This window comes from Pomacea canaliculata, linkage group LG2, assembly GCF_003073045.1.
Source record: "Pomacea canaliculata isolate SZHN2017 linkage group LG2, ASM307304v1, whole genome shotgun sequence".
NCBI lineage: Eukaryota > Metazoa > Mollusca > Gastropoda > Architaenioglossa > Ampullariidae > Pomacea > Pomacea canaliculata.
Window position 1 is genome coordinate 1,248,104 of NC_037591.1, and position 141,885 is coordinate 1,389,988.

Sequence of the window (141,885 nt, forward strand, 5' to 3'; positions counted from 1 at the left end):
ACGTGTGAGAGAAAGCACAGACACATCAAAACCCGAGATCCCCAGTATATATATATATGTTTACTTGTTGATTATAAGCCCTAACAATACGGGGGATGGGGGGTGAGTGGCCGTTGCTGTCGGGTGTCTGTCAGTTTAACTCGGATGCCCTATTCCTTGTCCGAATGATGCTGTCCTGCCATGGGACCTTCATACCTTGCAGATGCTGCTCATCCAACCGGAAACACCTGTGCACAAGCCCGCACCTGTTCACTTCACCACACTCACACATGGAAGGAAGGAGCGAGAGAATTTGGCCTCCCACAACTGAGTGATTGTACGAAAAACAAAGATACAGTTTACATCGATACCTTTCCGTTGTACGTTTGTTCTTGGTGGGAAGTCAGAAGTCAAATAAATGCGAGCAAAAGCGGGGTAGAGAGGTATAAAAAAAAAACATCCAGATAAGTATAAAGCTGCCTGACACAACACGTCTTATGTTGACAAATGCACCTTTATTTGATGTCCAACCTGACGATACAGAACAGAGCATATTTTCAGTACACAAAGACCTTCAGTCATCGCCATCTGCTACAAGTTTCTAGGAAGGGCGACAGCTGACCACAACTCACTACTTTGTGATAATGAGTCTGAGTTCTCAAAATGTCTGTCTGCTGTGAAGCTTCTACTTCACACTTGCTGACTTCTCCTTCGGCCAAAAGTTGAATGTGTTTATAAATGTGAAGATACTTTGTAGAGTCTGCTATGAAGTCACCTGCACGTGTCGTTGGACCCTGACGAACTAGCAGGTGCCGCAGGTGGCAGAGTCAGGTAGCTGATGGTCGAGGGCCAACTGCATGAGAGCTGAAAGGAGGAAATAATGCACGTGAGAACAAGGTAAACTGCGCGTGAAAACGAGGTAAACTGCGCGTGAGAACAAGGTAAACTGCGCGTGAGAACGAGGTAAACTGCGCGTGAGAACGAGGTAAACTGCGCGTGAGAACAACCATCGAGTCAACAACCAAAGTATTTGTCACCGGTGACGCGTGATGAACGCACGTGCTGGCTGACAAATGTTTCCTCCCCAACTGCAGGAAGGAAGCTGCCCTCATCATCAGCACCAAGAGTGCAACAGGGTTCACACAGATGAGAAATCAAAGCTTCTTGGCTGAGCACTCACGGGTGTGGCAGTGTTGTGACAATATTGTAGCCACACTTTATAACACGTGTAATTATTTATGAGGCCGCCATCAAGAGTCTTGTAACTGCCCAAGTATTGTGGTGGTGGGGAGGGGAGCAGGCCGGGGGGTGGGAGAGACTGACCTGCGGCAGCAAACTGCAGGCCGGCGTTGTAGTCGCAGGCCACCTCGTTGTGTGTGTAGTCCATCCTTTCATCTTCATAGTCATCGTTGGCGCCAGGTCCTCCCACCATCGCGCCGTACAGCACGTGCGGGTTGGGGCCGTTGAACCGCTGGGCCTCCCAGCTACATGGCGCCGGCAACAGCGGACAGGACCTGCACGCGCACACACACAAACACATAAACACACACACACACATGTTATACGCTACGTGACATACATAATTACATGCACGCACACATACGGACGAAGGCTGTCTCTCACGCGCGCACACACACACGCAAACAAATCCGTGTTGTTTCGGGATTGTGAGCTGACATACTATATGCAGGAAGAAAATTCTAACCGACATTCTGGTGTTTGTGGACATGTTAAAAAAAACAGAAATGAAACCTGACCAAGCGTTCGAAATTAAAACCATGTTGAGATGGAATCAGTGCGGTGACAGAATGCGAGGCGCTTGAGAAAGTCACGGCAGTTGTTTGCCAGGAGTGAACGTCCAGGGTCACGTGACTGTTGTCATGACTGCACAGTCAAAATGTTTGTATAGACAAGCAGGTGGCTCTGAGGTGCCTCCACGTAGGTAAGACTCTGGGAGGAAAGTAGGAGGTCAAGGACATACCCTCCTCGGTGGTGGGGGCGAGAAGGGGGGTTGACCCCGAAGCCCACCACGTAGCTGCGGCCCGTGTCCCCCAGGATGTAGTGGATCTGACACATGGCCCAGTGGCGGTACTGGTCAGCGTTCAGCCCCTTCTTGGCGGCCACCAGCGCCATGGCAGCATGGTTTGCTGGGAAACAAAACACACATTGCATCATGGGAACGCACCCTGGGTCTGAAGGTAGGAAAACAAACACACATTGCATCATGGGAACGTATCCTGGGTCTGAAGGTAGGAAAACAAACACACATTGCATCATGGGAACGTACCCTGGGTCTGAGGGTACACATCTGATAATGGAAATAGCTGTTTGTGAGAAACTGGAAGAACTGAAGAGATTCTGGAAGATTAGGGGAGACTGTGAGAGGCCGTCAACCTGTTAAAATGCACTGACACGTGGTTACACCAATGCTTGATAATTCATCATACTGGGCTGTTACAATGTTACACTGTTACATGAACATGCAGCACAGATGTTGGTGTTACATAAGAGCTCAGTAAATGTTACACTGATACAACATTTGGACTGGTGGATATAAGAACTTGGTTTCTTCGGCAAAATGTTTCACCTAGAGGTGATTTCGCAATATGAGGGGAGAGGCAAGGGGAGGAAACTGGAGTACCCGGAGAAAACCCAAACAGCCAGCCCCACCAACAGGTGTCAGAAAGTGTCCCTAGACAAGATCTGAACCCAGGGCCTGTCACTGCAGTGGTGACAAACAAGTGTTTCAATCACTATGCTACAGGATGAGAACACAGGAAGTATTACACTGATACAACACTTGTACACTTTATACACTTGTACAACCTCTACAACATCTAGTAGAGCCTTCCACCATCACAAACTCCTTCCATCGCACAAGGAGGTACTCGATTTTAAGTTTACTGATGTAAAAATAATTGCTTAGAATGTATTTCATGTTTCTTTCACACGAAAGGGACGTAATGTGATTTATGATGAACTGTTCGCTAAGGTTATCTCCCTTGAGAGAGACTTGACTGCACTGGAGGGTCTGACAACTCCACTGAGATCATTTATCATCCCCTCTTCACTTCCATTGTGTTTGGTCTGAAGCACAGACGATAGACAGGGAGACGTGGCGAGCAGTGAACACGCACGTGCCTGAGGTCGTCACACGAGCATTTCACTCCAGAGGAAGTGACGTCACTGTATACAGACCTGCGTATCTGAGGGACCCCCACTCCAGCCGCCATGCCAGGCACTTGGGTGTGTAGGTCATCCCCCCTGCCTTGGTCCAGCTCGTCATGGTCGAGATGATTTCCTGCTTGTACACGTCTTTGCTCGTCAACTCGTACAGCAGAATCTGCGACACAGGACCTTAGACACGTCACCATGGCAACCATGTTCACTGGAGCGAGTCTTCACTTGTTAACTCGTGCACCATAGCCAGCACACGAACATACAGTAATTCATAATGCATAGCATTGTAATTCTTATAGAGCTATACTTACTCGCACGATTAAGTTCACTCGTTTGCACACTGAAAATCATCACTGATGCCACTACGATCACAGACGACGACGACGATGAGGACGATGATGATGACTTACCTGGTTCCCAAACTGTTTCTCATCCCAGGAGAATCCCCACGCAGGCCAAGATTGGTACCTGGCCTCGGCGTCCCGCAGGTAGCTGACGTCACCTGTGGCCTTGTACATCCAGGCCGCGCCCCACACCAGTTCGTCGGTGTAGTTGTAGGACCTGAGGTCAAGACCACGTGGTCAGTGCGCCCTACTCACCCTCCACTCCCCATTTCTTCCCCCAGCACTTGTAAAGGTCATTACACTGGCATCCCCACCTTCTGATGAAAAGGGCTCTCCATCTTACATCCTTCCTTTAGTTCTCATAAAAGTCTTACATAAGTCTATATAAGTCATGTAACACCCTGACATTTAACATTTAAATAAGTCATGTAACACATTGACCTGTAACATTTAAATAAGTCATGTAACACCATGACATTTAACTTGTAAATAAGTCATGTAACACATTGACCTGTAACATTTAAATAAGTCATGTAACACCCTGACATTTAACTTATAAATAAGTCATCTCTCACCCTGTCAGAGGTTTCTTCTCCAGCCGCTGTAGACATAAGTTATTTTCGTTATACATTGTAATAGTCAGGGTCTGTTGTCTAAACCATTCGTCGTCCTGCCTGCTTATTCCAAGAATTGTTTCTGTTCGCGATTTCAATATTTTGAAGGTAGTAAAAGAGGGGTCAACAACTATTGTCAGCGGCTTGTAAGTCCACTATGGACGGTCGCAAGTACGACTGACAAAGACCCCAGGCAGGACGACCATCAGAACACGAAGCCCTCGGAACATGGTGTGGCAACGACAACACTGAAAGACAGATGATGATGATGAGGAGGACGACAACGAGAAGGGATTAGGGACCTGCTCAAGGAAGTTGTCCTTACTTGTAGAAGTTGGCGGCGTCAGCAACGCTGTCGGAGTAGAAGCCGTGGTGTGTCTTGGCGAAGGTGTACAGCTGCTTGGAGTGGGTCAGCAGACTGGTGGCAAAGGCGGGGTCTGAACACACAGCAGACATGGCAGGTGCAAATGTCTTCACCTTAGCTTCCGGCAAAAATACTTTAAAAATCTCTGAAAACAGTACGATCCACGGCAACAACAACAGCAAACAAACAAACAAAGATGTGACCTCAGATGTTGAGGGTTAATCATGTGGATGCGAGAAAACCTTTGCAAATAATGTAGTCTATTTTCAGGTAGCAACTTGAACAATCGATCCCCTACCCACCTTTATCCTTGAAGGCCAGGTATCCACAGGCCATGGCTGCTGCCGTTTCATCTGCTACGTCACTTCCGGGATGCAAAGCATCGATTTTATAAGCCGGTCTCTTGGGGTTCATACGTTCTGGACTGGTCCACACAGCGTGGTCCAGTTCTCCACTTCCCACCTGCCATCAAAATAGGAAAGTATGGCACTTCCACCCCAGACTTTAGCTGTCACAGGAGATGAAGAAGACACTTTACTCCCGAGATCACCTACTGTAGGTCAGTACGAGGTCACGTGAAATATTCCATCACAAGAGCATCAGGCGCAGACAGAGAGAGAAATAGAATAAGAAACTGTCAGAAGAAGTGAGGGTTTCAGAGGGAAAGACTGTGTCTTGTAGTGATGGCAATGCGGCGAAGGTAGAAATACCTGTGATGGAAGTACTCAGAGAGCTGTTGAAAACACAGCTTTCACCTCACCTGTACATACAGTTCGTTAGGGCCGGTGTGACACTTGATGAAGTACTCGAGGGGCCAGCGGATGGAGTCATACATGTAGTCCAGTTGTCCCGCCTTCTCATAAGCATCTTTAAACTCCAGCAGACTCCAGCACAACATCGTGGTACTGAAGGCCATGGGGAAGTTGAACTTGACGTTGTCACCAGCTGGAAAAAAGCAAATCCGCTATCATCATCGTCGTCGTCTCGCTCATCCTCACGCTCTTCACCAATACAGCCTTCAGTAATATGCCAGCCACTCACCATTAGCCCAGACCATTCACCACCGCACCAGTCATTCACCATCACACAATTTATTCAGTCACACCACCTACTCACAGTCACACCCCCACTCACTCACACACCACCTACTCACAGTCACACCACCCGCTCACTCACACACCACCTACTCACCATCATACCAGCCGCCTGTCAGGTCCTCGCCCTTGTCCCCCCGGTCCTGTAGAGCCGAGTCCCCCCGCCAGGGGATGCGGTTGCTGGCAGGTAGTTTACCTGAGCGCTGCGCCTCGTAGAAGAGGATGGACTTCTGCAGCACCTCGGCGTAGTTGTACTTCGTCTGCTGGGCGCCTGCAGGTAAACATTCACAAGGTTTCAACAACTTGTTGTCCGTATGTTGTACACAGACTACTTCGCTCATCTGCCCTATGGACAGGTCTCCCAGCGATTTAAAAATAAAATTGCATCTATCCTCTAAGAAAAAATTTTTTAAAGTTTTGAAATTTTTATATTTTATCAAGGGAAAAAATAACGACAGTTTGATTTGAAAATGTCACAAAAAATTCCTCCTCGTCTGCTTCATTGTCATGTCTTGCACACCAGCCTGGAAATGGTCTGCAGGCAGCACGGGTACCGGGTGCACCCTGACTCACCAGCAACAGTCGGAGGGACAGGGGGCACCTGCGAGTCGCCGGTGAGGTCGACAAGGGTGCCGGTGCCAGAGGGGTCCGCGGTGTCGCACATGGTGCCGGCGACTCGCACACAGAACTGACCCACTGAGTGAAGGCCGTGGATGTCAGAGTTGACCAGCCTCCACTCCTGGGAGCAGGGCTCGTTCTCCAGCCAGGTACCCAGCCAGTTCTGGGGACAGTGAAGGGGAGACTAGTGTAACAGTCGGCTGACTGTCCAAGCGAGATCACTCTATTAGTCTGCAGTAAAGGTAACATCGACGATGACTATACGTCTGCGCATAACAGTGAAACGAGAAGGCAGAGGCTTCTAGAAATAATTAGTCCTCATCACTAAAGTATCATATGGATATTACTTCCTCTATTTCTCCTCACATTCTCTCTTCTTTCGCTTTCTTGCTGTCTTCTAAAACTAAAATCCGTTGCTGGGCAGTGAGCTCAAGCTGCTGTTCACACGTGTTCATATCTCAGTAAGTTTCACCTTCACATTCTTGATGCCCACGTTGAACTTGATGACGACCTCGAAGGCCAGAATGGGTTGTGCCAGCTGGAAGCAGAACTGTCCCTCCCAGTCTGCGCCTGCATTCTCTGACAGTTGCAGGGGTACCGTCTGCGTTTGGTTGACAGCAGCCTCCGACCCGACGATGGCCAGCAACACCACCAGTGTCGCCGACAACAGCATCTTCTAGGCTGAGATCATAGAGTGATGGTCAGATGTGTGTTAACGAGTATCCTCATCACTACATCCAACAAGTCTACCATAACACCATCATAATATAACAATAACACCATAACACCAACAAGGGGCTGGGCACTAAGAACAGGGAGGAGGTAAGACCGGACTTCAGGAGGCTCATCTTACCAATATTCTGTGCACAGATGAGGGTCAAAGCTGCAGGTTCAACTGACAGTTACCTGTAGACTGTGTCTCTTTTATCGGCACAGATTACATGAAACCAAACTCTACCTGCCACGACATGGGGGCTAAAAATAGCCTGGTCCTACATTTTGTCCCGAGATACAGATCGCAACAATAACGACTTATCGAGGGCGTGTCCACTGACCTACCAGTCCACACAGTTCACCTGCACCAGTCACACTCTTTGTTTTCTTTTTTGTGTTTAGGAAAGTTTTATTGGTACTTTGTTTTTTGGTCGAGACGTACAAGAAGAACAATGGCGAGTTCTAGACAATGATCCTCTATTACACTGTGATCACACATTATTCCAACTTTCCCCTGATGTACTTTGTATTCAGTGTATCCATGGGGCGCCATATTGTATCCTTGTACCATCTACATCACATAAAGTCACCGGAAGCTGCTTGCATTCTTCTAAAGATTCACTGACCACGCCTCTGCTTCAGTAATCTCTGTTATCTCTTCCCAAGGCCTTTACTGACACCAACATATATAAATTGTCTGATAAGACAACTTCAGTGTCAGAGAAGGAATCGGCAGACACCAACAGGTGGTTCATACTCCCTGACATACTGTCAAAATCTCCAAGTAAGTAACCATGTCACATCTGACTTGTTTAAACGTCTGTGCCTACCTGTACCCGGATCTCCACTCTTCCATTCACAGAACCAGACGTGTTGTCTAGTCGCTATATCTAGCCAGGATGTGCGATGGATCACCAAAAAGATTTTATGCATAACTTATAAAGTCTTCTTTCTTGAAGCGAAATTTCTGCTTTCAATCAACAAAAATATAAAAATTCTGGATGTTAAGCCTGAGACATCTTAAAGAAGTCTTGCAGTCGCACTTTTCTCGACCTTTAGCCTTGTGATGTTTTGTACAAAACGATGTCTACATGTGACAAAAGTTCCATCCATAAAAAAATGGGTAGGTGTCGTACAATTAATTTTAATATTCTTGGGGGCTTTGTGAAATATTTGTTTGAAGTACGTGGCATGCAAAGTCCAACGTTGGACCAAGAAAACTAACGATGTATTGTAAACAATACATTGTAAAAATTGTATTGTCCGACTGTGTGCCAGAGGCCAGCTTAGTCACGTGATCACATCTCAGCCGCGCAGCTTCACCGTGTTTAAAGTATTTAGGTGCATGATCATTCTTGTTGAATATTTTATATTCACAATTAATACTGTCATCATTATCTGAATTACAGTACTAAATATTCTGTAAATTAGACAGCGAATTTATAATTTTAGCGCCACATCCTGGTCCTGCATACTGACTCCTGGCGCTTTACAAACAAATAATGAAAATACAAGATAGACACAAATACAAAATATTGTATGAATAAATACAATAAGTATAAAATATATTTTAAATTATAGCAACAATATATAAATATAATTTATCGAAAAAAGTCAGAAATGTTTATAATTTTGATTTTAGCACAGGGTTAATTAATAACCTTCCTTTATATATATCCTAACTTATTCTTTATTTTTTAGAGCTACTAGTCATTATTTGCAGATATTTACTGTTGTCACAGGAACAAACAATTCAGCCCTGCTGTGTGAATTTATGTCAGTTAACCGTAGTACTCTGTACAAAATATGACAAACCCCACACCCGCCCACCCGGCAAGTGTCTAATGTGGTGTCTTGCTGCTGTTGCTGCTGCTGTTAGCATGGCGACACTGGTCGGTGCTGTCGTGGCGCTGTTGCTGATGGTGGTGGTGTGGGCGGCTGAGCAGACGGCCAATCTCCAGCTGTCCCAGAGCGGCGGCAGCAGGTGGGAAGGCAAAGCCTGCTTTCACCTGGAATCGGCCATCGGTGGCTGGGAGGTGGTCTTCGAGTTTGCAGGACAAGGGGTTCGCGGCATCGAGGTAAAACTTGTAAAGCAGCCCTCACTCTCGCTTTTTTTTCTTTCATATCCTAATTACATTGGTTCTTGCTGACTGTTCTACCTGACTGCCTCTGGTAGTCATAACCTGGGTCACATCATATCGTCAGACCACGAACTTGTATTACTGGACTGCTGGCAGACGATTTTTTTCCCAGTTAACTACTAAAACGAGGCAGTTGTGCATACAGCTTCCGGTTTATTCCCATTTCAGATTAACTACTAAAACGAGCCATGCTACTACAAAGCTTCCGGTTTAGTCCCATTGTTTAGGCTCGCCGAGACTAACAGCGGATTACTTCGCAAGAGGCTAAGCGTTGGTCTCGGCAGACAGACAGCAGTCCACCTATCGACATCCGTAGTCGGAGCTGTCAGTTGCGCTAGGTCACGGGATCATAGGTCACACGAACACGCTTCGGAATGTTCGGGTATCCCACAATCCAACTGTCATGGCTTCCGGATGTAAAAAAAAAAAAAATTTGACAGCCACTCAAAGCTAGTTCTGGAATTCTTTCTGAGACATTAACGCTACATATTAAATATATGCTCGTTGTGCCTGTCAGACGCTCATTTCTTCTGAAAACACCACGTGGAAAAGAATAACAACCACGACGACATTAATTCTAAGACCGTTGTAGCAGCTAAAAATTCAGCTGTGGAAATCACCATCAGTCATGTGGTATGCGTCTCGGGGGAAAAAGCGAAGTTTTAATTTCTGCTGTAAATATGGTAATAATCACGACTAGATGTGAAAGTTGACAAATTTGAGTGAACTTGAAATGCTTGTTATTCATGTTCTTTGTAATAATAGCACATCTCATACACACGTCTGGCACAGTCCTAGACACAAGCTCTCTAAGGAACAAAGGTTGGGTGACGGGTTGTCTTGCTCAAACCCAGTGTAACAATTAAAGAGAATGTGTGCAGACTGGCAATTATGTATAATATTCCTAACAAATAAAGAATGCTATCTAGTCAAGTTTGTAGCCATACAGTATCTAGAGAGCACATCATTGTCAGCCCCCTAAAAGGCCAGACAGCTGGTGCTTTTCACAGAAATCTTTAACAAAAAATAATGAACCACCTAGCCACAAAAATCATGCATCTGTAATCAGTGTGACTACAGAGGTAATCCATAAAATAATCCTAGCATACAGAGGAACAGAACATGAGCAGCTGCTTAAATTCTGGTGCACCAGTGATGTATATCTAGATTTCATGAATAGTTTATACTCCACAAAAACTTCCTTCCTGAGAGTTCAGTTCCATGTGCAGTTTGTGTTTTTAATGAAGAAGCTTTTGAACAAATTTCCTTAATCAAAGAATTATGTGTTGATGTTCATCCCATCACCAGCAACTGCTGGCTAAAAAAAGATGAGCACAAAGTACACCCTACTAATGCTGCTACTTCAGTAGATGCTCACTAAAATTGGAAGCAAGTGGTTCAAGTGGAGGAAGGGGTCAGCACCCTCACAGAAAGCTGGCCCTGAAAATAATGATGGGTCTAACACCTCACTTCTTTCCCAACGACCTACCAAAAAAATAAAAGCAAATAGGAGACGGCCTTGACTTTTGTTATTGTATCTTTGTTTAGCTTGAGATTGTTTTGACTAGTGTGGTTGTGAAGCTGCTGATCCCGGTTCTTTATTGAATACCTCGTGTTTATCATACAGTAAACAAAACAAACCAGGCATCAGTCATGTGACCTGGCTTTGTTTTGTGGGGCAGCATGAGCTAGAACTCACATGGTTCTCTGCTGTAGCTGTAGCTCTGTTCTGCTGGCAGCAATGGGATGGTGTAGTGGCGGAGCAGCCGGCCTCTGGTCAGTGCGGGACTCGGGTGGTGCTGGTCAACAAGCCATACCAGGGTATGCACAACGCCGGTGACCAGCTGTGTGTCCCCATTGCAGGTGCACCCTGCGGGTCCGAGACACCTTCCGCCACCGCCAGACTTGTGGACCCGTGCACCGACGTCAACAAGGCCCCACCTGCCCCACAGGTCACAGGTCAGCCGCTTTCATCTTCGTCTACATGTCTTGAGATATTTTATTCCATGTCATTACAGGCTAGCACAATCACTACACGCCATTACCTCCCTGTCATTTTCTCGGCAGTGCTAGAGGGAAAGTGCAGATTTCTCTGTCTTCACAAACAGGAGCACAAGAAATGAAGTACAACTACGCCGAGGTGCTGCAGAAGTCCATCCTCTTCTACGAGGCGCAGCGCTCAGGTAAACTACCTGCCAGCAACCGCATCCCCTGGCGGGGGGACTCGGCTCTACAGGACCGGGGGGACAAGGGCGAGGACCTGACAGGCGGCTGGTATGATGGTGAGTAGGTGGTGTGTGTGTGAGTGGGTGGTGTGGGGATGACTGGCTTATGTGATGGCGAGAGGCTGATACGGTAAGCGAAGCACTTGACTTTAAAAAAAAAAAAACCCGCCCAAGAATGTATCCGGAAGAATAATAATAAAGGTCGGAGGGAGATAAAGATTAATCTAAAAAGCAGTAAGAAACAAAAAAGTACAGAGAAGTGAGCTTCAGGGTGCGGCATAAAAAAAATCTTCCTTACGAACATTGAGGGCAGGGATCGGGGAGGGGAGACAACCGCCAAGCACAGCCAGCAGCGCCGTACGTTGACACGTCAAGCCACTCGAGTCAACGATCTGCGCACCTACAGCATGACCAAACAGAGCAAGCTTATTTTCAAGTAGATAATTTTTATGTGGCCCGTGAATGATGCAGTAAATATCATAATGACCTTTAGAGGAAGATAGTTCTCTATCCCTGCTTTATGTGTTCTTTCAGCATTTTTCGCTGATCGCTCATGTTAACCACGTTCCCCGCTTTGTTTTCTGGCCGTCCAGGAGGATAAAAGAGAAATTTAAATGATGGTGTTTCGCTGTCGGCTTTTCTCCAGCTGGTGACAACGTCAAGTTCAACTTCCCCATGGCCTTCAGTACCACGGTGTTGTGCTGGAGTCTGCTGGAGTTTAAAGATGCTTATGAGAAGGCGGGACAACTGGACTACATGTATGACTCCATCCGCTGGCCCCTCGAGTACTTCATCAAGTGTCACACCGGCCCTAACGAACTGTATGTACAGGTGAGGTGTTAAATATGTCACACCGGTCCTAACGAACTGTATGTACAGGTGAGGTGTTTACGTGTAACAACGGCCTCAACAAAGACTTTATACATGTGTGTTCAAAGAATGTCAAGGGTCGCAATGATTATGGAGACTTTTGATCATCTCAAAGTGTAACAGTGCAGGTCTGATCTTCGTAAACAAGTATCCAACCTATAATAGGTAAGAATGTCAGAGTCTCGTATTCACAGGCTGATGTCCGCAAGCTTGTTCCCGTTCTGTGACAGGTGGGTGACGGTGGGACTGACCACGGTACCTGGACAAGCCCGGAGCTGATGGACCAAAACAGACCAGCCTTCAAGATCACAGCCTCTAGCCCCGGAAGTGACGTGGCCGACGAAACTGCAGCAGCTCTGACGTGTGGCTACCTGGCCTTTAAGACGAAAGGTAATAACTGCCTTTTTGTGAATACTGAATGATATCCTGATCGTCCGTCCGAGCTTTTAAGTAAGACCAAATTCTTGGTAATGGCAGTTTCCGTGCTCATGCGGGATTCACGCATGACCATTGATAAAAATAACATGAATGTCACCGTCAACTTTACTAAATATTATTTTCAGGTATTCTCTAAAAAAAGAATGTATTCTACTGGTGGAGATGTCGGATGAAACACTTTTTCTCAATCAACACGCAGTTAACTTCATTGTAGTTCGTAGCGGATACAATGTTCTGCCACCTTACTTTTAGTGAATATTAACAAAGTTAGAGCTCTAGCGAATTTTATAAAACTTTGAACTATGGACTTTTTGGACTACATTTCCTCAGACGCAACTTTTGCAAACGAAATGTTGACCCACGCCAAGCAGATTTACCAGTTCGCCAAACAACATCCGGGCTTCTACTCCACCAGCGTCAACGCCGCCGCTGCTTACTACAAGTTCTGTATTGTTTTATCTGGTACTACTGCTGTTATTAGACTACTAAATGACTACATTGCTGTTTTACTATACAGCTCCATTACTACCTGACTACATTGCTATGTTACTGTATTACTATTGTACTCTGTTACTCTCTGACTACATGACTATAGTACTACTACTCCAGTCATAAACGTGTAGTAGTACTTGCTTCTTGTTTTGATGTGGTGATTGACAATGTTGGTACGATGGTTGTGGTAGTGGTAGTGACGGCTTACTGGTGGCTAGTAGTGATGTCGATGGCTGTATCATTACTTGTAACTGCTCCATGGTCGTCAGGTCCGGCAACTACACGGACGAGATGACGTGGGCTGCTGCCTGGCTGTACAAGGCCACCAATGACCAGCAGTACCTCACTGATGCCGAGCAGACCTACATCCCCGGCGCTGCCTGGGGCTTTTCTTGGGACGAGAAGCTGGCCGGCAACATGGTCTGGCCCCTTTCTAATCATTACTCATCATTACCATGATATGTAGGCATGTCAGTTATCATACTCCACTGATAAAATCAAGGTTGAGCGCTCAGGGTAGACCAACTGTCTCTGTGCTCAGTGCACTACACTCATGTCTGGTGAGACCAACTGTCTCTGTGTTCAGTACACTACACTCATGTCTGTTCAGTACTCTACACTCATATCTGGTGAGACCAAGTGTCTCTGTGTTCAGTACTACACTCATGTCTGTGCTCAGCATGCGGCTTTGTGATGTTGTGCTAGGTCCTGCTGTATGATGCTACACACAAGGATCTGTACAAGAATGACATCGTTGCAACGATGACAGACTGGATGCCAGGAGGCAGCATCCCCTACTCACCCAAGTGTCTGGCATTTCGTCTTCAGTGGGGCTCTCTGCGCTATGCCTGTGAGTGAGGCGGGTATACGGAATGCTCGTCTGGCTTCCTGGATAATTGCAGTACAGTTGTTTTGCAGAAGAATTAAGACAGTAATGTCTGTGTAGTGTGAAGACTTTTTGCGGGATGAAGCACCAAGTTTCATTACAATTTTTCCAGGGTTTAAAGACAATATTTTACTTTTGCTAGATATCGAGTTAAAATACTTTGTGAGTATAAGCACTACACAAGCCTATGGTGTATCTACACCTCATGGAGTGCTTAAAGTTTGGTAGAATGTCATAACATTAGATATTAGACAATTTTATTCATTCACGCCTTGGAGAATGGAGAAATTGATATCATACGCAAACTGCAGTCCACCCATAAAATGTCCTCATATAAAGCTTGAATAAATGTACATAGAGCTTGAATAACAGTGAATATGACAGTGTTATATAAAAAAACGTAATAATGGTACTAAAGATGCCTAAGATGTTAGTAATCTTTGTACTGCCTTAACTAGAGTTAAACCAGCGATATTGCTGAGCAAAGCTATCACATTTTTTATAAATTGTTTGTTGTGACATGTTATTGGCACCTTATAAGCACATCATGGCTTATAGCTGGCAAAAGCATAACACATTGCGATAAACTAGACTAAACTTAACATATTGATTACAATTAAATAGACAACGCGTTGATGACGATGAATTAGACTTCGATACTTCCTTCTCCTCCTCCCTGTGCCCCTCAGCCAACACAGCCTTCATCGCTCTTCTGGCTGCCCGGCGAGGAATTAATGCAGACAAGTACAACCAGTGGGGCATGTGTCAGATCCACTACGCACTCGGGGATACAGGCCGCAGCTTCGTCGTCGGATTTGGCGTCAACCCTCCCACCAAACCCCACCACAGGGCGAGGTACGTCAACCCTCCCACCAAACCCCACCACAGGGCGAGGTACTTAAATACTTTAACTCACCACTGAGAGAGGTACTTAAGTACCTCTCCGTAGTAAATACCTCTGGACACATGAAGCTTTCCCCGGAGAGAAGCAGGTTGAGTTGCTAGCACAGAGATTCAAGTAGGGTTAATTAAAATTTACACCAAATCTTACTACAGGCGACCTCTAGCTTATCACCTGCACCAACCGCTCAGCTCGGGGTGAATAACTCTTCTCCTCTCCCTCCTCCCTCCCATTTTAAACGCTTTAAATTGTTCTCCAGAATTCTTTTCAAAGCTTCTTGTCTCGTGTCGATAAAAACGCTGTAAGTCCTTACTTGACAGTGGTGGTGTACTTCTCTCCCTGTGTCCAAAGCTCCTGCCCCTGTAAGCCAGAACCATGCACGTGGGACGCGCAGCGGTTCCCGGGGCCCAACCCCAAGACGTTGTACGGGGCGCTAGTGGGCGGCCCAGGCAGCGACGACAGCTACACCGACGACCGCGGCAACTACATCAACAACGAGGTCGCATGCGACTATAACGCGGGCTTCCAAGGCTCCGTCGCTGGTGACTGTTTTGGTTATCTCTTGGGTTTGGGGCCTTTGTCTAGGTGTGCGTGTATGCGTGAGTGCGTGTGTGTGTGTTTTCCGCTTTGTTTAGTGCCAGCGGTCGTGTTAATACGTATTTTGTAACAGAAGATGCCATCGTGTCAGTACTATTTTAAGGTACTCAGATAAATCTTGTTCTAGTACTTCAAGCTGATTATTCAATCACTAATAAGGAAGAAGTATCTACACAAGTATCGTTGTTATCCTGCTTTCAGTGATACTAAGCTCTTTCTGTGGCTCAAATAGGTTCCAAGTCATAAATGTTTTATTATTTTAATTTTCGGATAATTTTATGCTCGAAGCTAAAACTAAATAAAATGCTTATTTTAAAGGTCAGTACACTAACAGTAAGTATTCATCTTAGAAATCATCGTCTGGCAGCCTAACACAATAAATTCCTGTGATTGGATTTTTTTTTTCATTACTCAAATACCCAGGTACTTCCTAATATCACTTCTAAAATTAGGATTTTCAAGCAAACGTCATTGCTCTGAAGCGTTACACTTATCTACCCCAACATCTAAAAGCGAAAAGGCTTTTAAAAATGGTGTAAATCAATTGTAATTAAGCAAAGCTATCATAGCTTACACATTCTGTCAAGAGGTTAACAGTGGCTGTACTGTATGATTCCTGCCATATTCAGCCCTCGTTAGTAACTTAGCAGAATGCGAAAGTCGTGCAGGAACATGAAACATGACCTACAACCTTTTCATGATCCCCTGGAAAAAAACTTTCTCCCTGATGTCTTCTCTAGAAACTGGACATCTGCACAATTAGCTCAAAACCTCTCCAGTGTAGTAACGGTTTGTCGGAGCAGACGGCCATCTGCTGACTTCTCATACTATGGAAGGCATCACTACCTGACCTTTACCTTGCTGTATTCGTGATCTCTAATTGTTTATCACTCTTACCACTGTGAAGACACAACACAGCCGCAACAGTCAGTTTTTCAGCCCGACTCTACAGTTTATACGAGTGAAGTCTCAACAAAGAAAAAGGACAGTCGTGAGACGTTTTCACTCGCGCGCTCTCTCACAAATCACTCGCCATCCCTCCATCTTTTCTGTTTGATTTTATAAAAATTACTTTTTAAAAAGCAGATTTTTTGACAAATACCAATATTTATCCAGTTTGCATTTAACAAATCGCTAACCAAACCTTTTATATTTTATTTTGACTTCAGCCATGACCGACATCTGATGCCGTGGGCCGAAAGGCGCTCGTTGTTATTTTGTTTTGCATCTTATAATAAACAGCAGGAACGTTTAAAAAGTAATAGAAAAAAATGTATAGTGTGTTGGAAAGTATGGCAATTTACAAAACATCGTCACGATCACCGCACCTCAGTCAGTTTCGAGTACCTGTATAGTTATAGTAGCTTGGCACAGGCTCCTCATTGAGATAGCGAGTTCCAGATCATTCTATTTTGGACAAGAAACCTGACACGTCCAGACACAAACAACTTTCTTTTATAACCAAACAAATTGCTGCCTACTTGGGGTAAACTCTGTCTACATTCTACCATTTGTGTGATGATCTATTTCTTTAGCTCAACAGAAGAAAGGTGGAAGAGACGATAATCATGACTGTCACGATGATACTTTCCCTAATTAGTGTTGTTTTCTTCATCTCGCAGCTCTTCTACAGCTGGCTATCGACAGTAAACTTCCGGCTGCCTCTTCTTGTGGAAAGTGCTGAATCACGAATCTGTAATTTTGTCTCGACATAAAACATAAACTAATAAACTGTGTTTATCGGCTTTTGTATATGTCAGCACGTTCTTGTGAATTTCGTATCATTAAAATAATTGTTTAAATCACAAAAATAACATATTGGCTGTGCATGCATGTGTGTGAGAGTGAATGAGAGAGTGGGTGTGTCTGGGGTAGAGGGTGCTGGGCCGAGAACTGGCGCAATATTTGAATTATTACTAGTATTAACTGACGTTGACAATATATGACTTATCACTGGTATTAATTAACTTTCGACAGACTTTTCCATCACAAAAATTGAACTTCTGCTTTGTAGAAATGACAAGACCTAAAACCCTGTTTTTGCGGCTGCTTACAGTAGGAACACCTCAGGAGAAATGACAGTTGTTGTCTGTTAGGATCTGAGACTGCGGTGACAGTTAAGGCTGTCATTCTGTGAGGAGGGGATAACATCTCTGACCGAGGTGCAGTGCGGTGCGCAGTTCCTTCACCTTGGTCTTTGTACTATTTATTTTCTGTGTGTACGTCGCCCTTTTGGAAGTATGGATGAAAAGGGACGAACACGAAAATGTTTGGTTTGTCTTGGCACAATGAACTTTTACGGCATTGTGAGCCCGGATGCCCAGACAAAAGTTCCAGCAGCTGACATACGACTGATGGATGCGACCAACAAATTTAAGGAGGCTTACATCCGGGAATTTTCGTGTGCTGCGTCATGCCTTGTCAGACTTGGCAGTGGCGGGATTGTCGCTGTCGTTGTGGATAGCAGTCTGCTTGCAGAGACACAGCACAGACTACCGTAATGGCCAGACGGGCCCTCCTCATTGATGCTAATGGCGCGATCCGGTTGCCGTCATGCACTCGGCGCTCCCGCAGACGACGTGACCAGGATGTAGGGGACAGAACTCGAGACCTGACCATGGCGCTGGCACCCGGCGTTCAGTTCCAGCCGCTGCCTGGCACGCTATACATGGCATACTTCAGGAAGTGGTGTCAGTAGCCTTCGTCAACACCCTGGCTGGACAATTACTCAGACGTACTTTCGTGTATGTGTATGTGTGTGTGTGTGCCCGCGCGCGCGCATGCAAAGTTGTAAGAAACTGGGTTCATGAGCAAGTGAGTGTGTGTGTGTGGACGTGTCCTGTTCGTCTGCTCTCGCACATGCGTGCCTGTGCTTATGAATATATGCAGAGCACCAATATGTGTGCGTGCGCGTGTGGAGACCAGAAAAGATTGTAGGGGGTCCGGTGAATTACTGCGTTCTATTTTCAACTGCCCATAATAGGAGTCAGTCTTAGGTTCCGTCACATCCCTGGCCACTGACGCTCCATCCACCACCTGCCAGCCAGACGCACAGTGCAGCAAGACCGATCAACATGCATCACAAGACCCACGGGACGTCTCCATGACAGGCTCACCTGTTATTGTCAATGATTACCTTAAACACATGTTTACTCGCACACATTTTGTCTTTTTACATTTATGTGTGTGTGTCTGCGCGTGTGATGTTGCCTGTACTATAAAATCTTAAAGTCACACAATCATATAGTCATGGACTGCTTCATGCATGTTCAAACCGTAGTTCAACAATGTTAACATTTTTCAAGATGCGAAGATGATGACAGTGTCGACAATAGGGTCGCTTTGTTGCTTCGAGAGGAACTGACAGCAACAGCAAGCAAACTATTTCGTGATGAAAGGGCTAATAACAACAGCAAGCAAACTGTTTCGTGATGAAAGGGCTAACAACAACAGCAAGCAAACTGTTTCGTGGTGAGGTTGAAAACAACAGCAAGCACCTTCCCCGGTCTGTCGCCTCAATGTTTTGGTCACAAAGTAATGGGGGCCTTGGCTATCGTTTCCCTTTGTTCTGTTAGGCGGTTCAAAGTTTCAAATGGCAGCACAATACCTACTAGAAGTATTTTCAGTCAAAGCGAAACAAATGGTTGGCATTATAAATGACTTAGACACCCAAGATTCAATACCCCTGTACATTCTTCATACTAGCTTAGCTAAATCTATGCATCGAATGATTAAACTCATCAGAAAATATAACACCTGTGTGTGTGTGTCCGCGCGCGTGCATGCATCTACGAACCCAAGGGGACGCACACAAAAGTACCTTTACACTCCCACACCCAATGAAATAATCATCGTGTGTTTAAGAAAACAATTCAAGATTCCAGGCATCGAAACTAAAGTCAGAGTTAATATTGTGTGAGATCGATAACAAGTAACACTTCAGCCGATCTGAGACTAGCAGACTTGGTTTAGCTCCTTAATCTACCCATCTAATCATACCGTGGCATAAGAGGCTTGGTCGCGTTGGGCGGTGGTTTGGATAACAGGAGGTAACTCTAGTCCCCAGCAATCATACAGTGGGGAAACATTAACTCTGTCGGTGTAAGCTCCTTCCCCCGCCCACAATCCTCCCACAAGCTATATAACGGGCAAGAGAAAAAAGGCTGTAGAGATTGCCAGCAAGTGGACAGCAAATCGCACAAGGAGTTGACTCCTGTCCCCCGCCACTGAGCGCCACTCATCAGCGACTGCCCGTGCAGACCTTGTGTTCAAGACCTCAAGTCTTGCGTGCTGCTGGACGACCTTCATCTCAGCGCTCTCCGTCCGCGGTGTCTGGTAAGGATGAGTCTTGTCACATTCCACGTGGCCAGTCATTTCTCAGGCTGATGCTGCAGATAGTCAGCGTCTTCCCTCCTGATGTGGGAGGTGATCCACACGCGACGCTGAGGCAGCCACGCACGCAGAATCAGTTTTCTACTGGGGTAGCCACTGGGCTAGATGTCTAGACTCCATTCTCCGATGCATAATTCGTGTAGTCTCCAACTGTTCTCAAAATCACTGCCGTTTTTTCCCTAGCGTATAGCAGAGCCACAAGTGGTAGGGAAGGACAGACAAAAACAGGGAGAATAGTGTTTTGCTGCAGCTTTACTAACAGTGGGAATTAACTTTAATATAAGCGAAAATAGCGGAGAATGACCTCTTCTAGCAAGCGCAAATACTGCAAAATGGCATTCAAAAACAGCTGAAAACACAAAGAATAATACCTCTCTCATTAAGGGTGATTGCAGGAATAGCCCCTCAAGCTCATCAACACCAAGTCTTTGCTCAGACAGAAGTGAGAGACAAAGTACAGACAAACAAACAGGCAAAGAATATGCAGACAGGCAAGAAGGCGAAGAGCTGACTGACGACTGTGCCCTTCAACAGGTGAATAAGTGAAGACAATGAAACAAAGGAGACAAACACTGCACTTTCCTTCTCCTTATTGCCATTCCGCATGAAGGTAAAGCCTCCTGTCCCATTATCTCATTGACAGGTAACAAGCACCAGGAGTGCATAATTTATCGTGCCACGTCAGCCCTGCACCTGCCATGAGGCTTTCTGAAGGGTGCCTGCTCGCCACCAGCCTTCTTCTCACGTTCGCCCACGATGCTGACGGCGCCCCTCCTCAGGTGAGAAAATCGTCCTTCCTCGATATCCTACATGATGATAGTTACACTCCGGCTCTGTAATGTCTGTCATGTCTTCTCCCAAGCTTCAATCCCAGACACAAGTAATTTCCATGGAAATTATAAGAGCAGAGTCAACAATCACTAGCATATAAAAAGTAATGAAATGAGTAGCCTAGAACGTTGGCTGAATGATATATATATATCGAGAGAAGAGCAAAAGAAAGTTATACAGTTTGAAATTAGTCTTGGTACCATTACACGAGCGCATGAAACACATGTTTATGAACATATGCGCGCGTGCACACACACACACACTAAATATAAGCGAAATCTAAAATGAGAGAGACAAATTCAAGCCCAGCAAGTGACAACACCAAGCTTCATTCTAGAAAGTCACAGATAACTACCATCCTTTCACAAACAGTATTTGTACACACGAGTACACTCCTCTACCTGTCCAAACAGGTTCATCTGCCGCACAACGTTATGGAGGATGCGGAGACTAGTCAAGCCATGACGACTGGCAACCGTCTGCTCCTGTGCGCGGATCGCCGTGCAGACTGCCTCGTGCTGGCGCACGTGCTGCGTGACCCGCTGGTGCAAGAGATGGTGCTGGAGGATCTGGCCACAATTCGCAGCAGGATCGAGAAGTATTTAGAGCAGAAAGCCCACTTGCAGAAAAGGACTTTCGATTCTATTTCCAGGAACACCGGCTTTGGAAGCACTAACCGTAATTCCTGGGCATCCTCTGGCAATGATCACCTGGCTTTCACCTTCGAGTCGTTGTTCCCAGCTATCGCGCGAGGACTGAGGAGCACAAACTGAACAGCACCCGTTATCTACTCGGGTGGACTTTTCTTGAAGCCTGGGTTGATTCGCCTGATGACGCAAAGAATGAAAAAGAAGCAAAATAACATTTCAGTTAAATTCTGGTAGCCTGCAATGTCCTCGTAGTAAGGACCATGGACACGTCACCGTCAACATCCTCGCTACATCATCGACGACGTCTTCTTCCGACGCTCCTTTACTATGTGTCCTCATAGCTACTGCTTCTCTCTCTCTCTCCTGCTCGTAAAAACCCAAATAAAAAATAAATATCAATCACAAGTTGCAGTCTTTGTTGTGCTTTTTTTTTTTTTTTGGATTAAGGTTTGATAAAGACAAGCATGCGCTGTATGCATGACTCCGCGAGAACGTTCATGCGTGCAAACCCATTTTAAAGCTGCTATGCCTTCTTTTTCCATATATCTGTTCAACACAATAGTGCAAGTACACTGCATCACACACTTTTCTGGAAAATCTTGTAAAACTATGGACGTGTATTTGTTCGTGATAAAACTATCACATTCCTGTGACATGACCATAATGTATCATGTCCTTGATGTCTCGTAGAGAATGGGATAAGGAATGAATGAAGTACCTGTCTCAAAAAAAACAAACAAAAAAAAACAAAAAACAAAAACAAAAAAAAAACCGGTGAGAAAAGAAAGAGAGACACTCACTTTATCGACAGTTTGGATGAGGAAGAGCTTCAAACAATTCCGTTTTCTGAAAGAAAAGGACGAACTGAAGATGGCAACCACCAAGACTGTAAGAGGACGACACGTACATTTGTCACGCGAAATGCCGGAGCATGAGATTTCATTCCTCTTTTCCAAGATGATAATATTTCTTTGCACAATACTTGACTTGAATTTTGCAGTAACTGACTGACAGTCCACTGTTGACGTCTGCTCTTTACTCCAAACTTCTCCCCACAAGCAGACGATCTCTGATTACTCCCCTTGACGCAGTTGCAGACGACCGTGTCGCCAGGTCGAGGGATCCTGACTTTCAGCGAAAGCTCAGCTGTCTCCAAGGTGTCAACAAATTAAGTATGTTTTACGCATCAAAATGGGGAAATTGTATGGTTGTCCGTTTGTCTTTTGCGCTGTATCTATCAAAGTAAATATATTTTCAGTGACGAAAACCGCTATCAGCTGGTGAAGGCCTAGATCTGCGGTAGACGCGTAGATCCAATGGCTTCCCACGCTACACGCCTACACGCCTAACTTTAATACTTTGTACACTGTCGGAGTAGAATTGTTTTTACTACATGAATCAATGTTACAATTCTTTGTCATACACACACTATCGAAGGGGTTGCTATTTTATTCGTTCAAATTTCTTGAAGAATAAAACTGAAGTTATATCCCACAGCGGTTTCATGCTGTGGAATCTGGAAATTTTTCATTTGTCTTTTTCAGTCAACCAAAATTATTAAACATAATAATGACTTCATCAGAGAAGACGGCTTTGCACTTAGGATCAGATCTGGATGGCCTAATACATTCCCTGGGTAAGTGTTTTTAACCTATACGCCATCTTACTTGAGAATAGGTTTTAATTTAAGATCAAATGTTTGGACATTTTTACTATTTACAGGGTGTAAAACAATTCTAGCATGAGATATTTGCATAAATAAATAATGTAGTTTTAGTTGAAACATTAGTTAAAACTCAAATTTATTTATTAATTTATTTTTTTTAATTCATCTTAATTTCAGAATTTGAAAATCACCAGTACGTGAAAAGAATAGAGAAAGAAAACCAGAAAATACTTTGTAAGTATGAATTTGAGATAAAATAGTTGTTTTAATTAAATTAATTGTTAATTGCATTTAACTAGAGAAAAAAATTGGGATAGTTTGAAAATATATATGGAAAAGTTTCTTTTTAAACTATCACAAAAATGTTAACCTATATTTGCAGGTTTGTATGTCATAATATGCTTCTTCTTTCATATTTGTGATTCAGTACTTGAAGAACAGGAGAAAGAGAAGAACAACGAGATTGCTCGCTTGCTCTCTCTGATCGCAGAGCTGGATGAAGACACCAAAAGAAACCACAAACAGTTGGTACACAACAAGAACACACTAGAGAGGTAGAATTTCTTCACTGTGTTAAAGATTTATGCATGGAGATTTTTATTATAATAAATTCACCTTATACAGTTATATTAGCTTTAATCTTTGCTCTTCACAGTGCTCCATAGTCATACATCTCAATCAAGAACATAGAAATAGTTCTTATTGTTTGCTTTTACTAAGAAAATTTGTAAACACAAAATAAAGGTACAAGGTCGGTTACAATATCCTAGTAGCCATAAGGCTTGTGAACTTTCACAATGTCCAGAGCATATTATCTCATATTATCTTGAAAGTTACTCAAATTTATTATCTATCTGGTTCACGGGGCCCTATCATAGCTGGGTGGGCAGGGAGAACTTTCCCATCCAGTCAGAAAGAGCCTGGAACTGGGAACCAACTGCCTCTGAATAAAGTATCCATAAGGTTATGAATTCTCTGTAAAACAAAATGAAAAAAAAACAGAAAATTAAATTATAAATCATTTCCAAAAATTGTGTTTCAGTCTGAAGAAGAGTAAACAGCTTTTAGTAGCTCATGAGGATGCTCTCTTGCAACAGCTTCAGAGTCTGCAGTTGGAGAACAAAGAGCAGCAGTAAGTGATTTTTGCATACATTTTTTTTAAATGCAGAATATGGCATCATCAACAGATGGTTCTTCCTTGAGGATATCAAAATATAAAGAAATTCCAACTGCTTTAAGATGGCTGTTGACTCTCGAAAGTATAAGGATACATTTGATGGACTGTACATAAGCTGTTGGTGATCAAGCCTATCTGATGGTTGTAAAGGGACTTTTTTTTTTTTACAAACTTCAGGACTTAGAAGTGAACTATCTTAGGATAGTCCAGGCCATGCCAATATGACAGTGGTAAAAAGCGGTAACTTCAAGGGTGACAAAAGCAACTACTCATGTTGCAGCTGATGACACCTATAAGAAACAACTGTGACCAGTATCTGGTATCACTGTTCTACAAGAAGATGTTCTCATCCATTTTTTATGGTCCATATAGAGAGTTCATGCAGGCTTGTGTTCATTTGTAGTGCATGCGTTGTATGTGTGTAGTGTATATGTGTAGTCAGTATGTGTGTGTGATGTGTTTGTAATGCATGTATGTATGCAACATGCATATGGACACTTCTTTGTGAGCATTTATACCATTGAAAGGAACAGGCGATCAGAAATGTTTTGGCTAAGAGCATGTTTTAATTTGACGGGATAGGAAAAGACTTGATGAGACACTGCAGATGTACAAAAGTATCTGGGCAGATTATGATGCCAAGTACAAGTCACAGCCACTGGTACAGCAGCTGAAGGAGGAGGAGACTCGCCTCAATGAGTCTGAGGCTCTTTGTTCCCAGTCCCTGCGGCATAAACAGCTTCTGCAGAAGCAGATCCAAACAGCTCAAAGTATGTGTTAAGCACGTTATATGCTGTTTATGCATACAGACTCAAAGATTTGTACACATTTGTTTATTTTAACTTCTTTAAAGCTAGTTTTCATTTGTAATATGGAATCTTAACACATCTAAATTATATATATATCTTTTGGAACCTCTACAACTGTGGATTAGATGCATGTTTAGACCTTTTACAGAATCTCTCTATTTTGAATAAATTATAAACACTGAAAGTTCATAGGTTTTAAGAAGGATGCATTTATTGAACTGATTTGTACATCTTTCCAGATGAGCTGGATTTCAAAGACTGGAAGAGATTTTGTGTGAAGATGTATCCTTAATTAAAAGGAAAACCTACAAAACCTGAATGTTTTACTGAATTTCTAATTCTTACTTTATATTGAATACACTTGCACCTCATTGTCAATTGTTTTATTAGTTGCTGGAGATTGTAAATTTAACAGTTTTGATTATCTCATTTGGATTTGGTTACAGAAGAACAATAAATTATTTTAAGAAACCTGTTTTTCCTGAACATGGCAAGAGCAGGGAGATGGTTAAACACCAGGAAAATGGCAGAAAACATTGCTGAGGTTCTACAGGAAAACAAAACTCTGAGAGACAAACTGAAGGAGACTTCTAACAAGGTGTCTGAAGCTGACGAGGTGTGTATTTTGTGAGCAGTGCTGGAGGTACTTTGTGTCCTGTCAGTAATGGCCATACTGTTGGCTACTGATTGACTAGCTGATCAGACATTGCCTTGTGTTTTGTGTCAGTAGCCAGCCCAAAGCCTGAATAAAAAGCCACATTTTTAATGTCAGAATGGTGACTAGGAAAAGACATAGCTGACAAATCTAAAGTGTGCTTATGCTAGGTCCTCTTCTTCCTCCTATTTTTGTCTACAGGCTATGGACATGGACCTGACCAAGCATGATGAAAAGGCTGAGGACACAAGGGACGTGATCCTGAAACCTGGATCCAAGTATACTCTCTACCTTTTGTGCTGTCTCATGTTTGTCTTAGCCCTCTTGGTGTTGTATGGAGAAGTTTGTGAGAGCCATCAGGCTAATATATTGTTTTTCTCATTTTATGTATACTTGTAACAAATATGTATGCAAAATGCTGTTTTTCTCCAATGAAACAGTAGGGATTATTTCTCAGAAAATTTTATACAGAACAATCATGAAAATAATCTCTGTAATAAATACAGAACAACCATAATCTCAATAACCTCAGTAATAAATGCAGTGAATTTTTTTCTGTGTGCATTATCTGTTTCATCACATGCTTGTGTTGTGTGACTGGTGATAGTGTTCAAGGAAAGGGGATTTTATAACTTGTGGTCTTAGTCCTTTTCACTGGTTTGATGCTTAAGTCTGGTTGAGTAAACTGAACGCTCAATCATTCCCAGATATAATTTGTCATCCTAACGATTGCTAAGAATAGACTTACAAGAACATGTATCCTTTTAAAAAGCCATCTGTCCATTAAGGTGAATGTTGCATGGACTTTTATAGCTATCTTCAAAGGATAAATAGTAAAGTGTAGGAAAGACAAAGTCCTCTTCTTTGCCTTCCTACACTAGATATAAAACAAAGTATTTCTCTGATTCATCACATTTACAGACTAACTTCAGCATTGGAGTTTTATTTTTGTAAACTTTAGGTTCACTGTGCAGTTCATTTCATTTTGAGAGGTGCAGACTGGTCAGACAATGGTGGTTCAGACAATAGAGATATAAAACCACAGGGAAACGAGAAAATTTACTTTTCTTTCAAATCAACTGCTTTTATGAAGACTATATAGTATGTAAGAAAATATTGACTACTCCCATCTCTTGCACAAGACTTTTTCCTTTCACTAACTGGTCTTGTAAGCCATTTCTGTTATGTTTAGTATGTTTAGTGCTTCCTATTTGATTTGCCGCTCAGCCAAATGCTATTTCCCAACACTATAGTCCGTTAAAATTTCTGATATTTGACAAAGACAGTCTTTATCCAGAGTTTCTTATAGTTCTGGAAATACTTTATTAGAGCTATACGAACAAAACCACAATCTTACCACTTCCTACTCCGCTATTATAGTCACACTGACAGGTTCTGATAAATTCAGCTAGGCATTGAATAAATGTCAGTTTTATTATCTGTAACCCTATCTCAGCTATGTCAACTGATTTAGAATCAGAAGCAGCGTGATAATATTAAACAGCCCAAAGAGTACTTGCATTTTGTGCATAGACAGATCAATTCACTAACAATGATGATGATGGCAGTTAATAATAGTTTATGAATAAGTAGAATTTTTGTCTTAGTTCACAATTGTATTTAACATTTATTAGAAAGTTTACTTTAAAATTGTCTACATTTCAACCCTTATTGTATATCATTAATTAATATGATGACTTCTACAAATTATCCTAATAATAATACTCCTAATCAGATTTAATAAATTTAAAACAGGTTATATCCATTTTTATGATTGTCACTGGTAGGGAGTTTAATGCAAATGTATGGAGGAAAAGTGAAGATGATGTATATACTGCAGGACAAGTCTTGAGGAGTGTGAAGGCTGTGAGCAGGAGCAAGAAAGCTGTGAACAGTGGTCACTGAACAAAACATTCACCAAGGACAGATCTGCTACAGTCCTATCATCTGCCCCTCACACAGTATCTGTTACCTTCTGCAAGACTGTCTTAACTATTTTTTGTTGATGTACTTTGGTAACAAGAATGTCTTGATTATTATTTGTTGACTTTGGTGATAAGGAGAATCCATATATTAAGAGCTTCGCTATTGCTTCTTTGAAATGCTTGATGGTCACAAAATTATCCAAAAGCATAACATACGCAGAAATTGCATGGCGTACTGCATGTACCACCTAGGAGGAACCCACTGGTAACATTATTCAATTCTGTCCTTTTCCTCAATTTTATTTGTAGATTACAGAGCATGCAAGTGACTTTGCCTCAAAGCATTACACCCAGCGCTTGCTCCCTCCACTAATACAGATAACTTCAGCCAGTCAGACACGTCAGCAGGCTTCTGTGCCACAGATCAAATTACCTGTCTCAAGAGCGGCATCAGCAATTTCCAAGATCCCTACTGTTCGCTCTGCAGTGTCTGCAATCTTATCAGGTCCTAAACCTGCCTGTGATACGAGGGACCAAAAACCAGCACCACAAGTTTCATCGAAGGAGGTGCCCGGTGTTTCACGAATACCATTTCTCCATTCACCCCAACCTCAAGCCCAGAAGAATGGAAGCAGTGAGAAGTTTTGTGCATCATCACTGAAGGTACCACTAGTCTCTGCACCACTGATGTTCTCACCACAAGTAAGAATGGTCGCTGTTGGGAGGGGCAGAGGCACCACATTCAGTAATGTTTGCCTGCCTGCAGCTTCAGCAGCCTCTACTCCAGCCACCATCCTGCCAGCTGCGAACACTAATACTTCTGGCTCAGGTAAAACTTCTGCAATGCTTGTGAAAGATATGTTATGGATGAAGATATTTTTGGCATGGGTAAGAACTTCTGGAATGCTTGTGAAAGATCGCAGAAGGGATAAAGATACATGGAAACTGAGAAAACAATGTTGAAAATGATTTGCAAGGCCTTAGTATTTCTTGTGACCCCATTTTTACATAGCTTAGTCGGGTATAGAAGAAAACAAAACTTTTTGATGTCAGACATGACACATTGACTGGTAACCTGTCAATCTTTACCTTTTTGCAGAGAAGAGCTGCTGTGATATTGTCAGTGTCCTATCTGTCATGTGCTAAAACAAAATCTTATTACCGTCTTACAGCGAGAATCAATAATATTTTGACAGCAACCCAGGTTCCAAGCCTGGTGCAGTCTTCAGGTTCTGTGCAGAATTGCTTGGCGCCTGTCAGCAGTGGCTATGACTCTGCACAAAAGCCAATGGCAACCATGGGATATTCTTGCACGGCTTTGAGAACAACTTCAGATGCTGGCGATGCTCCTGTACTGGGCAACAATGGTACTGTTACTATTGGTTTTGTTTGTGCTGCAATTTGCAAACACTGCCACAGCTGAAAAACAGTTAGTTCTACTCAAAAATGGCATACAAGTTAGGAAAATTAGTTGGGTAGTGTGTTAGACAGATGGTGTGCTAAACAAACTGATATTGGGTGGTGTGTTGGACAGCATTTGTTGATGTGCTCTACAAACAGACATTTGGTGTTGTACTGGACAGACAGCAGCTGTAATAAGTAGCTACCTGTCTTTGTTTCTGAGATGCTGAATGGAGATAATGTAAAATGTGCTGCAATGAAAAACAGAATGTCTGAAAATATTCTAAGATAGGACTGTGATAAACTTCAGGAAACTCAGAAATCCGAGGCCATGGGGAGATGTTGCCTGAAGAATACATGGATAGCGATGGAAAAGGTTTGTTTACATCAATATTGTTTGATTGATTATAACTAGAAGAAGGTTTTGGTATTCCTTTTTGTTTCAACTCACTGTACAAGGTGAAAAAATTTAAATTTGAAAATCCCTTTCACCCTTACTGAAAAGTTTGCTTTAACTTAAAAGTGTTGAAGTACCTTTTAAGTAACCTGCCATGTACAGTTGTTTTTAAACAATGGAAAATGATGTAGCTGCTGCTGAAGATAAAATGCATGTTGCTTGCTTCTCTGTAACAAAGTAATTACACTGGGTATTATAACTAACAGTTGTAACCCCTCACCTCCTTAACCCTTTGAGGACCGTAAGGATTGGACGCATGTTACTTATTCTGACATATTTTGGGGTAAAATGACCTGTAGATTCCAAAAATGTTTATTTGAAACTTATATTTCCCATAGTTTTCGAGATACAGCATGAGGCAAACATGTCCCTATGGTCGGCAAGGGAAAAGTGTCTTAAATAATGCGGGGTATGAGTTCTATCAATTTTTTTTATCCGAATAGTCATCAAACGTACTTTTGTTATGGAGCATATGATATGACATGCCTATACAGGATGTCACACATATTGTCAGTCCTGCTTTCAATTTTGTCTTTTGCACATCGACCTCAGGTCTTGGGGTCGGCATGATCTTATGTTGCTTCAAACAGGTCCTGATGGAATACTTCATTTTCTGTTTGTGTAAATTTCAATGAGCACTCTTGGTATCATTTGTCTATACTCAAACTGTGACATCCTCTTTTACTCAGGATCGAATTCCTGATTCATCTACATCTAAATACAGTGAGCATTGTTCACCGCCATGTCCAACAAATCGAAAAATTTTCAAAAGTAGTTCACCTTTGACCTTTGGTCAACTTCATATGTAATCTTTTTCTGATCCACAAAATCTCTGCCTCCCATAAATTTGTTGTAGGCAACGACAGTTTAAGGACAAGGGACAACAGATTTGTTGTCCATTCACTTGACACAGGTAACATTATCATATGGTGACAACATGAAGCGTTCTCCATGTTTCATATCATTGTCTTTCTTGAGATTTTTTCGGCATGTTTTCCTATCAACACACATAGTTTTGCACAGGCTTATTTTCTTTTCTTGTGACTTTTTTTCTGAAGCAATGGTGAATTGAAGAAGTTATAAATGTAAAACCTCACAACACCAATGCTCAAGTGGTTTAGTCTGCATAACAGCCACTCCCTTTCCTAGTCTATATTCAGTTTGTTTTCTTCCCTGTGCACAAGTAGAATTGTGCAGGTAACTGGTCTTCGAGCCATCTTTGTGCCACATCTTGAATTCCTATTTGATTGGGGTTTTTCATTTATTGCTTCATTGTGTTGTAACCCTTCAATTTTATCAAGTGTTCATCAACTGATTGATGTTTGCTTGGGTTTCGTACATTTTGAAAGCATCGACTGAGGATCTGTTCTTCAAAGCATCTCTCAATTGTTTGCAATTTGTAAAGCATTTCTTAAAACTTCGAAGCAATTCTGAGGCATCACATTAGCAACATATGACATCTGGAGATCAGGTTCAGTGGACTAGTAGTCCCTAAAGGATGGAGCTACACAATACCCCATTACAAAATTCCTTCCCAAGAACGCATAGATTTCTTGCTCATCAGTTTGGAAAGGAAGTCTCTTCTGCTATATGTACTTTGCTCATCAACAAGAGCTATCAAGCCAGAAAAATAACAGGAGTTTTGAAATATCTCAAAGGCATTGGAGTCTTCATTTCAGTCATTGTTGCATCTATTTCTGAAACAAGTGATAAAGGCCCAACATAAAAGTTGATTCTCTTACGGCCCATAGGGACATACTATATGTCCTACAGCAAAAAACGAAATAATTTTTTTAAACCAGCACGTTCACCAATCCTGAAACAAAAATATTAATGCATTACATAAGTGACATCCCCAAGGAAAACCAGTGGCAGTTTGTCCACTTGGCACATATAGTTTGTTTTGTAAAAAAAAAAAATCACTTTTTGCAAGTGGTCTTCAAATTGAAAATTAGTCTCAATCTGACAATGAAACTACTGCATACATATCGAAGTCAGCCTTATGTATATAAAGTCAGTGACATACTAAATGGTTTCATACAAATTTGACTGCTCTAAGTTGTTTCAATTGCATTTGGAGTTCATTTAAAAGTGTGGGACAGATATGTCCCTCTAATTGGTCCTTAAAGGGTTACATGAGTCTGGCTTTATACAACACAAGACAATGATTGTGTGCTGCAAGCAAAGGGTGGGGGGAAATCAGAAATTGCTGATTGTTTTGTATATTTTCTAATAATATATGTTGCGATTGAAACATTTACATCAATACTTTTATCATTCTTTTTATCAGAGGACTAACAATTAATATCTTTTAAGCAAATTCTTATGGTAAATAGTATATACTGACCATGAATGTTGATTGTAGTATTTTACTACAAAAGTTGACATTACCATGTGCCACCAGCTTCAGTTTAAAATCTTCTGGAGTTTACAAACAAAATTGAAAAGTCATATTTGTATAATTTCTGTGTGATGATAGGGTCTCAGCTGTCATCAGCCTCAGACTCAACTGACAATCTCAATCTGGATGAGCCATTTAGTCCTTTTGACATTGAAAAGCATCGAAAGATTTTGATGGAGTTAAAGACTTCCCCTTCACAATTACTGCCCTTTATGCAGCATTCAGTGAGCAACAGTGGACAAGTTCATGATGTCAGTTTTGTCTTTACTTATTATAAAATTTCTGTTGGCTTTTCTCCCAGTTATTCCTAATTATTCTAAATGAAAATGAGAAGGCTTTCATATCTACAGGTGTGAACCCACACTAAATATAGAATATGAATTGTGGGGAAACAAAGAAACTGCATGTGTGTGCACAAATATTTCATGAGTTTCTATTGCCTCAAAACAGTTGGAATCACCTATTTTTTAATTGGTGAAATAATATGACCCCAGTTTATTGTGTTCTGTGGTTACAAACTAATTATAGATAGAGTGTAATATTTTCTCAAGTCTTAGGAAGAATTAACTGCAAAGTTTAAAGGAATATGATGGTGTTTTTTGAGCTCATGTCAATAGTCTGCAAAATCTGAGTAACTTTGCAGTGAAAGATCTTATAAAAAGCATTGATAAAATCAACTGCAAGCTTACAGAGGATATAATGATATATTAATAGTCTGCATAGTTTTCCTTGTTTTGCTGTGAAAAATCTTGTCAGAAAGAGTTGCAAGATAGCCTAGAACATAAACATTGTGCATTCTGTGTATTAGCTAAAAGTTAGAAGTTACATTCTGTTTATTTGTGTGTTGCTGTCCATCCTTTGTTTCAGAATGTACCACTGGCCCATGAGAACTCTACCAACAAGATGTTGCACTTAGATGCTCCTGTCTTTATGTTTGGCTTTGGAAACCAAGGTCAGGGTTTATCAGGTCACAACAGAACATTTTTATAGCTTCACAGTTTTTAGAGTGTTGTTACTGAGTTACAGATGTGTTACATTCCCTGTTTATATGCAATATTGTATGTGACAAAATTTGGCATCAGGGGGATATGAATAATGCTGTAACTTCTACTAGCAATAAATTTGTGAACAAAATATGAAGGAGTTACAAGCCTGGCAACTCCATCTTGGAATCTAGTGTCCTGCTGCAAGGATGGGTAAGGAAGCAAGTCCAGACAGCTGGCTAAGGTCATTTCATAGAAGCTCGATCACATTGTAGGCATTCCACCCACTTTGTCTTTTGTTTGACAGAAACAGCCTCGCAGCGCAAGTCACCACCACTTAGCAGCTTAAAGCCAGCAGGTGTCAGGCCAGATACATGTACTCAAGGCGTCTCCTTGCCTAGCTCCCAGGAGCAGCCTAGTGGATCCTTCTTCAACTTCCAGTCCATGGACTGCAGTGATGGTGAAAACCAAGGTCTGAGCATTCTCTCCATATTTGGTGTGTCTGGCACTCAGCCTTCACAGGACACAGTCTTTTCTTTCAACTTTAGAGAACCTGAATCTGGGCATACTCAAGACAGCACACCCTTCTCCCTCTTTCAGAATAGTAATAGAGAAGGGGAGAAAACAGACAAAGATTCTAACTCTATGTTTAGTCTCTTCTGATTCCACTTTTCTGTTGTATAAAGAGAGGCTTCAGTAAAATAACGCAGAGTCTTCAATTTTTCATTGTGTTCTTCGTTTTTCTTTTGAGCTTTAATTTGCTTTTCTTTCCTTTCCTTGATGAAAAATAGGAAACGTAACATTTCAGATTTTTGCATGTTTGCATTACTGTGGTTACATTAAAAGTGTGTAAATAAAAATGCAAAACATTTTTAATGCTGTTATGCATGATGTGGGCTGGCATAGCGTGTTTTACAGTTTTACACCTATGACACTTTAATGATGAGAGTGTCCGCCAGCAGTTAATAGCAGAAAGTATCAATGCCTATCACCTTTCCCTTGCTGCTTTCTCTTCTGGACATCTCTACGAGGTCAGCATTGTATTTATGGTTCATGGTTATTAAAAATCGACATAAATTTTTACAGTCTTAAAAAATTGTATTTCCTTGGCTAAGTAATTATAACTTTCGTTGCTAACGCAGGTATTTAAAAATGGTATTTTTGTAACACGAAAGACATGATCTTCAAAAGGTGTGAGGAGAGAGTTTCAGATCAAGTGGAAAGATGAGCAGAAATCTGCATGAACCTAGCTTCAATCTAAGATGGCAAAATTTTGTGGCTTCCTAAATTTAGGTATTGTTTATATCTTGGCATGAGCAGACCTGATACTCGTTCTGAGAACTCCAGTATTCAGAGATAACTTTATGCCAACAGGGAAGAAGCCACTTTACATGTTGGTGCACGCATTTTCTGTGTCTATACTTTTTATTGTGTTAATAAAAGTATAAAACATCCTCACTGGCTACAGCAATTTATGCTGCACATATACAAGCATTTGTGTACATATGTGCACATGCACAGACAGAACAAATAAAGGTAATGACATGGCGATGATAAGAGAAAACAGATAACAAGAGAAAGACAAGATTTGAAAAAGGTTTTGAATGAAGCAAGAGTAGGTTTCTGGCAAACATGGAAAGCAGCTTGTTGCAGCTAAGTGGACCACAGACAGAAAAAGAATGTGGAACAAATGTTGCCAGGCAAAGTTTTCTGAGATGCAAAAAAGACCACTTCATAAAGCCTTGTTGTGTATTTTACACCACCTTACATTTCTTCTACATTGGTCAAGAAGACAGTTTTATATTATGACAGTCATTATCACCATTCCCTTGACAATGGCCAGGTCCACAGCAAGTCAGCCCACCCATGGGGCCAACTCGCAGGATCCTGTCATCAGGGGAACTTGACAAGACGCATCGTGACCAGTCTTGTGCACCTTTTAAAATGTCCATCATTGGGCGGCCTGTTAGTCCATCATATTCGACAACCAGTTGTTCCTCTGCCTGTGCTAACATCCTCCTCCTCCTTCCATGTACCACTGGAAGACTGCCTTTGGTAAGGTGTCATGTCTAGCAACACAGCTGAACTAGAGATATTATTACCCAGCTATAATGATCTGGATGGCCTTAAAGTGTCCTCTATAGATAAAGACCTTCACCACCCCCAGGTACACTGAAGGCAAACTTCCGTAACCTTTCCAGTGCTATGAGGGCTTCCGACACTGCCGGTGGTGGACCTGTTGTTTAGAATATTCATCATTGTCACTTCCAGCATTGCCACTGACTCCATCTCCACTGTGCCACATCTGCAGCTTCCTTGCATATTTCGCCGGCCTGATGACAACACGTTCACTGTAACTGGAGTGGTGGTACATGTACAGTCCACTGTCATAAAATGCAGCCGTGAATGGTGTTGGGATATTTTCTCAGTGAAAACATTCTAGCGGAGTCAGACTACATGTGATATGCATTGGAGGGACCAGGAAAAATGAACGTTTTAATGAGGAAAACATTAATTCAAGTAATATATAATCAAGGGATGAAAAGCGGTATATGGGGCTTTAGCTGAGACCTTTGAAAACGAACATTATACTGAGAAAATCGTTACATCCAGGATTGCAAAACAGGTATTACTGTACATAAATACATAACATAAAAATGATACACAAGTGTGCACATGTGCATGTAAGATGAAAAGTATTGAAAAATAAGATTAAATTCTTGCAATAACAACAACAAAAAACAAGCACCATGAAAAAATCACGTGAAACTTTTCAAGAATTAAATAAAAATCAAGAAAAAATACAGATATCAACACATCTATGGTAGTATTTTGTCAGAAATAGTTTATTGTACCAAAAGTCTAATCATAAAGACAATAATGTGCAGAAAGTATTCTGTGATGAGTCAAGTGTTAACTATATCAAGCAAGTTTCCAGACCAGTATTATATATACCTTTCTCTCCAACAACTAACTGCAATGCTGAAATCCACTTTCAGGTAAAAACCTTGACTAGATAAAGCCTGGATTTTTGTTCAGCATTGATCACATGCCAGATCGCTGTCTGTGCAACAGATAAAGCCTAGAGAACAGGATGCAGGCAGAGGTTGGTGGGCGGCAGTTAAGAAAGGCACACTGTACAAATGACTCACAGAGTCACATCATTAGCAGAGCTCAGCTGACAGGGGACATACATCAAAACAACTGTTCAGCAACAGAATAGCTTTAGACACAACGCTCGTTGGGATGCCCACTGGAATGAATAATAACTTGTCACAAATTAAACTAAATCTATGAAATACCCCTGGAGTAAATATAACCTGAAACATGTTACAGGTAATTTATGTTACTATAATATTTACAGATAAATATTTCACAGACTTATACTTCATGCTGACACAAGTCAGAATGCTAGACGATGGTATGGTTTGTCAATTCTAAATTGCATGGTAAATATCAAAATTATTACACCTCATTGACAAGCTAATTTTTTTCTTGTTTACTTAGCGATGCTATGAGACTCTTAAATAGCCAATACTTGACAAGAGAATAGATCACATACATTATCCTTACAAAAAAGCATGGCTAATTAGAAAAACATTTAATGAAAAACTCTTACTTTTTCAGGTAAAGTAATGAAGTCTAGAGACTGTAGGGACAGGTAAATGTAAGGCAAACCTCATGTCTAGAGTGCATGCAATAGAAAGAGGAGCCTTTCCTGTTCTCTTTACTTTCCAGAATAAACCAGTTTCCCACCCTTGCAGTGCAACTGTGAGATAAGCAAACACTCTTCCAGTCTAAATATTATAAAGCTGATGCTGGCTTTCACAAAAGGTTTGATAAAGAATACAGTATGAAGCGTTAAGTCCCCACCAGATTCTGTATATTGTCTAGTGGTTGTAAGCACGGTGGAGCTAGAACACAGTATGACCTCGGGCAAGGCTGCAACAGGAACCAATGGTGCAGTCCATGTACCAACGTCAAGGGAAGCACCCTCTGTTGTTCACAACCACCTTTAGCTGTGGCATATTCCAACTCTTATTGACATAATTTGTCCATGTGCTCAAAGAGTATATTTGCAAACTAAGTCTTGAAGTAACCAGTCTTGACCTCAAGAAGTGCTCTACTTTTTCAAAGATGTAAAAATGATACAACTTTTCATATCTGACTTTCCTTAAAATGAATTGTATTTTTTGGTGAGAAAATATATGAAGCAGATGTACATACTAATGTAGAAAGAAATGATGGACAGAAAATCCACTTGCATGGTAATGTACATAAAATTGTTGAAAAAGTTACAAGCATAATATGATGATTATACAATTTCTCTTAAGACAGAGGTCAAACACCTCTCAGTCTCTTCACAAAACTTTTAAGAAAGTTCACCAGACATCAATAATCAAGACAAGATTATTGCTACAGCTCCTGAGTATTTTGTCAAGATAACCATAAAAGAACACAAGTTAAGTTTTGTGCACAAGAATTTGCTGGCTAGCCTGGCATATAGTTACTTGAAATTTTGGCTAAGAACACTTTGACAGCAATAAAAGTTTTAGTGCATGAAGTGAACTGGAACTTACCCAGCCCCTTTAGTTACCTTGCTGACAATGCTATCATCCTTTTGGGTTTTCCACCAGAAATTACTATGGTCATCTTTTGTCTACCTTCAGAAATCTAGATGAAAATTACTATTCCCACATATGTTATTCTTTCCTAGCTATTTCAATTAAGATGCTTTAGCTGAAATCATCATAAGGGTTTCTGGCTGACCTTAGGTAAACAACATGAAAACAGTGAATTCCAGCAACTGGAAACTAAATAAGCTACACTGAATTGTTCATTTATGGCATGCTAAGTTTTTCTTAATACAATAACTTGTTTAAAGTAGCAGCAGTTACGCCTTTTATTCACCGTGTGCTGTCCACAGCAAAAACAAAAATAAGAGTGCAGAACTGTGGAGGAGGGAGCATAGAGTATCAGGCAGAACTGAAGTGAATATTTATTCAGGAAAACAAGGATGTATGTCAACACGGTCTGAGAGATGATCTGCTGACCCTTGCTACTGACCCCCCATCACCAATAAAGTTACTAGACAAAGCTAAACACGCGACCAACTCAGTAATGTTGTAACTGAACATTTTCAATATTGTGTGCATATGGGTGGGCAAGGAATCAAGGCTTCATAAATCACATAAATGCAACCAAGATGTTGCAACCTGAACTATTCATTACCATACAATGATTTTGTAACCTAGCAACTTACATAATTTCACAGATTTTCCCACTGTGCTAACCGGCATTGATCAGGACTGTTGAAGACTGTATATATATATGAAAGATTCCAGCAGTCATACAACCATATTTATCAATATTGGTTGGCAACAAACCTGCCATAAACACAATTTCTCATCAGCTGTTACAACTATTCTGCAATCAAAAACGTTTGACAGTCAAGCTTGTACACTCTTTTCACAAGTACACTTAATGACTTTCTTCCAAGAATCAAATTCTTTTGCAAGATCTTCAAAACAAAAAATCATTGCTAAAAAATTTGTAAGGGAACTAAAAAAAAAAAATTGGTCTTTAACTCGTAGCTTTTTAAAATTGTGGTACATATATTTGTTCATTACTTTGTGTTGTTTATTAGCATCAATGCCCAAACTTATTTTTAATGCCTCTGTGTCCACAGATCATACTTCTGACAGCTCTGCCAAGAAGGAATTCAGAGAAAACAAGACAATAACCATAGATTAATCTTTGTAAAAAGCCAATACTTATGACACAAAAAGTAACTTTTGGTCTATAAAAACAATCTTCACACACTTTTAACTTTTTTTAAGTACTCTTCCTCTCTTACTTGGAAAAGAACAATAGAGTGAGACAAAGGAAGTTGAAACCACATGGGCCTAACTGAATGGGGCTGCCCAAAACCGGGTCCGATGACGAGGTGTTGCAGCTCTGTACTCCTAGAGGAGTAACAAGGACTAAACTTCCTCTCTCGCTAATCTTTTTATCCTGCATGTTTTGTATTCATGAACTGCTTCAGATTTTTATTTATTCTTTTGTTATTTACATACCTTATTTTGGGAGTGAGAAAGAGGCGAAGTTCAACAACTTACTATTATTGTGGAAATACACTTCATAAGATCTTTTTTTGTTTTTCATTTTAAGCTGAAAAAAACTTAGGTCTTGAACACTATCATAATTTCACAAGCAATATTATGCACAGTGTTTGCAATTTTACTCTCTCTGGTGAAATAAAGACCTTTCCATTAATGTAAATAATTACAAATTTATTACTAATGAATTTCAAAAAAAAAAAAAAAAAAAATAGGCATCTGAAGTAGCTATAGAACAATGTAACGTACTTGCTACAATTTTGCAAGGGTGAAAGTTCTCAATGTCTACCTCTGTGCCACAACTACTGGCACAGCTTTAAACCAAAAACTCTGACCAATTTATTTTTTCAAAGGATTTAAAGTAAACAAAATTTTGATGTAATTTATGTGATTGGAACAGTCAACCAAGTCATTGATCACAAACTATTTTTAGATGAAAGGGATGCTTTGGTTTTTCTTTCATCTTACAGACAACATCTAGAACATGAAAAACATCACTTCTCACCAAGAAAATATACACAAGTGGTTAGAATTTACACAAATGGAAGATCAAGAGGCACAGTAATAAAGTAATAACAAAGGAAAATAAAAATAGCATTACTACAGCTACAGCTTGACCCAGTGAACTGGCGGCAGACATTGTAAAGCAGACATCAGGGCTTGCAGATCAAAGATACAAGGCACAAACAAGCAGATCTCGAGACCACAACAAGCAAGAGACATACAGCAAAGTTCAAAGAGGAAAAAGTCATCAACACTCCACTTCAATAAAAACAGTGGCATAACTCAAATAAAAGTAAGAAATCTCTAGCATTTACACACTGAGTATTTTATAATTTAAAATAATCTCATTTATAATTACTGTTATGTAATATTCAACATCCGCAGGGGAAATATTTTGTGCAATCATAACACAGCAAAAAATCTTTATCTGGTCCAAAATAATGTTTGTGATAATCCTGAAAATAGTATTACCAGTAATAGTAACATGAAGAAACTGCATGGCCCTTCAAAGGCCTTTCTGTGGGATTTATAGCAGGAAGAAGAAAGATCAACAGAAACACAGAAAGACAACAGCCAAAAATTGACATATCTCACATCCAGTGTTCCCCAAAATACAGATCATTTGGAAAGTTCTAGAAAAATGAAAGTCACCAATGGTGCATGTGTTGGGATCTTCTTGCATATCAGCATGAATTTCTGGCTTTAATTTCAAGCATCATTAACTTTTGATAGCTTTTTGTGTTGTCTGCCACAGAATCTAAACCTAAGAGAGCAGCATAATAATCTAGACTGGGGATTTCATGTTGAACTTACAAACCACCCACAGGCTTATCAAACTGTTCACCTTTGTACTGTGTTACATGTACCCATCATGTATGTGATAGAATTTATAGGTTCCAGTTCTTCTGTGCCCATGGTGGGCACATGTATTGCAGAAAACATAATTACCTGTTAGTGGGTTACAGAAATGACATGAAATCCAGCACAGGACAGGAGTTAAAAGACAGACAAAGGTACCTGTTAGCAGAACCCCAAAATGTCAATATGTACATCTATAAGATCTAGAAGCTATCAAAAAAAGCCAACAAAGTCCTCTTTATTTTCTGTGATCTTAAATGGCAGCATAATGTTGCTTTTTCATGAAAATAGTGATATAGTGGGATATTTCATCTCCAGCTCAAGCACACTTCTTATATACTGCCAGCCTCAGACAGCCAGCAAAGATTTAGGTCTGACTGTTGGGATTAACAGGTACAGCAAACAACAACCACCTACATGAAAACATGACAAATAGCACCTCTCACCTGGTGTAGTGAGACATACCAACTGGGGAAAAAATCTTTGTGCTAAAGGTGAAAAAGATGTTGCTTCAGGATGGAAAATGTTTCAACAGTTTGGACATAACAATGAGCAACAGGAAACAAAAAATACATCAAAATAAAATCTGTAACAGAAGGGTTTGCCAAATGCATTGGCCTTTACCAGAAATGCACAATGGAATGAGTACAGTGGCAGGGTTTATGTCAATTAATGAACACTAACATCACCAGCGATGTGATCTTCACAAAATAGAATGAATCTTTATAAAATAAATGACTTCATGACGCAGATTTACAACAAGAGGTGAACAATATATGCTGGAAATCTAAAATGTGCATAAGGAACACATTGTGGATGTGTGGATGGGAGCATGGGATGGGAGCCGCAGAATGATGAGGGTTACAGTCACATCACGAACCTGTAGTTACCCGACTGTTTGCAGAAAAATGCTTCTTGTTCTCATGGCATTCCTTAAACCTGTAGGTACCTGACAGTTTGCAGCAAAATAATTCTCGTTCTCAAGACACTCCTTACACTGGTTTCACCTGATGTGACTCTAAATTCAATGGACAAAGGCATGATTATCACATGTTGGTAGGTAAAAATAAATAACTTTGATCTGAATTTGTAGAAATGTTTCCTGGACAAGCATCATGAAAGGCATCACAGAGAAAGCAAAACTGAAGTCTGATTCCCACAACTTGAGCAGTGAAGGCAGAGTACAAGTGTTTGGCACATGGCAATAGGAGGTGGACTCAACAACTTGACTACCCTCTTCATTTCCTTTTCAACTTTTCTGGGAAATTAGAGGCCATGTTGGAAAAATCTTTAAAAACATCAGTAAATGTGTCATCGCCTGTAAAGACAAAAACGATAAATGCATTCAGTAAAATCACCAAAGATTTCAAGCAAATCACTGTACACAATGCTGATTAAACAGTAAACTCCAAAAGACTCATTCAACAGCATTTCCACTCTTACCTGCTCAATTCCTCCCCCTCCCTCCAACCAAAATCAAAGACCCACATTCACATAGGCAGAAAAGTGAGTAAATTTTGTACATGGTTACACAGGTCAATAAAGCATACCTGTTGGGCAGAAGCCATCAGATTCTTTCATCTCATCATTCAGCTTGGCCAGTCGTAGCCTACACAAAAGAACATGCTTGATATTCCAACAAAATGCAGCATCGTTCTATTCGGCTCCCAAATGGAAAACTCATAGCAAAATAATGCAGTGTAGTGCTGAGCAGCAAAGTTGCAAGCGCAAAAAAGCTGTGTCAAGAAGAATTAAGGTCTTACATTTTTTAGTAAGCAGTCTCATAATTTTTCTGAGAGGAAACACGAAAGTTATCAAATTTACACAGAAGCTTTCACCAACTAAGCTAATTAAAGAATCTGTGGAAACTTGGGAGAAATGAGATCTTCTGACAGATGATACTCCAGAGAACAGTTGGTTGGAAAAAAAGACCCATTCTTTCTCTGACATAGCAGTAGTTTGATGATGCAGGTACAAACAGAGCAATGGTCAATATAAGTATATGCATAAGTAATCCTGACCTACTTCATTATATTTGTACAGATTATCAGACTTTTGAAGGAAGAAATGAAAGCTGTAGCATACTATACTTACAATGTCACTATGTCTGCATTTGCTGTATCCACAGCAATCATCAATGGATCCTGTGAAACAACATACACAATGAAATGATCTCTCATTAAGGGTATTGCACTTAACTACTTGCATGTAATACATTTTTTGTAAAGCTCAGGTCATGGTGTTATACTTTAGGAGCCATCTGCCCTCAAAAAGAAATGCATTTTATGGCTTAAAAAAAAGCTATAATGGAGTAGCCCAGCAATGATTTATATTGGGGCACTCAATGCAGGAACACCATGAAAAAGTTTAAGAAAATGTAGTCGGCAATGATTGGTTTGGGGTCTTGATTTCTTTAATACATTTAACTTAAAATATTTAAGTGTAAAGGGCACTCGTGGAAATGTTTTATAACATAGTAATGTTTTATTTCAATGTTTCTAAGAGTACCCCTCACAGTTTTATATTTTAAATTATATGCATTAAAGAAAATCCCAAGATCGAAGAAAGCAAATTATTTGTACCCTATTTTAGTACATTTGAAATAAATATTTTATTTTAAACTTTCAGTCCTTTTGAATTTTGTTATCAACTTTTGTTTTACATTGTGTATTCCCCTCTTTAATTCAATATAAACTATATATAAATTATAAATATTAAATCTAAAGAGTAACTGGAAGAAAACACATTGTTCTTATTGGGGTTTTTTTTTTTTTTGTTATTTTTCCTCTTCTTTCATTTGATTCTTTGTCGTGTCAGCTTAGGTCAGTGCTGCTCTAAAACTCGTAAACTATAGTTATCTCCCCTACTTTGGTCTAGAAGTTCTCACACAAAATTTTAAAAATTAAAAAAATATATATATATATTTTACTAATTTGTAGAATCCTGAAAAGGATTTAGTGATAATTTAATGATTATAGCATGGGAAGTGGGTGAAAAATTGATTAAACATTTCCAACTGGACATCTTCTTTCCTATACGCCCCCAGTGGAGCACAGGGCCACAACCACACGCCGCCATCGGACCCGGTCCTGGGCGTCCCTTTTCAGTTGGGACCATGTCATGCCAGCTGTCTCTGCCTCTCTGTGGACTGATCTCCTCCACGTCTGTCTGGGTCTCCCAACCTTGCGCCTCCCCTGTGGGTTCCAGCCCAGAGCTTGTCGCGTTATATTGTCGGCTGGCTTTCGTAGAGTGTGGCCAATCCAGCCCCACTTCCGCTTCTTGATGTCTTGGCTGGCAGGCTTTTGGTTGGCTCTCTCCCACAGGTCTGCATTGGAGATCTTCTCAGGCCATCAGATGTTAAGGATGCGGCGCAGACATTTGTTGATGAATGTCTGTATCTTGTTGGTGATGGCATTTGTCACCCGCCATGTCTCAGATCCATACAGGAGGACGGACTTTACATTGGTATTATAGATGCGGATCTTGGTTGGTAGAGACAAAGCCTTGGAGTTCCAGATAGGTCTGAGGGTGTGGAATGCAACCAGACATAGTGAGTTAAATATAAGTGAGTAAAAAACCCACCTTGAAAGGATATTCTCAAAACAACTATAATTCTCACCTGCCCTTTGATGTCTTTCAATGTATGGTCTGCCCCTCGTTTTAAGAACTGGCAGACCTGGCTGTACAAAAATAAGTTCCTTTTTTTAATATTAAAAAAAAAACTGTATTAAGACATAAGTTTGTATTAATAATTTATGGAAAACAGTTTGCCCAGATAATTCCTATACAGAGATTTCTTATTATGAAATATGGATAAATCACACCAGCTGATGCTGCATTTGGCAATGAACAAAGCTCACCCTGTGTTCCCAAGTATAGCTGCATGGTGCAATGGTGTGTGTCCCTGTCTGTCTTTGCGATCCAGCTTTGCTCCATTCAGTAAAAGAAACTCACAAGCCGACAGAGATCCCTGCACAACAGACATGTCTTGTTTAATGCCTTGTCTGATTTCTGTCATCACACAACATGTCATGTTTGACAATGACAATGACCAACTTATTAACCCCAGTGGGCAATTATACTTGAGATTTGTGCTCAGATACAAGAATAAACAATCAACAAGACAAGAAAAAGATAAGGTTGCGCATCGTGGAAAACTTTTAAAAAACATTCAATTTCACATGTAGACCATTCTTAAAACTTATCTACATCATCACACACACAACTGAATTCATCTCTGGCTGAGCAGCTGGATTGCTGAGGGAACAAGTGATTTCAAGTGCCTGTTATATCTGCATACAGGTTTCGTGCACCATTTACCTGAGCGCAATAAAATAAATTCTCCTCTTGGTACATGTTCTGCTATGACAATTTGCTGATCACAAAGGGAAGCCAAATCTCTCTGCCTGACACTAGTTACCTTAGAGCATATACTGACAGTGCTGTTCAGGTATACAACAGGGGTGACAGGCAACAGCCAGGTGGAGATCCAGTGTTTGCAGTAATAATATTAGAATAATTCCTATTTGCAGTGGGTCTAATTTACTTTCTGTTGATTTCATTACAAGATTTTTGACATTTTTCTCTAGTCTTCAAGTGCTACTGGCCAAAAATCATTCAGTTGATTAGGATTAGCATTTTTGGGAAGTAGAACAATATATGAAAGTTTCCAGAGGGCTGCAATATGGCCAGAGTCAAGAAGAGCTGAAAGAGATGTTGAAACACTCCCCCAAACTGCTCATCTGGTCCCTGTGAGTTATTAAATTTAACCCATTTCAACAATTCCTAGACCTTCTTAACAAAACAAGAAGTGGAATTAACCTCTACAACAGTGGTTCTCAAAGTTTTTCGGACCGCGGACCACTTTACTTAAGTAAAAGCTCTGGCGGACCAGCAAGTCCTTAGTAAAAAATATGGCGGACCACCAAGGCCTAAAAATCAGTCTGTACTATGAATTCCAAATTAAATTGCCGCATTTGTTTCATTTTAATTCAAAACTAAATGTCCTTTTGTAAAAGTAGTATATTAATAAGATGACATAAAACTACCTACCTCGTTATTTGTAATTAAAATGTTGATTCGAGGAATGCATCACTTTAAACATCACTTTGCTGACATATGACGACTGTCAGCCGCGGACCACCTGACTTATGCCCGCGGACCACTAGTGGTCCACGGACCACACTTTGAGAACCACTGCTCTACAACACCAAAGAAGTGGCATTAACCTACACCACACACATAGTGACATTAACCTATACAACACACAAGAAAGCATATCTTGGTTTTGTATGCATTTATCAACAGAAGTCAGAGGTCTGGACTAACAAACTTACCGTCTCCACAGCCTTCATGATAGGTGTTTTGTCATTGTCATCAGGGTTGACCCAGTTGGGGTCTGCCCCGTTGGACAAAGCCTCTAACATGACAGGCAGGTTACGGGCCTCTGCTGCTTTGTACAGGAGGAGATTTGGATCCAGCTTGCTCATATCCTCCCATGAAGTGACTGCCATTTCCTCCACATCATCTTCGCCTGTTGAGTCGTCAGAACTCTCTAAGTCCAGATCTGTTTTAAAAGAGAATTGATCAGCACAATGGTGTAAAAAGAAGTTTAGGCATGGCATAAATCCTTCAGTTGAATCGTAATATAAACCATTTCTGCTAACATTTTTGTACTTAAGCCAGAAGGAGACAGACAGACAGACAGAGACTGCTTAAGGCAACTGCTGAGTTTATCTTCTGTGCATAATCTACATGAAGCATTTGTTTACAACAAATCTTATCATAAGGTCTTTTAATTAAGTCTGTTTACTTTTTCATGAAGTTTCAAAAAATAATTCAGATAACTTATTACAAATGTCACTTGTTCAAACACCTGAAAGTCGGTCATCGAAACAAAGCAACAGAATCATTCAATGGTATGCAAAAAGCTACTATGTGCAAATCACAAAGGGACATAACAAACAGAGGAAGTCATGCAACGTTGATGTTGCCAAAACAAAAGGGGTCAGTTAAAGATGCTACAGCAAAAGATTTGCAACAAAGTGTGCAGGCCTCAAACAAAAGAATTACAATGGCAGGAAGAAGTCAAATCATTGTCATATGCTCCAAGATTGGACACTGATGTTGCCATAGACAGTAGCCAAGCACAGGCAGCATCAAACAGGTCACATTGTTGGAAAATTAGGTCCTTAGAAACAGTTTCACTGCAAAAGCTGTGAGAGAGTTTTACACTAAACACCGTACAATCACCAGCTTACAACAGAGATACATGGCTCTCTCAGAATCTTTTGATCAAATGTTCATTTTCAGCAATTTAAAATGAGGACACTTTACACAATACCAAAAGTTTGCCCACTTTATCTCACTGACAAAGGCTTAAAGAACGAGATAAGTGCAGATAATGTGAGATACACAATCAACAATCCTTTACCTGGAGCTTTCAGTTCAGTTTCTACAAGACCTGTTGCCAATGCTGATCAACCAGGTAGCAGCAAAGAAGAAAAAACAGAAATTGTACTCACAATACTATACTGAGCACACTCACGATATCATAGCGAGTAGATGCATGATACTATAGGGTGAGAACACTCACAATACTATGGTGAGCACAATCATTATATGCTACTAACTTGGGAGGAGTTAATTCCCCACCAACTTGGCAATGATTGGTTTACTGACCTGCCAATTACCAACTGACGAATTCTGTGTAAATTCAGTAAAGGTTAACTTTGTTCTACATATGCAGTGACTATGCAGAAGATATTCTGTGCTAGTATGGCAGTAGCTGATTCTGATCTGACACTGCTAATTGTCCATTACCAATTCTGTCTTCATGTGACATTCACTAGTTACATACAGGTGCTTCAGTAACTAATTCTGTCCTCATGTGACATTCACTAGTTACATACAGGTGCTTCAGTAACTAATTCTGTCCTCATGTGACATTCACTAGTTACGTACAGGTGCTTCAGTAACTAATTCTGTCCTCATGTGACATTCACTAGTTACATACAGGTGCTTCAGTAACTAATTCTGTCCTCATGTGACATTCACTAGTTACGTACAGGTGCTTCAGTAACTAATTCTGTCCTCATGTGACATTCACAAGTTACATACAAGTGCTACAATAACTAATTCTGTCCTCATGTGACATTCACTAGTTACATACAAGTGCTTCAGTAACTAATTCTGTCCTCATGTGACATTCACTAGTTACATACAAGTGCTTCAGTAACTAATTCTGTCCTCATGTGACATTCACTAGTTACATACAAGTGCTTCAGTAACTAATTCTGTCCTCATGTGACATTCACAAGTTACATACAAGTGCTACAATAACTAATTCTGTCCTCATGTGACATTCACTAGTTACATACAAGTGCTTCAGTAACTAATTCTGTCCTCATGTGACATTCACTAGTTACATACAAGTGCTTCAGTAACTAATTCTGTCCTCATGTGACATTCACAAGTTACATACAAGTGCTTCAGTAACTAATTCTGCACTAGATCTCCAGACATCTCCCTATTAACATCATCACTCTAAGCTGATTTGAAAACCACCATTCAATCTGAATGTCTTTAATTGAAAGACATGTATCAGTGCTGGTTCCCCTGTGGTCTATCAATTATTGTTATGTCAGTTCTACTGTGATATTTTTACCTTTCAAGTTTCAATAATGATAAAACAGCTGTTTCAACAAACAAATTATAGCCACATTTCTGATATATGTAGCTTACAGTTTTCTAGACCATTTAGCTAGCTGTTGATAACTAAGTGCTCTGCTGATATTAATCCTTACAGTAGATTAGACCATATTACTATGTGATCAGTTGATACTGATCATTACAGTAGAATTATTTGGCCAAAGAACTAAATGATCTGCAGGTACTGATGATCATTTCAATCCTGTCACAGCTGATCTGGTCTCCTTACGTTTGCTGAGAGAAGTGACGTTAGATGCCTCAGCTCCAAACACGAGGACATCAGAAGAGCTTCCTCCCAGACCGCTGTCACTGTCACGGGCGGTTGTGTTAGAGACTGACAAAACTGCTGCAAAGGGAGCAAACCACCACAGGCAATGAGCTCAAGGTGCAAGGGGAGACAAGCAGCAAGGTGAACTAATGCAATAACTGGAGCTACAAGGGGAAACAAACCAACACAATTTAAGCGAAGGGAGGGAGGAGAGGAGCAAAATGGAATGTCTGGCAAACAACTTTTCTGTCAACAGATGGTGGTTAGCTTGTTAAAATCTTTTTAAAATTGAAGAATTTAAAGGTCAAATTTATTTCCCTGTTAATCATGTAATGTAAATAGTAATACATAATGTATTTGTGCAGAGTGCCTCAGTATGTTGATCAGGCTGCTGGCTGAAGAAAGTAAAATGTTTGCCCTGACCAATTCCCACGCTTACAACTGCTCTACAGGCTGTGAGAAAAGGTTTCGTTGCAGATAAGTTGTAGACCTAGTTTAACTCCTAGCAAGCCACACTGGAGTGCAAGGAATGGTCTAGCCTCTTCACACACAAAAATTCAACTATAAGTAAACAGCTGCCTGCAGCGTCAGCATCAGAGGACTCTAGAAAAAACAGTGCCCTACAAGATTTCAATGCACCAGCTACAGTTGTGTCATTTGTGAAGTGTAGCAGTTTCAGAAATAATCTTAAGATGGAGAGATTATCTGGGATCAAGAATGTTTAAGAGAAAATGTTATAAACTGGCAGAAAAGTACTGTTTGGGATGAGCTGGGATGAAATCAGCAGCATGCCCCAGTCTGGGTAGCTTAGGATTACAAGCTACTGGCACCACTACTGGATCATGCTTAGCTTTGTACGAGGCAGCAAAGAGGTAATTCTAACAGATTTATAACAGAGGGAAGTCCAACAGATTCATAACAGAACTTGTCTACAGCAGAATAATGCATCCACAACATAGTCTTCATCAGTATTGTCAACATAATCATTGCAACAGTATTGCATTAAAGAAAGAAGAAAAGCTATTAAAAAAGAAAAGCTATTGAGGATATCACAAAGTTATGCAAAAATGGCAATTGACACTATTAATATAAATATTAATGCTTTCATGATTAGTTAAAAACGCACAAGACTGTGAACTTCCTAGATGTTAATACCGAGTGTTACACAGATTTAGACTTTTATGTAAAGATGGTTAAACTCATTTAGGGTGACATGATTTGACCCCAGATGCAACATTAAGCTTGAGTACCACTTAGGATAAGTCATTTTTACATAAAATTCCAGGTCTGAGTAAACACCAACAGGGTTAAAATTACAACCAACCATCAAAACTTCTTGCCAACATGATTATCTTGAGTGATAATGCAAGCAGTTAACACACTTGCCTGAAGTGCATAAGATGTATCATTCATGGCCTAAAGTGGAAATGATGCATCACAGGGACACCCAACCTATGGCCCGCTCATTTTAACCAGACACAACATAATTTCATTTTTAACGTCATGATTCTGGCAAAACCACCGTGTTCTGGCCTGGAAGATTTTATATCATGTCCAGTGTGGCCCTTGAGAGAGAAAAAGTTGGGCACCACTGATGTATCATGTATAAATGTGTGACCCACCACCATGAAATGAGTTGCACACAGCTGTTTCGTAGTAGAGGCCCAGAAAGGTAGGTAAACTTTGTACCATCAGATTTGAACACTTCAAACCTCTATAACTCAATTTTAGGAGAACAACTTTAGTATCTAAAGAATGGGCAAAACTTGTACATTTTAAAAACATACAATTTTCAAAATCTCAGATTTCCTACTAAAGACTCATTTTGTGGTAGCAGGTCACATGTTCATGTCCTACAGTGGATATGATGTACCTCATATATACGTTTGTGGCCTAAAGTAAATATGAGGGATCTCATATGTGTTTCTCCATAGTGGATTCCTATGTATTATGTATGTTCATGGCCTAATGTGTGCTAAATGGTAATCAAAGATCTGCTGCAAAAGTCCTCCTTGATGCTCTTCATGGCCAGTGAAATGTTTTCCTCCACTCAGTTTCATCTCCCATTCTTTACCTTGATCATTTGAGATGAACTCAATCCTCCCATAAATATATTAACTGAATCCTCCCAAAAGAAATATATTTCAATTTATTCCACCTAAATGCAGCACTTTCTTCCCTAGAATGGACAACTGTTTTGTGGGAAAGGTTTTCAAAGTAACTTTGTGTCCAGCTGCTATGCAGCGGCTGATTCTTGGGGGCTACTGGCATTACCGTTCTCCAGGACTGAATTAACTGCCATGAAGAGGTGTCTATCTTGCCCTTGTAATTGAATGTTTGGAACACAATCTTCAGTAAAAGTGTTGAAACAAAGAAACAGCATCCTGAAAGGATGAGGTCCAGACATGACTTCATAACCAATACAACTGAAGCTCCATATAAATTTTACACAAAAGCCTTGAAACAAAGCAGAAACATGACCATAATGAAAGATGCAAACCAAATAGGTAGCTCTAGGTAGCATTTCATTTTTGTAAAAGACAGCAAACAAATGCCCAAGCAACACATTCTATCAACAAATTAAAATTTCAAACTTTTAACACAAAAAAAAAAAATCTCCATAACAAGGCAATCAAAAGAAAATGCTCCAGCAATTACATTGTTTTATAATTCTTGTAACATTTAAACAAAGACACAACAAGAAGCAAATAAAGCCCCAAATCCCCAAAACCAAAGAAAAGAAGCAAAGCGGAGGATAGTACCGGCACCTTCCAGAAGCCCACTGGCCAGGTCCTCTGGCTCAGACTGTGACCACTCTTCCCTGGAGTTCTCCTTGGTCATTAAGCGTCCAGGAGAACGACGGATTTTCTTGCGGACACTCCAGCCACGTATCTTGTTTCCAGAGGGCATTGTTACCTGATCTAGCTTGCTAACAAATGCTCGTTTAACATACTTTGCTGTGATCCAAGCCTCCCTCTGTGCCCTGCAAACCCGATCAGATATAGGATGGTACAGACAATCTTCAACTTTTTAAACTTCTTTACTCAGGTCAGTGTAGACTGCATGCCAGTCTGAGGCCGGTCAGTTTGACCATTTGCAAATTGCAATGGCACAAGCTGATTCAACCATGACTCAGAGTCGATTTGACCATGACCAAAGCCAACAGTTGATTCAATCACATCATCTACACAATAATAGGGCCACAAAATAAGCTGTATTCTCTTTCATTGTCCTCAGCTGACCTGTATGTGACGCACTGTAGAAATAATGTTTTTGGTAAAACAATAAATTTAAGTTAGCATCCATTAGTATGTAGCACAATATGTCTAGGAATGTTTTTTTTAAAAGGCTTACGCCACACATTCGGTCTAAAGTAGCCATATCTTTACACATCACAGTAAAACAACTTCTAATCCCTCTAAGCAAGTCTCCACAAACTCCATACTGACTACTCTGACTAACAGATACACTGCGTAGATCTACAAATCATTCAAAGCATATAGACAGGTATGCTTTGAGCCATACAGCTGTGCCATGCCAATTGCTCTGCCACTTGCTTAAGATTAACTTAGCAAGAGATGTATTTATTGTTCTTGCTCATAGATATCCATGCACCATATTACTTCAAACAGCATCCACTTTTCATTTTGTAACAATGGATCTTAGTGACTAATTTGTGTCGAAAGAAAATGTAGTTTCATTATGTTTACATATAATGAGCAGTAAATGTGTACATAAAGTGTGTCTGTAGTTTACTTTGTGTGTGAGTGAATGTTGTAGAAAGTGATCATGTCTGTTACACGCCAATAAGGTGCATGGTTGTTGATGATTTAGTCTGTGTATGATTTATGTAAAGCTCTCTGAGCAAATCTTTGGAAAGGCACTATATAAATCATTATTATTATAGTAACTTCTGTACACCGTTGAACTGACTGAATGTGGTCGAATTGAGTCAGGCCTGTGGTTGAATTGACTGAGACCACTTACTAAATTGACTCTGGGCTGTGGACAAATTAACTAAGGGTCATGGTTGAATCGAATCATGCAAGATCAAACTGGTAAATGGTCAAACTGACTAGTGACCTGCCAGACTAGGGAGACTATACATGGCACGAAGAACACAAAAATGTTTAGTAGATAAGCTTACCATCCTCTTGTAGTACTTACTTCTCATCTACTAACTGTTCATTACAAATGGAGAAAACGTTAAATGATCCCACACACACACACACAAATAGCATTGAACATGTCCTTACATCACATGATGACAAACATAAATGTACCTGCTGCATGAAGGAGTTGCACGTGGGGCAATGCTCTCATCCACGTTGGCCTCGTAGCAGCGATTAACAACTTCATTGCCTAGTTCTAGCATGACTTTGACAAGTTCTGGGTCCCAGGTATCAAGAGTAATGGAGCGAACCTACGACATAATAAGCATCTCCCTGCTACAGTTTGCCACGTTTCATTTTCTCATTTGCAAACTACTTCCTTTTTTGTTAGTTGGTGTACCAACAGTGTTTTTGTTCCTCTTGCATTCTACAATTTCCCCCCCCCCCTCACAAGTGACTTCTTATGTATCTTTCACCCTTTCAGAAAAAGAAATAAAACTTTTAATTAAATTTCCTTGACTTGATATTTGTCAGATGAGTAGACCACAGGAGTTTACTGCTACCAAAAATTTGCCAGCTACATTCTTTGTTTAGCAGTTACAAGTAGTTTGTTGCTAACAACGGTTGATCATTTTGAGAGTAATAAACTCTTACAATTATGTCATCTAGTGAAGTGTGGAAGAAAGGTAGAAATCCCCATCAAAGAAACACTAACTACCGACATCCTTCACAGCCTGACCTTTGACTTATGCACACCAAAGCTTCTGTGTGTTCCTGAGCACTCTATACACAGTGTGATGCCCAGGTTGATGCTTGCCCACCGTGGGTCAGCAGCTCCACAATCGCAGCAGATGTTGTTGCCGGGGACAGACAGTAACTGCTCCATGCGTCTGCAATATGGTCAGGCTGCAGTCTTTTCAACAGGAAGCAATTTTCAGCATCAGCAACAGAATAACTTGAATGCTAATTTCAATATTGCTTTTGGTACATACTCATGTTGACAACAAAATGGCATCATGGTTTTGTTCTGAAAATGTACTTTAAATCTTGTGACTTTATGATTATTGAAGAAGAGAGACAAAATCTTAAGTCAAGCTTTTCTTAGACTGCCATTTAAAAAAAAAATTATTCCTACTGAGAGGTTCACCACAAAGAAGAGATTTTACTGTCTTCATGCCATGACTTAGATCACTCTGGTAAACTGAGGTCAGAAACAAGGAGAAAGTCTGACTACTTCTTGCATGATTTCTCACCTCTCATCAATATAGTTGAGATTTTAAGATAAGCTCTACTGTACTTTGGATTTGCTTTTATTAGTTGTTATTTCTAGTACATAAAAAAATGTTTAGTTTATTTTTGCTGTATTTCAATGTCCTAGATAGTCCTTGAAAAAAGTGTCAGATAGCACTGCTCCCTTACAGTCGAGCTTTGTTCTTGGCTTCTGATTTTGGAGTGACAGCAGATGCCTCAGAAGATATTGAGGAATCTGGTGAGCTTGCATCTTGAGTTTTAACTTCCTCCTGTAGAGCACAGCGAGATAAATTAGCTAAATCCCCATGAGATAAATTAGCTAAATCCCCATGAGATAAATTAGCTAAATCCCCATGAGATAAATTAGCTAAATCCCCATTATTCACAACACTACAACATTTAATTTTTGCTTGGCAATTCAATGTTCCATCACCAGGGAGTATGGCCTCATTTGAAATGTAATTCTGCATTTCTATGCAAGCTCATAGCAGCAGATCAACTAACAGAATCTAAAAAAAAAAACAAAACTGAAATCTCTACCCCTAGAAGCCACACAGCCTCAAAAAAATTCCAATATTTTCCGGAACAAAATGATCTTTCCAAAGTCAACACAAACAAATAAAATAAAGATCAGTTTTGTAGAACAAGACATCTTGTGACAGAAAGCAGAAGATGGCTAACCAAGGGTTCGTGGTCGTGCATTGTATCTCGGTATGCCTTGCTGATGCAGTCTGTGAGGGCAGTGATCCATGCTTGACATTCTTGTTCAGAATCGGCCTGCAGCATGTGACTCCTAATCACAGCACAGGTGTGACAGGTAAGACATTCAAACCAGCGGCCTCCTCACATGCTCACTTCACCCTCTCCACTCCTCTCTCTCATGCCCTCCATCTTCATGCATCCAAACGCAATGGATTTTGAACATGGCCCTAAGCATTTACTGCTAATGTGCAACAAAAATGTGCATTAATATTATTGTGGTTTTAAAGTCCTAACATCATAATACAGTCAACATATTTTAGGCTAAATTCTGTGAACGCATTTGTGGAAACATGGATCTTTATGTCACAATAACTACATACTACGAGAAACGCATCTTTACCTGGCAGGAGAGAGCACCTCAAAGCAAAAACGACGATCAGCTTCTGCCCCAGGCCTGATGGTGCACAGACGCAAGTCCTCTTCCATGACTGTCAAACAATCTTTGGAACGCTTCCGGTATACCAGCTGACTATTTTGAATAATGAACCACCGCCTGTAACAACAATTTTATTACAATGCACCATCTGATTCTTCCAGCACTTGAACTTTAATCCTTATTATGGTAACCCCCACACTTAAAGCACAAATATTTCTTTATTACAGTAAACCAGCTGATTGTTTTGAATAACTAAATGTCTAAATTTGCAAGATCATCACAATAACTGCAGCAGAAATGACAAGCTGTATAAAGTGTTACCAGTGGCAAGCGTAAACAAAGTCAAGGCTGCAAATGCTCTGATTCAAAGTAGCTTTTTGTAAGATTGCATTCATTAGAATTTCATTTCTCTGACTTCGGTACACCTGGGTTCGTGCTAATCTAGTGTTGTGCAAACTTAGATGCCATTTGTCATGCTACTTTCAGCTTTTTCTTTGGTACGTGTTAATCAGCTGACCAGGTCAACATCTGTTTTGGTTTGTGCTCTGAGTTTACCTGCACTTGCTGGAAAATTCTCAGCTACACTGCCAAGATCAGTTATTTGTTTTTGTGGGGTTTCTTATACCAATTGTAAATAACTTAAAAAATAAAAACAAACTAGTTCCCTGGTCAAAGGAAATATGATGAAAACTTCATTAGCTGGATCAAATGGCACAGCATGCTGGGAATTGCTGCTAATAATGTTAGGAGCAGAAAATAAAACATTGCTGGCAAGAGAGTAGGTCAAGAACATAAAAAATACAACCTGGTGTATTTTTAAACTATAGTTCTTGCAAAATGATTGGATGCATGCATCTGCCAAAAAAAAAGAGTGACTACACATCTGTGAATTGAGAGGGTGCAGACATATGCACATGTGTGTTTGTTTGTGCATGTTTGTGTGTGTGTGTGTGCATGTGCACACTAATATACATGTGGTTATCAGCATCTGAACACTTCCATGCACACTCAAATGAGGCCTCAGCAGCACAGACCTGACCCACTGGCGGAAAGCATTGCTGGTGCGCTTGAAGAGGTAGCCCTCCATGGCGAGTGGAGCGTCGGCATCTCCTGGAGAGACTGCAGCTGGCCCACAAAGAACATCGGTCTGTGTACACAATGTGAGAGGAGTAGAGTTACTCTTATCACACACAGAATGACAGAAAGTTTTCTCTAACAGGGAATAAATGTAGTCTTGTCAATCACTAAATGACAGCAGTCTAGCCACGCAAAGAATGACAGAAACTGCAAGTCCCATTGCACACAGCATGACAGAACATCTTGTCCCATCACAGACAGCATGTGTCTACATGTCTGTTACCTCATTAGTTGTCATGTCTGTGTTATACTCTCTTACAAATTACTACTTACATTTTATTTTAATCTAAACAGTCTAAAAGCTATCCAAAGCTACAATGCTTCCCCTAGTATGGTCCAAAACTCCACACTTTTGTTTTACTAACATCATGGACTCACGATCTCTGGTTAATTTATTTTACACTATGATTTGTGGCTGAGGAAGCTGTTCTGGATTGGGTATAGAGAACATAAAAGAAATGACTTTGTACAAAATACACCTGCCACTCTTTAGGACACCAGGAACCTCTACAAGAGACGTCAGCTGATTTAGTTTGGCTGCGTGATCTAGCTCAATACTTTGTCGAAGACTCTCCTTTAAGGTACTTTGGAGGGCAGTCAACACGGTGGTGGTCAGAGGAAGAACTGACAGAAAAACATCAAAGACTGGACTGGTTGTCCTGTCATCTGCAGGACCTGCTCACTAACCATTAAAAAAAGGCGCGAACGGCGGGCCTTGTCACTGCTGCATCTATCCATGTGCTCTCCTAAACCACAGATGGCAGTCAAGGAACGACTGACTCACTGGCATTATACAGATTTTTATTTCTACTTTGATAAAGTTATTTACCCTGTTTTTTGCAGATCAACTGCTGCAAAGACATAATCCACCAAACACAAGCTTTCAAATACTAACATTTTCATTCTTCCATGGATGGAGGAAGAATCTGTCAAGTCACATGATGATGTACACATTTCTAATTAATATATCACGAACAGATGAGAGTCTTTGTTTAGACTTTGGGAATTTAGTGACTTTCAAATGAACTAAATCCAGTTGCTTAAAAACATTTTTTTACTCAATGGCTTCTTTAAAATAGGAGCTTACATAATTGTGAAAATGAATCATTTTGGCCTTGTTTTCAAGTATGAGGTTGCCTCAGTTGCAACAAACAGAATGCCAGTGAAAAGGTTAAAACATTTTACCTAATCATAAGATAAACTAGTGCTTTATAGAAAACAACAGTATATCTAAAAAGGCAGCACCAGTTTTGCAAGCCAAAAACTATACAGCTTTCTAGATTCTTGGTATTTTTCAGAGATTTATTTTCAGACAAGTGGATGGTGGCTTCAGCATGTCCACGCCTACTTTTTTCCTGATTTGGCCAAGCCTATCTTCACCTCAACCATGGGCTGCACTCTTGCTGTACCTTTTTGTTTATCCATCCCACCCGCCCTTCCCCGTTATACCGCCACACATTCCCGCCCACATGCTCAAAGCACGTGAAGCCTGCACCAGATGTAGCATTCTCTTCTCAGTCACACACCCACAGACACATACACAGAGGCACGCGCGCCTGTCGTTAAAATCCGACTCTTATAAACTTCAGTCAAGTGCAGTCAAGAAAATGGAAGAGGACCAACGCTTTGCAGCCTGGGCCTGACACCCCAATACTCTGTCTAAAGTCTGTGCGTCACAGTGAACCCTGCCTCCCATCACCCAACAATGATTACAAAGAATCGTTTACTTCCTTGAACTCTGCAGGCCAACCTCCGTGTTGAGAATGGAACGCTTGAATATACTGGGAGTCTACAGTCTGTCTGACTGAGGTCGTCAACAACCCGAGTTTTCACATGTTTATGAAGAAGGGGAGGTGGGGAACTACGAGGACACGCCTACAAGCATCAGCTCGTGACAACGGCCGACGCCATCCATGATACCAGCCCAATATCTTGCGTATGTACTGTGTCAGCAGTACCCGAGGTGCAGTCGGCAAGTGAGCGGTGCCATAGACAGGATGCTGTCGTACATGACAAGTACCCGGGTGAACTGGACACGTGGCGGCCCAGTGACTGCAGCAGAGGAGCAAGAGTCAGGTGCACAGTGCCACCCGGTCCTTGCTACACCGCTTGTAGTCGCCAGACAGCTTCGTCCTCTACAACAGACGTCATCCAACCCGCCGTACATCGAATGTCAGCACTGCCATCATCATGGCCATCATCCCACTGAACAGCGGATGTCACTAAGGTCAAACGTGGCTGACCTCGTAAACAGTGCAGTTACCCCGAGGTAACCTGTCGAACGCTGCGTTAAGGGTCTTGTAATGGGATTATTTGAGGGCAGATGACTTACTTTAACAGGAGTGCAGGGTGTTGTCTGGATTAATGGCTCCATCACTTTATATGAGGCTTCTATTTACAGTAATAGGTCGGCATGGCGTCAGTATAGCGAAATAGTGAAGCGTTTGTTCTTTTCGTATTTACTGTACTCTTGGTGTCCCTCTCGTACGTAGTTGAGGTTGGCTGAGATGTAATCCATCTCTCATCGACTGAGACATCCTCAATGTTTAGTGTGTGACTGCCGGCATGTGACTCCAAAGTTGTGTGAATAGAAATGTTTGAGACTGCTAGGCTGTGCTTGCCTATTATGACCGTGTGTGTGTTTGTCAGCCTGTGTGTGTGTGTGGGTCGGCCTGTGTGTGTGTGTCAGTCTGTGTGTGTCAGCCTGTCAGACTTACTGTGAGAGCGGGTGGTGGCCAAGGCACGCTTTTAAAGTCCGGGGTGGCAGGGGAGTGGGGGTGCAGGGGAGGCAAGCACTCTTAGCGCCACGTGTTGTCGTGGGAACAACGTTTATAGCTGCACAGCCTTCTTGAATTTTCTCGCATGCCTGCCATGTTTTGTCGGGGCCTGGTTAACAACCTGGTGTATCTGCTAAAACGTTCCCAGCCTGCCGGCTATTGTTGTTGTCAACAACATACTCTCACGGCCACGATGGCGCCCTTTATAATCATCCACGTGCCATGCACCGTCACTCCTTATACTCTGGTATCTTCGTACTCGATACACCGTCACTCCTCGTACCCTGGTGTCTGACGTACTCGATACACCGTCACTCCTCGTACCCTGGTGTCTGACGTACTCGTTACACCATCACGCCTCGTACCCTGGTGTCTGACGTACTCGTTACACCATCACTCCTCGTACCCGGGTACCTAACTACTCGTTACACCGTCACTCCTAGTACCCACGAAGAGGTGTCGCGCGGGGCAAACGCGAGGTCTGCGGGCCGACAACTGGAATGTCCACGTGCTCCCAGCATGATAATCGTGTTCTGCGTGACGCCACCACAGCGTCATCTTTAGATACGTCAGCGTGACATGTGTGACGTCATCACGCTATCAGAAGACACGTTGATGGGATTTTCAACATTACGATGACGCCATTCTGAGACGACACTATGACATGACGCCATTTTGAGACGTCACGGCGCGTGTATCTGCAAGCACGTGCACGCTATGTGTTCCCACACCTGTCTGCTATGGGGGTCACGTGTTATCAGCATTCCTATCAGCTGTGAAGTCTGTGTCCTGTTTTACACAACATTCTCACAGCCCATGGACACATGAACATGTGTGGTTCACCGTGTCTAAGACGGTATATGGAAGGTGACGTCCAGCTCCCCCCCCCCCCTTCTCTCTCTTCCGCCGATTTTGGGGCGGTCCGGTGGCGCAACGGTTAGCGCTAGTTGCCAACACAGTGAAGGTTGGCTGTACTGGGTTCTGATCTCGTCTCGGACACGCTGTTCTTTTCTTTACGTGTGGCATCTGTTTACAGGGCTGACTGCTGACACCGACTTTACCTCCACGATAAATCAGACCCCTACTTACCCCGTGGGTAACGCGGTAGGAGTTTTCCTGCCACAAGTGGGGCCAGACTATCACCAGTGATACTACTCCACAGTCGGGCATTCTCGTCAACAGGCCAACAGACGTTACATCACAGACTAGAAATACTACACACACTGTATGCCCTGCACAATAGTTACCACCTGTAGACTAAGGCACCAGATCCTGTTCTCAAGAAATACAGTAAATGTGCAGCGAAAGCACAGTAATTATTTCTCAAGGGCTAACAAAAGCAGGTGGCAGCAAGGCGCAGACAAAGACTTGCCCCCAGGGGACGGGATGGCTAAGCATTTGTGTATCTTTCTCTACCATGAAGTGGGCATTAACAACGCAGAGTAAACAGGGTAAACAGCCTGCAAGCTCAACAGCCCACCCCTGCACCCACACGACATGCAGTGAAAAGGACTTGGCCTCCTTGCGACATTTACAGAAGTAGAGATAGATATCAGGGTTAAATACAGTGAGAGAAAGAAAAAGCACCAAAAGCTGTACAATCGGCGCCACGAGTAGCTCTTAAAATGTCGGTACAAGATCACGACATCTTCAAACAGCTTCTGGCTTTAAGGGAGCGAGAATTAATGTGCCGGCGGACATAAGACGTTTAAGAGGTTCTCTGCGATTGGAGCAGACTCCTGTGAGGATTGTAAACAGTGGCGGCACTCAGGCAGCAGCACGGGACATCACACACCACACGCCGCCAACCCAGCTCTCGTAAACACCACCACGGTCCCACCCCGCCCACACCCGGCCCCCATCCCACCCACACCCCGCCCACACCCGGCCCCCGGGGGGTAGCCAATACCATACACCCCTTCAAAGGACAGAGAGAAATACACGGTGTATAGCTCAGCACTTGATGGGGGGAGCTGGTGCGCCGCCCGCCTTGAACTTGGCCTCAGTTCTGCTGAATGTGCCTTCCTGCAAGGTCAGCACTCTAACTTGCACACACACACACACACGCTCTCTCCAGAACAACAACAGTAACAACAAAAACATACATACCAAAGTAAAACAAAAGTCTATAAGACTCGAACCTACAACGTTCGCAATATAAACTAATTGCTATAGCAACTTCAACCAAAGCAGTCAACAATCTACTTGAAATGACGTGCTGCTTCTTGACTGCCAACCAAAACAACAAATAAAAACGGTCTGTGCATGAATGGCAGACGTGAATGGAAAAACACTGTGGCGGTCCGCTGTCATCTCCCCCATGAGGTACGAGGCAGACCTTGGCGAGCATCTGACAATCAAGTGCGATAACGGGCTCTGTGTCCGCAGTCTCAACACCATCTCCAACTCGCAAGACCTCAAGTGCGTGGCAGTGAGGAGGTGAGCACGAAGACACCAGACCGGTGACCAGCGAGTAGGACACTGTCATCAATATTTGTGGCATAGCCTGACAACCACGATGAACATGCTCTGATGTGGAGTGATGACCAACACGTCACCTCAGGGTTGTCCTAGAGATTAGCGATGCCACCTGGCCACTCCATGGTCAGAAATGTGTCCACCTGTTCAGTAAGCCTAGGCTTGGGACACACTATGTACTACATGTATCAAGACTTGTGGCGTACTCAACGATGAGACATATCATCCAAATGAGATGAGACTAAAAACCCATTTCATCCGCTACCTACACGGTCGTTGAAGACAGCGGAAACGTGTAGCAAATCCAATGAAGAGCACGTGGAATACTTCTACATATTGGAGCCAATTAAAATATCTACACAGTCAACCCCGTCAACACATCCAGACAGATGAGAGCAACATGAAGGAAATGAGGAACATCTCTAGACAGTAGAAACACATAAAAAAATGTCACCCCTAACCTTTTCAGGTCGTTGGGGTGGTGGAAGGTGAGGTGTCAGAGACTCACTTTTCTCAGGACCAGCTTTACATGAGGCCGGTGCCCATCTCCTCTCCCTCGCTGTCTTACCTCCCCCAACCCTCTAAGGAGTCAGGTACCCGTTCCCGCCAGCTGGGTCTATGGGGGGAAGCTTGCTGCGCTCATCAGGCATTGAACCAGCGGCTCTCAGTTCAGACGCCAGCACTCTAACCCCTGGGCTGTCCCAGTCCCCTAGAAACAACAGAACACACTAGACACTACAGCCACTTACACGTCTACACAACAGAACCAACGTCAACCTATCGAGACAATGTTGGGTGTGTGTGACTGGTTTCTCTGCACAATGCGGCTGATCACAGGACGGTGCAAGTACCGAGCAAAACTAGTCACTTGGTGCTTCAACAGCATCGTGCCAACCTCGCTCCCCTCCAAACACCGCCCGCTCCTCCATCCCCTCTCATACACACACAAATAACCAAGCCTCCATTACAACCTTCTATACACACTCCAAACCTCTACTTTAGCTACTACCATCTACGAATACCACTCCAGACCCCTCCCCACGCCCTCCAACTGTCTACATCTACATCAGTCACGTGCCTCGTCTCGAGCAGCTACTGTCTACATCTACATCAGTCACGTGCCTCGTCTCAAGCTGCTACGGTCTACATCTACATCAGTCACGTGCCTTGTCTCAAGCAGCTACTGTCTACATCTACATCAGTCACGTGCCTTGTCTCAAGCAGCTACTGTCTACATCTACATCAGTCACGTGCCTCGCCTGAAGCAGCTACTGTCTACATCTACATCAGTCACGTGTCTCGTCTCAAGCTGCTACTGTCTACATCTACATCAGTCACGTGCCTTGTCTCAAGCAGTGTCCTGCGGTCGTGACGAGTGCTCAGCAAGAGAGCTCGGGGAAAGATGAGGGAAGGAGGCGGGGGAGCTGTGACATGCCACGTACACTTGAGGAGAGGCAAAAGGCAAACTCCGCCAGCTGCCGAGCCTAACAGTTGATAAGGCTAACTTTAATTCATCCGGTTCAAGTGAAAGTAAAGGGCATATGTAGAGAAGAGGATGGGCTAGTTGTAGTATCAAGATCTTATTGACTGTGACAGGGCGGATGAAGACAATTTGGTGTTTAAAAACAACCTCTACTCTCTCATCACCCCTATGAAATAAACACATGATTTGTTTAAATAAAGAGTAACGTCCTCGTATCCTTGTCATCCTACAAAGTGAACGGTAAGTGGTCCACGTGTCTAGATCACATCATGTCTCAAGAGAAGGCACAGCACCTCCTTACGTCTTCTACTGATGAATGATACATCAGATCAGGGGCGGGCAACTTCTCCGGCCGGCGGGCCGGATATGGGGAAATAAAGTCCTTGGCGGGCCAGATTGCTGGATCAATACCTTAATCGCGTATTTATCTACATATGCAAGGAATAAATCGTGTTTAATGTAAACTTGTAAACTTTAAATTTAAAGCATAGAGACCGAAAACAGTATTCAATGATGTTAACGTAGTGTACTTCAATAGCTGCTGAAGTCAATGAGACAGCTGTGGTCGATCAAAATTGTCAACAATTTTTAGTTGCTTGAACTCTGGCTTCATGTCGGATGTAGACATCCTCAGTGACAACATTCTAAATCTAATTTTAATTGAAAACAAAGAATCAAAAAACAAAGAAAACAAAGAATAACTAACAGTCACTATTATTCGACGCAGTAAGCAAGTAAATAGTAGTGGGAGATTGCGCAGAATGTGGCCGCGGGCCACATTATCATGTACGACCAGAAACAGTCTGCGGGCCAGACAAAATCCCGTCGCGGGCCGGATCCGGCCCGCGGGCCGTATGTTGCCCACCCCTGCATCAGATGTAGGCCATCAGATCATGTGGTCCTCCAAATCCACCTGTAATGTTGTTGATGGTGGTGGGGTATATTAATGTTGCAGAGGTGGCACTATCTGACATGTCAGTCATCTCGTGTTGCCAGAGAGAAACCTGCGTGCGACGCAAATGATGAAGCACGTCTCTCCCAGCCACACAGGCCATCCTCTCAGCGCTTCTCAGCCGCCTCGTGGAAGAAGCCTGTCAGACGGGGGCCACGAGGACTCCTAAACCTAGTCGACAGATGTCCCCAGGAACGTCACATATAGACCCCAACCTTTTTCCACACGAATGCATGGTGTGCGGCTGGACAGACGAGAGGTGGTGTCCCCACCAGACCTGTTTCGCCGGTCCACTACAGCCAGTACATACTTTGTGGCCTGCAGTCTTTACTTTGCCACTCACTTTAACTGCTGCCTTGCTCCGCTTCAGAGGGCGAGCGGCGGGGTGACTGGGTCCTCGCCTGTATGTGAAGGGATTGCAGAGATCAGGGCACCAGCCCTCCAGGTGTTGCTGACAGCAGGGACGACAACGCCAGCCACCAGTCGGTCGACTGAGACAGCAACTGTGCAGCCTCGCACAACACAGGCCGAGACAGCAGGGTGGCGTCACACAAAGTACTGCAGAGATGGTGACGCTACACGAAACACTACAGAGGGGAGAGACGTCACGCAAAACACACTAGCGAGGGGGCACGTCTCACAAAACACCACAGGTGACGTCATACATACAAACACAGGACCGAGGCGGGCAATGATCAAGGCCATTACAGAAGTGGGGCGACGTCACACAAACAAGACCGATACCCATAAGTCAAAACACGAGGTGACGTCGCGCGCACACACACGCTGAACGACGCACACGAGTGACGTCACACTAATACAATACCGGGACAAAGTGGCATCACTACACCGCACAAAACAAGTCTAAGACATCTGAGTGGTGGTGGATTGCACGAGCGACTTGTGTGAGCTGCGTCTGACTGTAATGGTGGTTGGGGATCAAGATGACGCCGACCAGGACTGCAAGAGCGTCACCTGCACCAGCAGCAAGGTTGTCTCCCTGCCGCCCACCTGACACGCCGACAGCTTTTTATGAGAAGGGGCGCCGTCTAGATGAGGGGGGAGGTTGCGAAGGCCTCCTTTTTATGAGCCTCCCCCTACCAGACCCGTCCCACTACGTGAAGGCATGGAGGCTGGCAGAGCGTGGGCGCTGCTGATGCACCCTTACCCCACCCTCACGACACTGGGAGGGGGGCAGGCGGCTCACCGCAGGCTGTGGTCCACTTGCTGTGCAGCGCGCTGTGCAGTGATGCTCAGGACCAGGGCTGTGCAGCACGTGCAACACGTTTCCTTGTCGCTGGGACAACTCACATTGCCGTGCAGCGCTGGGTACGACAGAATATGACTTCACACGACTAGCCGGCACCCCGTGAGTACCTCGCTGTCTTCCTTATGCGCCACGACTGATTTCCTTTTTTAGTTTTCTTAACAGCCATCCTCTGCTGCCACCCACAACTTCTTAGGTTTCAAGTAAATCACAAATCCACAGCGTTATCAGCCACTACTTTGGTCAAAAATAAATGCTTCTGAATCCAACTAAGCTACCACTGCTACGTCATATCTTTAACAAGGTAAGGGTTAATGTGAAGAGCCAGACCCTGAATGATTCACAATAAACAACGGCGCTATAAAGGCAGACCTCTCTTGGCCTAGCACTTTCGTCAAAATACAGAAAATTTGTTTCAGCCAATATTCAATGTTTTTATGGTCTGTAAATAAAAACTACCGCAAGGTTTGCCACACACTTGTATATGAAGACATTAATGATGCTTGGCACAGAAATTTGTTGTTCACATTCTTTCTAGTTACAGATGAAACAAGCATCGCAAAGATAAGTTTAAAAAAAAAATAATGACAATGCTTAGTTGTTACAAGTTTCACTTTTTTCCTGCATACCACCAGAACAGGTATGAATGTGTGTGCTCAATGACTTACCACAAAATATCAGCAAAAACTTTTAAGTTTAACCCTACTTCAAGCGAAAGAACCATGAATGGAAAAAAACTGGCAAACTACACATGGCCTAGAATCCTGACGTGTGTTGTATATAAGTCTCACCACCTGTTCTTTCATTGCTGTGATGTGAGCTGACAGCGTACCACCTCATTTCAAACTTCACTTGCAGGGGATTATTTTATTGTTGTGATTTCAGCTGACTTTACATGGTGGCCATGTAAGCAATAATACTAAAAATGTTCTCTCTCATCTCAGCAATAGATATATCTGAAGTCAGAATAACAAACCTCTCAACAGAACATGACTAGCAAAGCAAGAATGAATTTCCTGTGACACACTGTTTCCAGCCTTAGCTGACTCAAATGTCTCTCATGCTGTTAAAGGATACCTTCTTATTTGCTAATCATGCTGTTTAAATGCAAGTTGTTTATTTAAAAAAAAAAAACTTAAAAAAATTAGGAAAACAGATGCAGAAAAAAATCAATTTAATCTGGGACAAAATCTCTGTTTATCTGCCAAGCATGTAAAATGCACAAACACAAAGAGATAAGATGTGGTGCTACTTCCAGCCCAGACAAATTGCACATACTTTAAACACAATTTTTATTATCTTACTTCTTAAGATCCTGATATTTGCACCAGATGGAGAGAAAGAATAAGAAAGAAAAAAATCTTTATTAAGAAAAAAAACCTCCTTGAGTCAAAGTCCAAAACAGAGTGGCATATCAAGCCTGTAAGCTTCATGTTCATCCGTGCAGCACTCTCTTGATCTTATCATCACACTCCTTATCCCAAGCATCTAGTGCAGCAGCCAAATGATGCTTACAGCCCATAGCATCCACTAGCAAAAATAACAGGTGCACAACAAACCATACAGACTAATCAAAGGGTTGCACTGTTAGAGATTATGGGCTCCATTGTCTACTGACATGCCTTGCTGATCTGTCTGGTATTTCCTGTAGACAAAGTGACTCACGGCGATAAGGGAGTGGCAGTACTGGTCCCAGAGAAAAGGGGAGAGAATTAGAAAACTGTAAATACTGGAAGCACAATCAGACACTGGTGTTCAATGCCTGAACAATTCAATGCTTGTGAATGCAAATGCCTATTCCTAGGATTTCAGTTTTCTCAATGCAATATGACAACCAAGAATTTTTCTATTTTTCTTTATTAATGCACTTATTTCTAAAGGTGTCAACTGTTATCAGATCATCAGGCTTACTGTTTGTGGGAAAGAAAACCACTTTAGTGCTGAGAGAATAGATTGCCATACATTTTTAAATGTAGAAAAATGTGTTGTTCACAATAACAGTTCATGTTTGGGAAAGGTGGTTTCACCCAGTAATAAGCCTCCTTCTGAGCAGAATAACATTGCCCAGACTAGAAACTTTCTTTTTTTAAACACTTTACTGTCAGCTGAAAACAAGGTTAAACTTAATTTCCCCATTTCTCTTCATCCATCCATCTTCTGCACAATGTAGGTTTTCTAGCATCTCCCCATTAAGAACCCATCCATATAGCAATATTCTCCTCACTGCTTTTTGACGTCGATGATGGCAGCTGGATTTCCAAATCCTTTTAGTTAATTAACAAAATAGAGCCAGGTGAGGATGGAGGCAAACATTAGCACATGAAAAATGATAGCTGATGAAAAAAAAACCTAAGTTGTTTTATCTAAGCAATCATTTTTTATAGCACAAGACTATAAATATTCAAGCTTTCTGCATAATTGCAAAACAATATCCAAAGTAAACACTTTTAGTCTCCTGCAGTGCCTATAAGATCTGTACTTATTCAACCCAGCTTTCAAGCAGATGTTGGCAGTATTTTTGCCAACACATTGAAATGCCAGTCTTGTACATAAACGCATGCACACTGGTGCAGACATATACATGCTGGTAAATGCACACTCACGCTCGCAGTCCAGGCTGGTTCTTCAATATATTTCTGATCTCAAGGTTAAAACAAATAATGAGTAATGGTTATTTATCAGTATTATGTTTCTGATTCACCTGTCTTTTGCAAAGTTAAATAAGTAAGTTTGTAAAGATTTGCTTTTAGTAAAGTTAGTACAATTTTCCTGCTCCTGTATTGTTTATCAGTTACAATCACTGTGTTACTTTCATAGATGTATGCCATTACTGACCACTACGGTGAGCTACAAAACGTTTGATAAATAAAGAGATCTGCCACCCAGAGCAAAATGGCAACCTGTTACTGGGTCCTGTTGGCCATATGGTCATGTCTAGCCAACCTAAGGTCAGGTGAGGCATGTCCAACCCGCTGCATCTCCTGCAGTCAGGGGGTGGCAGAGTGTTCACAGCGCAGCCTAGTGGCACCCCCAAGAGATTTTCCCGAAGATGTGCGAACCATCAACCTAGATGGGAACCATTTGAGAGTCCTTGGCCGACGCAGCTTTCAGAGCCTAACTCAGCTGGAAGTACTGCGCATGAAGGGGAACAAGCTCCGTGCAATCAAGAGGTCATCCTTCAAAGACTTCCCAAACCTCATGACTCTGGACCTCAGCAATAACCACTTGGTCGTCATCGAGTTGAGGGGTCTGGAGGGAATAGAGAAGTTGCGCACACTGTCCCTGCAGCACAACAAGTTGCGCAGCATGGCACAGCTGCTTGACACCACTCCAAACTTATACCAGTTGAACGTGGGCTTCAACAGCATCAATGCTATTGGTAAGAACGATCTAAAGACTCCCACACGACTTCACTATCTGGACCTTCGGCACAACCTAATCACAAACATACACCCCCAGGCTTTTGCTCATCTCAAGCAACTTCGTTACCTCTTCCTTAACAACAATCCCCTGGTATCACCTCCACCCATGACCTTTGGCAGCAACGTGCTCCAGCTCATTGACTTGTCCAACTGCAAGCTGATGCACGTTCCTCACACCATGCCGGCCTCCATCACAGAATTCAGGCTTAGCGATAACAACATCATGCAAATCAATGATAAGGACTTCACGGTGAGACTCCTGACTTCTTACATGTTTATTATATAGCCCTATTTATTTATATGTATATGTAAATGATGTCATCTACATAAAAAAAATAAATCAATGTATTCCATCTATACCATACTACAATAAGATTTTCTATTTTCTGATCTAGAAAACCCTTTAAATTATCATTAATGATATGTTTTATGAAACATTTTCCAATAAATAAATATTTACATACACACATCCACATAACACGGCACACATAAATATCCATACCTATAAACTTACAAAGCACACATCTATTCAAACCAATACTTTTCAATGTCTTTATCTTTGAGTTTCTTTGTTTCAGAACATCACTCACCTTCGACTGTTGGCCCTCAACGACAATGAGCTTCACTTTGTTGCCAACAATGCCTTCACCAATTTACCTCACCTGGCAGAGATATGGCTGCGCAACAACAAGTTGGTCTATATCCCTCGTGGGCTTCCAGACAACCTGCATAAACTGTACATGGACTCCAACCGAATCCAGGAAATTGAGGATGCTCTGTTCAGCAACAAATCTCAGTTGAACTACCTGACCGTGGAAAACAACAAGATCCGCCGCATCAGCAACAAGACCTTCTCTGGGCTTAGTCTCCTGAAATCCATCAACCTGCGAGGAAATCTGATTCAAACCATTGAGACAGGCACATTTAACAATCTTGACAATCTGACCACACTGTCACTGTCTGACAACCCTTTGCAGAAAGTGCAGAAAGGAGCCTTTCAAGCACTACCCAATTTGACCCATCTGCATTTGTCCATGTGTGGAGAAAGAACATCTCTGGAGCAGAACTTCCTGCCAGAGATGCCCAAGCTGCAACTTCTCAGCTTGATGAACAGCCCAGGACTGGCCAAGGCCTTTGTTCAACAGCTGGCAGACCTGCCACAGAAACCACTGCCACACCTAAAAGAACTTGATCTGACCTACAGTGACCTGACCACGTTGACGGCCAACATACGTGAAGTGTTCCCTCAGCTGCAGACACTTGCCCTGGATGGAAATTCTTGGTCATGTGACCAACGCTTAGCATGGCTGCAGGAGTGGATGACCACAAGTGACATCCACTTCTGGAAGTATGAGGAAGTAATGTGTGAGCGTCCAGACACTCTCAAGGGTCGCCTTGTCAAGAACTTGCATCACAATGAATTTAGTGAACTTACTACAGCTCAAGAACCTCCTCCAGCCAACCCACATCTCCAGAATTCTCCCTCTGCCTCTTCTAAACTTGATTCTGAAGAAGTAGCTGCTGCCTCAGGCCAGAAGTTTTTTGGTGGTAATGAAACTCCTAAACAACCTGAAGTAGTCAATGGCACTGTATCACTGTCTCAGCCACCCACTACTGCTTCAGTGCCAACAACTGGCCTTGGAAGTCTACGGAAAAAACGCAAGTACCGTCAAAATGAAGGCACACGAAGAAAACAGAGAGGCAAGAAGGACAAAGAAGTAACTGACATCACTTCATCCACCACATCTGTAACAACCACTGAAAGAAACCAGGACACAAGCACCTACTTGGACAAAGAGCCCAGCCAAAAGAATCCCAGAGGAACTGGAAATAAACCTGACAGGAAGGGTCGCAAGATCAGTGGAATGATGCAACCATCTGGGAAATCAAAAAAGAAAGGAAAAACTGGCAAAGGGAAACAACCTCAACAAGAAGAAGCCACTTAAGTAATGTGCAGTCTACTCAACTATTAATATCTACTACTGTAGCCAACTAGTTCAGTATTCGCCAGATCAGTGTTTACAAGCAGCCAGCTACATGAGGACACAATGGTGACTTATTTACACACTATGCAGGAATTAATCTGAACAGATGAAAGTGACATTTTTTACATGTATGGCACTGGTTTACTTTATACATACAGAAAGACACCTGATAAACGAAATGGCAGTGTTGGAATCTCCCACTTGCACAGATCTGTTGGAGAGGATAAAGCTGCATGTATTAACTGTGAAAAGTTGAAGCCTGGCCTTACATAGACTTACAGGCTTGTTAGACATTGACGACAGAACTGACCACCTGACTTCTAGACAATGCTCTGGATATATCCCAAAGATGATTGCTAAATGAGTGATCAATCAATATGCAACACTTTACAGCACATTTCTCACTACAAACCCAATTGTACTGACAAAAAGTTAATGTGAAAGATTTGATTTCTATCTTCTATCTGAATGTGTGGTAGATATCCACAAACAGCATGAAGGTGACTACATCACCTACAAGCAGCATACAATCTTTGAAGATCATACGCTCTGTTGAAAGTGCCTAATTCTTCAAAGTCACTTGTTCTTGGAGAAGCTTCAATCCTTTAAAGTCACTAGTTCTATGAGTCTGTAGTCCTTCATCATTATTTGGCACTACATCCTCTTTTGTGTACTGACTGCTGACTATTTGCATGTCAGGTAAACAACCAATAAGCCTATGCTTCACTAGGCAGCTAGGAAAATACTAAATTTCCAAAAGTGACTTCCCCTGCTGTAATACATGTGACATGCCAGTTTGTCATTTCTTCACATAATGATTTTTGACTCTAGCAAAATCACAATCGAGGTAAACCATAAAAATTGACTTATATTTGATTTGTCACTCTTCCACAACAGTCTCTCAATCACATTCACACAATCACCACTGTCGCTGAGCAAGTTTAACACATTATCAGGTAAATTTCAGGAATCAAAGATCTTCACTTGTCACCCTAGGGAATAAAGGTCATACCAGGAAATGGTGCAAAACAACTGACTTGCAGGCAATAAACATGTCCGTTGCTTTTAATCTCTCAAGGAGTTTGTGTATTTTTAAGAATGAGTGTGTATTTATGAGATGTTACGATAACATACAGGTGGAACAAATTTCTTTCTGCAAAAAACGGACACAAACTGGAAATATTGGAAATATTTGGTTTTGAGAATGACCTAAACAGTCATGACTGATATCATGAATGACTGCATGAACATCTGCAGGCAATACCAAACAAAGTTAAGCCCTCACACCAACCTTTTCCATGGTCTCTGTATGAAACTGGTTTTTTTTTCTCTAATTCTGTTTTCTTACAGAGCAAACTTTCCTTCTAACACGTTACCTTTAGTGAGACTGTTAACTTATCAACTATTTCATTATGTAAAAGAATTCTTTTTCCCAAAACAAATCATATATACAGTAAAATATCCAACAATTTTGTTATATCAACATTAAACTTTACACCAATATAAACATTGTTTCATACAGAAATAAGCATAGTTTTTATACAATACGCTGTTGTACCAGTCAATAATAGCGTTACCAAGAAAGTTCTATGTGCAACAGTCATATGTGTGCTTTTAGTGGCACCTATTGGCAGATTTTATTAGGAGACAGCAAAATGGCCATACCTTTTGCTGCACCAGGCTATGGCAGTCCTCCATCTCCTTGCGCTCTATACGGGCTTTCTCACTTAGATCCTTCACCTGTCAAAAGAACTTTCCCACTTAATAATAATCTGACCTCTCACTTTTTTTACACACCCATTTCATTAAACGCAACTCTAGTAATAGATCCTCACATCCTTTCTGTTTTAGCATTACTAAATTAGCTAAAACTACATCTAGCTCTACAGTGCTCACTCAAAAGGAACCCAAACTATATCCTGCTCTAAGGTACCCCACAAAAGAAAAACCCAAACAATATCTGCCTCTAAAGTACTTGCACTAGAGCAAGAAGAATTATATCTAACACTAAAGAACTCAAATTAAAGGATGCAGCACTGAACACACATTACATCTACTGTAATGAGTTGTGGTAGGTCTTGTTTCGTGTACGAATGGTGTCTTGTGTCTCACATCTTGTGTGCCTCATATTGTTCCACTAACTTGGAGCAGGGAAAATGACGTCATATATAAGAGAAAGCAGTTGTTCTAAAAATGGCCGAGTGAGCGAGAAAACACAGCAGTCTTCTCCGCCATCTTCTTTATGACTCTCTCAGTGACATTCCTCTGAACTTGTGCCTCTTCAATTCGATTCACCTACAAATCTCTTCATCCTCATCGTCATCTGAAGGGACGCTCGTCAAGAGTTTTGTGTGTGTAATACATCATGTGTGTGCAAGGTAAGTGTACATTCGTCTTACTACATCTAGCAAACTAAAAACATCTGCCACTTAAGTATTCGCATTAAAGGAACCAAAACTATATCTAGCACCGAAGTGCTCACACAAGAGGAATAACAATTATATTCAGTACGAAACACCTGCGTCTTACCTGCGAAGCAATGTCCTTCATGTGGGTCTCAAGGTCAGTAAAAAGGTCATGACCTTGGTGGAAGTATGTACTTTGGGCATGCATGAATGACAGCATCTGCAACAAGAAAATAAATCAATGAGTTTGCAATCACTGATATGCAAACAAAAGCTTCCATACTGTTAGGAATGGGGGTTGTTGCCCTTGTCTCTTGGGATGCACAGATTGTCACCCTTAACTGTGCGCTAGTTGGAATGCACGGGAATTAGTGTGCTTTAAGAAAGCATGCATGAGTGAGCGAAAGGTTCACTGAACTCCTGCACTTGTGGAAAACTTAATTTTTCCGATTCCCCAGTCTCTTTCACACAGAAATTTGCTACAGTGTCTCTCTTCCTCAATGACTGCCATGGGAATGTTCAAACTCATTTAAGTACACAAAATATATGCTACTGTTTGGTTGAAATGAGTGATGACACTCCACCCTCTCTGTCTAGTGCTCCTCACTCGGGAAGAAAGGTGTTGACAGTAGCAGCCGACAAATGTTCTCTCTGCCAGCACACAGAAGAGTCAGACAAAGGCAGACCATGTAGGACTCTTTCACTCATTAAGTCACACTTCGCTTTCATCAGTTTGCTGTTTTCTCTACTCAATACCTAAAATTACTACTTTGGCAAGAGAAGGAAACAGTGAAAGTGGCTAAGATCTTCTCTTTGATGTAAATCACTCTTTCTACAAGTTAATGAAGCTGAAATCTTGAAGCCTGTAGAAGACGCCCAGAGTGAAAAAATGCCACAAAGCAAGCCAGGAACATAAGCTCTTCCCCCTTCCCCCCCTAATTTCTGACTAGCATCTGCAGTAAGAAAGCTGCTAAATGCTAACTGGATGTTGCCATAGGTCCCCGACCTTGACGAAATACCCTCAATGACTTGCTAGAAGCAATGCAAATGGCCCAGAGTACTTGGGATGATGTTCCGGAGGAAACAAGAATTGCTTCAAAAAAGCAGATTTTGGACATCAAACCATTGATGATTCAGAGAAGCACTTGAAGGAAATGCCAAACAAATGACACACTTTCAAGTCCTGAAGAATTGTACACAGTTCTGACAGCTACTGTCACCAATAAGGAAGTGTCTTTTCAAGACTTGTTCAAAGTTGACAGTGCAGTGAATGTGGAGAACTAATGGACACCGACATTATTGCTGCGGTGGCAAATGAGGAACAAAAGGAAAATGAGAGTAGATTTTTTGGATCAACACCAGATCTCAAGGAAAATGTGCTTCAGTCCATCAATGAGATTGTCAAGTGAGATGCATAGGCGCATCAATGCCAAGCGAAGTCAACAGACTTTATTCACTAAAGGTAAGACATTTCATTGCACTGTTCAATAGCACATACTGTAGATACAAGAACTGGTGTGTAGCCTACATCTAACATGACAATATAATAAATGGTTATTATATCTAAGCCGGAAAAACACTGTCCTTGATTAACCCACACCTATTACACCGTTTACCCTAACATGAAAACTCCATAAGTCAATTTTCGTTGAGGGGTCCCACTGAGTTCAATTTAGCGAGGTGCGACTGCACATGCACCCAACCAGCCACTCAAACCCTAACATTCCTGCTTCAGCAAAACAGCAACAATGTAGACCAGCAAAACTAACCTCTGGTTCATAAAAAAAGTTGATTCAGAACAGCAGCAGTGTAAACACAACAGCACAGTGCTTCCTGTATCACAACACTGAACAGCTAATAATAAATCTTTCCTATTCTGCAACAACAGCAGTACAGACACAACTGCACACTCAGTACTTCACAATCTTAGAGAATCGTGAAACAATTTCAAGAAATTTTTCTTTGGATTGAAAATCAGAAAGAAAACAAGGTGAATGAGTTCATCAAATCCTAACAAAGAATATTAAATTAGCACCATGTTTATAAATAGCTACAATAGAAAAAGTGCACAAAATCTAGGGAAATGGACAGCAAAGTAGTTACACCACCAGTGTTTGAGTCAAGATGTGCACATGCTAGCCGCTTCAATATCAGTGTGGTTAGCAGACTTCCTCCAGTTAACCCAGCACTTTGATTTCTAAAAATTAATGATACACAGAGTTTTTTATATATATATACATGAACAGACAGCCATTAAGTTCAATTATGTCTAAAAATTGAATGTTAAAACAAAAGCTATCACATATTGCTGAGATACTTATAGCTTCATACATGAACAGCAAATAAAGTCCAGTCATACTTACAGTGTCCAAAACTTCAAACCTTTTCTTAGACTGCAAGACATTCACCTGTAAGACCAGGGGGATAGCTTACAAACATATGCTCTGCATACGAAAATGGACTGATTCCCCTTATAAACAATATCTAGGACTTGCTAATGATAATTACTTTTACAGCAATTAGACTACATATGTTAAAACATACAAAGAACATGTATTCAAGAAGAAGCAGAATTAACTTTTGTAGCATCTAGGATACTCATGCACAACCCTGACCTCTAGCTGCTAACAACTGCATATTAATAACAATTATTGGCTGGAGAGAAGTGCACTAAGCCCAGGGACCACTATTCTCATTATATTCAAGGTAGTAAAAGAAGGATGTCTTAATGCTGCTTCTGTATAAAATTATAAAATTCACTGCAGTTTTATGTGGAAACTGATGGTGTTTATAATTTGATTCATCCCTACAAGAGGCAAAAATGGGTTTTGTTATCAGTCACCTGCATTTTACCTCCCTGTGATCATCTTTCCATCTAGAATTTCCATACCATGTGTTTGGTGTGTGTTTTAAACACAATTGGGACTTAATTACTGTGAGAAGGGTAGGTTTCACATCATCCTGTCCAAAGTCCTTATTCTAGGAAACTGTTATCCATCACAGTCTCAACAACCAAAAGGCAATTATTTTATAGTTGTTAAAAGTATGTGCATATGTTCCTAGTGAAAGTAATTTAGTGACTCTCATCTGTGACAGTGAATTCCATAAAATGCACTCATTTGTTAACATACCTGAAAGACATAGTCCAGAGCTGTGTGAGCAAAGCAGGATTTCATGGCTGTCAGAACATTAAAAGCTTCCTCACATTCCTGCGCTTTGCTGCGTGGGGCTTGCGAGTTGCGAACCAGTGCATTGTCAAGATCGTCACTGATCTTTTCAAAGTGCTTCTTTGTTTCCTTCATTTTTCTGATGTCACTGCAAAACCAAAATGGACATAGTGTGTTCCAAACAATGCCCTGGAAAGCAGACCATCCTCGACACACACACACCCTGTGGTATATTATTTGGGACAATACACATTTTTGTAGACATGACACAAGAGAATATCAGGAGACAAAATTATTTTTACTTCTATACCACTGTGGCATAAAGTACATTTTAATGTATTTCCTCAATCCTAACATCAGCAAGTGCTGCTGGTGGGACCATTTCAAATGTAAAATGTAGCTATGCAATTATGCTTGTATCCAAAACCACTGAGGCAAAAAAAGATGTATGAGATCATGTACACCAAGATAGCATGTGAGTATATAACTATGTTTGAAAACATGTGAGTATACAATTATGTATGCAAACAAAGTCTTAGTGCAGAATCAGAATGTCTCACACATTAATGAGGTATCTGAAAACATGGCAATCAACACTGAATTATGAACAACCGATTCAGCCAGTTAGCGATTATGTAAGCAAAACCTCCATTAGAAAATAAAATGTATCCTTTCACACCCTCAGAACAGCACTTTACAATACAGGTGGCAAGAGACAGTACAGAGTTGTGTCACCATCCACACATACTGTGACACTGTTCTGCTACTGGAGAAAGTCACTGCTCACGTGACTAGTGTGCCAGTTCTTGAATCTTAATTATATTTTTTAGTCATAGGCTTCTTCAGCCAAGAGTAAAAGAGTCTTGCATATTACCAAAGGGACACAATCAACATCTAACATCAAGATTGTGATTACCACCACCACCAGAAGCACCACTAGCACTCCATGCCTGACACAGAAACTCACACTCTGATGAAGTGATTTAAGTTCTTGCACACTGATCTATGGGCTTGGTCCATCAGTATCTGAAAACAATGTTGCCATGTCAGTTATTGCAATATATTCTTTCTCTCAGACACACACAAACATATGCAATCACAGACAGAAAAATAATATAAAAAGATCCCTACACATAAAGACAGTGACCCACAAAAACGTCTTTGCATCTAAACCACTGCTTTAAAACACACATGAACATCAGTGTAACGCCACTGAGTGACTAGTACAGAAACAACTACAATAATGCTATGTGAAAACACCACAGGCACTGTATCAGTGGTTGCCACAACTTTTCTCTAACATAAAGGACAGCAGGTAGCCAGAGATTGGGAACCAAACCAGTCTCCTTTCTAGACTGAGAAAGCTTAAATGGGGCTAAAATGACAAAATTAAATTGCAAAAATAACTGTCCAAAAATGAGTAATGACAAAGACATGTTTACATGAACACACACACAAAGATTTTTATACTCACACCAAAGTACTTAATCATTTCACTCATTGCATGGGCAAACCGATTGAGACTTGTCTGAAAGAAAAAGAAGACTATTTCTTACTTTGATATGCATATGTTGCTCATATCTGCATATGGAATATTGATGTCAGTGTGAAAGAAAGATTTATATTTGACAATAAACAGTCACAGTTATACACATATTATACATATTTTGCCCACACTGACAACCACAAACAGTTGTAATGCATCCCTATTTTTCCCAAGACTGAGAGCTACAACCAGTTATTATATATCCATAGGTCACAGATTCTCAAAAACAAAATTCTGTCTTCTTTAATCCATGTCTATCTAAAGTATGGTAATGAATCACTTAAAGAGGTGTGGACACTCTTACTGTCATAGACGTATTAAGGAAAGCAAAGTGGCAACAATTTTATGTTGGTGGTAACTGACAGAATAAATAAAGCACACTCCATATTACAGGCCTTATTTAGTCCAAGGATTGTTTAATATTTGTTATGTCTTAAGTTGGATTAATAAGCTCTACAAATCCAATCTTCCAAATAGAATAAAATATTGCAGCTAAACACACAATGAGGTCCTCATCCCATGATTTATATTTATGATCCACAGTCCAAAAGAACATGAACAATATTGTCAAAATTTGGGGGGATTTAGCCAGCACAGGTAAAAAGCACTCTAAGCCCATTCAAACTAGTCTAGTCAGCATCTGCCTTGATTCACTTTTATAAGCAACAGCAAAAAAACAGGCCTTCCACTGTTTATCATTGGCTGAAAAATATAAGAAGTTACCAAGCAGCACAGACACATTGCTGTGCATGAATATTCCAAGAAAGCACCATAGATATAAGCATTCACTGACTTTCAGCTTTTGGAACAGCAAGAAATCTGAAAACATGTCTGCTTTTAGCTAATATCTAATGGCTTCTGCCTTGGGCTCTCCGGTCATACTTTCTGCAGCATCTGAACCCACAGTTTGGAATTCCCGGCCAGCCTACTTATAGCTTAAACAAACACATGGAACTTTAAAAAAATACCTTAAACCACATCTGTCCAAAAATACTTAACTAATTTATTCCCTTCTATGTGCCTTTGTGTGCCTGTGTGTGTGTGTGAGCACATGCATACAAACCAGGTGCAACATAAAAATTATTATTACTAGTGAGTCACTGCATTAAAAAATAAGGGGTAACTATGGAAACTATGCATGGAAAGTTTTTTTCTAGCCAGATGTATGTACATGCACAGATGTGTGCACATGCACATTTTTGTGTCAGTTCATCCGACAGGCTACATGCGCATGAGAGGATCTGAGAGCTTCTGTATATACAAAGTGGGCCACAGTATATGTTGATAACAATATGACTACATAACTACAACTTATGCATGCATGACTGATCGTGCAAACATAGAGTAGCTAACGTGCATATCAAATTTAAACTAAGTTTATTGATGTTGTTATAATTAAAATAGGAGTTTTATGTGACATCTACACAACTGCCTTAACCTGGGAAAATCCATAATGAAGTAAAGGAATGTCATGAAACATGCAACAATACTGACATTTTTGTCAACTCACAAAGAGCTAAAAAGAAGCAAGAGTTAAGGGTCAACTACTGTTAAATACTCTTATCTTTGTAGCCTGATTGAGATACACAAACAGGAAACACTTTGCTTTAGTATTTTAATCAGCAGATCATAAGCCATAGTGTTAACACCAAAGACATTTTGGGTCAACAAAATCACAGAGCCTTCAATTCTACCCAGAAATCATGAAAAATGCACTAACCCTAATCCCTTCATGAACAGTTTGACCCATACATAATCTTTTCCAACAAAAAGCATTGAAGCAGAAGACAAATGTCAAAACTTATTGATAAACTGCAGTTGTCAGAATTTGGAAAAAGGGGAGGGAGAGTGTTCGAAATGAGTCCTCTGCATCGGATTGAGTCTAATGTTTGTTCACAGCAGGGAACCACCTGGCTGACACACAGATTCTATACTTTCAACCCTTTTAGAATAATTCTCAGAAACCCATTGACAAAGAAAACTTATGCTGTGACACATGTAGTGTACATTACTGGAATTCTTAGCGGTGAAATCTTGGCGGTCTTGTGATGTCTAACAGTTTGGTTTTGGGGTTTGTTTTTTACAGACAATCCCAGATAACCGAAGGCACGGATAATCAAGATTCCACTGTAGTTGATAGTGAGAGAAATAAAATCTGGATAAACTACAGCTTAATGCTTTGTATTGGTTTTATTTAGGTATCAGAACTTTAAGTTATTTTCATTTTAAGCACAACAATGAAAGCCGTAAAGAAACAGAACCATGCAAAACACAATCTCGAAACTTAGAGGCAAATGACACCTGAAAGTAACCGCATTCTCTTTCAATATCTTTCAAAGAGAGATGAGATATTTTCATTCGGAAAAATAACATGAGCACAACTTGTCTAAGATTATATTTTGAATATTGCTATTTTTCGAAGTCCAAAGTTCAGAAATACCCATTGCAACACAATACTTAAGTCCTCAACTGAACATGGAAACATACTGTGTCATTTTAATCTGTAAATATTTATTCACGAGTTTGCATCCCAACTACAAATCACTGACCTCCATGCATGAGTCATTAAGTCAGTCTTATGCAAAATGCTTCATCAGTGCATGAGAGGGTTGCAGGGTTGAGAGAAGGGAGACAGACATGATATTAAAATGTCAGTCAGGTCTGACAGCTACCAGGACAGAGCAAGTGATGAGAAAGGTTTAGTCAAATGTATCAGTCCCAGACACAGATATGGTACAGGCAAGTTCTGGGAATGAAGTACTCACTGCCACTTTGCTATCATCCTGTCACAGTTTAACATGAAACATGTGTCATATATGACAATATATGCTGTAACTCGATGTCATATTGTATTTAACATATAATTTGATCCATATCATATGGTTACTTTATTTTAAATTCTTTTTCAAAAAATAATATGAAAGAAACATATATAACAGCAATGAAATCTGACAGTAAGATGCATGCATATGAAACAAAAACTGAACATGTAGTAAAACATCAACCTGTAGTTTAAGATAATCATTAGAACTCTAGTTCACTCCTGACTGTCCAGCAAAAATAAAATAGACATGAAATTTCAAGTCAATTATATAATGTAAATGTTAAAATAGTTAAAAACATACTTCAAAATACTCACCGACACCAAGGAATCATCTTTGAAAAATCCTGCGAGATCCCGGACTCCATTTACAAATCCACTACACATGCACAATGAAAGAATAAAACTCTAGTTACTTTGTGCTTTAGATGTGCTACAGGTAATTGTATACAATTTTATTTAAGGTAATATTCATGCATGTACAGTATAGTGATCATTCAATGTTTATACAAGTAGTTTGTAACCCTGCTTCATTGTTTATACAAGTAGTTTGTAACCTGCTTCAATGCTTGTTAAGTTAGTTTGCAACGCTGCATTAGCCAGCATTGTAATCCTGATATAAAGTGGTCAGAACAGATGTTATCACAGAAGCAGCTTAAGTTAGACATTATCCTATTAAGGCTACTGCCTAGAGCTTAAGTCAGATATATTCATATTAAAGTTATTGCCTAGAGTTAAAAAAATGGCCATAGGGTAAACAGCTATGTTTTTTAATTACTTTCTATACTATATGATCTTTCTTATATAGATGATTTTAAAATTCCTGTCTCTGTTGTCCTAAATTCCATGGTGATACTTGCTTCTGTGCATTTACTATTAACTAAATAAAGTTACCACTGTGCTTTCTATGCTGTACAGACATATGAGATGAACAAAATACATGTCTTTTTCATTAAACAAATGTTCAAAGCCTTTATACTCCACCTGCTTGTTGCACTAAAAACTTTTCCTGCTTCTATCATTGCTGTGCACAGTTTTACCATCTGAAAAATATGTCAACATTAAGTTAATTATATATGTTTATGCAAAAATTCATAGTGGTACCTCCTAATGGTTTAGTGTTTAGATTTTTCTTAGCTGATCAATAATTCAGTTGACAAACTGCAGTGTGGTATAATATAGAAATAAAAGTTCAGAAAAATATGTAGATATTGCATTTACAGTAGCAGAATGGCTCAAGAATGGCAAAATTGAAATTTATAAAAACATAAAACTGAAAGTCTGAAGCAGCTAAACTTTACATGAACAAGAAGTTATAAAAGAAAACAATTAAACCTTCTCAAGACGAACTTCTAGCATTTCAATATCAGTTTCTGCCTCTTCAAGAGATGACCTGATCAACAAATAAAGAAATCTGTGTATTACTAGATAATATATTTCAAATCTGATAAAAATAAAAGTTGTGCAAAACATCTGCCACACAAGGAAAACCTGATCATGCAATTTAACAACAGATAAAGCGTTTTTTATTGTTCAAAGTAACTGCTTTTCATATAATGTAGAACTAAATGTGCTTAGTCTCTAACATCGATTTTCACAGCTTGCAAAACTGCCAAGAATCATTACTGATGTACATTAGCTGCTGCTAACGATTTACTTATTTTTGTATACAACGCGCATGCTATTTTCTACAGTGAGCAGAAATGATGCTCTTACACTACTATTTATCTAAAATTCCCGTGTTTAATCTAATAATAGTCTTTACCATTAACGTGAAAACACTGTTATTTAAGACTGGAGTTAAACATGAAAATAACACGGCTGTTAAAAACTGGTGATGAATGTGTGCATTGATAGCGCTCATTTCTATCCGACAGTTTTGGTTTGTAGAGTCATTCTGGAATAGAGACTCTGAGAGTTGACTAAGGAAGCCAGCGAACAGTTTTCCAATGAAATTATGGTGAAATACTTTCTGCTGTAACTGATAATTTAATCAATCATCCTCGTCTCATCTGCAATTGGTACAGTTCAGTCCTTGGTATGTGATCTGAGAAGTACGCAAATTACCGATTATAAGATAATGCTTCTGAGGCAGGGTAGGGTAAATGCGACTACGCACCAAGACAAAGGGCATTATTCTACTTCTGTATAATTCAAATGCAACTGTCATGCCGATTTCGTGATACATGATTTAAGGTGGGAGGAACCTAATCATCGAACGACACATTCCAAAATAATTCTTACCGAAACTTCGGAGAATCTTTAAGACACTCCTTAAAATCGACTGCCTGCCTCATGTTGAAATATTCTTCTTTTTACCCTTCTGAATAAAATATCACAATCATGTACAAATAGGTAAGCTTATGACTGATGGCATCCTACTAACAAAATTTTCCTCCCTTGACTTCCATGTTTTTATCAACACTTCCGGATATTCATCATAAACATTTACTAACAATAATAAAATTTACGACATAACATGACAAAATATAGAAGATTTTGTTGTAAAGAATGAATCCAACGAGTATATTGTAACTATAACAAATAGAAATCTCGTCCTGACGACAATGACCTCAGACGAAAGCGTAAGGTCAAGGTAGTTGAGACGGTCACGGCCGTATATATATAGGGTCGTGGATACAGCGGCAGTAAGTGCTTTCGACGCTTCAGTTCACAAGGTAATTTTATTCTGTTGGGCTTTTTCTTGACTTAGAGTGACATAATGTTTTGTTCGTTTCTTTTTATTTGATGTCACAAACGTGAAATAACTAAATCTGAAGTAAAAAAATTAGTAAATTCTGCTAAAATGCTCGCTCGTTCTTCAGTTACCGGTGTCTTGCATCGACCTTGGTCGGAGATGGAAAAGGTTAAGGTTCTGTCCGCTCACTAGGCCATCGTGTTTACCATTTCGTGTTTGTTTTTGTGATCCGAGTGTTTTAAAGATAAAGTTACAGACTGCAGGAACTGTAAAATACTTTTAAGTTTTCCAACAATAACGTGTTTCAGACACATTTTCCGTGTGTTTTCCGATAATGGAGAGGTCGGTGATGACCATCACATCCACACATACGATACATTTTTCTTTTCTTTGCTTTTTTCGGTAGCGGCAAATCTAGAGATAACTGGTTAGGCCAAAAAAAAAAGATAAAGGACACATATGGGAAGCTGTGCTGGTAGAGATGGGCACGCAGACCTTGCGCGCTTCTTGTTTTCTCTCTACTAGAGAGAAGGCGCCTGTTTGGCGTACTTAATGCGCAGGGATGGTCAAGGACAAGAACCTCCCAATTTTGCACTGTCAGTGCCAAGGTCTTTAAGGGTAGCCTTGAGACTGTCCTTTTATCCTCCCCCTCCCAACCGCACACTTGCCCCTTCGAACTAGCTTTGGCTTTCAGCTGTCAGACAGATGACATGCCCCGCCCATCTTTGGACATTCAACTGGAGGGTGTAGATGAGAGGAACGCCAGTGCATCTTAGAAATTCCATGCCGGGGATTTTATCTAGCCACTAGATATGGAGCAAGTGGTAGAGGAAGCTCTTATAGGAGTGGTTGAGCTGCTATGCATGTCTGGCATAGATCTTGGCCCATGTCTCACTGGCATATAAATGTGAATACCATTGCCATGTAGACCTTTAGTTTGGTGGTATTTCTGAGACTGCACTGCTTTTTCTGGAGTCTGCCAAAGGCAGCACTGGCTTTGACAACACTGTCTCTGTTTGCTGTGTTTGATTAGAGCTTAAATGCTGAAATGTCTTGAGATTATATTCATCATAGTGTAAGGCATGGTATGGCTTGTCAGAGGAGAGCTGAAGGTTGTGATGCTGGTGGTCAGACTGAAGTTGTCGCACAGTGATGAGAGGCAGTCAACCAGATGTATCTTATTGTTTGTGCTAGTATTCATGGTGCAGTCATTATTAAACAAGAGATCTCAAATGATAGTGACCTTCACCTTGGTCACTGATTTCAGCCTCCTAAGGTTGAATAGCCTGCTGTTCATGTGTCTGAGCTCCAGTCTATCATGAAAGGCATCAGTCAGCATGGTGGAGAAATCCATGCTAAAGAGCACAGAGACCAACAAAAAGTAGAGGTCACAGTACTCCTTCTGGGGCCAAAGTTTCATCATGCCACAAGGGCACTCAGGGGTCAAACAGAATATTTGGCAATCGAACTAATTCCATTGATTCATGGGATGATTTAGCCCTCTATCGATGATTAAGATTTTGACGTAATGACATCCTGGAGATTGTCGATGACATACAAGCGGACTTAGTAATTACAAATCAGGGGCGCAGTGTCACACTTACATTACAAGTGTGTCTTGCCGTTCGTTTTTATACAACGGGTGCCTTTCAGAGTGTGGGTGTATGTGTGTTGTGTGTTTGCCAATCTATCATGCGTCTCCCAAAGAACGGCTGACTAGATTATTAACCAAGTCACGAGAAACTGAAAAATTTAAACCCTCCAGTCACAGTTGCTCATTTTTGACACAAGTTACGCTGTCACTAGTGACAGTCTTTGAAGGCATATGTGCACAAATAATAAAAAGTAGAAAGTGCCTTTACACAAATGTTTTATTTAAGAAGGAGCAGTATACACTGATGCTACTTCTAATACATGTTGTACAATGCATTAGTTGAGTCAACATTTATCAGACTAGTATATTTGTCCAGTTTGCCTTTCTCGACTTTTAGATGGTGGTATATTATCTTTGTCTTTCTTCCCTTCTATTGCTGAGAATGACATAAAAATAGAAATGTGTGGCCTATTTCAGCTGAATTCTAATGGTACAAAGAAATAAAGGTATGCAGTACCGATGTCATTTTATCTACAGACTAGCGTACAGACTATGCTATACTCACGAGCATTTATCACAAACATTTGATTCTTTTCAGTTAGTTAAAGATGCTTGCTAGTCACTCTCATCAACACTGATCTTGCTGCCTTCTCAAAAACTGAAAATCACGTAAATATATCAAATGGATTTTAATAGAACAGAATACTTTATATACCATACACATATATATATCTGCAATGGTAGCATTGTTCTGCTGCTGGAGAGTCCTGTCTTTATTCCACATGTGTTGGAAGAGTTGGGTCAGTAACTATTATGACCAAACCTTCTGTCAGCTAGTCACAAAGGAGAGCATCTCATCCTGTGGCTATGCCACTAAACACTAAACTTAATGGCCTTCCTGACTTCTGTGGGTTGATGATTGAGCATCAAGGTCATAGTTGGTCTTCATTTGTCAAAAGTGGGCAATGGATAATTCAGATTATAAAGAAAACTGAGCCATAGGCAGACTTGAGAGCTTAAAATGATTTGAAAGCTGTGCTTGTCTGCATAGTCCTGAGTTTCCTCAGTTTTGCATCTTATTGCCTGCTTCCAGATCATTCTTCATTGGGTACATTGCTTGAGGGAGGGAGGCAGATAGCCTATAGTTTAGAGCAGTGGTCCTCAAAGTATTTCAGACAGCGGACCACTTAAGTAAAAAATATGGCGGATCACCAAGGCCTAAAAATCACTCTGTACTATGAATTTCAATTTTAAATTGCCGCATTTGTTTCATTACAATTCAAAACTAAATGTCCTTCTGTGACAGTAGTATAGTACATGTGATAAGTTGACATAAAACTGCGTACCTCGTTCTTTGTAATTAAAATGTTAATGCGAGGAATGCATCACTTTAAACATCACTTTGCTGACATCTGATGACTGTCAGCCGCAGATCACCTGACTTATGCCCCACAATTTGAGAACCACTGGATTAGAGCATCCGCATTGGAACTTGGAGGCATGCCACTTTGGTATCAGTTGGTTCACCATATACCAAGCCCCCTTTCTGCTGATGAAGTAGTGAAATGTGGGTATTTAGAGAAAGTGTACATCAATGACATCTTGTTAAGAATTGCTAAACAGAACGAGGTGTTGGTCATGACCAGGTCATAGACTTTATATATTTTTTAAAGAGTGGCAATACATTGTTACATTTGTTGATAATGTGCTTTCAAATAACTTCATCCTAAATCTTGTGAGGAGTCCTTACTTTGATGCTGGTCCCCAACTGTAATAAAAAAAACTGTTCTAGTAAATCTATTAAGTTGTAGCTCATAGTTTGAAGAGAATAACAATTCTATGGTAGTGAATAATAATTCTGTACCCAGGGATCAAATGTGGGCTGATAAGGTATAAAATGCTACGTTTCAAGCAAGAAATCTTGATAAGAAGCACATTGCTGGCAACAAATTGGCCATGCAAGTTGTTCTTGAAACACCAGTTTCAGCAATGCTACCTTGAGGCAATCATGCACATTGTATATGGTGGAGCACTGGAACAAAGTTAAATTTTAGCAGAGAAATGGGAATAAAACCTGGCCATATCTTTGCAATGATCTATGAGTGACTTGATCATGATGTGTACTGACTTTTTAAAAATAAGACTTGCAAAATGCAGAACAAGCAATACAGCATTTTTGCTGACCTATAGTTGGGCAATACTGTTGACTATATTCTTCTTCTTCTTGATCCTATTCGCCCCCAGTGGAGCATAGGACCGCAAAATTTGTGGTTTCTTTAGTGTTTTGTCTTTTTACAGGGTGGGGTTGCTAACCCCATTCCCAACCATCCTCCTTCTTCTGGGCTTGGGACTGGCAGGTTACACGGGTGGTTTCCAGATGGAGCTTTTGACTATATTAGTTTGTCTTTAAACTCTTCAGCGCAGTCAAGGAATTTCATTCAGTAATGGTTTATCATCTTGAGTGTGGACCAGGAATTTCATTTAGTGCTGCCTTATGTTGGGGTTTTTTTGGGGGGAGGGAGGGGTGGTTGGGTAGTAACATGGACAAGAAAGGGAGGAAGGTAGGGAAAGAATGCTGTGATGTACTGTGTGGTGTACTCGTGTACTATGATTAATGTGTGATGTACTTGTGTACTGTGTGATGTATTATAAATGCTTGCTGTTCTAGTCCACAGAAAACATCAACAGATCCAAAAATGTCGATCACCAAAATCAAGGCACGCCAGATCTTTGACAGCCGAGGCAATCCCACAGTGGAGGTGGACTTATTCACACCCCTAGGTAGTTTTAATTAACAGTAGCCAAAGTCAGTCATTAAATTTGACAAGAATCAGAATGTTTTAGAAAAAAAGAATTTACAATTATGCTGTACAAAGTGAAAATGATAACATGGTTTTTTAATCTTGTATTTTCCACATACAAAATATTTTAACAATTTCAATTTTTGTTTTTTGGGGGGTTTTGTTTGTTTTGTAGAAGCAGTCTTCAAACTTTAAGATTTGTCTTAGCATAGATACTACAAGATTTGTTTTAGATTTTTCTGTTTACTGGGATGATATACTGCTAGGTATGTTCCGAGCTGCTGTGCCTAGTGGAGCATCAACTGGTATCCATGAAGCTGTTGAGCTGAGGGATGAAGGCAAGGATTACATGGGCAAAGGTAGGCAGGTTATTTGTGATATTTGATTCTTCTTTATGTATTGGAAATAGCTCCAAGGGCAGAGGTGACTACTTTATTTTGCTGTGTGATACAGGCAGTCCTTGACTTACAACGTTCCGTTCCTACGTTGCGTTGTAAACCGAATTTCGCTGTAAGTCGGAACATACGTACATACTATATGTAAATAACATACTGTAAGCACTTATCCTATCATAACACCTTCCTTACACAGTAGTTATCAAAATTCACATAAAAAATATGTTTAATCATGAAATGAAACATGAAGTTGGCGTTACGACGTTTACTACTCAAAACCACTTAAGTTGAAACAAGGCTTTATACAGTAAATGGGAGATGTGTCGTAACCACGAAACATCGTAACTCGGGGCTATATTAACCCGAGGACCGCCTGTATTTCAGAATTGGAGCCTTAATTCATCATTTTCATCCTTTTGAAATCAAAAGTTGAAATAGCAAATCTAGTGACATTGCAATGACTAGTTTATGATTGAAAATGACACATTGCCTTGTAAAGATGTAAGCTTGTTTTGTTTAAAACAAATTTTTGATTTCTTAATGGTACACTTGTAAACCCTCTGAAAGCTGCAACGCACAGCACTTTTACTCTTGATCGATGTCTGCTGTAGCAGCCTGTCATTCTTGGATTAATTGCTATCAGCTCTACAGTCATTTCTCTTACTGATTTGAATCTTGACCAGCTGCGTCAAAGAGAAGCCTGTAGCTATTATTGAATACATTCCCAAAAGGAAAAAAAGTGGGAAGCAAATCATTTTCTCTTAAAGTAGTAATAATATTTTTATGTATACTTCAGGTGTTCAAAAGGCTGTTTCTAATGTTAATGATGTGCTGGGACCATCTCTGATTAAAAAGGTAAGCTATTATGTTCTTGTCTTTATGCTACTCAAGAGTGGTTTTGCTGCTGTTCAGTCTTGGTTTTCAGCTGATGGGCAAAAAATAACAAGTCCTTCATAGTTTGAAGGAGCAAAACTCATCAACAACAATGTCAAGAAGACATTTTTTTACCTGGCTTGCTATGCTGTGTGGGTACTTCCATGTGGCAGGTTCATACAGGTTACAAGCGATCAACATCATAACAGACCCTTCTCACCCACTACATCGACATTTTCAAATGCTACCCTCCGGCCATAGATGGAAGCAAGTGGTCGCCAAGAAGAGTGCCTTTGCCAAGTCATTTTTACCGACCGCAATAGCACTCTTAAACAGGTCTCCCAAATGTACCTAGTCTCAATGTGTGTGTGTGTAAGAGAGTAAGAGGAAGTGTATCTAACAATTGTGTCATATGAGGGGGTTAAGCATGAGTATAACTGCATGAGTAATCTCTTCAGTTTATTATGTATATTTTTCTCAGTTGACTGTGGGAGCTCCCAGCAACGAAGGAAAATTTCTATTTCTGTTCAACCAGACATAGACAGTAAAGATGTATTGTATCTTGTGTCTCTGCTGGCAAATTACAAGTTAAAAGGCAAATGTCTGCCCTATAGCTGGAAAGAATAGGTTGGCTGCAGTGGATGGAAATGAGCTACTTGCCAGGCTAGATGGAAGCACTTGGTGAAACTTGACCAATAGGATAGCTGGTACTACATGACCAATAGAATAGCTGGTACTACGTGTGCTCTGTGTGTCTCTCCCCCAGGTTAAGACATAATTCTAGAAGTTGGCCTTATACTTACTGCCATCATATTAAAGGTACAGTGGAAAAACATATTCATGTAAACCTTTATTCTATCTTAGGGTTAGCATTGATTGCCTTTTTGTTTGTTGTTAAGTCTGATGCTGTTTGCCACCTGCAACAGTGTAAGCACAGACGTATATAGGTGGACCACTGTCTGTCTGTCGAGACCAACGCTTAGCCTCTTGTGAAGTTCTCCGCTGTTAGTCCCAGCGAGCCTAAACAATGAATATGACTAAACCGAAAGCTTTGAACACACCTGCCTTGTTTTAGTAGTTAACTGGAAAAAATCATCTGCCAGCAGTTCAGTAATAGAAGTTTGTGGTGTAAGACTAGGGCAATCTGTTCTCCCATAGATTTATAATAAACGGAGTTTATTTGTGGGGGAAAACTTTTTAAAAAGAAATCTCTTTACAGGTTGGAGCTCTAACTTAGCTACCAGGAAAACTTGGGTTTTAGATCATATGGGTTGGTATAGAAAAAAATTTAACAAGTTAGCTTTGTGAGTGTGGATTCAGTTGAGCTTAGCTAGGACTGGTATCTTATTTTAAAGAGTATTTTAACAGTGGTAGTTGTAGTCAGATGGTATTTGAAAGCCTCTGCTTTTGTTGCAGAATGTCAACCTTTCTGACCAGAAAGCAATTGACAAGATACTGTGTGAGATAGATGGAACAGAAAACAAAGGTCTGTATGACCTGCAAGGAAATCTGTTAACATTTCATGTTCTTTACTTAAAGTGTAATGAAATTAATTTTTTTGAATTTATTATGGTTTATTAAAGGTAATTCTTATCTGTGTATTTGTGTGTTTATGGGCGTTTTTGTTTTTGTTTTTTTGGTTTTGTTTTATTTTTTTGAATGTTTGAAATATTATTCCAGCAGTTTTTAGAATAAGAAGTAGTGTTCAGCTGTCTGCTGCTCAGACAAAAATGACAGTGGATTTAGCCATTGTAGTTTATTGAGTGCAAAAATGGTTTCAACGTCTAAATGAAGGAATGCTAAACCATCCTTTCAGGCAAGATGGGTGCCAATGCCATCCTGGCTATTTCAATGGCTGCCTGCAAAGCTGGAGCCGCACAGAAGGTGAGAAGTGCATAAGTAGTAATTCTTTTTTTCATAAAGGAAGGCTCTTTGTGCTTAGGGTAACTTGATCTGGACATGTTTTTCCTACTGCCTGCTTTTTAAAAGAAAATTGTTAAAATCACAGTTAAAGGTACTTCTTTTCTTACTGTCTTTTTGTATTTAGTACATCTCCACTTTCATAGAGTGGTTTAGCTGCTTTATTGTCTCCATGAAAAACAGGCATACCTGATTAGTACCATAATGTACTGATATAAATGTCCTGTCTTCCTAACCTGATGAGCGTTATGGTATATGTTTTTGAATGGAGTAGCGTCCCTTCCCTTAGCAGGTTTGAGTGGGGCAGCTCTCTACAGTCGTATTTTTATTAGTTTATTGTGTTTTTGGTGCCCATTGCATAGGCTGGTGATTTTTTTTTCTTTGTTGCGTAGTAGCTGTGCAGGACTTTTTAACTTTTGTTTTCCATTACAACTTTCGGATGTTTCATTGGCTTTTGGACCTGTTAGATGTGAACTCGGGGCCATTGAGAGCCAGCATGGGCCCTGGGACAGATGACTTGCTAAAACAATTAGCTGGTTAAGTTCATAGATTCAAGAGTTCACTGAACTGTTAAAAGGCTAGAGAGAAGCAGCTACAACACGAGACTGTTCTCCCACATTACTGTAGCTTGGTCCATTACCATGAACTGTGGGCAGTCATGCCTAGCTCTTTGAGCCCACCTTTAGCAGTGGGGAAAGTGCTATATAATTAAACATATTATTATTATAACACACAGGCCTACCTGATTAGTGTTACAGCTCACTGAACTACTTTGTGTGGCATACAGGGAGTGCCACTTTACCAGCACATCGCAGACCTGGCTGGCAACAAGCGTCTGATACTGCCAGTTCCTGCCTTCAATGTCATTAATGGTGGCAGCCATGCTGGCAACAAATTGGCCATGCAAGAATTCATGATACTGCCCACAGGTACGGCACAGAATGCTGTTTCTGCTCGACTTACCAAACTGTTAAGAGATGTGTTGCACTCCTGCATGCTTTCACAGTTTGGTTAGTACCTGTTGTTATTATTATGCAGTCTGTGATGTAAGGACTTTTTGTATGTTGTTTTATTTGCAGGAGCTACTTCTTTCACCGAAGCTATGAAGATGGGATCAGAAACATATCATCACCTGAAGTCTGTCATCAAGAAGAAATATGGCCAAGATGGTATGTTCTAAAATTAAGCACAACAGTTACATGAGTGAAGAATACATTTAGTTTGAGAAACACCGACCAGCCTCACTCATATTGGAAATTTAGAAAACAAAATTATCTCTGAAGTGCATTTAGGGGAAGTTTGAAAGTAGATTTGGTTTCTTGTAATTTGGTTTCTTGTAATGTATATTTTCATTACCTTTTGGTGTTTAGTACTTACACATTTCCTTAACATAAAAAGAACCAAAGATTGTATAAGCACACTTCTTATCGTTGCGTTGCAGCATGCAATGTGGGGGACGAGGGTGGCTTTGCACCCAACATTCAGGAGAATGAGGAAGGTGAGACAAGAACGCAGAAGCTCTATGAAGAAAATATTGTTATATGCTGTAGGGGAGTTTTAGAAGTTCATGAACCTACAGTAGAACCTCGATTATCCAGGGTAATGATCGGCACCGGATAATCAAAAATCACAGTTAATTGAAAAAATGTCTAAAAATTCACAAATGCTAGAATAGGTTTTGTGCAGTGACATTCTTACCTTTCTTGTGCTGTTTATGAAGTTCTCTTGAAAAATGTCACACAGGAGACACTGCTTTGTGTTCTTGCAGCGCTTTAATTTTATTGATGTGTGGAGTTTGCAAAATGTGAGGATGTCACTAAAATTTGAATCCTCTTCCTGATCAAGAAAGTCGAGCAATGTTTCGGCACAATTTAGCATTTCTGCAAGCAAAACTTTTTCGCTGAAGGTTTGTCTTTAAACACATCATTGTAGCTTTCTTCCGACAATCCCGCACTTGATTTCGCTCCGTCGTTGTTCACTTGATATCCAGGCTGATCATTATCAGAGAGTAGCCATTCTTCAATGTTTTCTCAATCACTGTCTTCAAATCTATCTGCATTTTTAATTTCCTCCGAAAGCGATGCCACTGTTATTTCTTGGCTTTCGCTGTCATTGACATTTTCAACACTCTCCATCACATTGGGGAACAATTTTCACCATGACTTCTAAAAGGTTAAGTTTGGCATATCATCCCAACTCTCTGAACATGACAAAATCTCATCCTTAATTGTCCATTTTTTTTTTTTAAACTCGCGGAGATTTCTGTCTTCTTCCTAGATCAGAGTAAAGATTTCCTATAACGACACACTTGAATGTTTTTAAGATGCCCTGGTCCATATGTTGCATAAGCAATGTCAAGTTTGAAGGAAGATATGCGACGAAAACCTGCCATTGCTTGTTTTCAGGACATTTTCATTAGGATGGGAAGGAGCATTGTCCAACAGTAACACAGCTCTTTGTGGCAAATTTTTGGAGTGTAGATGGCCTCGAACAGCAGGAAAAAATGTTTTAAAAAACTAATCTTTAAAAGTCTCTTTGTTTGCCCAAGACTGGATAATCAAGGTTCTACTGTACTTTGTAGGTTAATAAAAACAAAACGTGATCAAAACAAATTGAAAAAAGAAAGAATTGGGGAAAAGGGTTGCCTCATTGCAGACAGGACTGGCAGAGAAGATCAGACAAGACTAGTCTTTTTCAAGGCATAAAAAGCAGTATCTTGTTGAAATGCATGTGTATGTTAACATTTCTTTCAGATAGTTGCAATATTTGTTACAGCTGTAATACATTAGTGTTTTTAGGGTTGTATAACGCTGCATTATAAACAAACAAAAATGAAGAAGGGAGAAGATGTCAGATTATACAAGGTTACTATATGCCAGCATGCAAGACCTTTGTCCTGTGTCTTCCATCTTCTAGGTTTGGAACTGCTAAGGGAAGCTATTGAAAAAGCTGGGTACACTGGAAAAATTAAGATTGGCATGGATGTGGCTGCTTCAGAGTTCTACAAAGAGGGCAAATATGACCTTGACTTCAAAAATAAGGACTCTAACCCAGAATCATGGGTCAGTGTTTTACAGTTAGCATCTTTTGTCTGTGTCTGTACACAAATGCATTTTCTCCACAGTTTTTCACTTCAGTGAATCAGATTTGCTAAAAGAATCAAGAGATTCTTTTTATTTTATTAACCACATCTGTCTGTTGTTTCTTCTTTTGAGAATCTTGGCTGCAGAACGAATCTTTTACATACATGCATAAGAGTTGCCAGACATAAATGAAGGTCTGGGTGACATTTTCTAATATTGTTGATTTTCTCATAGGCTGATTATGCTCTTTCTTTTATGCCAAAACAGACAGGAAATATCTTGCATTTGTTATTGTTCGAAGGAGATTGAATAGGACTTGGTTAGCACTGTTGACTTTGATATGCAAGCTTAATTGATAGGACATGCAGTATAACAGTTAACTGATTCTTCATAGATGAAGTGTAACTTGGCTAGTACTATTCTTGACAATTTTATTGGTCATCTTCACAGATCTCCTCTGATCAGCTGGCTGCCATGTACGATGGTTTCGTCAGCAAATACCCAGTGGTTTCTATTGAAGATCCTTTCGATCAGGATGATTGGAAAGCATATGCCCAGTTCACTGCTAACAGCAAAATCCAGATTGTTGGGTGAGATGCATATCTTTCATTTTTGTTTTTCGCCTGTTAAAATCAGTTTTCATTGTTACATCTTGGATTTGAAGCTACAACTATATGTTAGTAAGCTGCTAATTATGGTTAACAGTAGAGCTGCACATAGTTGGCAAGAGTCATGTCATCCAGTCACCCAGTACTGACACCAGTGTTTCACATTCTGCACCCTCTTTGTGATGTGGACGTGTCTGTTTTGTAATGACTTGGGAACCGAACTATCCCTCTGCCCTCAACCTCTGCTTACAGGCTTGCTGCCATTCTCCGCTAGAAGCTTATGTTCCTGCTGTACGTACCTAAGTTCACCCCAACAAACATGCGCCATGGTACCCCAGCATTCGTGTTGAGCTGCAAAGAGCTAAGGCAGAGTATTGATGAGCTGAGAGGTTGCGTTGTAGGTCTGTGTTGACTGTCCGTAAACAGTTGCTAAACGCCTCCAGATGCAGTCACCCACCTTGTTTTTTCGGCCAAAACTGCATTCCTTCGTGCTCACATCATCACTTGCTCATCCAGTCAGAGCCTGTTAAGGACCTGCAACCACCTGTTAGGCTGCACGAACATGCCAGAACTGCCACTGTACCTGCTTTACTGCCTGAAGCCTTTAGCAACCTTTTTTTCCACAAGATTCTTGACATCCAGGCTAAACTTGATTAACTGCCTGTGCACCCTTCAGCTCTTGCTAACTACATCGACGATCTGACAAGACCAAAGTGCTCTTTTTCTTCCTTTCAACCAATCTCGTAAAGTGAACTTAGAACCATCATACTCCAATCAAAACCCACAACTTGTCCACTGGACCCAGTGTTGACCCCATGACTGATTGTCTGTACATCCTACTCCCTGCCCTCACAGAAATAGTAAATGATAGCTTGTTATCTGGCATCTTCCTATCTACGTTCAAAACAGCCTTAGTCAAACCACTGTTAAAAAATCCCTACACTTGACATCAATGTGCTAAAAAATTACCACCCAGTCTGAAACTTGTCATTTCTTTCCAAAATCCTTGAGAAAATAGTTCTCAAGCAACTTTTATCTTAACTCTGAAAATTTTATTTCTTCGTCAGTCTGCTTATCGCCCTTTGCATAACACTGAGACTGCCCTGCTTAACGACATTCTGTCAGCTCTGGATAGAGGTGACATCTCATTTCTCACCATGCTAGACCTGTCTGGTGCCTTTGATAATTTAGACTACACTACTCTCATTCATAGACTCAGTACTCTCTGTGGCATCTCAGGCTCCCCATTTGACTGGTTTCAGTCATATCTCTCAGATAGAACTCGGTTATAGTGGATGTCCAGAAAGTCCAGAACTTAGCTGCTCATCTCATTTTTTGAACTCACAAATGTGAACATGTCCCACCACTTCTTCACTCTTTTCATTAGTTACCAGTTAAATCTTCCCCCACTACTTTACTGAAATCTTGTCTGTCCGCACCCTTCCTGAAACCTTCGCTCTCCATCAGACTCTGTATTCTATCCCAGAACAGCTGTCTTTCTAATTCCAAGTCCATTGTAGATGTAAGGAGCTTTTAAAACTGCTAGCTTTGCATGCTGGAGTCTGGAATTTGAGTCATTTTTTTTAGACAATTGTGTCTGTTCTAACATTCTTATATTTTGTTTTTATGACGTCTTAGGAAACAAGAGCTAAATGCATTGTGTAAATGGCAAAAGGTTACGACAAATGTATTTTGTATTCTTTGAACCAGAGATGACCTTCTGGTCACCAACCCCAAGCGAGTGAAGATGGGCATCGAGAAGAAAGCCTGCAATGCTTTGCTCTTGAAAGTCAACCAGATTGGAACTGTCACTGAAGCTATTGAGGCCTGCAAGATGTCCCAGAGTGCTGGCTGGGGTGTCATGGTCTCTCATCGCAGTGGGGAAACAGAGGACACTTTCATTGCAGACCTTGTGGTTGGGCTAGCAACAGGACAGGTAGGGGGACTGTTATGGCTCAATGGAGTTTTCAGTGTTCAGTGATTTTTGCTTGACGGCACGAAATTGAAGCATTTTAACTTTGCAGGCTCATTGCCATTACTAAGACAGCAGCAGTCCAGCATCCCTGGAAATGAACTATTAGGCCATTGCTTAAAAAAGGGAGAAATTTGCTTGGTGTATAACTTCGGTGCTTCATTTTCTTGGTAATGTGAAGAAGTGAAAACCTGATATTTTAAACTAAATTCAGCTTGGCCCAAGTTTATGATCATGAGTGAAGTAGTATAACATAACTGTGTTGATTCTGGGTAGTTTTTTCATAAAAATGGGAAGCTGTGTAGACCTTGTGGTGAGCTTCAGTTTTAGAAAAAAGCAGGGTAGGACCTTTTACATCCTAAATGATGCTTGTCATAAAAATTACTTATCACCCAGGCAAACCTGTCAGTGTCATATATACCCATAACCATCTTTAATTATCATGCTTTTTATGATGCAATTCAAACTGAGATCATTGCTGTTGGATTATGCCAAAACTTTTGTTTAACAGATCAAGACTGGTGCACCTTGTCGTTCTGAGAGATTGGCCAAGTACAATCAGATCCTGCGCATCGAAGAAGATCTGGGCTCTAGAGCTGTTTTTGCAGGAGAGAAGTTCAGAAGACCCCTTGATTAAACAGGCAAATGTTTGATGTGTTACAATTAGTGGACAACGTACATCCCAGTTTTTTGTTTTACACTTTTTCAGAGTGGTGATGCAGACAAACCAGAACTTTTCTCTTTGGCAACTGGTGTGATGCTTTTGTGACTCAGCAGCCTTCTAGCTGTTGATGGGAACTTTGTTTTAATGAAGTGAAGATGACATCTAACACAAGCTATACTTTAAATTTTTTCTATGGTTTATGTTTTCACATTATTCAACCCCCATTAATTTCTTTCCCTCGTCTTTTATCAGTGGACAAAGGAGATGTGGTAGTGCTGTTTCTTTGGGATATGATGAAAATCAAGAATCTTTTCTTTTGATTCTAAGGCATATTGCAGGCACAGTTTTCAGGACTGATCCAGCTTTACCTTTCCATTCAAAACATTCACTTGTGGACATTTAAAATATTACCTTCTCATAAGTGCAGAATGTTGTTGCCATAGATCAGTCTACCATGGATCTCATGGAACTGCAATAAAATTCTAAAATGTCAACAATAGATGCAATAAGTTTGTTACTTAATTACTTTTTCTTTCTTTTTTCCTCTTGATCTCCACTTCCCATGATTTAGAGGCAATAAGCTTGAGCTTCTCCATCACCATGAGTGTTTGCATCATTTGCTCTTTTTTTCAAAGTTGATAATTAAACCCAAGTCAAGTATGAGCATTGGTCTCATTCTAGAAGTTGACATAGAAAATTCCTCTGCAAGCAGTCCAGAGATGTCTGTTATTCTGCATGCGATGTTGAGTGGTGATTTTCTCATCAAAAGAAGCTGCACAAACTTCCACACCTTGTGTCCCAAGTCAGAGCATAGTGTGAAACACCATGATGTAATTTTTGTGTCTTATCATTATGTGGAAATACATTCTGTCCGCTTAAGAACGAGTTTGAATGTTTACTTTTAGTCGCACAATAATGCTATCAATTTACTTGTTTTAGCCTTTGTTGTTCTGTCTTTTGTGTGTCATAGAATAAAACATCTATGATGATTTTGTAAACCACTTAATACTTAGGCTTCAAATAAATGTTGAAATTGCACCTGTTTTGTTTTGTATGGTTTGGTTAACCTTCCACGATCATATAATGGCACAACAGTGAGCGCCTGTCACCAATACAGTGGGGATTGGCTGTCCTTCGTTCAGATCTCATCTTCTGCATGCAGTTCTTTTTTCTCTGCATGTGGCATCTGTTTACAGGGCTGGCTGCTTTGCTGTGATAGCCTTAGTTGCTGACGGTGTAAAACGCTAATTACCCCCTCTCCTCCTCCATCATAACTTAAATTTACCAAATATAATGATGGTAGTACCATGAAAATTAAATTTTAGCAAAACCATTTTTTTTTAACAATGCATGGGTTTGCAGACTTTGGAAATAAAAACACCAAGACTGTTGTCAAACAGATGTATTTACATAAAAACAGATCAGATCTCAAAACAACAGTTTCTGAAAGGAAAAATGTCGGTTCAAAAGTGACTGTCTAGCCAACCCAAAATTAACAAAGTGTTGTTCTGTGAAGTGTTAGAAACTAAGAGGTCATGAACTAATTCAACAACTGGAAATGTATGCTGCTCAATTGTAGCATAGCTGTGGTTAGGATGACATTGCTCCAACCACCAGTCTTTATCTGCATCCCAAGAATCAGCTTTCCAATAATCTCACGTGGTTTATACATGTGTCAATAAAACATACTTTGAATGTATCCCAAAATTCTATAGCTCTGTTAAAATTATTTGGAGAAGAGGCTGGAAAGTGTCATGTTTTTCATATTTTCATATAGGGACATCAATTTCATTTCACTCCCTATGACCACGAGGCTAGGTAACCGATTACCAGTTTCTACCCTTATTTAGTCTTGTTTTTACACAATGTGCTTTATTCCAGTAACATACCATTCTAGTACAGATTAGTATCTGCCCACATAAAGTTTAGGCATTTATTGTCTGTTACAGATATCTTGACACACTGCAGTTTCTTGTCTTTTAATCTTTCAGTGGCATTGTACACATCCCATGGAATATAGCCACCATAAATGCTGAGCTCTGAACAATAAATCCTGTATTAAACTGCATGAATTTTACACACATATTTAGACTAGAAGACTATAGCTGCACACCTGCCTAGGAAACCTTTTGGACAAAGGAGTAAGTCAAAGCACATCACTGAGAGAGAAAAGGTGCAAAACCATCAGATGGCCTGAAGTACCATTTCCTGGTCAGAGTGTTTGTGCTGCTGGCAAGGGTCCGTACCTCACATTGTAGTTCACTTGTTGCCAAGACATTATTCACCTGATACATAAAATACTGCATTTATGAACAAAACCAAGCTGGTCTCAAAATACGGTAATTTTCATCATAATACTTCAACACAAAATTCTTGCCATGTTTTACGAATTATGACCCCACAGTCTCAAGTTTCCTTTGTAAATGCTTGTCTTTAAGAGAGCTTTTACCTTGATCATGATGTCAGTAAGGTGCTCGTTAGCTGCATGTAGCTTCATCTGCTGACAAAATACACCGATGAAAGGGCTACCATCTCTGATGTGGCGATAAGAGACATAACCTGCACACACATAAAAAATCAAGAGTTTGAGGTCTCACTTATACACAGCGATCAAAACTGTGAGATCTACACATACCTACCATGAACACATCTGATGACTTTAAAAAATCTCTAAAAAGCCTTCTGCATGGTTTGTCTTTCACACAGAAAAAAAGGATGGGTCAGCAAAAGAGTAGAGTTGCTTCCAACTGCACCACATAATTTGCTGTCCAAAGCATTTGCAAGATCAGCACCAATGCATGTCTAGTAAGTTTTCATAGCCAAGCTGTGAATGCTGAAGTAAAGTGGAAGAAGAAAATACAATTTATTGCACAAAATACAAGGAAAGCATAATCAGTAAACACGAATTACACAGGCACTTACATGAAGTGGTTGAAATAAAAACTTGATTTGATTTTAAGTGGATAATCTTTGCTCACCCGACACAGTTGAATGAATAAGACAGATGTCGGACAAGTCAGCTCTGCGTTGACTACTGTTGCTTGCATTGCTGTCTAGGCTGGGACCCAGTTCTCGTTTCAGTGAGCTACCGGAAATACTGGTTGGTTGTGACACACGGTCTTCCTGATCTAATTAGAAGCAAACATGTCAGATGCATTCCACTGCTAACAGTATTTTGGAAACACAAAATAACTTCAATAAATCATATGTTTATAGAGTGACTACAGTAACTACAAAATAACTGTCCTACAAATATATATATGACTGCTGTTTCTGGCTACAATATTCTTCAATATAAGACTGAGTATCCAGAGCAAACACCCTATATTGCTAAATTCTACAAAATAAAAAGATGGTATAGATAAAAGGATTATAGTAAACAACTTAACATAAAGACCACATGATGAGCATACTAATAAATGATACCGATCCCATTGCACTGAAGTTGCTATTCCAATGATTTCTAAACATGTTCTTCAAAAGTTTAATGTTTCTTGAATGTGATAAATTATTAAACAACCGTTCAAACATGTGTCCACACTACCTCCTCGACAAGCCTGGATAAGGATGAGTTTTGGTTTGTTTTCCATCAGTGGGCATTCAGTAATGCTGAAATAGCTGCGAATGTCATCATCTTTCAATGTGTTTCCATCACTTCCATATATAATACCATCCTTTCCTCCATGAGATAACACAGCTACCACCAAGCAACTCACGTTTTTAAGTTCCTCATGTTTTGAGAATGCTTTTAAGTACTCATGTATTTCCTGAAAATTCACAAGTATGAAATGATATTCAGAGAAATATTGCAAGGCTACTTTGATGTGGATCAGAATTTTACAAAACTTTATCACAAGGAACAGTGTGAGTGGTAGACAGATTGGTAGGAATGAATAACTGCTCTCGATCTTGTGGATGTGAGACAAAAGTACATGTGAAAGCATTTTCTATCATAATATTGAATGCATATTGGGATAACCAAAATATGACACAGCTTCATTGTAAACAAAGCTAAAAGAACAGAACAAACATAATAAAACATTTGTTTCTCTCAATTCTTGATGACCGATGAATGCTTGACTCTGTGGAATGTTGATTTTCTTACCATCTTTAAGTCTCAAAACAGCATCCCTGTCCTGACCATGAGTGTGCCTAACATGTATCTGTATTTTCTTCTATCAAAGAAGTGAGCGTGTCTGATATGTGAATTGTTGGTGCATGGTTGGTGATTCAGTTTACTTCTGTAAATCATTTCTGTAAAGTGCTTTGATCAAATCATTGGAAGAGTGCTATATAATTTTTATTATTATTAAAGATTCACCATTACCTAGTGCTGTTTATTTTTTTATACATCAGATTCAAGTAAACCAAGTTTTGCACTGCACGATGTTCATTTTTTGCTCTTTTTTAAAGTCTCTGTTATTACTTACATCTGCTGTGCAGTTTGTTTTGTAACAAGCCTTTATTCCAAGATAATTCAAGAGATCATGAAGCTGGTTCATATCTGTTACACTGCCTTCACGTCTGGACATATTTGCAAACTTCTCCACATTAATCACAAGAGCAAGTCCCCGAGGTTTCGTGTCCATTGGATACTCCTGCCAAAGAATCAGTTGCCAAAGGCGTGACTCAAGAGATAAAATTATTTAGTTTTGTTAAAATTACACCTGATATTTAAAGCTTTGCTGATGAACTATAAGATGGGAAGTGATCGTGCTACAGGCTGCATTGAAAAGTCAAACTAATGGGAAATTTTGTGTTTTAAATTTATTTTGTATTGGGCACATTTGTATTTCTTGCGCACATTTTTGATAGTCTCACTTACCTTCTTTCAGAGTTTAGTTCAGATGAATAGTATCAAAAGTTTATTTTTAACCCAACATAGATTTCAGTTCATTTTGGGGGTAATTTTTTACATCATTTCCACCCAAGTTTTCACTTGCTGGGAAGATCAAGGCAATGACCAAATGATGACACCTTTTTTCTCTCCCAAGTTTTTGTCGAAAACATTTTTATCCTTAATCAGGGTAAACTGCTAAGCCTGAAATCTTATAAAACTTTAAAACTATTATAATTAGTTGAATGTTATGATGATGATATGCCTGCACAAGCTAGTCCCAATTTTTAAAATTAAAAAAAAGAAACAGAAACTGCTACAACTATAATTTTGTTCTCCTTTTTAGCTGTACACAACATAACCAATTAAAATGAGCAGAGAAAACAAAACAATGCTGGAGCAAATTTATGGCAGAATGTACCTTCATAACCAAAAAATACAATGTTGCAAGTTGTGCATACTCACATCTTTACTTGAAAGATCTGTAACAAAGCAAGATATATAAACATTTCAACACAAGAAAACATGTATCAACACTATCCAACAGTTTTGTTTTATTTTTAACTGAAATATAGGTGTCAGTAAACTTTCTGAATATCTGACTAGTAGTAAAGACATAATATGCAGCCACCAAACATGTAGCTATCAGGACGAAAACAAACATGTTCTAGCATTGAACGTTTAGTAACATGAAGAAGCATTTGCTAACAAAGCCTGAATATTTATAACACAAGAAAGTCATAAAACTAGCAGTGCAAAAGTTTTTAAATATTTTATGATGAACACATTTGATTTTATTCGGAGACAATGTGGTAGTACTGTGTACATCTTTGATACAATGAAGTATGAGTATATGTTGATTCATCAAAAAGGCCAAGACATGGATGTACCCAGTCACCAACATAGGCTGCAACCCTAAACTTTGTCTTAACACAAGCAGCAACATAACCTTGTCTTAACAAGCCTAAAGTTGAACCTGCAGGAGGAGCACCACACAAACACCCCCCAGCTTTGCCTTGATTTGGACAAGCTGCAAGATCACACTGTTGTGGTAATCTTCAAGGCCATAGCTGGTAAAATTACTGCACTGAACATGGTGAACTGTAATGCAGACACTCTCACTGAAAAAAATCAAAGCTATGTTACTGTCAACAGCCCAGGAAGTGCTAGCACATCAAAGTAAGAAGAAACAACCCTGAGTCACATGTGACATCCTAGATTTCTGTGACCAAAGGTGGGCCTTAAAGAAAAAAAAAATCAAACCTGATGCAGCTTCCAAGTACCAAAAAAAGGGAATCGTGCCATTAGAAAAAGGTGAAGACACCTGGGGAGAACTGGATTAAGGGTCTGCGCCTGACCACAAAAGAGGAAACGGTACAGGGTGACAGCAGAAAAGCCTTCTAAAAAAACTACCTAAAACCCTCTTCAAGACAGTCACTAAACAGAGCAAATGTCACCTTCTCAAAGAAAGCATTGCTATACTCAACCAATGAACTGAACATTGAAAACACCTTTTTTGATTATTTTGAAGTGTATTAGCATCAGTCTTCAGGTGGAAGTTGCATACACTTCAAAATAATCAGACTAGAACTAGTGAATCTGCAGATCGACTAGTCTTATGGAAAAAGGTTGAAAGAGCAGTGCTCCTTCTGAAGGAAGGAAAGTCACCTGGTGTTGACAAGCTGTTGTTCCAGCTGAGCTGCTCAAGCAAGGTGGGGAAGAAACAACAAAGCCCTTCACTGCTCTGTACCAAACAGTCTGTGAATGCAGTTTGTACCAAATGTGAGAACCTATGGGTAGCCAGTTCAGAAAACAAAGGAGTGATATGGTACCGTCTACTAGCCCTAAGCACCAGACGTGCACCAAAGTTCTGTATTGTTTGAAGTTTATGAAAAAGTTCTACGGGGCAGCCTGCAAGTAAGAAGTTACAACAATCAAGACAAGATAGAACACACAAACAAGAGTGCTGGCAGTATGTGGTGAGACAAAGTGGCAGATGGGACTGATTTTACATAGCTCAAACAGCTGTAACATGTTTATCAAGGGTCATGTCTGCAGGAACAACGAATTTTTTAATTTTACACAGACAACATGAAGGTGATGATGGTGTCGCCCACCTTGGCATCCTTGGGTGGACTGATGAACGATGACCGATTTCTTCTCCTCAAGTAGAAGAGGAAGTCTGTTTTATTATAGTTAAGTTTAAGTTTGTTTCCTCCTAGCCAATCTCTGATACAGGCTTCTATGGTATTAACTGCAGCAGAGTAAGACTCAGATGGCAGGGTACAGCAGTACAGCTGCGTGTCATCAGCACATGATTGATGAGAAACATAATGAGACTGGATGCATGATGAAAGTTGTTTGTGTACAAAATAAACAAGACAGGTCTTACTTAGACTGTCGACAGTGCCAATAGAGCAGTGGTTCTCAAAGTATTTCAGACCGCGGACCACTTCACTGAAGTAAAAAATATGGTGGACCACCTAGGCCTAAAATCACTCTGTACCATGAGTTTCAAATTTCTATTGCCACATTTGGTTCATTACAATTCAAAACTAAATGCACTTTTGTGATAGTAATATAGCAATAAATTTCCTATTTTGCAAAGTAAACATAAAAATTAAAAATAAGGAAGTGCACAGTGTTACTAAGGGTAATGGATGACACGGTTAAATGACGCAATACTTGCGCTGGGATATAAGTTAAGTTGGTAAGCAAGCATTGGGCATCAATAAAATTAAAACTTATGTGAAATCAATACTGGACTAGTTAGCATATCTGGAGTTTTAAACATCCCTTTGCTGACCGTCAGCCATGGACCACCTGACTTGCGCATGCGGCCCACAAGTGGTCTGTGGACCACACTTTGAGAACCACGGCAATAGAGAACAACAAGACCTTACAGACTGACAGATAGTTCAAACATATGGAATGGAGACCTGCACTGACAAGAGCAAAGTAATGGTCATTGGCACTGGCAAAGCAAATCTATATGGAGTTTGGCTTTAAGTACTTGAGAGCCACTCTCTCCAAACATGGCAGTTCCACGACAGATATCCCCATCAAGATAACAATACCTACAGCAGCAATAGCTGGACTGGGTAGAGTCTGGTGCAGCCATAATATCGATTTTAATATGAAGTACAATCTGCACGTATCCCTCATTGTACTGATCCTGCATTACGGATGTGAAAAGTAATGTAAGTTTTATTACAACTTAATTTTGAACAGCCAGGACTTTCTAAGACTAAATTCAAACAAAAACAAAAAAGATAGAAAATGAAACTTGTGTTACCTTGTCTAAATGTGCTTTCCTGCACTGGTGCTTTGAACGATTCAGGTTCCTCCATGATAATATCAGGCAGGGCAGCACATGGTCCAGCAATGAGATAGTTTGTAACTTCAGGATTATTCCCTCTGTATTGTAAAGAATAAGATGGTTTCTGACTTGAACTACTCGTCTCAACATCTGAAGATGCTTGTATGGGGGAGGACATTGTTGCATGTATGCTTGGGTCCTGTGACAGTATGTTTTTACTATAAATAGATTGCACAAAGTCTGCACAGTGTTCTTGAGATGATTTTCGTAGTGCAACAATGAACTTTTCAAAACAGCCATGTGGTCGTCTAGCCAGTTCATCCAGCATTTTTCTAATCTGCTCTCTGTTAGTCTGACCAGCCTGAAACATAGGCACAGCTTCACAAATAAGGACCTGACAACCAAAGATATCTTTCTTCATTTTCATTATCAACATTTTTTGCTGACTGTTTTGTCTATTTAATGGTGATGTGTTGAGATTCAAGAACATTAAAATATGAACACAAAACTAAGATATGAAAGTGTAAAAAAATTATGACTGGAGAACATGCTCATATTGAGCACTGCTTTAGAGAAAGGTGAGAGCTAATAATATTCATCCTATTAAACCGATTCATTTTAAGAAATTTAGCTGACAAAAATCAACTGCTTATTTCTGCCTTTTCATTGGTAGAATTGACTGAATATTACTCATACCATGATCCTTTCTCTCATTGCATCAGAGAAGATATCTTGTTCAATCATGTAGTCCATCAAATCCTTCATGACGACATTGTCCAGTAAAAATACGCGACTCACGCGTAGCGTTTCACGCATTCTTTCATCCATTCTGAAGCCTCTGAAGACAAATTATTACCGTGGACTGTGTAGGCTTATATTATTAATATTCTAAACAAGTGGGTATGACACCCAGAACGAAAATTCTGCAAGGATGAGTCAGTAAATTTTTGCCATTACATTTAAAGTACAAACAAGATTTTATATAGTTTCCAGAAAATATTATTTTCAAACCTTTTGTAACCTATATAGGTACCTCCAAGAACCTTTCGAATAAAATATTACAAAAATAACTCTATACATAATAGACATCTAAATCATAATTTTCACAGAATTCCTAAGATTTAGCCACGGAGGAGTTCATATCTACATTCCATGATATATTGCCTGCACGTTTGAAACGATCGACTGCACTTCCGTGTTCACGTCTGATGAGATCAATTTCGAATGAGGTCCATTTAATGACCAGTTTTCAGCGATTTATTGTATTATTAGGTTTTATTTGTACAAAAACATTCATTATTTATTTTTATTTATTGTTGTTTACATATTCGAACCAAGCACTGAGGTTAATTCAAGAACGTAAATTTTCAGGCGATTCGTGTCTACTTTCACTTTCAGGGCCTGCAGACTGGAGCACACACAAACACACAAAAGACTTAAGTCACCGAGCTTGGTTTCCAAGCTTAATAGTTTATTTGGACACTGGCATTACAGGTGTGCTTGCTATCCCAGTTAATGACAACAGTGTGTTGAATGACACTAGCAAAGGATGTTGAGGAGATTCCAGGCGAACTTTTTTCAGGAAATGAAGATTGTTCGCAAGCAACACTTCTATTTCATTAATTAATCATTGTCTAGACAATAATTGTCCAATACTTATTCATTTGTATAATAACATCATTTAGTATTTCAAAGTTCGCATGTTTATACAAGTTTGTGTAGGCTGTATATTGTATAAAGTATATTTTACTGACCGACAGCAACAAGCCGACGACAACCACTGAGTGCTCTCCCTTGTCAGGAGGGGTCAGGGGCGGGGTCAATCCTTGGCCTTCATCAAATTCATCTGTACACAACAACACTGTATGCACGCCGTACATTCCCCCATCTGCTGCACACAACTGCTGTTAAACGGATTGATGAAGAAAACTTACTTATGTACAGAAATAAGTATATTAACCAAGCAGTTACAACATGAGACTGGTCTCCCACATTACTGTAGCTTTGACCTTTGAACCTGTGGACAATACTGTCTGGGGCTGTGGTTCTTGCCGTCACCTGCTGCATGACTACTTCACAGCAGCACTGCCAGAGCTAGCGGTCATATATATCTTGTGTACACAGCTAGTGGTCATATATATCTTGTGTACACAGCTAGCGGTCATATATATCTTGTGTACACAGCTAGTGGTCATATATATCTTGTGTACACAGCTATAAAGTGGTCATATATATCTTGTGTACACAGCTAGCGGTCATATATATCTTGTGTACACAGCTAGTGGTCATATATATCTTGTGTACACAGCTAGTGGTCATATATATCTTGTGTACACAGCTAGCTAGCTGTAACATATATATCGTGTGTGCGACTGATTACCTCCACCATGTTGTTGATAGCCGTCAGTGGTTCAGTCCGGAAATTCTTGAACAGAAGAATCTGGCTGGATACAATATTAAACCTGGCATTTACAGTGTGGGCATCTTGGCCTGCGAGTTTAGCACGAACGATTGAGCAGCATGGATAGCGTCAGTGTAGCGGAAAAGCTGTGCAAAAACAAAATTGTGTGGGTGTTAATGTCAAGATCTTTGCCAAAATTTGGCATCTGGGGCCATAGTCTCATCGCGTCGACATTTTCCTGATCGCTAAACTCCAACGGCCCGAGAGCTGGCCGGCCGCTAGGCGAGCGCCATGCGTGCGAGAAATGTCGCCCGTGTAACCGCACTTCAGCAATCGGGCCGTCGACACCCTGACCTTGAGGGAATACCTAGGGAACTCCACGTGTGCGCATGCGCGAACCAACGTTTACCGAGAATCGAGAACAATGGAAGAAAAACATGAAGCAGACAGCATACCGCCATATAAGAAGCCGAGAAAGGCAAACTGCCTGACAAACAAGGAAATCTGGATCTTGTTAGAAGACTGAAGTAGTGTTCGTTATCTTCTCTTTTTATATATCTTGACTGTGCTTTTGTTGTTGTTTGTTTGTTTCGGGTTTTTTTTTTTTTTGTTGGTCAGGTAAGGTTGGAAAAGGTGTGCTTAATGAGTTCGTTGACAAATGAAATAACTAATAGAAAGAAGAGCGCAAGATGGCAGCGAATTGCAAAATTGCCGCCTTTTGTGGCGTAGAACATCGCAGTCTTGTAAGTTGGTTCAAGACTTGATAAAAAAAAAGCGACCGCTCGGGACTTACTGACAATACGGAAGAGAATCTTCTTCTCCCCGCTCCCATCAAGTAAAAACATTCAGTCACACAACAACATTCAAATCACCACAGCTTTCTTTCCTTTGTTCTTGAACAAAACAACCTATCAACACCAATTGCTTTAAAAAAAAAAACCGGCCGCCATCCCCTGCATTGTGCGGCACGCCACAGACTGTCCACACTGACAGCCCCATTAATTGCGGTCTTTCACACCTCCCCCTTCCACCTAATTTTCCCAGGCCCTTTCCAGACTAACAAAGCATTTAAAATAAAAAAAATAGTACAGCACGTTGGTCAGCACACACATTTTGAAAGGTACCTGTCGTATAGAAACGAAGGGCAAGACATACTTGCAATGTCGGTGTGACACTGCGCCCTCGATTCGAAAATGTTAAAGTCTCCTGAATGTCGTCGACGATCTCCAGGATGTCAACTCTTCGAAATTTTAAACGTTTGTATATCGTTATGTCATCCCATGAATCGATGGGATTACTTCCATCCCGAAATATCCTGTTTCTGTGAAGATTTCGGTCCGTGTCATACAGCATAAACACCACGGCGGCCATGTTTAACGAGCCCTTCGCGAGTTACAGTCGCCAGCGGCCGTCTCTACACTTACAGGCCGAATCACCCGCCAACTCAGTCCAAAGACGCGACATGTCTCGGCCTCTAAACCACTTAGAGGGTGGTCGGACCTTTGATGGCCTCTAAGTGGCTTAGCGGCCCGATGAGACTACGGCCCCTGGTGATGAAGCTTTTAACAACTGAGTGGTAGGCTCTCCTACGACGGTGGGTGTGCGCTAGGGATTTTTAGAACAGATTCTTACTGGTGTTCTACCATGTTGTACCATGCAGGATACACTCCAGGACCATCAAAACTCCGTGTCTATCGAAGGGAGGCTGCTCACTAACCTCCGCTTTGCAGACGACATCGAGCTGATGACAGGCAGCAACAGCGACTTACACAGCCTCGCTGACAAACTCGCCAGTGTGAGACCTCACGGGATGGACGTCAGCATAGACAGCAGCATAGACAACAGCAAGGTCATGGTCAATACGGGATGGACGTCAGCACGGACAACAGCAAGGTCATGGTCAATACGGGATGGACGTCAGCACGGACAACAGCAAGGTCATGGTCAATACGGGATGGACGTCAGCAGGGACGAGGAAGCTCATAGTTAACACACTGGCTGTAGTAAAGCACACATCTGAACGAACGTCGTACAGGTGGAGCAGGTGCATTGTTTCTATATCTGTACGACCATATAAACAGACGGTATCTGCGTGGCGGACGTTCGTCTCAGAATCACTAACATCTAGTGCTATCCAATCGTTCGTGCTACTCACGCAGCCACTCTCATCGGCATTCATTTCACAGGTTTCCCCCCAACCACCTAACCTCCCGCCCAACACAGTAGTTCCTACATTTTGTGGACGATTTCACGCTTCCGTTGCTGCTGCTTGTAAGGATTCTCGGAGAAAGAACACCATAGCTGCACAGGTCTTCCAATAATGCGTCGAAAGTAGAAATGGGTGACGAAAATTAGCAAGCATCGTTGTTCGGCTTGACACTTAACCCATTATAAACGACCGCGCAATCAAAGGCTTCGCGAATTTAAGCGGGAGTGAGTTTAGGGTGAGCATCGTGGCAGCACCGCGCCACCGCTGAAAGCTGACGGAAACTGAAACCCTTCCTGTCCTAGGCCCCCACTCTACCCCTCCACTAGTTTTTCTTGTCTTTTAAATGCTGTTATGAGGCAAACGAGTCGTTCTTGTTCTACGAATCCCGCTAAGTTAATGAGTTCCATCAATCTTCTAATTATAGCTGGAATACTTTGTTTCCTTTAATTGAATCAGGCGAAAACAACTCGACAAACTGGCGCCAGAACATAATCTGTTATTGTAATCTGCAAGCACCCAAAGCCCGCTTGTCCTGAAATTTAATCCTTTTAATTTACACTTCACTCTTATATTTTAACTTAAAATATTCGTTCTTTTTCTTACATTCAATTTTCCTTTATTTTTCAAATAATGAAATGAACTGAAAATCGTTTCAAAGATAGACTCCCAGCTACAACTGCAAACACAATCCAAGCAAAAATAAAAATCTGAACATTGCCTCTTTACCATACAGATCGCATTCGTTCATTTGCTCTTCGCATAATAGCGTCCACGATACAATACAGTAGCCTACAACATAATAGCTTAACCTACCTAGAGGATACTAATTCTTCTTGACTAAGGTCACTGGACAATCTTTATCTACCATGACTACACCAATTCGGCAATGTGGGCAAATGTCGAAGCTACAGTGAAGGTTAATATGGGCTCTACCTGTGGCGAGGAGGTCATGATGTGTGCTTTGTGATATGGTGTACAGGTCTTGCCCTCAATTCATCTGGGAACGACCTGTCTTTTCCAAGCATCGACACTGACTTCTGTTTGGTATCAATTTGAACAGCACCTAGGGACGTCCGACAGCTACATGTTAGAATGTACAAATAGGGATCTCTAAAAACTTGGTATCTATTGTAGTAGCAACTAGTGATCCGTGACAGATACTTGGTATATACTGTAACAGCAGCTGGTAAAATCTAAGTACTTTATATTGATTGTAACACGGCAATCAGTGATGTCTGACCAGTGCTTGGTATCTATAGTAACAGTAACTAGCACGTCTGACCATGGCTTGGTATCTACAGTAACACAACAACTAGCAGCGTCTGACCTATGTCATAACAACGGAAACGGTTCAGAGACCCGTTATCCGTCTTTGGCGATGGTGTTGTCGGTGTCCCGTTCCGGACCAAAGGCTGACATAAAAGATATTTTCGACTCCAGAGGCGAGGAGGTTCGATGAGCCTGACCTCGGCTGTCGAAGCATATGATCTCGGAACTGTCGCTCCACGTCACCCGGGGTGGCGAGCGCTTCCTCCGGCCGTCCTCATCTATTTTACTCTTACGGCGGTCATCGATCTTCCCCGTTGAGCTAGCACTCTCTTTCCTTTCACCTGAGTACAACTGCGGAGAGTCCTTTCTCGGTAACATGATACCCTTTCTTCGATGCCTCTCCGCCTGTCCTGGGGCTGACACCTGGGCTCCCTGAAGCTGCATCTCAACGTCCGTCAGCGAGGAAGTCTTGTGTCTCAAGAACGTGTCGCTGAGCTGGTTGGACGTACTTGGAGCAACGGTAGTCAACAACATGCCAAGCTCTAAGTCCTCTTGCCTTCTGGGGGCATCATCACCATCTTCATCATCATCCTTCTCCTCATCATCATCAGAAGAAGAAGAATATGACGTCGACAGACTGATATTGCGATTTTTAAAACTGTTAAATAGTGTGTAAGAGTCGTCGAAAGTCAACTGACGATTGCGAATCTCGTTGATGTCCCTGTAAAAGTAACATATGATCGTCTATATAAACCGGAGTGTAGAGGGGTGTGTGTGTGTGTGAGATCCTAACTAAATCTTGTACATTCGTGTTAAAGGTCATAGCTTGGTCAGTCGTAGTTCCGCAGCTTCAGATGCATGTCGTAATGTCTGTGTGTCAATGTCTATGAGAAATATCAAAGGCCGTCACGACAAAATGTAACTTTGCAAGCAGCTGATAATTTGTGGGATGACCTTCCACGAAAGGGACAAGTAAACTGTGGGGAGGGAGATAACCGAAGCTAGGGTACTCTTGCTATAATGTAAGGTCGTACACACACACACACTCACACACACCCCTAGTCCATCATATAGTTGGCCGTCAGTATTCGTGGGTTAAACTAACCACAGATCGAAAGTATTCCACAAAACATTCAGAAAGCCAACAGGTTCAGAAGAGCTCACGACAACTGTTAAAATTTAATAGAATTAGGATAGAATTACGGTTAGAGCTTACGTTTGGGGCATAAATTTACTCTACAAAGGACTGTGACGCCATGACTCTTTTAACAAATCGAAAAGGAAATGGTAAGGGGTCAGGCTGGGTCGAGGGTGAGGATGAAGGTTGTTCTCCTTTCATCGATTATGCCATGGCGTCTGTAACAACCTGTCTCAATTCGTCGTCAGCCCCACTGAAGTGAAGGTGTTCCCCTCAAAAGTTTCAAAAGGAGAAACTTGAATATTCCGCGAGCTAAGCACGACGTTGACTCCATGTAAATGAAGTTGTCAGTGAAACACTTGCAGAGTTTGAGACTTCTTTGCCTCTTATATACGATATTAAGCCTTGAATTTTGTTTGCTTGATTTTTAGAGTGAAAAATAAAGGTGGATGAGAAAGCGCGGGGGTGAGGGGGAAAAAGAGAGAGACCTGTTGAGGACCATCAAGCGGTAGATGCCCAGGATGATGACCATGCTGTTCTTAAAGGCGAAGAATACGTTGGTGTCGGCGTATTCGACAGTTCGGCCGATGAGCATCATTCGAACGACGAAGAAGGGCACGTCCTGCATCAGGATTAAGACCAGGTTGCTGTATACTACTGGGTGCAGGCAGATCCAGCGCTCGCTAGCCTGAAGAAGAAGTTAAGAATTCAAGAAGAAGAAGAAGTCAAGTGGCTCAAAGTTCATCATCGACTAGAGGTTACATAGATCAGAAAAAAAAAATCAAGTAGTCACCTCACCTCTTTTGGTTGCCATAGAGTAATGTGTTAAGGACCGCACTTGTCACGGTGCCATTTCTTTCTTTCTTTGTTCTTTCGTTCCTTTTGTTCGTTCATTTATCCTTGACTGGCCAGTACTGAGTACTGACTCTGAGTACCAGATATGCTGTCCGCCGGTGCTGTTCTTCGTGGGGAAGGTTGACAACTCAAGGGCTGACAAGGTTCGTCAACGAGGCCTGCCTTCAGCAGCAGTAAGCGAGTCCTGCACGGGGATTCCAGTCAACTTTGTTGTTAGCTAGCCAGTTTTTCTCTGTCTCCTCGGCATCTACAATCTTCGAACCTGTCATGAAGGACTGCCAGGAGATTTGGGTAGCCCACAAGGGTGGTGACCGTTCTCCGTACTTAATCGTTGGTTGCATGTTCCATGCACGAGATTGACACTCGCTGGCACTTGGTTTCCAAACCTGGCTTCTTTTATTAACAGCAGCAAGCAGATTTGACGTTTCACATCCATAGTGCAGCATGGGAAATAAAAACGGCATACAGTTTGTACATGGTAGCAAACCTGATGATCTTGATGTGCCAAATGGTGACCACTGCTTTTGTCCGTGATGCAGTCGCGATGCTGATTTGTACTGCGCAACTTCCGTCGTTGAAAGGGGTAGCTCCCAAGTACTTGAAGCTGTTCACCTCTTCCACGTGTGCTACGATTATATATACATCTCTAATATCTCTACTTTGCTTTCCCTGTCGGTGTTAACCTCGATTTTACTCTTGACAGGACTGGTCTCTTTTCCTGTAATGCTGACTGATGTTTTGCAGTTTGTTGCAAACGTCTTTCGAGACGTTCAGGTTGCATAAGAGCTTCTCGATGAGGGACGGGGATGTGTTGAGAGATACCCACTGTTGTCTGAAACAAGTCTCCCACTACTGCTCTCATTAAGCTCTTTTTTCGATGACTTCAGCAAGGCCTTTTTCCGTGTTGAATTATAGCATCACATGCCACATTCACTCTACCAAACTCTGTCAAAGGTCTTTTAAAGTCGACGAAGGGACGAGCTACCTAAGTTCTAGGTGCTTTTATATCAAGCTGTGACAGTTAATGATCGGTTCATTCAGCTCTACTCCTACCTGGTCTGACGTCAGCCTGTTCTTCTGCAATCGGTTCCTCAACCGTGGTCTTGAGGGAATTTTGGATTACTCTGAGTATTACTTTGCTTCGGTGGATAAATAGGCTAATGGTTCTGTAGTTTAGACACAGTTCAGTGTTTCCTTTCTTTGGAAGAGGTATGACTAGTGATTGTGTACATTCTTAAAGTCTTTGTTACAGAGTAGTGAAGCTGGGATTTTGTTACCGTCAGGTGACTTTTTCCCTTCACAATGTATACAACTATCTCGACCTCTTCCCGTTGACCTGGTAGGTCTGCAAGCTCGTCGACTGTTGTCTAAATACGTCGAAAAACATTACAATCTGTCTTTATCTGGAAGCCGTACAGGAGTTGGCAATGTTCAGATCATCGATTTACTAAAGCAGTTCTTACTGTAGGGCCGATTGCTGTCTTTGATGGCTGAAGCATTTTGTTGATCTGTCTTGTTGAGAATCCAATAATACACTGTAGCTACAATATTACACTGACGTTGTATGCTATAGTCAACATAAAAGCCTAGGCCCTAGAGCACCCAACAAAGATAGCTTACTACCTAGCTAGCACACTTGGCAATTGAGACTAAACCGACCTTCTGTCGCTCGGCAAACTTCCTCAGGAGGCTGAGACCATCGTCGTCATCGTAGTTGCCGCCGGTGGAGACCAGCGTGAACTGCATGAGGGAGTAGCTCCACACACCCAGCATAAATAGCGCCATCTTGCGGTCGCAGCGCACCTGGTGAAAGCAGTAGTTCACATGACACCTGTTGTGACGTTAAGCTGCTTACACCTCAACACAGAGACACGCCCCCCAACTCTCTCTCCCTCCTTCATCAGACGCACAGATATAAAAGAAGTACCGAGCATTTAAAAGCGTATTTGAGCCCGTAACGTATCTTAGAATTGTTATCAAAAGATGGCATAAGACGACGCATTCTAGATTCAGGCTTAGAGTATGCGAACAGCAACCAGAAAAGATGATTTCTGAATGATGACCAACACAAGAACTGCCCTTTATATAAATGTGATTATGAAGAAGAATACCACTTTCTCTTAAAATGCCCAGCATATGCGTATGAAAGAAAGCAATGTAATTTATTGTCAGTTTATCCTACCGTCGGAGGCCACCTTGGTTAATATCTTATAAATATGACACAGCAATATCAGCTAGAGAGAGAAGTTGTGCTCGTAAATGATTTATTTATCTTGAACATACATTTCTGCAAAACTCTTGCGTGTTTTTCCCCAGCATCAGTCGCTAGCACATCCAGCATGCCAAGGCAGACAAGGAGACAGACAGGCAGATAGATAAGGAAACAGACAAGCAGGCAGCTTACGTCATCGTCGTCGAGAGCGTCGTAGAAGTCGGCGATGTCGGCGGCGATGCCCACCTGGATGAGTAGCAGCTGTGACAGCTCATCGCTGGACATTCGGCCCTTGGGCAGCATCCAGCGACCCACGATCAGCAGTCCCAGCATGAACTGTTGCGTCACGATCAGACTCTGGAAAGACGTGGCCTCCTGCTCCGCCTTAACCGGAAACCACTGCTGCAAAGATGAACGTAGTATTTAGGCAAGTCTGGGATTTCTACAGGGAGTGGCTACAGATGTCGCGAACACAGCCATCATTCGTTAAGGTTTATTTTCCACTCGTCCATAATCGTACGCTGAATTCATTTCAATAACACAGAGGGAGAAAAGAGGAAAAGGAAGGATAGACATGTACAGGTACAGGGAGATAAGATACAAGAAAGATGGAATGAAAAAAAAAGGGTAGAAGGAGGTGAAAATACGATAGATTGAACAGAAAGAAGAGAGGGGGTAATTGGAGATGATGCAGAAGAGAGGAAATAAAAAAGGAGGAAAAGAAGCAAAAAATAGTTTTGGGAGAGAAAAGAGAGAGGGTAGAATGGTGGATGGGGGAACTGGCGATTCTTTAAAGCCAGGCAAGAACGTGTTCTGCAACTATTTGATATATATATCATAAGGAAGGGTTCTTTAAATACCTATAGAGATAACGCTAAACTGTGTTATGTAATACCTTATTGAAATACCACCAGAAAATGCTTTAAATTACCTCGTAGAGAAAAAACTTGTTGTTTTGCAAGCCATATGGGAAAGTACAGGTGGAGTTTTCTTTGTACGCCCTCTCGTAAGCCAGGAAGTGCTCTTCTATGTAAAGAGATCGGATCCAAATGGGGGGCAATACGCTCATAAGGTAGAAAAACACGGCAGGGCAAATCCTTGTCAAAACAGAATTCCATATTTTCAGGGCTGGAGAAACAAACTATCTCACAACACAACAAACTATCTCATAGGGATGGAGAATTAGCTTGTCAAGTTGTGTAAGCGTCAAGAATATAATGAACACAAACATAGATACTAAGGAAACTTTTCAAAAAAGCATGGAAGCATGTTACCTAGACGGCACCAGCAACCCCAGGTCAGCTTGGCTGATGGCTTACCACGCAAGGTCGAAGTCACTCTTGAAGCAGGAGAAGATACCTTCCAGCAAGATGCCGCTGAGTGTTAAGAACAGATAAGGGAACCAGGAGACCGGCACGGCGTGTTTTGTTTCCAGTAACACGGCCAGTGCATGACCAGTAAACAACATTCTTGCCGATACGGAGCGGATTATGACCAAAAAGTTCATATTTTCCAGAATATTACGGTGTTGTGAAGTCCAGTATGCTCCTTTTCAAGCTTGACCAAAGGATCCTGAAATGAGTGAGAGTTTAAATATTATTCCATCACTCCAGTTTTTCGAATTCCTTTATCTGGTTCGACTCAAATTTCCGCAAGCTTCAACACTGAAAGCGTGGATTTCAGGGACAGTCTTCTAACGAGCTTAGGACTGGTGTGTGATTTGTGGTTAAGGGATATCTGTTGCAAGAGCTGCTATTGTTTCACGAAGCAGTGAGAATGGGCATTTAATAAAGAGAAGCAAATATTTGTTGCAATACCTAGCTATATTTATCTGTAGAACAGACGGGATGCCCCTAAAACCGTGCGCTTATGGCAAGGACGTGTATTGTGGGATATTAGTTCGTGCTTATAGTATGCAGCCACCTCACAAGAGCTACTGTTTTGTGCAAGGATTTGGAAAAAGAGTTTAGTGGAAAACGTTTCTAAACTCTTGTGGATGTAATGGTAATGTAATCAGCGATTTCTAAAATAGTGTTACAAGTGTTGTGTCATTCGTATTTGAAGTTACCCATGTTAGTCATTACCAAGAGCAACAGATAAAATCTTTTCGCTAATTGTCACCAAAGGTTTTTAATTCTAGTAGTTATTATGTTGGACTATCGGAGACACGTTACAGAGGCATATTTTTCTGTGAACTCTCGGTGCTTTTTAAGTGCACAAACTATTTATCAGCCTGCGAGATATTCATTATTGTTTTAGGTGCACGAGGTAACATACAGCTTCTCGTTGGACGGGAAGCAACACATTGATGAAAAGGAGTCAATAAACACTACATCGTTGAAAAACAGAAATGTTTCAAACAACTGTGTACTTAAAAGTTTGCTTGCGGCTTGTCGTGGACGTAGGAATTTAAACCTCCATTTGCAGTGGCTTTGCTCCTGGCAACCATTTTGACAAGAGAGGTAACCGAAGGCAGGGAGATCACTCTGATTGCAGCCTAATGGCGTCCCTCAACGCCTTTGTATGAGCCAGAATTTTACCGTCTTTTTGCCTCGAACCAGTTCTAAACTTCAATACTTCATCACCAAATTTGGAAAGAAAAATGCACGGGAGTGAAACGTTTTCATGCGAAAGTGAAATCGATAAGTGCATAAACACAGATTTTTTTCTTTTATGTCAAAAGTTAATGTCTAACTCTGTTTCACTGTGTGGATGCTCTGTGATGAGGATAAGGGGGTTGAAAGTCTCCATAGAAACATTAAACATGTGATCCCATTTCTGTCTGCAACATTTTATAAATTAGATCTGCAGCTTGTGTGTGACCTTATCGGGGAATAGCAACTTCAGATCTCGTTAACTGCGCCAGATGGCAGTAAAGACGCGTTGGAATTCTGATCCCAGTCACATGATTTAATAATCTTTAGGTTGAAAGATGCAGCCTGACACGAAGCCCTATGTTAAATTACATTGTCTGGGGAGATCATATTGTCTTTGGCTGCTAGCATGATTTTACCGAAGTTAAGAGAGAGAGAATGAACCCTGTTGAGGCCAGCAATCTTAATGCGGGACTGGGTAGAAAACGACTTCTTGTTTTCTTTTTGTTTCGAAAATTTCTCATTAGATTTCGCCGTTTGCAGTGATTCATATAAGGCTAATAATATTATAACTATACATTTTTAAAAAATCCGTTCGAATTGCGTGCACATCTGCATGATTACATTTCCACTAGCATTCTTGTAAAAAAAAATTTTTTTTTAAATGTTGTTTTATACTTCATAGGGTTTTACGAGTATTTACGAAATGTATTGCTTAAAAAAAGAGTATCTTACTTGAATCAGAGGCAATAAAGTATAGTTTGACATTGCTGCGCGTCTAGAGTGATGCCGTACAGCTTTGGAAGCAAAAATTTAACTTCATGGGTCTCCTTGTACACCTTTTTTTCAGCTGCCACGTCCCTGATGAATATCTGAAGTGGATAATTCATGGCAGGTCTTCTAAAGAAGTTAAGAGCCCTTAGTGATTAAGGCAAGAGCCGTGACAATTGTTTCATATCGTATTGCTATGACGGCGACGGCTGCTGAGGGACAACCTACCATCCGACATTTCACACACAAACACACACGCCAAACATCCAGACAATTAACAAAGAGGTATAGACAAAAATAAATTTTGAATACATAAAATAAACATACACATGTCCATCAGAGACATCCAATTCTTATTTTATTTGTAATTTCACATGTACAACAGAAAATTTAAACAGATTTAAATTTAAATAGCTCTGCAGTTTTATTAAACATGGTCGATATTTGTATGTGAAACTAAAAATAGCGTTTTGCTTATGTTTTGGTTCCCACAGTGCACATGATCAAATTCACTCCCTTATTCTTTCTCAATTGGCTGTCATCGACCAAAACGTCTCGGATTTCATGCAATGCTAAGAAAGGGACACTATAGAGTAGCATCAGGTAGAAGTTCTCTCGACACTGTCAAATACGATTCATGATATTAACTGTTTTTATTTGCATCAATGTAAAATTATAAAGCAGCAGTTGTTTAAGCTGTAATCGCAGGAGACAAAATCTTTTCTATGTTTTTATCCCCTTTGTCTCTGTCACTGTCACTGTCGCTGTCTCAGTCTGTCTTTGTCACTGTCTCTCTAGCGCTTGCTTTGTCCTTCTTTCACAATCAAGCGTGATTAGATATTTATGGCTGTCGGTGGCTGGCCTCCCTAGGTGATTAGAATGATGTATGGTAAGAAGATTTAGCTCCACGCTAGGAGCCCTGAGAAGATTACAGAAGAGAGCAGTCAGAAATCGGAGGAGTTCGTTCCGAAATCAATGTGTAGTCAGTGACGATGATGTACAGGAGTAAGAGAGGGATGCTGTATTGGGCGCGAGCTTCTTCCCTTGATGACCAATGTCCCCACACAGTAGGGGCTCGATGGGGCACCCTTACAGAGCAAGTCTGGCTTTGTCTAGAATAATTTTACGATAATGGCTCTAAAGAAAACTGGCTTGACAATGGGAGTCTAACGTTGAATCTCGTCTCAAGGAATAAAGAATTTTAGTCAAAGAGTTATCATGAAGGGAAAAAAATAATCCTGTCTTGGACTGCCTTGCTATAACAAAACGGCAATGACTAGAACCATTATGAACCATATTAATCTTTATAAAGATGTTGGGTGGTCGGTTGGTTGTCATTTGGTGCATGGGTGTCAATGATTGAGTGACCTGTATTTCTGACTAGAATTGCTGTTTTTTTAGGGAGATCATTATGAGAGACTTTCCTGAAGATTCTGGCCCTTTGAGCTGTGAATCTCTGAACTGCATGTGTGATTGCACCTAGTGAAGGGGAAAGGATGCGAGGAGGAGTGTGCAGTCATGCACACGTGTGTGAGACCTCGTGCGCGGGCGAATGTGAACAAAACGCAAAATTTGCTACATGGTCGTGACATTAGAGGATCGGACTAGCAGGCTAGCTTCCCTCCGACGTCCAGGCTGTGAGGAGGTGAGCAGTGGGAGATGCTCTGTGCTCGCGAGCATATCTGGCATCGCAGAACAGTTTAACTGAATGTTGCTGTTTATTCCTGTGAGAAAAATTAGGGTGAGTCGAACGTAGATGTGAATCTTTTGTAACAGGGCTAGATCAGCACTACTCAGCTACTTGTCAAAAGCATATTTAATAATCTAGAGGTGAGAAGGCCATGCTGCACTACTGTTTGCATTGGGCTCAAAGATGTGATGATCTTTGCTGTTAAGATGGTGCTTCTGAGCAAAAGCCATGTGGAATGGCGCGGCCACTAAAAAGCTGTGTTTGATCTTTAATCTCCAAACTGCAGGCGGAGATTGTTTTGTGGGTTGGAGTCCTTTTGAATAAATGTCTGGAAACCACTGGCCCAGTCTCCAATCTTGTGTACGACGGAAATTCACGGCACAGCATAGGGCTGTGGAGCTTGGGACGGCCTGCCGCTACCCACAATCCTCTAGTTACACAGTTCTAAAACGTCTGGCACCACGTTGATGGAGGCCGCCTCCGCCCACGTGACCAGCTGCAGGGGGTTGCGGTTGTTGGCGGCTCAGGAACAGCGGAAGGGGAAGACGAGGAGTTCGGACACTGGCCGCATGTTGATGGTGGGCAGACACGAGGTGCCCAGTGGACACGCGCACCTGCAACATCAACGGCACGAAATACACTCAGCTGTCAACAGCTAACAAACAACATCAACCACCCGATAGCCAAACTCCATATTTTACATGTTAACAGCAGTCGGGAGACAAACACCAAACTCAACATTACACCTGTCAACAGAGTACAAACAAAACAGACTACTTGCTGGGCAAACTGCACTCGTCAACATTTCCGCTGTAAATGACGAGCACAAACAAAACACCAATTATGAGACTAGCGGTAAACATCAATATTTCACCCCGTGAGTATGGCTGGACTGAAAGATAGTAGTTAGTAGTACTAACACGGGGACATGTCACCCTCGCCCTTACAGTTGCTGCTGTGACGGACGTGTGGACGGTCACAGATACTGGGAGTACACGTACACGTACCACTAGCAGGGTATCGCGAGTAACTAAGTACACCCGGAGGTGGCCGGGTACTGTGCACTCACTCGCTGACGATGAAGTCGCACTGGTCAGTACTGATGCGCTGCTGGCTCCACGCACACACGGCCCAGCGGCACGGCTCGCTCGCACCACACAGCGGCTTGCTGGACACGTGCCTGCTCTGCAACACGCACACACAGATCACGTCACGAACAGGGGTCACACACACGTGCACGTACATGCACGCACACACAGATCACGGCACGAACATGGGTCACACACACGTGCACGTACATACACGCACGCACGCGCAGAGAAAGAGAGAGACTGCGATCATACCCTGTACACCAGTCTGTTGCACGCCTGGACCTGTAGCTATAACTATCCCTACAGACAACCCCATCCCCCTCCGCTAAAGGAACATCGTCTGGAGCACTCTCCCGACCGTTACCCCGCCCACATAAACAGGTAATTGGCTTTGTAGGACAATCTAGAAATGTCGGATACTTTTTACGACAAGGTAAGTTCTGGGCTTATTTGAGGCGCCGCATCTATCGATGAACATAAAGACAACAGAAAGGCATCGCGGCTTCCCTGGCCTTTGAAATGAGAGTGATGGAGTGTAGACACGATGCCAGAGATAAGACCTGGAGGCGACTTGACAGAGGAAAGTGCACGTGAAGGCGGGATGCAACCTATGTAAGGCATGTAAACAAGCAGTTGTAGCATGTGGGTAGGTGGGTGTCACCAGTGTCTGTTGTCAGACTGCAAATGTTGACTTCATTACTCAGACAGAGGAGCAGCCTCCAACAGGTACAGGCTAAAGCTGCATTGAAACAATCATGCCTTCATTACAAGCTTAAATTTGCTCAGCGACTTCGGAAAACTATGTCAGCAAAGATTTTCTATGAAAGCAGTAACTAGTTAATGTGTTGAAGCTTTAAATTTAAAAAACAATTCCAATCGAGTTGACCGATTTCATTCCGGTGCTGTTAGACAAATGATGGCCACTTTTTTCTGGTAACGGAAAATAGAACCTGGCTGGTGGAAATTGAGACTGTTTTTAGTTCGTCTAGAACATCTATTGATGATCTATTCATTCTGTGTGAGAGAGAGAGCCCTAAAGCTCCAGTCAGTCTGCTTACAGACTGTGTGAAAACACATACACACTCTGTGCATCAACAGATTGAGGGGAAACAACTGTCGCACGGCATTGAAATGGTTGTCGTCAGCGAGATTTAGATGAAGAAAGGAAGGATGAGCACACCTTGACCAAGGTGACACTCCTCAGTCCTGTACTTTTCACTGAACTAAACACAGGGTCGCCGAGAGCCAGCACGGGCCCAGGGCAGACGACCTCTCCGACCGTTCATGCGCGAGAAATCCTGGGTCCAGCGGCCTTCCCACTCCAAACTCGTCCTGCGGGATTATGATGCAGATGACTGCTTCCCACCCATGGTCCGTTACCCCGACAGCCAGCCTACCCTAGGCCTGGAAACGCTATACTGCAGACTTGGAACTCAGCATCTGCCTGGATACCGCTTGGGTGTGTTTTCCTCAGACCTTTCTTCAAAAGAAAAAGGGAAAGAAGAAGGAACAAATCCTTCAAAGCCGCGGCCCCGGGTACAGCCTCCCCCCTCCTCTCGTCAAGCCTGACTAAACAAACTGTCAGTTGGTGCAAGTAGTAATGACCACACTAGCATCATGTGGTAATGGGAGTGGTGGTAGTAGCAGATGAAAAAGAAGAGACAAAGGTTGGCGAGCTGTCCTCAACACGTCGCTCACCCAACGCTTCTCGAGAAGCCGTCGCACGTAAAAACGTTTGCACTCGCGAGGGCGTCTTGGGAAAAAAGGGTTAACGGATTAGATGGCGATCTCTTTATTTCTTATCCTTAAGACTTTCTTCGAGAAAGTTGATCTTTGGTTTCTGCTTGTTTATTAGAATAAAACAAGTTTTTTTCTGATTCCTACTGAGACTAGCGTAACTGAATTCCCTATTGAAATACGAGTACGTCACCTTCTATTAACTGTGTTTTCCAAGCAAAAAATATCCAAGACTCGTGTTAAATTCTTGCTTCATAGTCAAACCAAACTCCCAGTTTAAACTTCCTGGATGCATACAGGTAAATCTAGAAACAGTCAATCTTGTGATAATGCATTTAAAGTTCATTATTATTAATGTATTATTTAGGGAATGTTAGGAAACTTTGAACAGTGCGCAATAGCTTTTGCTTGTTAGGAATTCATATTTTTAAGTTTAGTGTCATAGCACAACAGTGGCTTTTCAGAAAGAGAGAAAAGCAAATCCCTGACAAGATATCTTCCGAGCCCTCTCATTGGTGGAATTACCCAGGTACTAACATGACGTCAGGATTTGAAGTGTTACTGTGGCGATCCAGGTTTGAAGGTTTCTGTCAGCAGGTGAAGGCTCTGTGTTCAGATTGTGAGATAAGCATCTTGTACTGACAGCAAGTACGCCATCGCAGGAAGGACAACAGTCACAGAGTGGTGCAGTGAAGAGAAGCTGAAGAAGAAGAAAATGACGACGACGACAATGACGATGATGATAATGATGATGTTTAGCAAAGCGTCTACACAGTCTTGTTTGTTACACAGACTGAATTCTTACTCAGCCATTACAAGGTAATCAGGTTTAAGGCATTACACACAGATTGTATTCATTCTCCAGCAGTCACGTGGTCTATGTGGTGCCGTATCGACACCAGCAGCGAGCACTTCACTTCAAGCTGCTGAGTGCCACATGCCGTCTGCTGTCTGCAACTGCTTCATGGAGAAGTTGGTTGCGCAACTGCCACTGCTCCGCGTGCACTGCTTTCCGGACACATTTCTGGACTTTTTTCTGAATTATCTGAGGCATCAGTATTTTTTTATTTTTTTATCTCACCGTATTTATGTGCTCTAACTGCAGCAGTTTATCAGTTGCAGCATGGCATAGCCGCCCTCGACATTTGTAAATATTTTCCTCGGAGTTCTTGCTCTCTCTCTCTCTTTTCTGCTTGTCGCCAGGACGTCTCCCCTATTTTTATTTTAAATAAGGGTTTGTTTCCACGTTTTTAAAAACTTCAAATATTATTTCGAAGCGAGACATATTACATCTTAAAAACATATTTCTTTTCCTTTCCGATTGATTCTCAACTACAGACACAGCATTTTACAAACAAAAACTAAAAACATGTAAGACAAGAATGGAGAGAAACATCACTGTGAAATGTGATTTGTGGAACGTCAGCCTGAAATATGACATGTGAAATAGGACACATTAAATGTGACAAGTGAAATGTGAACATGTGAAGTTGCCGTGTTGTACCCAGAGTTTTGTTTTCGGGGTCTATCAAACAAGCGAAAAAACCACAAGAAACTTAACGATATATACCTCTCATTTCTTCGCCTTTCATTTTTTGTTTGTTTGTTTGTTTGTTTGTTTGTTTGTTTGTTTGTTTGTTTGTTTGTTCCCAATGAAGAGAATATTTTCCGCGTACACCCAACGCCGCAAGGGGTGAAGACCGTTGTTGACCTCTGAGTTCGTGGGTCAAGAGGACAAACCGAGGAGCAAAGACTGACTTCAGTCTTGTTTTACAAATGTCGCTGTAGGTGTTTCTCTCTACAGGTAGGACTTAATGACACTAGTCTTCCTGACAATACTGATTCACTTCGTAAACAGTGATCCGACTTATTTAGACAAACACCCTTTATCGCTCTTTAGTTTTAATCTCGGAAATTAAACTGAGATATTGCAGATCATGTGTACACGGGTGTAAAATGTCCATAAATAAAGATTTACTCTTAGGAAACAGCAAGTCTTGACAATCCTGCATAAAAAAGCTCGGCTTATATGTATGAATATCTACATATACTCACAGGTCGTCATACCATCTGGCGAACTAAGCAGTGGTCTCGGGGGCAAGCACTAAGGGTGGCACAGAAATTTGTCTGGGAGGTTTCTTTTAACGATGAATATTTTTTTTAGGAGGAAATAGCAATCTCGTTGTACTACACTTGTAGAAAAGTTTTCCATTGCTTGTATATTCATTTCGCCACGTTTCTCACTGTGACCACAAAGTACCCGCAACTGCGGGCGTCCAGACGTGTCAGGAGGATCACGGGATTGGACAAATGAATCTTTTTAAGCCTTACATTGATTACCATAACATATAAATTCATTGTTTTATAATTGGTTGAATTTCGATGTTTCTTTTTTAAAGTGGGGGATGGCGCAGTGTTTTTATTTCGCCTAGAGCGCGACATAGCGTAGTACCTGCCCTGTAAATAATATTTACATATTATGTACACAGTCTTGAACTTTCTGAGATTTAATGTTCACCTTTGTTGTTCGCATTTAAGACTCAGTTACACAAATATTTAGAAGATCGTCTTTGCATTCTTAGGCTAGTCGTGTAAGTACATTCCTATGCACTAGCTATGAAATATTGTAAAAGTCTTTAGTCTGGAACTTGTGCCTTGTTGTTCGTAGAGAAACATCTACTGCGTTTGATACAATTTTAAAACAATTTCTACTTCTCATTTATTGGAAATAAAAGAAACATTGATCAGCAACCTCTTCTGTTGGACTAAATACTGTGCTACAGATTCATCTGCCACACCTGTGCTCAGTCTCCTTCACACAGGCGTGCCTGAGCATCAATAAAAGAACAGACAGAGCACGGACATAATGACCCGTGGAGACTGTTGGTGACAGTGGTGACAGGCTGGACACACCACCCAGACTGTCGTCACTAATGATTAGGACTTACCCGACGCAGTGACCCCGCTGAGATGAGAGTGGCGCAGGCCAAGAGCACGGCGACCCCTAGCAGACCCCTCATTCTGATCATTGGTGGAGAGCAAAAGCACTTCAGGAAATTTGTTGAAAGCCGCGTCTGATGGAAGGTTCTGGACACAGATGGAGTCTCTGCAACACGACGACTTGATGATGAAGGTTGGCGGAAGATTTTTCGAACAAATAAAATGTGCAGATGGCTTTGTCCCTGCTCGTTCTGAATTCTGTTCGATCGTGTAGTAGCAGATTCAAATTCGCCGTTTTCCGGTTTTTTATGTTTTTAATGAAATATCAGATCTCAAAATCACTTTGAGTGATGCTACGTTAACACCAGCGAACTGCGACCTCTGGCTACCGAGTGAGACTGCGACGGACGGTGTCGGATGCTGAAGGCTGTTGTGGCGTTTGGTGGCGCATTGTTGGCGGCAGATGATTATAAACACTTCCTCCACCTACACCTCAATGGTATTTTCCCCTCGTCCGTGTGACTGGCGGCTCGTGCGCGTGTCGCTGACTGGTTGACTTGCAGCCAATATTCTAATGAGGCAACAGACGTCAGGGCTCGAGACGACGAGCCAGCGGCAGGAGCGACAACCCTGCTACCTGTTCTCCAAGATGCTTTCCTCATCGACGTACGTGTTGCACCTGCGTAAAACATTTTTGAAGTTTCCTTGACCTAGTTCCATAGAAATAAAAGCTATGTTCCATCCAAAATATTGTTGCAGGCAAATAATAATAACAATAAAAAAATAATAATAATAAAAGCTTGAAATAATGCGAAAGTTCCAGACAGATGTCAAGTATCGGGGTGGTCGGTGATGTAGTGGCTAATGTGCTTGTCAGTGAGAATCGGGTATCGTGGGTTCGTTTCTCGACTCCAACGTACCTCTGTCTCTCTCTTTGTGACTGTGACATCTGCTTACAAGGCGACTGTTGATTCTTTTCTTCATGTTGTTCGATCTTAATCTCAAAACAAATGCCATTAAAGCAAGAAAAGGATGAAGCATGACAGCATAGAAGTGAAGCATCGAGAATTCGACTCAATGTCCCCCCCCCCCCAACCCTTAAATTCATTGTGGAAATGAAATGATTAAAGATTGTCAGGAAAGTAAACAGAAAAACCCATGACATCCCTCCTACTCTGTCAAAACATCTCTGTAATATGCGAAGACGCACATTTAATATTTCGTTGTTTACGAGTCGTCTAGCTTTAGTCGCATGTCTGCGTGGTGCTGGCTGCTGATGGAGGGAGGAAGCCAGAGCTTGTCGCTGATCTGTCCAACACACACCTGCTCCCGCATGAGTACGACGAACTACACACAACGCCGACGACCATCCACAGACGAAGGACAATGAACGTGGAGGCCGTTGACCTTCAGTTGTAGTCAAGATGAACAATGGAGACGGTTGACCCTCGGTTGTCGTCAAGGAGATGGAAAGTGGGGGTTGACAGGCGGTCAGAATGGCTGAAGTCTGATGAAAGTACACAGGAGATGGAAGAAAAAGACGACGACACAGTTCCTCCACCGGATGGTAGAAACACATTACTCATGTTATTCGCACATGGTTGTCTGCTGGCTTTTTGCTGCTCATCGTGGACACGATCCCCCTTTCTCTCGTTGTTATTTACATGGCGTCGTCGGAATGACACCAACACTCAAAGACACCATTCAAACACTAAGCAATATCAAACTGATCACAGCTCATCATATTGCCCGAGATAGGCTTTATTGACTCCAGCTGGAGATGGACGACTCTGCGAAGCTTACATCATGTGAATGGAATGTGAGGAAACAGCAAAGTCTCGAGGAGCGTTGCGTGACCGCGGAGGCTGTCGCGGACGTTTTGAAAGAAAATAAAATGCTATTCCTTAAATATCTGAGTCATTGCAGATTTACACTTCCTAGGTTTCCCTGCTTTCTCTCCTTTCTCTCTCACACACACTCGGGCGCACACATCAGCGACAAAGTGCAAACTAATGGAAGGACGAAAGAAAGAGAAAATAAGAGGTAGTGAGAGAGAGAAAAGAAGAGAGAGGTTGTCCGGTCTCTCAGAACCTGCTGGAAATGGATGTGGATCGATGAATCAGTGAATGAAAAGGATAGTAGATGACATTTTGGTGCCGAACTGGATTAAGCTCAGAAATACCGAGGCATGTGACAAAAATCTGAGAGCGCACTTGCTGACGTTGTGAATCTCCATTTCTCTGGCATTCTTTGACTGCTGGCCGTCTGCTATAAGCCACGTGGACTGAAATTCACAGTTTCAACTCGATGAAAATGGAATGGAATTCTATAGTCGATGGAGCAATATTCCTGCTTCTCCAATGAGCTCGAGGCGCTGTGAAAATCCCAGAATGTCTCTACGGATGATAGTAGACTACAGTAAGACTGGTTGTCTTTAGAATATTTGCAGACACAATTTCACACTCCGCATATACTTTCAGATTTTTAGAGGACTTTGATTTTTTTAAAGAAATGAAGCAATAATCAAACCTTTATGGGCATGAGGAGTACCGAATCACTCAGAGATATAAAGACTATCACGAACACACAAGGTCGCTGTCAAATACGTTACAATGCACATCAAGATGTGTTCATGGCCATTAAAGTGACAAACGTTCATTTTCTGGTATGTACTCTTTTATTAATCTTATCAGTCCTGAAAAAGAAGAAGAATTCGTTTATTTGTTAATTGACGTTGTACTCTTGACGAAAGCTCGACAAATATGTTACACTCACTCACCCTCGCAGACGCCACTGCAGGAGCCGGGCCGCCATTTTGAATGTTCGCTGCCAGCATCTGAATCATTCTACGTCAGTATCGTTATTGTGACATAAGCCAAGTGTTGGCCTTATTCCCAAAATGAACAATCCGTAAAAGGTTTAGTTCCGGTTAAGAGATTTAAATATACTTGGCCGGGAGCCGACATGAAGCTGTCTCTTGTGTGTTTTCTAACTGGACAGTTTAATGAGTGCCACCTCTAATACCCACAAACCAATAACACAACATGGTGTCAGAAGTGAGCAGCAAAGTGCTAGCTGTGTGATTTCTCCAGAAACTTTCAGGTGGGCACGTTTTTCTCATTTTGAAATATTGCGTCGTACGTTCGCAAAGTGACATTTCTCGCAAGATGGCGGAGACACATCAGAGAAAACACTTCACTGCAAACGTTCCTGTTCCCTCAAAGCTGGATTTGTCTTCTAACATTGAAGTAAATTGGAAAAAATTTATTCGTCAGTGGCAGAACTATGAGGTAGCTACGCGCCTTGATAAAGAAGATTCAGCTTATCGTTGTGCAGTTCTATTAGCTTGCATTGGTGAGGACGCACAAGAAATCTATGAAGGATTATCCTTTGCAGAAGGGGAGAACGACAAAGATATCGAGACTGTCATCGACAAGTTCAACGACTTTTGTTTGGGAAGCACACATGAAGTGTATGAGAGCTACAAGTTTCATAGCCGAAACCAAAACAAGGATGAGTCAGTTGATACTTACGTCACAGTTTTACGCAAGTTAGCAAAATCATGTGATTTCAAGGATGTTGACCGCATGATTCGTGACAGACTTGTGATCGGTGTTCAAGATGACACTATGCGTGAAAAATTGTTGCAGAAGAAAACACTCAAGCTTCCAGAAGCAATAGAAATTTGCAGAGCTCATGAGACCTCCAAGACTCAAGCACACTCGATGTTGGTAAGCAACAGCGAGAGTACAGTTGAGAAAACCATCAACAAGATTCAGAAAGGTCAGCGAAAAGTTCGTTGCGGTACGAAGCCAGGTCTTCGGGGAAAACCAGAGACTAAGCCATGCTCTCGATGCGGAAAAGGTTCCCACAACAGAGATGGTTGTCCTGCAAAGAACGCTAAATGCAGAAAATGTTCCAAGATTGGTCACTACGCTGCAGTCTGTCGCTCTTCAGGTTCTCCTACGATTCACACAGTGGAAGAGGAAGAAGAAGACGAAGAAGCTTACATGGGTATGATTGTGGGCAGTGTGACAACAGATCCTTGGAAAGTCAGTCTCCTGATGGAAGACACAGAGAATGTATTTAAGCTTGACACCGGAGCTGATGTTACCGTCGTACCTCAGACCGCAGTTCCAGCAGCCAAGCGACCATTGCAGAAAGTGCGCAAGAAACTGTATGGTCCAGGTCGTGTTGAGATAGCTGTGGAAGGCATGTTCAAGGCAAAACTGACATACAAGAATGTCTCTACACTGCAAAGATGTGTATGTCGTAAAAACACTTGAAGAACCATTGCTAGGTCGACCAGCCATTACAGCGTTGAAGTTGATTGAGAGAATCAACACAGTTATAGAAGACCACGAAAAACAGTACAAGGAAGAATTCCCAAAACTTTTCAGAGGACTAGGAAGTCTACAAGATCCTTACAAGATTCGTCTGAAAGAACAAGCTGTTCCATATGCAGTAGCAGCTCCAAGACGCTTACCTTTGCCCTTGAAACAGAAAGTCAAGGCAGAATTGGATCAACTTGAAGAACAGGGAGTGATTCGCACAGTCACCAAGCCCAGTGATTGGTGCGCCCCAATAGTAGTGGTGCCCAAGAGCGACGAGAGAGTCAGAATCTGCGTCGATCTGAGCAAACTAAATGAAGCAGTTCGCAGAGAGAACTACCCGTTACCGTCAACAGATGAACTGTTAGCCCAGCTGTCAGGAGCAAAAATGTTCACAAAGCTTGATTGCAAAAAGGGTTTCCATCAACTTCCACTGGATGAAGGAAGTCAGGAGTTAACAACCTTCATCACACCTTTTGGAAGGTACTGTTATACACGCTTACCCTTCGGGATAAGTTCAGGGCCAGAAGTATTTCAACGACGAATGTCTCAACTTCTGGCGAACCATGAAAACGTCATTTGTGACATTGACGACCTGCTCATTTTCGTAAGAACAAGCAAGAACATGATCGTTACTTGAAGAAAGTGATGTCGACGCTTCAAGAAGCGGGCATTACCCTGAACGATGAGAAGTGCCAGTTTGCCAAAGAGAAGATATCCTTTCTCGGGCACATCATCTCGAAAGATGGGATCGCCATCGACCCAGAGAAACTGTCTGCTGTGAAGAATTTTCCCAAGCCAGAGAACATTTCTGATCTCAGAAGATTGTTAGGAATGGTTAACCACGTTGCGAAGTTTGCAGGCCCTAACCTCGCAAACGACAGCAAACCGCTACGTGACCTGCTCAAGAAAAACATAGAGTGGTGTTGGGACACTGCTCAAGAAACCTCGTTTGAGAAGATTAAGAAACAGCTGACTGAAGCTCCAGTGTTGGCACACTATGGTACTGACAAAAAGACCGTCGTCTCAACAGATGCTTCATCTTTCGGTCTCGGTGCAGTATTACTTCAGAAACAGTCAGATGGTCACCTCAAGCCAGTTTTCTACGCTTCAAGAAGTATGACGGAAACTGAGCGCAGGTACGCACAAGTTGAGCGTGAAGCACTCGCAGTGACTTGGGCGTGTGAAAAGTTCTGTGACTACATCACAGGACTTCGTGATCTGACAATCGAAACTGACCACAAGCCATTATTGGCTCTACTGAAAACAAAGAACCTTGAAGATCTACCTCCGAGAATTCAGAGATTCCGGATGCGCCTGATGAGGTTCAAGTACAACATTGTCTACACAAAAGGCAAGAATCTCGTGACTGCTGACACACTCTCACGAGCCCCAGTAAGAAACACTCCGACAGATGAGAGAAGTGAAGAAGAAGAGATCTTCATCAAGCAAGTGATTCAGAGCTTGCCAGCCAGTGAAAAACGCATCGAAGAAATCAAGAACGAGACTGCAAGAGATACTGTTTGTAAGACAGTGCTGTATTATCTCCACAATGGATGGCCACGTTCTAGTCCAGAACATGAAGAACTGAAAACGTTTTGGACAGTACGTTCAGAAGTCACAGAACATGATGGACTTCTTCTCTACAGATCAAGACTGATCATCCCTGAAGTACTGAGAACAGACATTCTCCACAGACTTCACATTGGACATCAAGGCATCGTAAAATGTCGTGCCTTGGCCAGAGAGAGCGTTTGGTGGCCAAAGCTTTCTCAGCAGATAGAGTCCATGGTACAGAAGTGCACAATTTGCATCAAGGAGAGGCCAATTCCCCCTGAGCCACTCATTCCCTCTGTCACACCAGCATTCCCTTGGCAGAAAGTTGGCATGGACATCTTTGAACTGAAAAAAGAACAGTACTTACTGGTGGTGGACTATTATTCACGTTATATTGAGTTGGCACACCTGAAGAATACTTCGGCGGAAACAGTCATCAACCATGTTAAGAGCATATTTTCCCGCCATGGAATTCCACAAATTGTCATCTCAGACAACGGCCCGCAGTTCTCCAGCAAGCAGTTCCAAACGTTCGCTCAACAGTACGAGTTCACTCACACAACAAGCAGCCCGTACTATCCACAAGCGAATGGCGAAGCCGAACGCGCCGTTCAAACTGTGAAATCAATCCTGAAGAAGGCAGATGATCCTTATTTAGCGATTCTCACATATCGCGCTACGCCACTTCAGCAAGGTCTCAGTCCAGCAGAACTGTTGTTCGGGAGAAGACTACGCACCATGGTCCCCACAATACCATCTCAGTTTTCCGAGAAAAAGGAAAAAGAAAGGAAGGACTTTCATAAGAAAGACGAGATGCAGAAGTTGAAACATAAACAGAACTTCGACAGAGCACACCGTGCCATACCAGCCGCTGAGTTGGAACCAGGTCAGCCAGTTTGGGTGAAGCCAACCCAGACACCAGGGACAATCATCAAGTCTCTGCCCAACAGGTCATATGAGGTAGAGACTCCCTATGGTCGCCAACGACGCAACCGCCGTCTCTTGATTCCCAGAGATCCCAATCCCGAGAATCCCAGACCTATCCCAAAGACTCTGTCGTCCCTTATTCCAACAAACCCAAAGTCCGAAGAGGATCTCGACCCCTTGTCTGGTACACACTCAGACGATCCAGACGTTCCTGTTGACAATCCAGAGCCATGTCCAGGAGCCGCAGCCAGGAAGGTGCCAGCGTCCAAAGTCATCGCTCCTCCAGACCAGCCTGTCAAGACGACCAAGAGTGGTCGCACCATCAAGATCCCACAGAGACTTGACTTGTAAATGATTGACTCGAATCAAACGCACATAGACTTGAATAGGAAATTCAAGAATATTAAAATTAATGTTAATTAAGTTATATTGAAACAATGTCCATTTTAAAGAAAGGGAGATGTGACATAAGCCAAGTGTTGGCCTTATTCCCAAAATGAACAATCCGTAAAAGGTTTAGTTCCGGTTAAGAGATTTAAATATACTTGGCCGGGAGCCGACATGAAGCTGTCTCTTGTGTGTTTTCTAACTGGACAGTTTAATGAGTGCCACCTCTAATACCCACAAACCAATAACACAACAGTTATTATGGTGCATCTTCTGCTTCATCGTCTCCTCCCCCTCCACATAGATGAGACATCATTCCAACGCCTATAGGCACAGACCACTTCAACTCGTAATGCTCTCTGTACTGCAACGACCCAGCATCATCGTCATGATAATGAACAACAACAACAAGAGAAACCACGTGTAACGGTCTGTAGATTTATCTGGTGCCCTGTGACAGCGTTGTGGTTGACTGTTCATTTTTAATTCTGTTTCCCCTGTCTGCAGTCATTTAATTCGTCTTTCAGTCTCGAGGGCCAATCCGAGTGTCTGGAGAGTTTTATTTCTGACGTAGACAGGAAGTAGGTCGGGAGTAGACATGGAGGACGCTCCAGGTGCACAGTCAGGTGTTTGGTTTTCGCTTCCTTCGGTCCAGGTCAGCAAGTGCGCACTCAACTCCTGACGTCGGTCCGGGCAGAGTCACGTGAGTAAATTTAAATGACTGTCCTCAAGATGACAGTGACTGCTTCTATGTAGCTGTCATGCGCAAGAAGAAAAGAGGGGAGTAGTGTTTGGTAAGCTGGTCGTCTTCGGGTAGGACCTGGAGGTGTTTGGTCTCCTTGGGACCACCCGCCTTCACACCAGGGAGGTCCGAGGAGGGCAGCTGAATGTCAAGAACGCTGTGGCCCATCCCTATGAACATTTCTCAGCAAGTCAACAGGATGTGGCTTGAATGGACAGGGCTTGTCCGACATCCACCTCACCTGACCTCACTGTAGGTCACTTCATTGCCCCTTGACCGTGACCTCTTGTTTCTTTTTCCAAAGTACAAGGCTCAAGAGTACTGCCCCTAGCGTCGCCACTAAAGGGATTAATGCGGTCAGTGGGGGCTTCACCAATTGTTCCCTCCCACTTTCCCTCCATCTCTGTATGCCGCGGTCACAAAGTACCTGTCCACTCTTCCCTCCCAGCCACTACCCACCCCTGTCCCCATGTGCGTGTACGCGTGCGCGTGCGTGGCTTTGTGAGCGATGTTTCCATCTTGGTTTGTTGTTTTTCAAAGAGGTCATGGTAAAAGAACCTTCGTCAACCCACTAAAGGGCAGGTACAGTATTCATTCCATAGTTGCGTCTCCCGGGTATCGAACTGCCTCTAACCACTCGGCTATCCTCTTTGTCTTCTGTCTCTCGTGCTGTCCACCTGTCACACGTCTGTCACAACTCAAACGTCACAAGCTTTTTACATTTCTTACATAACCGTCAACATAGACTAACGCGTTGTTTACATCAACATCATGAATGTTGTCTCATCAAATGTCAACGTGGGTAATACCCGACTCATCTCATGTCAACAGCTATTATTGTATTGACAATCGCGTGACGTCAACACTAGGTAAATATCAGCACGTGCATGTTGAAGCATTTTATTGTCTAATTGAGGTAGAAACGACATAGATTAAATGACTTTTTCTAAACATTTTCCGGTAGTTTTCAGTAACAAATCACAAAAAGCTGTTTGCTATGCGAGACCGTGGCACATCCTGAGTTGAAGGCAACCATAAACTACGTGCATAACACGGGAGAACAACTCAACCCACCTGTCTCAAGGTAAGGTGAGGGTTCCCGTTATGACTGGGTGCGAAACCCCACAGCTTCACCTCGTTATCAACACTGTGATTGAGGACCGCACTGGAGTCCGACGGAACTCGCATAATAACAACTTCCTACCCGGCAAGGTTTGAGGGAATTGGAGACAAGATTCTTAGTTCTTGCCCCTTCTACAGGAAACTGAAATATTCATGTGTCAATGACCGCAATAACACACTAAGTTCTTTATAATACTACTGAATATACACAGAAGTGAAGTTGATTGTGCACACCTATCGATACCTGTACACACACCTGCATCGTTGTTTGTTGGTGGCTGCATGTGATGATGTGAAGGTCAGCTGGTGCGCACCATCTTCACCTTTCTAGCGGCTTAGCGGACCACGCTGGGCACAGGCTCAAAATAACTGTCAATCCTCTCCACCAACAGAGAGCCAAGCAAAGGAGAATGACACATTAGGAACTCAAAGACTCTCTTCCCTTCCCAGGAGACCCCGAGCCCCCCAACCTCCCCCTTCCCCAGCTATAGCGAGTGTGGGTTTGTTTTTCAGTTGTATTTATCGTCCACTCACCACTCAACATTTATTTCGGTCAAAGTACTTTTACATTGTTGATTGTTTTCCTGTTGTGTGTCCGTTCTATCTTTCAGTTAATAATAATAATCAATGAGTTAATGTTCTCGCTCTTCATTAAACGACAAAGGACAGTAAATATTGCTAGCATCATGTTAGATTCTGCATCAAACACCACACATCATCTGTTAGGATCGTCATTGTGTCGTCTGTGGGAGGGGAAAATACACGTTTCTTAGACAGATCGTCTTCAGAGTCGCTGGTGTCCTCGTAGATCCCCCTGCCTCCCCCCATCTCTCCCCTCGTGAGACCTTCCCACAAGCGTTCGATTGGCATTTGACCTCAGACATCAGGCTTATGGGTGGTCATTGACGTCACATTCAGGCTTCACGCTGACGTGGTGCTGGGACTGACGTCACATTCAGGCTTCACGCTGACGTGGTGCTGGGATTGACGTCACATTCAGGCTTCACGCTGACGTAGTGCTGGAGTTGCTTGTCAAAGTCCACGTGCTCCGTAACCTGCATTCAGTGACACGAGACAACAACTGGGCTATCCAGGGGAGGAAACTGTCACTGCTATACACCGTGAACAGGCCGCCCACCGTCGGCTAGTTGTACACCTGTACAGAGCGCGCTGTTTACAACTGCAAGGACCTATAAATAGCGCGCTGTTTACAACTGCAAGGACCTATAAATAGCGCGCTGTTTACAACTGCTATAGGACTTGTACATCTATAAATAGCGCGCTGTTTACAACTGCTATAGGACTTGTATATCTATAAATAGCGCGCTGTTTACAACTGCTATAGGACTTGTACATCTATAAATAGCGCGCTGTTTACAACTGCTATAGGACTTGTACATCTATAAATAGCGCGCTGTTTACAACTGCGCAGTTGTTTGGTTTTTTTTTTTTTTTTTTTTGGTTAGGTTATTTCCCTTGGAAATTTGCCCCTTGGCATCCCGTGCCTGCAGCGACTGTAATAACTCTCACGTCTGCTGCACCCACCCACCGTCACACACACAAACTTTCCTTTAATGTCTGTAATAACTCACACATTTCTGCTGCACCCACTAGCACACACACGCGCTCACAAACGCAGACACGAATATACACACACACATACAAAATAAACATTTATTTTCATTCACGTGGAACCCAACTGGCTGGTTCAACATAAATTCCAGGGAGCCACACCTGCTGCTCTCTGCGTTACTGGAGCAGGTGTGAGCAGCTTGATCTCCTTAACACTAGCAGCGTACAGACACTTGCTTTATCTGGCAGGAAGACCCCGGCAATGGCGGCAATATTTTGTTTTTGGACTCTTGGAAAGACCCATTCCTATTTTTTTTAATACATAGGCACCATTACTCATCAGCTCGCTTATTCTTTGGCTTGGACAAGTGGTAAATAGCAATAAAGCTCCCTGGCTGCTGCTGCAATCCAACAACAAACACTTCTTGACTGCTGCCGTAAGCTGGCAGCTCAGGAAGGAGAAAGTCGCTGGTTCGAGACCAGGTGTGGCCTGTGAATGGAATACTACCCTCTGCCCACCCGTTAGCTGCTTAGCTGATTAATCGGGGAAAGTAATGGTGGTGGAAGGACAAGACTGGGCTTCGCCATCAACATGCCGTACCCTAAATAATGTGAACCTTTCACAGTTCACGGCCCTCTCGGCTGCTATTCTATGAAACTCTTTCCTTTCACGAAATGCTGTTTTGAATATGTGAAAGTCAATCACACAGCGTACATGACAGGGTTGTCACCAAAAGGTCACGGGTGTCACGGGACAGGGTCACAGGCTCACAGCATCTCTTACTCTTCGCCTGTTGGGGGCGGGGGGGAGGTGGAAGGTGTGAGTGTTGCTTGCTTTCTTGTGTCCTTGACACACAAAAGAATCTTATTTATGTAGATCGGTTTGCGCCCGTGAGCCAAGCGTTATCTTGTCGAGAGCGAGGTAGGGTAGCGGCAGACAGCTGGGTGTGAACCTTGAACTGGTTTAGTCTTACAGCCTCTTATCAGCTCTGTAACTATCTGAATAAGCGAGCATCTTCAGGATGTTGTCTCTTGAGTACGAGTCTCTTTTTTTTTTAATTTGTTTTTGTTTTGATGTTTTGTTTTTCTCCCTTTTCCTAATAAATGATTAAGATCACGTGCCGTCTTGCATGAAGTCATCTTACAGATATGTCGTTCTTTACACTGCATTTCAATACCTGCAAAACTAATGTCATTTTTTCTTGTACATTTTATGTAAAATCAGTAAAACCATTTAATTATTTTGATTGATCGAGTCGGGCATCAAACTTTGTTTCTCTTATAAATAGAGAACTGCTATTCATTCAGTCCTTGAAAACACGTGACTAAGACGTCGTCGACAGTTTCCGTTACTCTTCACTCCTCACCGTGCAGCGTGCGCCCACCTGTCTAAGCAATCTGTGGAATGCCATTCACAGACCCCGGGTGTTGAGGGACCCGGCCTTGAGGCCAGCCAATCCAGAGTGCTTTGTGGAGGTTCTTCTTCCCTGGGAAAAATCGTTTACACTGTTACAGCTGTGTAATCATCAAGATGTTACAGCTGTGTAATCATCAGGATGTTACAGCTGTGTAATCATCAAGATGTTACAGCTGTGTAATCAAGAAACACGCGAATGCTTGTGTTCAACATTAAAGAGAGACATTCTACCAACTGCCAAGTTCTTTATCTAGCTAAGAAGCATGGTGTTGAGGAGAGTGATGTTTCGATGGCTGACACCTGCGCATGCGCAGACATCTTGCAAAACGTGTTGTCGTGTGCGACTGGGTTCTCTACGTGCTGCAGTGGTTTACACTGTAGAAAGACATGTCGACATAGCTTTCTTCCTTTGTTAAACACTACGCTAATAACTTTTGATATACTACGCTCACCTGTCTCAAAGTTTCTCTACCCAACCTTAACCCGCGCAAAGATTATGATTTTTAAATATTTTATTTCGGGATACAGACTGAGACACGATAAAAGGTAAAAATAACAAATATTTCACTTGAAGAACGTAAACTAAATCTGTTTTCAACCTGGTGTTATCAGCTTGATGTGGCACGAGTTAAATATTAAAAGTATACAAACGCGACATTACATATAACCTTTGACCTGACGAAGCTGGAGCTGGGATACAAGAATCTGAAACAGAGAAGGTAACATCTGGAATAAGCGTGAGAATGGAAATAAACCTTTGACTAGACGAAGTCGATAGTCGGTAGAAACCTTTGACTAGACTGGCATAAACCAAGGTAAGTAGAAGCAGACATTTGATTCCCACTTACAATATTCAACTTTATTGCTGCGTTTCTCTCATGTGTCCTCCATGCAAATTGTTAAAGGTTTTCTTCTTTCTTTGAGTCTGACTCTACTCTTGAGGCAACTTGTCCGAAACAGAATAAAAATCGTTTACAGAACGGAAAATGTCTCCAACTGCTAGTCTGAGTTCAGTTCAAATTACTATTGGACGAATATATGACTTCCGTTCGCGAGATACATTCCTTGAAACATTACCATTGACAAAAAGAATTCCCGACCATGACCTCCTAAAAGTTCACGACACGCCTACGTCATAAATGCGACAGCCAATGGGAGAGCTAGGACCAAATATTAAGTAAGCTTCTCCATGGACATTCGTGACGTTGAGGTTTATTTTACTGTAGTGGAGCACACGAGAACAATGTGGATTGGTTTATTTTACTTTTACTTTGGTGTGGTGGAGCAAACAAGAGGAAGAACAAGATGGAATTGTTTGTATAGATTATGTTTCCTGGTGTCACGTTCACAAACCTTTCGAGATCTTCACTTACCAATATTCATACCCTCAAAATAAATTTTCTCAAATCAATTTCCATTTTTCTGTCTTTGGTTAGTAAACTTCCTGTATTCCCTGTGATAGTCTATCAACAAGTAAAATCGTTTTTAGAGCAGTCTCATGTCCTATCATAGTTGGCATAGTTTGATGACCATAAACCATGTACCTGCTGACATCCTACTGACATCCCACTGACATCCTACTGACATCCCACTGACATCCCACTGACATCCCACTGACATCCTACTGACATCCTACTGACATCCCACTGACATCCCACTGACATCCCACCGACATCCTTCTGACTGCTAACTCGGTGAGCATCATGGCGCCCAGCTGCTATCACCGGCCTATCGCTAGTCTCCATCCCTCCCTCTTCCGCTGCTCCGGATTCAGACCGCCGAGGTCAGACAGGACGTTGAATTAGGAAAGATAATTAGGCTATAAACATATTTGACATTTACCCCAGACAATCGTTACAGGGAAATTACAACAACCGTCGTTCATGGCTCCTAGTTTTTGCGAGATTATGTTTTACATCGAACGGTCCAACGTGAGTTTATTTTACAACATCGACATGGTCGTCTTTGATCCTTTATATTAGTAAGCTATCATCCTTCAGAGAACGCACCTGACACCCGCCGGCTTTCCATCCAATTTTCTTGATAGCATTCTGTGTGTGCGTGTAAAATAGCTTGGTTGTCAGCCTCTTGCTTTTTATAGAGACTCAAGTATGTAGGTAGTCTCCATGTAAGTGTACCGAGAAGCTTGTGTTCACTTCTGTCACTTTAATGATATACTGAGATTGTCGTGAGTGAAGTGACCACACTGAAGCTTGCTGTTCAGGTCAAATCATGCGAGACGCACTGGACAACCTCCATGAGGTCTGAACGGGTAAGACAGTAACAGTAGCTACTTACTCACGACTAGCCACGACTAGCCACTCCCATTCTTGCTTGCTCGTCTTCTGGCTAGTTGTGGAGTCCACCCGTCTGTAGACCGCTTGACTAGACAAGTGTGGAGCTTGTGTTGTTTTGGTGCTTTGTAGTTAATACTCGTGCGCCATTCATCTCTAGTTTCCATTTCATTATTTGTCTTTGACACCCATTCAGCCCAGCGCCACATGATGCTTATTTTTCTTTATTTTTCATATTTTTCCTCTGTATGTGTGTGTGAGAGAGTGTCTGCGGTCTCTTTTCTTCTTACTCTGTATATGTGTTGCTGAATGTCTGTGTCTGTATACTTTCACTCTTTTTGTCCTCCCTTCCCCCATGGGCCGTTCTCTGTTTTCCTCCCCTTCCATTCCTGTTTTTCCCACGTCTATCTTCTACTCTTCTCTCATCTGTATTTCATTATTCCCTATCTCCACCCACCGCGCTCTTGATTTCTCTCCTCACCCTCTGAGTCCTCTTGACTTCGCTCAGTCCCCACCCTCCTTCCCCTGTAATGAGTTGTTGACTATTTTGTCAAGCAGATTGCCCAGTATATTACCGGCTGCTGCTTTCCACGTATCTCGTATTTATTTGCTGCCATTCGGTCAGTTGGCATTTTTATACTTCATATCATAATTCCCCAGTGACGCGTGTGGCCATGTGCATTCACCGTAGCGCACGCGCCTGGCTATTGAGTCCTTGATGAACCTTCGTCCTCCGTTATTACTCCTCCCATTTTGTATCTCTCTCTCTCTGTGTAGGGAGGGAGGAGAAGGTCAGATGTAGACAGTGAGGGGGTGAGTAAGACCGTGACTCTCACTCGTCTTCTACACTCTCTACTGAAAGCGTTGCTGTAACTGGAAGACAATGAAGTGGTCAGTACTGAGTGTCCAGTATTATCAGTCACAGAAATAACACTTGTGAGATTCCAACTGAGACAATCTGCAAATTTTTTTCCTTTTTGTCTTTTGCTGTCGGTAAATATTTGTAACGTCCTCTACTACATGCCTGGTTATTACCACCCTCCTGGCGCCCACATCTTGAACACCCAAGGAGCAAGTGACACGCGACAATGCCTTCATCTGAACCATCGTTAGCATGGAGTGACTGTCTCCGGCGATAAGCATTGCGTGGATTGCTGTTCATTGTGAACAACAAGTTAAAAGGCCTGCAGTAAGATTTTTGTGCCTAGGAGGTCTTTGAGTGGGGGGGGGGGTGACTACAGTGTGGAGGTTGGGGGATAATGTCACTGTAATCAGCCCCACGCGGTAAACACTTTTGTGAAGGTGGAGCGGCCGCTGCCCCGAAAGTTCTTCCTGTTCCCCCTTGCTTCTGCTGCTGTTGTTGCTGCTGCTGTTGTTGCTGCTGTTGTTGTTGTTGCTGCTGCTGCTGCTGCTGCTGCTGCTGCTGCTGCTGCTGCTGCTGCGTGATCCGCGCAAGTCTTGCTGCTCTAAAGTCCTTGTCCTCCGCTTTTAGCTTTTCTTGCGAGTGAGCGACAAGTGGCTTTGACCTTAGTGAACTTGATCAGCTGACCAAAGTGATGATGACGATGACTTACCTCCAGGGACTCTCAAGCGCTGAATGTTGCGATGCAAAAACTAACCATTCGCTGTTTGGTTTTATCCTGTTTTCTGTCATGTCCAGT

At 41.5% G+C, this 141,885-nt stretch overlaps 9 protein-coding genes across 21 annotated transcripts; 5 read left to right on the forward strand and 4 right to left on the reverse strand.

Annotated features, from left to right (window-relative positions):
• Window positions 1-474: 474 nt before the first annotated feature.
• On the reverse strand, window positions 475-7,200 carry LOC112557394 (endoglucanase A-like). Its single transcript, XM_025227212.1, has 12 exons — window positions 7,047-7,200; window positions 6,666-6,874; window positions 6,149-6,356; window positions 5,673-5,846; window positions 5,242-5,426; window positions 4,784-4,943; window positions 4,443-4,554; window positions 3,570-3,720; window positions 3,178-3,322; window positions 1,961-2,126; window positions 1,303-1,493; window positions 475-843 (listed from the first exon to the last, which is right to left on the reverse strand). The coding sequence occupies exons 2-12, from the start codon at window positions 6,864-6,866 to the stop codon at window positions 782-784; spliced, it is 1,755 nt and encodes a 584-aa protein (XP_025082997.1). The 5' UTR covers window positions 6,867-6,874; window positions 7,047-7,200; the 3' UTR covers window positions 475-781.
• A 336-nt stretch (window positions 7,201-7,536) lies between these two features.
• LOC112557393 (endoglucanase E-4-like) lies at window positions 7,537-17,268 on the forward strand. Of its 2 annotated transcripts, none has more exons than XM_025227209.1 (12): window positions 7,537-7,691; window positions 8,787-8,985; window positions 10,788-11,007; window positions 11,157-11,330; window positions 11,920-12,104; window positions 12,374-12,533; window positions 12,912-13,023; window positions 13,343-13,493; window positions 13,779-13,923; window positions 14,649-14,853; window positions 15,212-15,402; window positions 17,080-17,268. In XM_025227209.1, the coding sequence occupies exons 2-12, from the start codon at window positions 8,788-8,790 to the stop codon at window positions 17,139-17,141; spliced, it is 1,803 nt and encodes a 600-aa protein (XP_025082994.1). In that variant the 5' UTR covers window positions 7,537-7,691; window position 8,787; the 3' UTR covers window positions 17,142-17,268. The 2 variants fall into 2 exon arrangements, with proteins under 2 accessions (XP_025082994.1, XP_025082996.1); XM_025227211.1 differs by having other exon boundaries at window positions 14,649-14,814.
• Window positions 17,269-19,311: 2,043 nt separating this feature from the next.
• Window positions 19,312-21,735, forward strand: LOC112557395. Of its 2 annotated transcripts, XM_025227213.1 has the most exons (3): window positions 19,312-19,792; window positions 20,493-20,628; window positions 21,094-21,735. In XM_025227213.1, the coding sequence occupies exons 2-3, from the start codon at window positions 20,548-20,550 to the stop codon at window positions 21,451-21,453; spliced, it is 441 nt and encodes a 146-aa protein (XP_025082998.1). In that variant the 5' UTR covers window positions 19,312-19,792; window positions 20,493-20,547; the 3' UTR covers window positions 21,454-21,735. The 2 variants fall into 2 exon arrangements, with proteins under 2 accessions (XP_025082998.1, XP_025082999.1); XM_025227214.1 differs by lacking the exon at window positions 19,312-19,792 and having other exon boundaries at window positions 19,851-20,628.
• A 154-nt stretch (window positions 21,736-21,889) lies between these two features.
• LOC112557440 lies at window positions 21,890-39,135 on the forward strand. 2 transcript variants are annotated; one of them, XM_025227302.1, is made up of 17 exons: window positions 21,890-22,218; window positions 22,422-22,502; window positions 22,875-22,966; window positions 23,174-23,230; window positions 23,424-23,550; window positions 24,039-24,128; window positions 24,756-24,943; window positions 25,222-25,264; window positions 25,478-25,598; window positions 25,839-25,915; window positions 27,478-27,598; window positions 27,872-28,391; window positions 28,759-28,929; window positions 29,274-29,339; window positions 31,900-32,072; window positions 32,689-32,773; window positions 33,112-39,135. In XM_025227302.1, exons 3-17 carry the CDS (start codon window positions 22,900-22,902, stop codon window positions 33,465-33,467), a joined length of 2,262 nt encoding a protein of 753 aa, XP_025083087.1. In that variant the 5' UTR covers window positions 21,890-22,218; window positions 22,422-22,502; window positions 22,875-22,899; the 3' UTR covers window positions 33,468-39,135. The 2 variants fall into 2 exon arrangements, with proteins under 2 accessions (XP_025083087.1, XP_025083088.1); XM_025227303.1 differs by having other exon boundaries at window positions 21,890-22,502; window positions 27,941-28,391.
• On the reverse strand, window positions 35,633-82,640 carry LOC112557439 (arf-GAP with coiled-coil, ANK repeat and PH domain-containing protein 2-like). Of its 6 annotated transcripts, none has more exons than XM_025227297.1 (26): window positions 82,449-82,640; window positions 81,540-81,597; window positions 81,189-81,247; window positions 80,523-80,583; window positions 80,149-80,166; window positions 77,312-77,365; window positions 76,805-76,863; window positions 75,802-75,985; window positions 75,034-75,078; window positions 72,795-72,890; window positions 71,931-72,005; window positions 55,799-55,911; window positions 54,729-54,881; window positions 54,308-54,419; window positions 53,795-53,895; window positions 53,115-53,265; window positions 52,547-52,686; window positions 51,032-51,246; window positions 48,225-48,341; window positions 46,719-46,760; window positions 45,622-45,851; window positions 44,146-44,255; window positions 43,905-43,965; window positions 42,380-42,429; window positions 41,836-41,894; window positions 35,633-41,603 (listed from the first exon to the last, which is right to left on the reverse strand). In XM_025227297.1, the coding sequence occupies exons 1-26, from the start codon at window positions 82,499-82,501 to the stop codon at window positions 41,524-41,526; spliced, it is 2,496 nt and encodes an 831-aa protein (XP_025083082.1). In that variant the 5' UTR covers window positions 82,502-82,640; the 3' UTR covers window positions 35,633-41,523. The 6 variants fall into 6 exon arrangements, with proteins under 6 accessions (XP_025083082.1, XP_025083081.1, XP_025083083.1 ...); XM_025227296.1 differs by having other exon boundaries at window positions 51,026-51,246; XM_025227298.1 differs by lacking the exon at window positions 80,149-80,166 and having other exon boundaries at window positions 51,026-51,246.
• On the forward strand, window positions 64,205-71,338 carry LOC112557441 (TLR4 interactor with leucine rich repeats-like). The gene is made up of 3 exons (XM_025227304.1): window positions 64,205-64,960; window positions 67,676-68,530; window positions 68,859-71,338. Exons 2-3 carry the CDS (start codon window positions 67,751-67,753, stop codon window positions 70,224-70,226), a joined length of 2,148 nt encoding a protein of 715 aa, XP_025083089.1. The 5' UTR covers window positions 64,205-64,960; window positions 67,676-67,750; the 3' UTR covers window positions 70,227-71,338.
• A 136-nt stretch (window positions 82,641-82,776) lies between the features above and the next one.
• On the forward strand, window positions 82,777-97,850 carry LOC112557444 (enolase-like). 2 transcript variants are annotated; one of them, XM_025227306.1, is made up of 13 exons: window positions 82,777-82,882; window positions 87,165-87,277; window positions 87,564-87,656; window positions 88,489-88,547; window positions 89,982-90,051; window positions 90,382-90,449; window positions 91,273-91,414; window positions 91,565-91,654; window positions 91,927-91,983; window positions 93,402-93,547; window positions 94,019-94,158; window positions 95,887-96,112; window positions 96,660-97,850. In XM_025227306.1, exons 2-13 carry the CDS (start codon window positions 87,193-87,195, stop codon window positions 96,783-96,785), a joined length of 1,302 nt encoding a protein of 433 aa, XP_025083091.1. In that variant the 5' UTR covers window positions 82,777-82,882; window positions 87,165-87,192; the 3' UTR covers window positions 96,786-97,850. The 2 variants fall into 2 exon arrangements, with proteins under 2 accessions (XP_025083091.1, XP_025083092.1); XM_025227307.1 differs by lacking the exon at window positions 82,777-82,882 and adding an exon at window positions 86,040-86,063.
• Window positions 97,851-98,199: 349 nt separating this feature from the next.
• On the reverse strand, window positions 98,200-106,833 carry LOC112557443 (caspase-2-like). Its single transcript, XM_025227305.1, has 9 exons — window positions 106,723-106,833; window positions 105,665-105,806; window positions 104,945-105,329; window positions 102,115-102,131; window positions 101,243-101,410; window positions 100,357-100,579; window positions 99,791-99,940; window positions 99,262-99,371; window positions 98,200-99,097 (listed from the first exon to the last, which is right to left on the reverse strand). The coding sequence occupies exons 2-9, from the start codon at window positions 105,794-105,796 to the stop codon at window positions 98,969-98,971; spliced, it is 1,314 nt and encodes a 437-aa protein (XP_025083090.1). The 5' UTR covers window positions 105,797-105,806; window positions 106,723-106,833; the 3' UTR covers window positions 98,200-98,968.
• Window positions 106,834-110,171: 3,338 nt separating this feature from the next.
• On the reverse strand, window positions 110,172-117,533 carry LOC112557598 (transmembrane protein 26-like). Of its 4 annotated transcripts, none has more exons than XM_025227564.1 (7): window positions 117,424-117,533; window positions 116,372-116,624; window positions 115,984-116,149; window positions 115,245-115,451; window positions 114,500-114,643; window positions 112,474-112,673; window positions 110,172-111,568 (listed from the first exon to the last, which is right to left on the reverse strand). In XM_025227564.1, the coding sequence occupies exons 2-7, from the start codon at window positions 116,557-116,559 to the stop codon at window positions 110,941-110,943; spliced, it is 1,533 nt and encodes a 510-aa protein (XP_025083349.1). In that variant the 5' UTR covers window positions 116,560-116,624; window positions 117,424-117,533; the 3' UTR covers window positions 110,172-110,940. The 4 variants fall into 4 exon arrangements, with proteins under 4 accessions (XP_025083349.1, XP_025083350.1, XP_025083346.1 ...); XM_025227565.1 differs by having other exon boundaries at window positions 115,245-115,454; window positions 116,327-116,624; XM_025227561.1 differs by having other exon boundaries at window positions 115,245-115,454; window positions 117,424-117,532.
• Between the last annotated feature and the right edge of the window lie 24,352 nt (window positions 117,534-141,885).

What these genes read in the sequence shown, in the direction of transcription:
- LOC112557394 (XM_025227212.1), bottom strand. Translation starts at nt 6,866, where the DNA reads ATGCTGTTGTCGGCGACACTGGTGGTGTTGCTGGCCATCGTCGGGTCG. An exon ending in TGGGCATCAAGAATGTGAAG is followed by an intron (nt 6,357 to 6,665) that starts GTGAAACTTACT and finishes CACTGTCCCCAG; the next exon opens with AACTGGCTGGGTACCTGGCT. An exon ending in CCTGGCCTTCAAGGATAAAG is followed by an intron (nt 4,555 to 4,783) that starts GTGGGTAGGGGA and finishes CTGTGTGTTCAG; the next exon opens with ACCCCGCCTTTGCCACCAGT.
- LOC112557393 (XM_025227209.1), top strand. Translation starts at nt 8,788, where the DNA reads ATGGCGACACTGGTCGGTGCTGTCGTGGCGCTGTTGCTGATGGTGGTG. An exon ending in ACCTGCCCCACAGGTCACAG is followed by an intron (nt 11,008 to 11,156) that starts GTCAGCCGCTTT and finishes CTTCACAAACAG; the next exon opens with GAGCACAAGAAATGAAGTAC. An exon ending in AAACCCCACCACAGGGCGAG is followed by an intron (nt 14,854 to 15,211) that starts GTACTTAAATAC and finishes CTGTGTCCAAAG; the next exon opens with CTCCTGCCCCTGTAAGCCAG.
- LOC112557395 (XM_025227213.1), top strand. Translation starts at nt 20,548, where the DNA reads ATGAGGCTTTCTGAAGGGTGCCTGCTCGCCACCAGCCTTCTTCTCACG. An exon ending in CTGACGGCGCCCCTCCTCAG is followed by an intron (nt 20,629 to 21,093) that starts GTGAGAAAATCG and finishes CTGTCCAAACAG; the next exon opens with GTTCATCTGCCGCACAACGT.
- LOC112557440 (XM_025227302.1), top strand. Translation starts at nt 22,900, where the DNA reads ATGACTTCATCAGAGAAGACGGCTTTGCACTTAGGATCAGATCTGGAT. An exon ending in AGAAAACCAGAAAATACTTT is followed by an intron (nt 23,231 to 23,423) that starts GTAAGTATGAAT and finishes TTTGTGATTCAG; the next exon opens with TACTTGAAGAACAGGAGAAA. An exon ending in TATCATCTGCCCCTCACACA is followed by an intron (nt 27,599 to 27,871) that starts GTATCTGTTACC and finishes TTTTATTTGTAG; the next exon opens with ATTACAGAGCATGCAAGTGA.
- LOC112557441 (XM_025227304.1), top strand. Translation starts at nt 67,751, where the DNA reads ATGGCAACCTGTTACTGGGTCCTGTTGGCCATATGGTCATGTCTAGCC. An exon ending in TCAATGATAAGGACTTCACG is followed by an intron (nt 68,531 to 68,858) that starts GTGAGACTCCTG and finishes TCTTTGTTTCAG; the next exon opens with AACATCACTCACCTTCGACT.
- LOC112557439 (XM_025227296.1), bottom strand. Translation starts at nt 82,501, where the DNA reads ATGAGGCAGGCAGTCGATTTTAAGGAGTGTCTTAAAGATTCTCCGAAG. An exon ending in TGAAGGACATTGCTTCGCAG is followed by an intron (nt 72,006 to 72,794) that starts GTAAGACGCAGG and finishes TTCTTTTGACAG; the next exon opens with GTGAAGGATCTAAGTGAGAA. An exon ending in GAGGTGCTCTCTCCTGCCAG is followed by an intron (nt 54,420 to 54,728) that starts GTAAAGATGCGT and finishes TGCTGTGATTAG; the next exon opens with GAGTCACATGCTGCAGGCCG.
- LOC112557444 (XM_025227306.1), top strand. Translation starts at nt 87,193, where the DNA reads ATGTCGATCACCAAAATCAAGGCACGCCAGATCTTTGACAGCCGAGGC. An exon ending in GGACTTATTCACACCCCTAG is followed by an intron (nt 87,278 to 87,563) that starts GTAGTTTTAATT and finishes ATATACTGCTAG; the next exon opens with GTATGTTCCGAGCTGCTGTG. An exon ending in TTGGGCTAGCAACAGGACAG is followed by an intron (nt 96,113 to 96,659) that starts GTAGGGGGACTG and finishes TTTGTTTAACAG; the next exon opens with ATCAAGACTGGTGCACCTTG.
- LOC112557443 (XM_025227305.1), bottom strand. Translation starts at nt 105,796, where the DNA reads ATGGATGAAAGAATGCGTGAAACGCTACGCGTGAGTCGCGTATTTTTA. An exon ending in TATCCAGGCTTGTCGAGGAG is followed by an intron (nt 99,941 to 100,356) that starts GTAGTGTGGACA and finishes GCTTCTAATTAG; the next exon opens with ATCAGGAAGACCGTGTGTCA. An exon ending in TTACTGACATCATGATCAAG is followed by an intron (nt 99,098 to 99,261) that starts GTAAAAGCTCTC and finishes TTTATGTATCAG; the next exon opens with GTGAATAATGTCTTGGCAAC.
- LOC112557598 (XM_025227561.1), bottom strand. Translation starts at nt 116,559, where the DNA reads ATGAACTTTTTGGTCATAATCCGCTCCGTATCGGCAAGAATGTTGTTT. An exon ending in ACGCTCTCGACGACGATGAC is followed by an intron (nt 114,644 to 115,244) that starts GTAAGCTGCCTG and finishes TGCTTTCACCAG; the next exon opens with GTGCGCTGCGACCGCAAGAT. An exon ending in CGCTTGATGGTCCTCAACAG is followed by an intron (nt 111,569 to 112,473) that starts GTCTCTCTCTTT and finishes TTACTTTTACAG; the next exon opens with GGACATCAACGAGATTCGCA.